The sequence below is a fragment of the Procambarus clarkii genome, chromosome 65 (genome assembly GCF_040958095.1).
Source record: "Procambarus clarkii isolate CNS0578487 chromosome 65, FALCON_Pclarkii_2.0, whole genome shotgun sequence".
In the NCBI taxonomy this organism is placed as follows: Eukaryota; Metazoa; Arthropoda; class Malacostraca; order Decapoda; family Cambaridae; genus Procambarus; species Procambarus clarkii.
Genome location: NC_091214.1, coordinates 27,325,150 through 27,467,814, shown reverse-complemented (window position 1 = coordinate 27,467,814; position 142,665 = coordinate 27,325,150). Strand labels below are relative to the sequence as shown.

The 142,665-nt window shown below is 53.1% G+C and overlaps 3 protein-coding genes across 3 annotated transcripts in view; all 3 read right to left on the bottom strand.

Annotated features, from left to right (window-relative positions):
* LOC123770989 (uncharacterized) overlaps positions 1-49,762 on the bottom strand; it is a 184,639-nt gene extending 134,877 nt beyond the window's left edge. The window contains exon 1 of the mRNA XM_045763163.2: positions 49,195-49,762. Within this exon, the coding sequence (XP_045619119.2) occupies positions 49,195-49,224 (30 nt within the window). The 5' untranslated portion in view covers positions 49,225-49,762. The remainder of the gene's footprint in view (positions 1-49,194) is intronic.
* A 19,342-nt stretch (positions 49,763-69,104) lies between these two features.
* Positions 69,105-106,084, bottom strand: LOC138355039 (uncharacterized). Its single transcript, XM_069309751.1, has 2 exons — positions 105,940-106,084; positions 69,105-70,420 (listed from the first exon to the last, which is right to left on the bottom strand). The coding sequence occupies exons 1-2, from the start codon at positions 106,082-106,084 to the stop codon at positions 69,105-69,107; spliced, it is 1,461 nt and encodes a 486-aa protein (XP_069165852.1).
* A 13,545-nt stretch (positions 106,085-119,629) lies between these two features.
* LOC123771198 (kinesin-like protein K39) lies at positions 119,630-135,986 on the bottom strand. The gene is made up of 6 exons (XM_069309750.1): positions 135,798-135,986; positions 135,151-135,329; positions 125,464-125,639; positions 121,456-121,584; positions 120,932-121,275; positions 119,630-120,814 (listed from the first exon to the last, which is right to left on the bottom strand). The coding sequence occupies exons 1-6, from the start codon at positions 135,984-135,986 to the stop codon at positions 119,630-119,632; spliced, it is 2,202 nt and encodes a 733-aa protein (XP_069165851.1).
* Positions 135,987-142,665: the final 6,679 nt, after the last annotated feature.

Sequence of the window (142,665 nt, the reverse complement as noted above, 5' to 3'; positions counted from 1 at the left end):
GACCGCCCACCCCCCAGCACGGAGACCGCCCACCCCCCAGCACGGAGACCGCCCACCCCCCAGCACGGAGACCGCCCACCCCCCAGCACGGAGACCGCCCACCCCCCAGCACGGAGACCGCCCACCCCCAGCACGGAGACCGCCCACCCCCCAGCACGGAGACCGCCCACCCCCCAGCACGGAGACCGCCCACCCCCCAGCACGGAGACCGCCCACCCCCAGCACGGAGACCGCCCACCCCCCAGCACGGAGACCGCCCACCCCCCAGCACGGAGACCGCCCACCCCCCAGCACGGAGACCGCCCACCCCCCAGCACGGAGACCGCCCACCCCCCAGCACGGAGACCGCCCACCCCCCAGCACGGAGACCGCCCACCCCCCAGCACGGAGACCGCCCACCCCCCAGCACGGAGACCGCCCACCCCCCAGCACGGAGACCGCCCACCCCCCAGCACGGAGACCGCCCACCCCCCAGCACGGAGACCGCCCACCCCCCAGCACGGAGACCGCCCACCCCCCAGCACGGAGACCGCCCACCCCCCAGCACGGAGACCGCCCACCCCCCAGCACGGAGACCGCCCACCCCCCAGCACGGAGACCGCCCACCCCCCAGCACGGAGACCGCCCACCCCCCAGCACGGAGACCGCCCACCCCCCAGCACGGAGACCGCCCACCCCCCAGCACGGAGACCGCCCACCCCCAGCACGGAGACCGCCCACCCCCCAGCACGGAGACCGCCCACCCCCCAGCACGGAGACCGCCCACCCCCCAGCACGGAGACCGCCCACCCCCCAGCACGGAGACCGCCCACCCCCCAGCACGGAGACCGCCCACCCCCCAGCACGGAGACCGCCCACCCCCCAGCACGGAGACCGCCCACCCCCCAGCACGGAGACCGCCCACCCCCCAGCACGGAGACCGCCCACCCCCCAGCACGGAGACCGCCCACCCCCCAGCACGGAGACCGCCCACCCCCCAGCACGGAGACCGCCCACCCCCCAGCACGGAGACCGCCCACCCCCCAGCACGGAGACCGCCCACCCCCCAGCACGGAGACCGCCCACCCCCCAGCACGGAGACCGCCCACCCCCCAGCACGGAGACCGCCCACCCCCCAGCACGGAGACCGCCCACACCCCCAGCACGGAGACCGCCCCACCCCCCAGCACGGAGACCGCCCACCCCCCAGCACGGAGACCGCCCACCCCCCAGCACGGAGACCGCCCACCCCCCCAGCACGGAGACCGCCCACCCCCCAGCACGGAGACCCGCCCCACCCCCCAGCACGGAGACGCCCACCCCCCAGCACGGAGACCGCCCACCCCCCAGCACGGAGACCGCCCACCCCCCAGCACGGAGACCGCCCACCCCCCAGCACGGAGACCGCCCACCCCCCAGCACGGAGACCGCCCACCCCCCAGCACGGAGACCGCCCACCCCCCAGCACGGAGACCGCCCACCCCCCAGCACGGAGACCGCCCACCCCCCAGCACGGAGACCGCCCACCCCCCAGCACGGAGACCGCCCACCCCCCAGCACGGAGACCGCCACCCCCCAGCACGGAGACCGCCCACCCCCCAGCACGGAGACCGCCCACCCCCAGCACGGAGACCGCCCACCCCCCAGCACGGAGACCGCCCACCCCCCAGCACGGAGACCGCCCACCCCCCAGCACGGAGACCGCCCACCCCCAGCACGGAGACCGCCCCCCCCCAGCACGGAGACCGCCCACCCCCCAGCACGGAGACCGCCCACACCCCCAGCACGGAGACCGCCCCACCCCCAAGCACGGAGACCGCCCACCCCCCAGCACGGAGACCGCCCACCCCCCAGCACGGAGACCGCCCACCCCCAGCACGGAGACGCCCACCCCCAGCACGGAGACCGCCCCACCCCCAGCACGGAGACCGCCCACCCCCCAGCACGGAGACCGCCCACCCCCAGCACGGAGACCGCCACCCCCCAGCACGGAGACCGCCCACCCCCCAGCACGGAGACCGCCCACCCCCAGCACGAGACCGCCCACCCCCCAGCACGGAGACCGCCCACCCCCCAGCACGGAGACCGCCCACCCCCCAGCACGGAGCAACCGCCCACACCCCCAGCACGGAGACCGCCCACCCCCCAGCACGGAGAACGCGCCCACCCCCCAGCACTGAAGACAGCCCACCCCCAGCACGGAGACCGCCCACCCCCACAGCACGGAGACCGCCCACCCCTTTGCCCCAGCACGGAGACCCGCCACCCCCCAGCACGGAGACCGTGACCACCCCCCAGCACTGAGACCCGCCCACCCCCCAGCACGGACACGCCCACCCCCCAGCACGAGACGCGCCCACCCCACAGGGCACGGAGACCGCACACCCCCCAGCACGGAGACGCATCCACTGAACACCCCCATCACGGGAGACCGCCCACCCCCCAGCAAGGAGACCCGCCCACCCCCCAGCCACGGAGACCGCCCAACCCCCAGGCACGGAGGACGCGCCCACCCCCCAGCACGGAGACCGGCCCACCCCCCAGCACGGAGACCGCCCAACCCCAGCCACGGAGACCGCCCACCCCGTCCAGCACGGAGACCGCCCACCCCCCCAGCACGGGAAAAGAACCGCCCACCCCCCAGCACGGAGACCGCCCACCCCCCAGCACGGAGACCGCCCACCCCCCAGCACGGAGACCGCCCACCCCCAGCACGGAGACCGCCCACCCCCCAGCACGGAGACCGCCCACCCCCAGCACGGAGACCGCCCACCCCCCAGCACGGAGACCGCCCACCCCCCCCAGCCCCGCCCACCCCCCCAGCACGGAGACCGCCCACCCCCAGCACGGAGACGCCCACCCCCCAGCACGGAGACCGCCCACCCCCCAGCACGGAGACCGCCCACCCCCAGCACGGAGACCGCCCACCCCCAGCACGGAGACCGCCACCCCCCAGCACGGAGACCGCCCACCCCCAGCACGGAGACCGCCACCCCCCAGACGGAGACCGCCCACCCCCCAGCACGGAGACCGCCCACCCCCCAGCACGGAGACCGCCCACCCCCCAGCACGGAGACGCCCCCCCCAGCACGGAGACCGCCCACCCCCCAGCACGGAGACCGCCACCCCCCAGCACGGAGACCGCCCACCCCCCAGCACGGAGACCGCCCACCCCCCAGCACGGAGACCGCCCACCCCCCAGCACGGAGACCGCCCACCCCCCAGCACGGAGACCGCCCACCCCCCAGCACGGAGAACCGCCCACCCCCCAGCACGGAGACCGCCCACCCCCCAGCACGGAGACCGCCCACCCCCCAGCACGGAGACCGCCCACCCCCCAGCACGGAGACCGCCCACCCCCCAGCACGGAGACCGCCCACCCCCCAGCACGGAGACCGCCCACCCCCCAGCACGGAGACCGCCCACACCCCCAGCACGGAGACCGCCCACCCCCCAGCACGGAGACCGCCCACCCCCCAGCAAGGAGACCGCCCACCCCCCAGCACGGAGACCGCCCACCCCCCAGCACGGAGACCGCCCACCCCCCAGCACGGAGACCGCCCACCCCCCAGCACGGAGACCGCCCACCCCCCAGCACGGAGACCGCCCACCCCCCAGCACGGAGACCGCCCACCCCCCAGCACGGAGACCCCCCAGCACGGAGACCGCCCAGCACGGAGACCGCCCAGCACGGAGACCCCCCAGCACGGAGACCCCCAGCACGGAGACCCCCCAGCACGGAGACCCCCCAGCACGGAGACCGCCCAGCACGGAGACCGCCCAGCACGGAGACCCCCCAGCACGGAGACCCCCCAGCACGGAGACCCCCCAGCACGGAGACCCCCCAGCACGGAGACCCCCCAGCACGGAGACCCCCCAGCACGGAGACCGCCCAGCACGGAGACCGCCCAGCACGGAGACCGCCCAGCACGGAGACCGCCCAGCACGGAGACCGCCCACCCCCCAGCACGGAGACCGCCCAGCACGGAGACCGCCCACCCCCCAGCACGGAGACCGCCCACCCCCCAGCACGGAGACCGCCCAGCACGGAGACCGCCCACCCCCCAGCACGGAGACCGCCCAGCACGGAGACCGCCCAGCACGGAGACCGCCCACCCCCCAGCACGGAGACCGCCCACCCCCCAGCACGGAGACCGCCCAGCACGGAGACCGCCCACCCCCCAGCACGGAGACCGCCCACCCCCCAGCACGGAGACCCCCCAGCACGGAGACCGCCCACCCCCCAGCACGGAGACCGCCCAGCACGGAGACCGCCCACCCCCCAGCACGGAGACCGCCCACCCCCCAGCACGGAGACCGCCCACCCCCCAGCACGGAGACCGCCCACCCCCCAGCACGGAGACCGCCCACCCCCCAGCACGGAGACCGCCCACCCCCCCAGCACAGCACCCCCACACTAGTAACATTGTAGTATAACACTAGTAACATTGTAGTATAACACTAGTAACATTGTAGTATAACACTAGTAACATTGTAGTATAACACTAGTAACATTGTAGTTGTAGTATAACACTAGTAACATTGTAGTATAACACTAGTAACATTGTAGTATAACACTAGTAACATTGTAGTATAACACTAGTAACATTGTAGTATAACACTAGTAACATTGTAGTATAACACTAGTAACATTGTAGTATAACACTAGTAACATTGTAGTATAACACTAGTAACATTGTAGTATAACACTAGTAACATTGTAGTATAACACTAGTAACATTGTAGTATAACACTAGTAACATTGTAGTATAACACTAGTAACATTGTAGTATAACACTAGTAACATTGTAGTATAACACTAGTAACATTGTAGTTGTAGTATAACACTAGTAACATTGTAGTATAACACTAGTAACATTGTAGTTGTAGTATAACACTAGTAACATTGTAGTTGTAGTATAACACTAGTAACATTGTAGTATAACACTAGTAACATTGTAGTATAACACTAGTAACATTGTAGTATAACACTAGTAACATTGTAGTTGTAGTATAACACTAGTAACATTGTAGTATAACACTAGTAACATTGTAGTATAACACTAGTAACATTGTAGTTGTAGTATAACACTAGTAACATTGTAGTATAACACTAGTAACATTGTAGTTGTAGTATAACACTAGTAACATTGTAGTTGTAGTATAACACTAGTAACATTGTAGTTGTAGTATAACACTAGTAACATTGTAGTTGTAGTATAACACTAGTAACATTGTAGTATAACACTAGTAACATTGTTGTATAACACTAGTAACATTGTAGTATAACACTAGTAACATTGTAGTATAACACTAGTAACATTGTAGTATAACACTAGTAACATTGTAGTATAACACTAGTAACATTGTAGTATAACACTAGTAACATTGTAGTTGTAGTATAACACTAGTAACATTGTAGTATAACACTAGTAACATTGTAGTATAACACTAGTAACATTGTAGTATAACACTAGTAACATTGTTGTATAACACTAGTAACATTGTAGTATAACACTAGTAACATTGTAGTATAACACTAGTAACATTGTAGTTGTAGTATAACACTAGTAACATTGTAGTATAACACTAGTAACATTGTAGTATAACACTAGTAACATTGTAGTATAACACTAGTAACATTGTAGTATAACACTAGTAACATTGTAGTATAACACTAGTAACATTGTAGTTGTAGTATAACACTAGTAACATTGTAGTATAACACTAGTAACATTGTAGTATAACACTAGTAACATTGTAGTATAACACTAGTAACATTGTAGTATAACACTAGTAACATTGTAGTATAACACTAGTAACATTGTAGTATAACACTAGTAACATTGTAGTTGTAGTATAACACTAGTAACATTGTAGTATAACACTAGTAACATTGTAGTTATATAACACTAGTAACATTGTAGTTGTAGTATAACACTAGTAACATTGTAGTTGTAGTATAACACTAGTAACATTGTAGTTGTTGTATAACACTAGTAACATTGTAGTATAACACTAGTAACATTGTAGTGTAGTATAACACTAGTAACATTGTAGTTATAACACTAGTAACATTGTAGTATAACACTAGTAACATTGTAGTATAACACTAGTAACATTGTAGTATAACACTAGTAACATTGTAGTATAACACTAGTAACATTGTAGTTGTATAACACTAGTAACATTGTAGTTGTAGTATAACACTAGTAACATTGTTGTAGTATAACACTAGTAACATTGTAGTTGTAGTATAACACTAGTAACATTGTAGTATAACACTAGTAACATTGTAGTATAACACTAGTAACATTGTAGTATACCTAGTAGTCTATACACTAGTAACATTGTAGTATAACACTAGTAACATTGTAGTAGTATAACACTAGCAAACATTGGTAGCTTGTAGTATAACACTCAGTAACATTGTAGTGTAGTATAAAAACCCACTAGGAACATTGTAGTTGTAGTATAACACTAGTAACATTGTAGTTAGTAGAACGACTAGTAACATTTGGTAGTATAACACTAGGTAACATTGTAGTATAACACTAGTAACATTGTTAGTATAACACTAGTAAACATTGTAGTATAACACTAGTAACATTGTAGTATAACACTAGTATACATTGTAGTAGTATAACACTAGTTAACATTTGTAGTGTAGTATAACACTAAGGAAACATTGTAGTAGATAGTAACACTAGTAACATTGTAGTGTATAACACTAGTAACATTGTAGTATAACACTAGTAACATTGTAGTATAACACTAGTAACATTGTTAGTATAACACTAGTAACATTGTTAGTATAACACTAGTAACATTGTAGTATAACACTAAGTAACATTGTAGTTGTAGTATAACACTAGTAACATTGTGTAGTATAACACTAGTAACATTGTAGTATAACACTAGTAACATTGTATGTTATAACCCTAGTAACATTGTAGTATAACACTAGTAACATTGTAGTTGATAACCACTAGTAACATTGTAGTATAACACTAGTAACATTGTAGCTATAACACTAGTAACATTGTGCTAATAACACTAGTAACATTGTAGTATAACCCTAGTAACATTGTAGTATAACACTAGTACCATTGTAGTATAACACTCAGTAACATTGTGTGAGTATAACACTAGTAACATTGTAGTATAACACTTAGTAACATTTGTAGTTATAACACTAGTAAACATTGTATTGTTGTGTATAACACTAGTAACATTGTAGTATAACACTAGTCACATTGTCGTTGTTATAACACTAGTAACATTGTAGTATAACCCTAGTAACATTGTAGTTGTAGTATACAACACTTAGTAACATTGTAGTATAACATCTAGTAAACATTTGTAGTTGTTAGTATAACACTAGTAACATTGTAGTTGTAGTATAACACTAGTAACATTGTAGTTATAAACACTAGTAACATTGTTGAGTATAACACTAGTAACATGTAGGTTGTTGTATAACACTTATTAACATTGTAGTTATAACACTAGTAACATTGTAGTTGTAGTATAACACTAGTAACATTTAGTGTAGTATTAACACTAGTAACATTGTAGTTATAACACTAGTAACATTGTAGTTGTTAGATAACCACTAGGTAACATTGTAGTTGTGTATAACACTAGTAACATTGTAGATATAACACTAGTAACAATTGTAGTATAACACTAGTAACAATTGTAGTATAACACTAGTAACATTGTAGTCATAACACTAGTAACATTGTAGTATACACACTAGTAACATTGTAGTTGTAGTATAACACTAGTAACATTGTAGTTGTAGTATAACACTAGTAACATTGTAGTTGTTGTATAACACTAGTAACATTGTAGTATAACACTAGTAACATTGTAGTTGTAGTATAACACTAGTAACATTGTTGTATAACACTAGTAACATTGTAGTATAACACTAGTAACATTGTTGTATAACACTAGTAACATTGTAGTATAACACTAGTAACATTGTAGTTGTAGTATAACACTAGTAACATTGTAGTATAACACTAGTAACATTGTAGTTGTAGTATAACACTAGTAACATTGTAGTTGTAGTAAACACTAGTAACATTGTAGTATAACACTAGTAACATTGTAGTTGTAGTATAACACTAGTAACATTGTAGTTGTAGTAAACACTAGTAACATTGTAGTTGTAGTATAACACTAGTAACATTGTAGTTGTTGATAAACACTAGTAACATTGTAGTATAACACTAGTAACATTGTAGTTGTAGTATAACACTAGTAACATTGTAGTATAACACTAGTAACATTGTAGTTGTAGTATAACACTAGTAACATTGTAGTTGTAGTATAACACTAGTAACATTGTAGTATAACACTAGTAACATTGTAGTTGTAGTATAACACTAGTAACATTGTAGTTGTAGTATAACACTAGTAACATTGTAGTTGTAGTATAACACTAGTAACATTGTAGTTGTTGTATAACACTAGTAACATTGTAGTATAACACTAGTAACATTGTAGTATAACACTAGTAACATTGTAGTATAACACTAGTAACATTGTTGTATAACACTAGTAACATTGTAGTATAACACTAGTAACATTGTAGTATAACACTAGTAACATTGTAGTTGTAGTATAACACTAGTAACATTGTAGTTGTAGTATAACACAAGTAACATTGTAGTTGTAGTATAACACTAGTAACATTGTAGTTGTTGTATAACACTAGTAACATTGTAGTATAACACTAGTAACATTGTAGTATAACACTAGTAACATTGTAGTATAACACTAGTAACATTGTTGTATAACACTAGTAACATTGTAGTATAACACTAGTAACATTGTAGTATAACACTAGTAACATTGTAGTATAACACTAGTAACATTGTAGTATAACACTAGTAACATTGTAGTATAACACTAGTAACATTGTAGTATAACACTAGTAACATTGTAGTTGTTGTATAACACTAGTAACATTGTAGTTGTTGTATAACACTAGTAACATTGTAGTATAACACTAGTAACATTGTAGTTGTAGTATAACACTAGTAACATTGTAGTTGTTGTATAACACTAGTAACATTGTAGTATAACACTAGTAACATTGTAGTATAACACTAGTAACATTGTAGTTGTAGTATAACACTAGTAACATTGTAGTTGTTGTATAACACTAGTAACATTGTAGTATAACACTAGTAACATTGTAGTTGTTGTATAACACTAGTAACATTGTAGTATAACACTAGTAACATTGTAGTTGTTGTATAACACTAGTAACATTGTAGTATAACACTAGTAACATTGTAGTTGTAGTATAACACTAGTAACATTGTAGTATAACACTAGTAACATTGTAGTTGTTGTATAACACTAGTAACATTGTAGTTGTAGTATAACACTAGTAACATTGTAGTATAACACTAGTAACATTGTAGTATAACACTAGTAACATTGTTGTATAACACTAGTAACATTGTAGTATAACACTAGTAACATTGTAGTATAACACTAGTAACATTGTAGTATAACACTAGTAACATTGTTGTATAACACTAGTAACATTGTAGTTGTTGTATAACACTAGTAACATTGTAGTATAACACTAGTAACATTGTAGTATAACACTAGTAACATTGTAGTATAACACTAGTAACATTGTAGTATAACACTAGTAACATTGTAGTATAACACTAGTAACATTGTAGTATAACACTAGTAACATTGTAGTATAACACTAGTAACATTGTAGTATAACACTAGTAACATTGTAGTATAACACTAGTAACATTGTAGTTGTTGTATAACACTAGTAACATTGTAGTATAACACTAGTAACATTGTAGTATAACACTAGTAACATTGTAGTTGTAGTATAACACTAGTAACATTGTAGTATAACACTAGTAACATTGTAGTATAACACTAGTAACATTGTAGTATAACACTAGTAACATTGTAGTTGTAGTATAACACTAGTAACATTGTAGTTGTAGTATAACACTAGTAACATTGTAGTATAACACTAGTAACATTGTAGTATAACACTAGTAACATTGTTGTATAACACTAGTAACATTGTAGTATAACACTAGTAACATTGTAGTATAACACTAGTAACATTGTAGTATAACACTAGTAACATTGTAGTATAACACTAGTAACATTGTAGTATAACACTAGTAACATTGTAGTTGTTGTATAACACTAGTAACATTGTAGTATAACACTAGTAACATTGTAGTATAACACTAGTAACATTGTAGTTGTAGTATAACACTAGTAACATTGTAGTATAACACTAGTAACATTGTAGTTGTAGTATAACACTAGTAACATTGTAGTATAACACTAGTAACATTGTAGTATAACACTAGTAACATTGTAGTTGTAGTATAACACTAGTAACATTGTAGTATAACACTAGTAACATTGTAGTATAACACTAGTAACATTGTTGTATAACACTAGTAACATTGTAGTATAACACTAGTAACATTGTAGTTGTAGTATAACACTAGTAACATTGTAGTTGTAGTATAACACTAGTAACATTGTAGTTGTAGTATAACACTAGTAACATTGTAGTATAACACTAGTAACATTGTAGTATAACACTAGTAACATTGTAGTTGTTGTATAACACTAGTAACATTGTAGTATAACACTAGTAACATTGTAGTATAACACTAGTAACATTGTTGTATAACACTAGTAACATTGTAGTATAACACTAGTAACATTGTAGTTGTAGTATAACACTAGTAACATTGTAGTTGTAGTATAACACTAGTAACATTGTAGTATAACACTAGTAACATTGTAGTATAACACTAGTAACATTGTAGTATAACACTAGTAACATTGTAGTTGTAGTATAACACTAGTAACATTGTAGTATAACACTAGTAACATTGTAGTTGTAGTATAACACTAGTAACATTGTAGTATAACACTAGTAACATTGTAGTATAACACTAGTAACATTGTAGTATAACACTAGTAACATTGTAGTATAACACTAGTAACATTGTAGTTGTAGTATAACACTAGTAACATTGTAGTATAACACTAGTAACATTGTAGTTGTTGTATAACACTAGTAACATTGTAGTATAACACTAGTAACATTGTAGTTGTAGTATAACACTAGTAACATTGTAGTTGTTGTATAACACTAGTAACATTGTAGTATAACACTAGTAACATTGTAGTTGTAGTATAACACTAGTAACATTGTAGTTGTTGTATAACACTAGTAACATTGTAGTATAACACTAGTAACATTGTAGTATAACACTAGTAACATTGTAGTATAACACTAGTAACATTGTAGTATAACACTAGTAACATTGTAGTATAACACTAGTAACATTGTAGTATAACACTAGTAACATTGTAGTTGTAGTATAACACTAGTAACATTGTAGTATAACACTAGTAACATTGTAGTTGTTGTATAACACTAGTAACATTGTAGTATAACACTAGTAACATTGTAGTTGTAGTATAACACTAGTAACATTGTAGTTGTTGTATAACACTAGTAACATTGTAGTATAACACTAGTAACATTGTAGTTGTAGTATAACACTAGTAACATTGTAGTTGTTGTATAACACTAGTAACATTGTAGTATAACACTAGTAACATTGTAGTATAACACTAGTAACATTGTAGTTGTAGTATAACACTAGTAACATTGTAGTATAACACTAGTAACATTGTAGTTGTAGTATAACACTAGTAACATTGTAGTATAACACTAGTAACATTGTAGTATAACACTAGTAACATTGTAGTATAACACTAGTAACATTGTAGTTGTAGTATAACACTAGTAACATTGTAGTATAACACTAGTAACATTGTAGTATAACACTAGTAACATTGTAGTATAACACTAGTAACATTGTAGTATAACACTAGTAACATTGTAGTATAACACTAGTAACATTGTAGTTGTTGTATAACACTAGTAACATTGTAGTATAACACTAGTAACATTGTAGTTGTTGTATAACACTAGTAACATTGTAGTATAACACTAGTAACATTGTAGTTGTTGTATAACACTAGTAATATTGTAGTATAACACTAGTAACATTGTAGTATAACACTAGTAACATTGTAGTATAACACTAGTAACATTGTAGTTGTAGTTTAACACTAGTAACATTGTAGTTGTAGTTTAACACTAGTAACATTGTAGTATAACACTAGTAACATTGTAGTATAACACTAGTAACATTGTAGTATAACACTAGTAACATTGTAGTTGTAGTTTAACACTAGTAACATTGTAGTATAACACTAGTAACATTGTAGTATAACACTAGTAACATTGTAGTATAACACTAGTAACATTGTAGTTGTTGTATAACACTAGTAACATTGTAGTATAACACTAGTAACATTGTAGTTGTAGTATAACACTAGTAACATTGTAGTATAACACTAGTAACATTGTAGTATAACACTAGTAACATTGTAGTATAACACTAGTAACATTGTAGTATAACACTAGTAACATTGTAGTTGTTGTATAACACTAGTAACATTGTAGTATAACACTAGTAACATTGTAGTATAACACTAGTAACATTGTAGTATAACACTAGTAACATTGTAGTATAACACTAGTAACATTGTAGTTGTTGTATAACACAAGTAACATTGTAGTATAACACTATTAACATTGTAGTTGTTGTATAACACTAGTAACATTGTAGTATAACACTAGTAACATTGTAGTTGTAGTATAACACTAGTAACATTGTAGTATAACACTAGTAACATTGTAGTTGTTGTATAACACTAGTAACATTGTAGTTGTTGTATAACACTAGTAACATTGTAGTATAACACTAGTAACATTGTAGTTGTAGTATAACACTAGTAACATTGTAGTTGTTGTATAACACTAGTAACATTGTAGTATAACACTAGTAACATTGTAGTATAACACTAGTAACATTGTAGTTGTAGTATAACACTAGTAACATTGTAGTATAACACTAGTAACATTGTAGTATAACACTAGTAACATTGTAGTATAACACTAGTAACATTGTAGTATAACACTAGTAACATTGTAGTTGTTGTATAACACTAGTAACATTGTAGTTGTTGTATAACACTAGTAACATTGTAGTATAACACTAGTAACATTGTAGTTGTTGTATAACACTAGTAACATTGTAGTTGTAGTATAACACTAGTAACATTGTAGTTGTAGTATAACACTAGTAACATTGTAGTTGTAGTATAACACTAGTAACATTGTAGTATAACACTAGTAACATTGTAGTTGTTGTATAACACTAGTAACATTGTAGTATAACACTAGTAACATTGTAGTTGTTGTATAACACTAGTAACATTGTAGTTGTTGTATAACACTAGTAACATTGTAGTTGTTGTATAACACTAGTAACATTGTAGTTGTTGTATAACACTAGTAACATTGTAGTTGTAGTATAACACTAGTAACATTGTAGTATAACACTAGTAACATTGTAGTTGTAGTATAACACTAGTAACATTGTAGTTGTAGTATAACACTAGTAACATTGTAGTTGTAGTATAACACTAGTAACATTGTAGTATAACACTAGTAACATTGTAGTTGTTGTATAACACTAGTAACATTGTAGTTGTTGTATAACACTAGTAACATTGTAGTATAACACTAGTAACATTGTAGTTGTAGTATAACACTAGTAACATTGTAGTATAACACTAGTAACATTGTAGTATAACACTAGTAACATTGTAGTATAACACTAGTAACATTGTAGTATAACACTAGTAACATTGTAGTTGTAGTATAACACTAGTAACATTGTAGTTGTTGTATAACACTAGTAACATTGTAGTTGTAGTATAACACTAGTAACATTGTAGTATAACACTAGTAACATTGTAGTATAACACTAGTAACATTGTAGTATAACACTAGTAACATTGTAGTATAACACTAGTAACATTGTAGTATAACACTAGTAACATTGTAGTATAACACTAGTAACATTGTAGTTGTTGTATAACACTAGTAACATTGTAGTATAACACTAGTAACATTGTAGTTGTAGTATAACACTAGTAACATTGTAGTATAACACTAGTAACATTGTAGTATAACACTAGTAACATTGTAGTTGTAGTATAACACTAGTAACATTGTAGTTGTTGTATAACACTAGTAACATTGTAGTTGTAGTATAACACTAGTAACATTGTAGTATAACACTAGTAACATTGTAGTATAACACTAGTAACATTGTAGTATAACACTAGTAACATTGTAGTATAACACTAGTAACATTGTAGTATAACACTAGTAACATTGTAGTATAACACTAGTAACATTGTAGTATAACACTAGTAACATTGTAGTATAACACTAGTAACATTGTAGTATAACACTAGTAACATTGTAGTATAACACTAGTAACATTGTAGTTGTAGTATAACACTAGTAACAATGTAGTATAACACTAGTAACATTGTAGTATAACACTAGTAACATTGTAGTATAACACTAGTAACATTGTAGTTGTAGTATAACACTAGTAACATTGTAGTATAACACTAGTAACATTGTAGTTGTAGTATAACACTAGTAACATTGTAGTATAACACTAGTAACATTGTAGTTTTTGTATAACACTAGTAACATTGTAGTATAACACTAGTAACATTGTAGTATAACACTAGTAACATTGTAGTTGTAGTATAACACTAGTAACATTGTAGTATAACACTAGTAACATTGTAGTATAACACTAGTAACATTGTAGTATAACACTAGTAACATTGTAGTATAACACTAGTAACATTGTAGTATAACACTAGTAACATTGTAGTATAACACTAGTAACATTGTTGTATAACACTAGTAACATTGTAGTATAACACTAGTAACATTGTAGTATAACACTAGTAACATTGTAGTTGTAGTATAACACTAGTAACATTGTAGTATAACACTAGTAACATTGTAGTTGTAGTATAACACTAGTAACATTGTAGTATAACACTAGTAACATTGTAGTCAATATGTACAACACGATAATTTTCGTTGGTAGACAATATACATAAAATATACCCCCCCCCAGCCTGTGTACGAAACGTTTTGTGTTGTTGTTAAAGGTTTGCAACTCGGAACAAAAAGTTCCAAGTAGCACGGGCTATGGTGAGCCCGTAGTTCTCTCTAACGGTTTGTGGGGATTAACGTCATGCAGTCCACTATCAGGTGGCAAGGGGGGGCTGGAGTGTTGACCAGGAGGCAGGGGGGCCGGAGTGTTGACCAGGAGGCAGGGGGGCCGGAGTGTTGACCAGGAGGCAGGGGGGGCCGGAGTGTTGACCAGGAGGCAGGGGGGGGGGCTGGAGTGTTGACCAGGAGGCAGGGGGGGCCGGAGTGTTGACCAGGAAGCAGGGGGGGGGCTGGGGTGTTGACCAGGAGGCAGGGGGGGGGGCCGGAGTGTTGACCAGGAGGCAGGGGGGTGGGGGGCCGGAGTATTGACCAGGAGGCAGGGGGGGGGGGCTGGAGTGTTGACCAGGAGGCAGGGGGGGCTGGAGTGTTGAGCAGGAGGCAGGGGGGCCGGAGTGTTGACCAGGAGGCAGGGGGGGCCGGAGTGTTGACCAGGAGGCAGGGGGGGGGGCCCGGAGTGTTGACCAGGAGGCGGGGGGGGCCGGAGTGTTGACCAGGAGGCAGGGGTGGCCGGAGTGTTGACCTGGAGGCAGGGGGGGCCGGAGTGTTGACCAGGAGGCAGGGGGGGGGCTGGAGTGTTGACCAGGAGGCAGGGGGGGGGGGGCCGGAGTGTTGACCAGGAGGCAGGAGGGGGGCGGAGTGTTGACCAGGAGGCAGGGGGGGCGGAGTGTTGACCAGGAGGCAGGGGGGGGGGGGCCGGAGTGTTGACCAGGAGGCAGGGGGGGGGCCGGAGTGTTGACCAGGAGGCAAGGGGGGCCGGAGTGTTGACCAGGAGGCAGGGGGGGCTGGAGTGTTGACCAGGAGGCAGGGGGGGGGGGCTGGAGTGTTGACCAGGAGGCAGGAGGGGCTGGAGTGTTGACCAGGAGGCAGGGGGGGGCTGGAGTGTTGACCAGGAGGCAGGGGGGGCTGGAGTGTTGACCAGGAGGCAGGGGGGGCTGGAGTGTTGACCAGGAGGCAGGGGGGGCCGGAGTGTTGACCAGGAGGCAGGGGGGGCTGGAGTGTTGACCAGGAGGCAGGGGGGCTGGAGTGTTGACCAGGAGGCAGGGGGGGGGGGCTGGAGTGTTGACCAGGAGGCAGGGGGGCCGGAGTGTTGACCAGGAGGCCGGGGGGTGCCTGAGGGTTGACCAGGAGGCAGAGGGGGGCCGGAGTGTTGACCAGGAGGCAGGGGGGGGGGCTGGAGTGTTGACCAGGAGGCAGGGGGGGGCCGGAGTGTTGACCAGGAGGCAGGGGGGGCTGGAGTGTTGACCAGGAGGCAGGGGGGGGGGGCCGGAGTGTTGACCAGGAGGCAGGGGGGGGGGGCTGGAGTGTTGACCAGGAGGCAGGGGGTCCGGAGTGTTGACCAGGAGGCAGGTTGGGGCCGGAGTGTTGACCAGGAGGCAGGGGGGCTGGAGTGTTGAGCAGGAGGCAGGGGGGGCCGGAGTGTTGACCAGGAGGCAGGGGGGGGGCGGAGTGTTGACCAGGAGGCAGGGGGGGGGGCGGAGTGTTGACCAGGAGGCAGGGGGGGGGGCGGAGTGTTGACCAGGAGGCAGGGGGGCCGGAGTGTTGACCAGGAAGCAAGGGGGGGCGGAGTGTTGACCAGGAGGCAGGGGGGCCGGAGTGTTGACCAGGAAGCAAGGGGGGCCGGAGTGTTGACCAGGAGGCAGGGGGGGGCTGGAGGGTTGACCAGGAGGCAGGGGGGCCGGAGTGTTGACCAGGAGGCAGGGGGGGGCCGGAGTGTTGACCAGGAGGCAGGGGGGGGGGCTGGAGTGTTGACCAGGAGGCAGGGGGGGCCGGAGTGTTGACCTGGAGGCAGAGGGGGCCGGAGTGTTGACCAGGAGGCAGGGGGGGGGGGGGGCTGGAGTGTTGAGCAGGAGGCAGGGGGGGCCGGAGTGTTGACCAGGAGGCAGAGGGGGCCGGAGTGTTGACCAGGAGGCAGGGGGGGCTGGAGTTTTGACCAGGAGGCAGGGGGGGCTGGAGTGTTGACCAGGAGGCAGGGGGGGGGCTGGAGTGTTGACCAGGAGGCAGGGGGGGGGCTGGAGTGTTGACCAGGAGGCAGGGGGGGGCTGGAGTGTTGACCAGGAGGCAGGGGGGGCCGGAGTGTTGACCAGGAGGCAGGGGGGGCCGGAGTGTTGACCAGGAGGCAGGGGGGGCCGGAGTGTTGACCAGGAGGCAGGGGGGGCCGGAGTGTTGACCAGGAGGCAGGGGGGGGCTGGAGTGTTGACCAGGAGGCAGGGGGGGCTGGAGTGTTGAGCAGGAGGCAGGGGGGGCCGGAGTGTTGACCAGGAGGCAGAGGGGGCCGGAGTGTTGACCAGGAGGCAGGGGTGGCCGGAGTGTTGACCTGGAGGCAGGGGGGGGGGCCGGAGTGTTGACCAGGAGGCAGGGGGGGCTGGAGTGTTGACCAGGAGGCAGGGGGGGGGGCCGGAGTGTTGACCAGGAGGCAGGGGGGGGGGCGGAGTGTTGACCAGGAGGCAGGGGGGGCGGAGTGTTGACCAGGAGGCAGGGGGGTGGCCGGAGTGTTGACCAGGAGGCAGGGGGGGGCCGGAGTGTTGACCAGGAGGCAAGGGGGGCCGGAGTGTTGACCAGGAGGCAGGGGGGGGGCTGGAGTGTTGACCAGGAGGCAGGGGGGGGGCTGGAGTGTTGACCAGGAGGCAGGGGGGGGCCGGAGTGTTGACCAGGAGGCAGGGGGGGCTGGAGTGTTGACCAGGAGGCAGGGGGGGGCTGGAGTGTTGACCAGGAGGCAGGGGGGGGGGCTGGAGTGTTGACCAGGAGGCAGGGGGGGGGGGCTGGAGTGTTGACCAGGAGGCAGGGGGGGCCGGAGTGTTGACCAGGAGGCAGGGGGGGGCCGGAGTGTTGACCAGGAGGCAGGGGGGGCCGGAGTGTTGACCAGGAGGCAGGGGGGGCCGGAGTGTTGACCAGGAGGCAGGGGGGCCGGAGTGTTGACCAGGAGGCAGGGGGGGCCGGAGTGTTGACCAGGAGGCAGGGGGGGCCGGAGTGTTGACCAGGAGGCCGGGGGGTGCCTGAGGGTTGACCAGGAGGCAGGGGGGGGGCGGAGTGTTGACCAGGAGGCAAGGGGGCTGGAGTGTTGACCAGGAGGCAGGGGGGGGCTGGAGTGTTGACCGGGAGGCAGGGGGGGGCTGGAGTGTTGACCAGGAGGCAGGGGGGGGGGCTGGAGTGTTGACCAGGGCCAGGGGGGGGCCGGAGTGTTGACCAGGAGGCAGGGGGGGCTGGAGTGTTGACCAGGAGGCAGGGGGGCTGGAGTGTTGACCAGGAGGCAGGGGGGCTGGAGTGTTGACCAGGAGGCAGGGGGGGGGCTGGAGTGTTGACCAGGAGGCAGGGGGGCCGGAGTGTTGGCCAGGAGGCCGGGGGGTGCCTGAGGGTTGACCAGGAGGCAGGGGGGGGGCCGTAGTGTTGACCAGGAGGCAGGGGGGGCCGGAGTGTTGACCAGGAGGCAGGGGGGGGGCTGGAGTGTTGACCAGGAGGCAGGGGGGGCCTGAGTGTTGACCAGGAGGCAGGGGGGGCCTGAGTGTTGACCAGGAGGCAGGGGGGGCCTGAGTGTTGACCAGGAGGCAGGGGGGGCCTGAGTGTTGACCAGGAGGCAGGGGGGGCCGGAGTGTTGACCAGGAGGCAGGGGGGGCCGGAGTGTTGACCAGGAGGCAGGGGGGGGCGGAGTTTTGACCAGGAGGCAGGGGGGGGGGGAGTGTTCACCAGGAGGCAGGGGGGGGAGTGTTCACCAGGAGGCAGGGGGGGGAGTGTTCACCAGGAGGCAGGGGGGGGCGGAGTGTTCACCAGGAGGCAGGGGGGGGGCGGAGTGTTCACCAGGAGGCAGGGGGGGGCCGGAGTGTTGACCAGGAGGCAGGGGGGGCCTGAGTGTTGACCAGGAGGCAGGGGGGGCCGGAGTGCTGACCAGGAGGCAGGGGGGGGGGGGCGGAGTGTTGACCAGGAGGCAGGGGGGGCCGGAGTGTTGACCAGGAGGCAGGGGGGGCCGGAGTGTTGACCAGGAGGCAGGGGGGAGGCGCAGTGTTGACCAGGAGGCAGGGGGGGCTGGAGTGTTGACCAGGAGGCAGGGGGGCCGGAGTGTTGACCAGGAGGCCGGGGGGTGCCTGAGGGTTGACCAGGAGGCAGAGGGGGGCCGGAGTGTTGACCAGGAGGCAGGGGCGGGGGCTGGAGTGTTGACCAGGAGGCAGGGGGGGCCGAGGTGTTGACCAGGAGGCAGGGGGGGGGCTGGAGTGTTGACCAGGAGGCAGGGGGGGGGGCCGGAGTGTTGACCAGGAGGCAGGGGGGGGGGGCTGGAGTGTTGACCAGGAGGCAGGGGGTCCGGAGTGTTGACCAGGAGGCAGGTTGGGGCCGGAGTGTTGACCAGGAGGCAGGGGGGCTGGAGTATTGAGCAGGAGGCAGGGGGGGCCGGAGTGTTGACCAGGAGGCAGGGGGGGCCGGAGTGTTGACCAGGAGGCAGGGGGGGCCGGAGTGTTGACCAGGAGGCAGGGGGGGGCCGGAGTGTTGACCAGGAGGCAGGGGGGGGGCCGGAGTGTTGACCAGGAGGCAGGGGGGGGGGGCTGGAGTGTTGACCAGGAGGCAGGGGGGGCTGGAGTGTTGAGCAGGAGGCAGGGGGGGCCGGAGTGTTGACCAGGAGGCAGGGGGGCCGGAGTGTTGACCAGGAGGCAGGGGGGGGGGCGGAGTGTTGACCAGGAGGCGGGGGGGGGGGCCGGATTGTTGACCAGGAGGCAGGGGTGGCCGGAGTGTTGACCTGGAGGCAGGGGGGGGGCCGGAGTGTTGACCAGGAGGCAGGGGGGGCTGGAGTGTTGACCAGGAGGCAGGGGGGGGGGCGGAGTGTTGACCAGGAGGCAGGGGGGGGCGGAGTGTTGACCAGGAGGCAGGGGGGCCGGAGTGTTGACCAGGAGGCAAGGGGGGCCGGAGTGTTGACCAGGAGGCAGGGGGGGGGGGGCTGGAGTGTTGACCAGGAGGCAGGGGGGGGGGCCGGAGTGTTGACCAGGAGGCAGGGGGGGGGGCTGGAGTGTTGACCAGGAGGCAGGGGGGCCGGAGTGTTGACCAGGAGGCAGGGGGGGCTGGAGTGTTGACCAGGAGGCAGGGGGGGGCTGGAGTGTTGACCAGGAGGCAGGGGGGGGGCTGGAGTGTTGACCAGGAGGCAGGGGGGGGGGCTGGAGTGTTGACCAGGAGGCAGGGGGGGGCTGGAGTGTTGACCAGGAGGCAGGGGGGGGCCGGAGTGTTGACCAGGAGGCAGGGGGGGGCCGGAGTGTTGACCAGGAGGCAGGGGGGGGCGCAGTGTTGACCAGGAGGCAGGGGGGGCCGGAGTGTTGACCAGGAGGCAGGGGGGGCCGGAGTGTTGACCAGGAGGCAGGGGGGGCCGGAGTGTTGACCAGGAGGCAGGGGGGGCCGGAGTGTTGACCGGAGGCAGGGGGGGCCGGAGTGTTGACCAGGAGGCAGGGGGGGGCTGGAGTGTTGACCAGGAGGCAGGGGGGGGCGCAGTGTTGACCAGGAGGCAGGGGGGGCCGGAGTGTTGACCAGGAGGCAGGGGGGGCCGGAGTGTTGACCAGGAGGCAGGGGGGGCCGGAGTGTTGACCAGGAGGCAGGGGGGGCCGGAGTGTTGACCGGAGGCAGGGGGGGCCGGAGTGTTGACCAGGAGGCAGGGGGGGCCGGAGTGTTGACCAGGAGGCAGGGGGGGTGGCGCAGTGTTGACCAGGAGGCAGGGGGTGCCTGAGTGTTGACCAGGAGGCAGGGGGGGCCGGAGTGTTGACCAGGAGGCAGGGGGGGCCGGAGTGTTGACCAGGAGGCAGGGGGGGCCGGAGTGTTGACCTGGAGGCAGGGGGGGCCGGAGTGTTGACCAGGAGGCAGGGGGCCGGAGTGTTGACCAGGAGGCAGGGGGGGGCGGAGTGTTGACCAGGAGGCAGGGGGGCCGGAGTGTTGACCAGGAGGCAGGGGGGGGCGGAGTGTTGACCAGGAGGCAGGGGGGGGCGGAGTGTTGACCAGGAGGCAGGGGGGGGGGGCGGAGTGTTGACCAGGAGGCAGGGGGGGGCGGAGTGTTGACTAGGAGGCAGGGGGGGGTGGAGTGTTGACCAGGAGGCAGGGGGGGCCTGAGTGTTGACCAGGAGGCAGGGGGGGGCGGAGTGTTGACCAGGAGGCAGGGGGGGGGGCGGAGTGTTGACCAGGAGGCAGGGGGGGGGGCGGAGTGTTGACCAGGAGGCAGGGGGGGCGGAGTGTTCACCAGGAGGCAGGGGGGGGCCTGAGTGTTGACCAGGAAACAGGGGGGGGGGCCTGAGTGTTGACCAGGAGGCAGGGGGGGCCGGAGTGTTGACCAGGAGGCAGGGGGGACCAGAGTGTTGACCAGGAGGCAGGGGGGGCCAAAGTGTTGACCAGGAGGCAGGGGGGGGGGCCGGAGTGTTGACCAGGAGGCAGGGGGCCGGAGTGTTGACCAGGAGGCAGGGGGGGCCGGAGTGTTGACCAGGAGGCAGGGTGGGCCGGAGTGTTGACCAGGAGGCAGGGGGGGCCGGAGTGTTGACCAGGAGGCAGGGGGGGCCGGAGTGTTGACCAGGAGGCAGGGGGGGCCGGAGTGTTGACCAGGAGGCAGGGGGGGCCGGAGTGTTGACCAGGAGGCAGGGGGGGCCGGAGTGTTGACCAGGAGGCAGGGGGGGCCGGAGTGTTGACCAGGAGGCAGGGGGGGCCGGAGTGTTGACCAGGAGGCAGGGGGTGCCTGAGTGTTGACCAGGAGGCAGGGGGGGCCGGAGTGTTGACCAGGAGGCAGGGGGGGCCGGAGTGTTGACCAGGAGGCAGGGGGCGGGAGTGTTGACCAGGAGGCCGGGGGGGGGGGGGGGGGTGTAGGTCTCCACAATAGTTCCTAACTGGGAAATATTGTAGAGGCAGGTGCCGGGGCTGAGGAGAGCCAACCACAACAGCCTGGAAGAACGCTCCCTTAACACCCTGCAGCTGTTGAAGCGCTCAAGATAGGCCATTAACGTCTAAGATTTACAGGAACACAGGCATGGGTAGTAAGATCATCTAGCCACACTGGAGAATGGGAAGAGACGCGAACGTTTCGGTCCATCCTGGATAGTTGTCATGTGGTATAATGACCTGGTAATGGTGCGAAACGTGGTCGTCTCCTCTTGTGTGGAGTGTGGTTAGGTCATCACATCCTCAGCCACGGTGTTGTGACCCGTCGTGGGCCCCGGTACCGTGTCCGCCAGCCCGGCTTGGCGTCCTTATCGTTCACTCCAGTACGTTGTTATTTTACTGTGCATGTTTGGGACCTGGCCCTCCAGTATTTTCCATGTGTATATTATTTGGTATCTCTCTCGTCTCCTTTCTAGTGAGTACATTTAGAGAGCTTTGAGACGATCCCAATAATTTAGGTGTTTTATCTCGTCTATGCGTGCCGTATATGTTCTCTGTATTCCCTCAATTTCAGCAATCTCTCCTGCTCTGAAGGGGGAAGTGAGTACTGAGCAGTACTCGAGACGGGACAACACAAGGGACTTGAAGAGTACAACCATTGTGATGGGATCTCTGGATTTGAAAGTGCTCGTAATCCATCCTATCATTTTTATAGACGCAATACTTGCTTGGTTATGCTCCCTAAACGTTAGGTCGTCGGACATCATTATTCCCAAATCCTTGACATGCTGTTTTCCTACTATGGGCAGATTTGATTGTGTTTTGTACCCTGTATATTGTTTAAGGTCCTCATTTTTACCGTACTAACGAATGAGTTGACAGAGAAGGCGGGGCTTGGGAGCTAATACCCAGCAAGCAGAGAGAAGAGAATATATACCACACACACACGCACGCACCAACAAATTGAAAAGGAAGACAAACACAGACTATTTAACACAAGGGGCACAAGCACTAGGGGACACAGGAAGAAATTTAGTGCCCAAATGAGCCATAAAGACATCAGAATATATTTTTGTATTGCCAGAGTAGTTAGGCAGTGATGTGGTGGAGGCTGGCTCCATACACAGCTTCAGGTGTAGATATGATAGAGCCCAGTAGGCTCAGGAATCTGTACACAAGTTAATTGACAGGTGAGAGGCGGGACGAGAGAGCCAGAGCTCAACCCCCGCAAGCACAACTAGGTGAGTACTAAGGTACCATTGCCAAGGGATCCACTAACACAGGCCGGGCATAATTGGATTTTGTTTACAAAAAGTTATGACAGAGCTCCCTGAAAGGCAGCACACTGTACCTCCCTGAGGGGCTACACTCACTGTACCTCCCTGAGGGGCTACACACACTGTACCTCCCTGAGGGGCTACACACACTGTACCTCCCTGAGGGGCTACACACACTGTACCTCCCTGAGGGGCTACACTCACTGTACCTCCCTGAGGAGCTACACACACTGTACCTCCCTGAGGGGCTACACACACTGTACCTCCCTGAGGGGCAGCACACTGTACCTCCCTGAGGGGCTACACACACTGTACCTCCCTGAGGGGCTACACTCACTGTACCTCCCTGAGGGGCTACACTCACTGTACCTCCCTGAGGGGCTACACACACTGTACCTCCCTGAGGGGCTACACACACTGTACCTCCCTGAGGGGCTACACACACTGTACCTCCCTGAGGGGCTACACACACTGTACCTCCCTGAGGGGCTACACTCACTGTACCTCCCTGAGGGGCTACACTCACTGCACCTCCCTGAGGGGCTACACTCACTGTACCTCCCTGAGGGGCTACACACTGTACCTCCCTGAGGGGCTACACACACTGTACCTCCCTGAGGGGCTACACTCACTGTACCTCCCTGAGGGGCTACACTCACTGTACCTCCCTGAGGGGCTACACTCACTGTACCTCCCTGAGGGGCTACACTCACTGTACCTCCCTGAGGGGCTACACACACTGTACCTCCCTGAGGGGCAGCACACTGTACCTCCCTGAGGGGCTACACTCACTGTACCTCCCTGAGGGGCTACACTCACTGTACCTCCCTGAGGGGCTACACTCACTGTACCTCCCTGAGGGGCTACACACACTGTACCTCCTTGAGGGGCTACACACACTGTACCTCCCTGAGGGGCTACACACTGTACCTCCCTGAGGGGCTACACACACTGTACCTCCTTGAGGGGCTACACACACTGTACCTCCTTGAGGGGCTACACACACTGTACCTCCTTGAGGGGCTACACTCACTGTACCTCCCTGAGGGGCTACACTCACTGTACCTCCCTGAGGGGCTACACTCACTGTACCTCCCTGAGGGGCTACACTCACTGTACCTCCCTGAGGGGCTACACACACTGTACCTCCCTGAGGGGCAGCACACTGTACCTCCCTGAGGGGCTACACTCACTGTACCTCCCTGAGGGGCTACACACACTGTACCTCCCTGAGGGGCTACACACTCTGTACCTCCTTGAGGGGCTACACACACTGTACCTCCCTGAGGGGCTACACTCACTGTACCTCCCTGAGGGGCTACACACACTGTACCTCCCTGAGGGGCTACACACACTGTACCTCCCTGAGGGGCAGCACACTGTACCTCCCTGAGGGGCTACACACACTGTACCTCCCTGAGGGGCTACACACACTGTACCTCCCTGAGGGGCTACACACACTGTACCTCCCTGAGGGGCTACACACACTGTACCTCCCTGAGGGGCTACACACACTGTACCTCCCTGAGGGGCTACACACACTGTACCTCCCTGAGGGGCTACACTCACTGTACCTCCCTGAGGGGCTACACACACTGTACCTCCCTGAGGGGCTACACACACTGTACCTCCCTGAGGGGCTACACACACTGTACCTCCCTGAGGGGCTACACTCACTGTACCTCCCTGAGGGGCTACACACACTGTACCTCCCTGAGGGGCAGCACACTGTACCTCCCTGAGGGGCAGCACACTGTACCTCCCTGAGGGGCTACACACACTGTACCTCCCTGAGGGGCAGCACACTGTACCTCCCTGAGGGGCTACACACACTGTACCTCCCTGAGGGGCTACACACACACTGTACGTCACTGAGGGGCAGCACACTGTACCTCCTTGAGGGGCTACACACACTGTACCTCCTTGAGGGGCTACACTCACTGTACCTCCCTGAGGGGCTACACACACTGTTCCTCCCTGTGGGGCTACACACACTGTACCTCCCTGAGGGGCTACACTCACTGTACCTCCCTGAGGGGCTACACTCACTGTACCTCCCTGAGGAGCTACACACACTGTACCTCCCTGAGGGGCTACACTCACTGTACCTCCCTGAGGAGCTACACACACTGTACCTCCCTGAGGGGCTACACTCACTGTACCTCCTTGAGGGGCTACACACACTGTACCTCCTTGAGGGGCTACACACACTGTACCTCCCTGAGGGGCTACACACACACTGTACCTCCCTGAGGGGCTACACTCACTGTACCTCCCTGAGGAGCTACACACACTGTACCTCCCTGAGGGGCTACACTCACTGTACCTCCCTGAGGGGCTACACTCACTGTACCTCCCTGAGGGGCTACACACACTGTACCTCCCTGAGGGGCTACACACACTGTACCTCCCTGAGGGGCTACACACACTGTACCTCCCTGAGTGGCTACACACACTGTTCCTCCCTGAGGGGCTACACACACTGTACCTCCCTGAGGGGCTACACACACTGTACCTCCCTGAGGGGCTACACTCACTGTACCTCCCTGAGGGGCTACACTCACTGTACCTCCCTGAGGGGCTACACTCACTGTACCTCCCTGAGGGGCTACACTCACTGTACCTCCCTGAGGGGCTACACTCACTGTACCTCCCTGAGGGGCTACACTCACTGTACCTCCCTGAGGGGCTACACTCACTGTACCTCCCTGAGGGGCTACACTCACTGTACCTCCCTGAGGGGCTACACTCACTGTACCTCCCTGAGGGGCTACACTCACTGTACCTCCCTGAGGGGCTACACTCACTGTACCTCCCTGAGGGGCTACACTCACTGTACCTCCCTGAGGGGCTACACTCACTGTACCTCCCTGAGGGGCTACACTCACTGTACCTCCCTGAGGGGCTTACACTCTACTGTACCTCCCTGAGGGGCTACACTCACTGTACCTCCCTGAGGGGCTACACACACTGTACCTCCCTGAGGGGCTACACTCACTGTACCTCCCTGAGGGGCTACACACACTGTACCTCCCTGAGGGGCTACACACACTGTACCTCCCTGAGGGGCTACACACACTGTACCTCCCTGAGGGGCTACACACACTGTACCTCCCTGAGGGGCTACACACACTGTACCTCCCTGAGGGGCTACACACACTGTACCTCCCTGAGGGGCTACACACACTGTACCTCCCTGAGGGCTACACACACTGTACCTCCCTGAGGGGCTACACACACTGTACCTCCCTGAGGGCCTACACACACTGTACCTCCCTGAGGGCCTACACACACTGTACCTCCTTGAGGGGCTACACACACTGTACTTCCCTGAGGGGCTACACACACTGTACCTCCCTGAGGGCCTACACACACTGTACCTCCTTGAGGGGCTACACACACTGTACTTCCCTGAGGGGCTACACACACTGTACCTCCCTGAGGGCCTACACACACTGTACCTCCTTGAGGGGCTACACACACTGTACTTCCCTGAGGGGGCTACACACACTGTACCTCCTTGAGGGGCTACACACACTGTACTTCCCTGAGGGGGCTACACACACTGTACCTCCCTGAGGGGCTACACACACTGTACCTCCCTGAGGGGCTACACACACTGTACCTCCCTGAGGGGCAGCACACTGTACCTCCCTGAGGGGCTACACACACTGTACCTCCCTGAGGGGCTACACACACTGTACCTCCCTGAGGGGCTACACACACTGTACCTCCCTGAGGGGCTACACACACTGTTCCTCCCTGTGGGGCTACACACACTGTACCTCCCTGAGGGGCTACACACACTGTACCTCCCTGAGGGGCTACACACACTGTACCTTCCCTGAGGGGCTACACACTGTACCTCCCTGAGGGGCTACACACACTTGTACCTCCCTGAGGGGCTACACACACTGTACCTCCCTGAGGGGCTACACACACTGTACCTCCCTGAGGGGCTACACACACTGTACCTCCCTGAGGGGCTACACACACTGTACCTCCCTGAGGGGCTACACACACTGTACCTCCCTGAGGGGCTACACACACTGTACCTCCCTGAGGGGCTACACACACTGTACCTCCCTGAGGGGCTACACACACTGTACCTCCCTGAGGGGCTACACACACTGTACCTCCCTGAGGGGCTACACACACTGTACCTCCCTGAGGGGCTACACATCACTGTACCTCCCTGAGGGGCTAGCACACTGTACCTCCCTGAGGGGCTACACACACTGTACTCCCTGAGGGGCTAGCACACTGTACCTCCCTGAGGGGCTACACACACTGTACCTCCCTGAGGGGCTACACACACTGTACCTCCCTGAGGGGCTACACACACTGTACCTCCCTGAGGGGCTACACACACTGTACCTCCCTGAGGGGCTACACACACTGTACCTCCCTGAGGGGCTACACACACTGTACCTCCCTGAGGGGCTACACACACTGTACCTCCCTGAGGGGCAGCACACTGTACCTCCCTGAGGGGCTACACACACTGTACCTCCCTGAGGGGCAGCACACTGTACCTCCCTGAGGGGCTACACACACTGTACCTCCCTGAGGGGCAGCACACTGTACCTCCCTGAGGGGCTACACTCACTGTACCTCCCTGAGGGGCTACACACACTGTACCTCCCTGAGGGGCTACACTCACTGTACCTCCCTGAGGGGCTACACTCACTGTACATCCCTGAGGGGCTACACACACTGTACCTCCCTGAGGGGCTACACACACTGGACCTCCCTGAGGGGCTACACACACTGTACCTCCCTGAGGGGCTACACACACTGTACCTCCCTGAGGGGCTACACACACTGTACCTCCCTGAGGGGCAGCACACTGTACCTCCCTGAGGGGCTACACTCACTGTACCTCCCTGAGGGGCTACACACACTGTACCTCCCTGAGGGGCTACACTCACTGTACCTCCCTGAGGAGCAGCACACTGTACCTCCCTGAGGGGCTACACTCACTGTACCTCCCTGAGGGGCTACACTCACTGTACCTCCCTGAGGGGCTACACACACTGTACCTCCCTGAGGGGCTACACTCACTGTACCTCCCTGAGGGGCTACACACACTGTACCTCCCTGAGGGGCTACACACACTGTACCTCCCTGAGGGGCAGCACACTGTACCTCCCTGAGGGGCTACACACACTGTACTTCCCTGAGGGGCAGCACACTGTACCTCCCTGAGGGGCTACACACACTGTACCTCCCTGAGGGGCTACACACACTGTACCTCCCTGAGGGGCTACACACACTGTACTTCCCTGAGGGGCAGCACACTGTACCTCGCTGAGGGGCTACACACACTGTACCTCCCTGAGGGGCTACACACACTGTACCTCCCTGAGGGGCTAGCACACACTGTACCTCCTTGAGGGGCTACACACACTGTACCTCCTTGAGGGGCTACACACACTGTACCTCCCTGAGGGGGCTACACACACTGTACCTCCCTGAGGGCCTACACTCACTGTACCTCCCTGAGGGGCTACACACACTGTACCTCCCTGAGGGGCTACACACACTGTACCTCCCTGAGGGGCTACACTACACTGTACCTCCCTGAGGGGCTACACTCACTGTACCTCCCTGAGGGGATACACTCACTGTACCTCCCTGAGGGGCTACACTCACTGTACCTCCCTGAGGGGCTACACTCACTGTACCTCCCTGAGGGGCTACACTCACTGTACCTCCCTGAGGGGCTACACTCACTGTACCTCCCTGAGGGGCTACACTCACTGTACCTCCCTGAGGGGCTACACACACTGTACCTCCCTGAGGGGCTACACACACTGTACCTCCCTGAGGGGCTACACACACTGTACCTCCCTGAGGGGCTACACTCACTGTACCTCCCTGAGGGGCTACACACACTGTACCTCCCTGAGGGGCTACACACACTGTACCTCCCTGAGGGGCTACACACACTGTACCTCCCTGAGGGGCTACACACACTGTACCTCCCTGAGGGGCAGCACACTGTACCTCCCTGAGGGGCTACACACACTGTACCTCCCTGAGGGGCAGCACACTGTACCTCCCTGAGGGGCTACACACACTGTACCTCCCTGAGGGGCAGCACACTGTACCTCCCTGAGGGGCTACACTCACTGTACCTCCCTGAGGGGCTACACACACTGTACCTCCCTGAGGGGCTACACTCACTGTACCTCCCTGAGGGGCTACACTCACTGTACATCCCTGAGGGGCTACACACACTGTACCTCCCTGAGGGGCTACACACACTGGACCTCCCTGAGGGGCTACACACACTGTACCTCCCTGAGGGGCTACACACACTGTACCTCCCTGAGGGGCTACACACACTGTACCTCCCTGAGGGGCAGCACACTGTACCTCCCTGAGGGGCTACACTCACTGTACCTCCCTGAGGGGCTACACACACTGTACCTCCCTGAGGGGCTACACTCACTGTACCTCCCTGAGGAGCAGCACACTGTACCTCCCTGAGGGGCTACACTCACTGTACCTCCCTGAGGGGCTACACTCACTGTACCTCCCTGAGGGGCTACACACACTGTACCTCCCTGAGGGGCTACACTCACTGTACCTCCCTGAGGGGCTACACACACTGTACCTCCCTGAGGGGCTACACACACTGTACCTCCCTGAGGGGCAGCACACTGTACCTCCCTGAGGGGCTACACACACTGTACTTCCCTGAGGGGCAGCACACTGTACCTCCCTGAGGGGCTACACACACTGTACCTCCCTGAGGGGCTACACACACTGTACCTCCCTGAGGGGCTACACACACTGTACTTCCCTGAGGGGCAGCACACTGTACCTCCCTGAGGGGCTACACACACTGTACCTCCCTGAGGGGCTACACACACTGTACCTCCCTGAGGGGCAGCACACACTGTACCTCCTTGAGGGGCTACACACACTGTACCTCCTTGAGGGGCTACACACACTGTACCTCCCTGAGGGGGCTACACACACTGTACCTCCCTGAGGGCCTACACTCACTGTACCTCCCTGAGGGGCTACACACACTGTACCTCCCTGAGGGGCTACACACACTGTACCTCCCTGAGGGGCTACACACACTGTACCTCCCTGAGGGGCTACACTCACTGTACCTCCCTGAGGGGATACACTCACTGTACCTCCCTGAGGGGCTACACTCACTGTACCTCCCTGAGGGGCTACACTCACTGTACCTCCCTGAGGGGCTACACTCACTGTACCTCCCTGAGGGGCTACACTCACTGTACCTCCCTGAGGGGCTACACACACTGTACCTCCCTGAGGGGCTACACACACTGTACCTCCCTGAGGGGCTACACTCACTGTACCTCCCTGAGGGGCTACACACACTGTACCTCCCTGAGGGGCTACACACACTGTACCTCCCTGAGGGGCTACACACACTGTACCTCCCTGTGGGGCTACACAAACTGTTCCTCCCTGTGGGACTACACACACTGTACCTCCCTGTGGGGCTACACACACTGTACCTCCCTGAGGGGCTACACACACTGTACCTCCCTGAGGGGCTACACACACTGTACCTCCTTGAGGGGCTACACACACTGTACCTCCCTGAGGGGCTACACACACTGTACCTCCCTGAGGGCCTACACACACTGTACCTCCCTGAGGGCCTACACACACTGTACCTCCTTGAGGGGCTACACACACTGTACTTCCCTGAGGGGCTACACACACTGTACCTCCCTGAGGGCCTACACACACTGTACCTCCTTGAGGGGCTACACACACTGTACTTCCCTGAGGGGCTACACACACTGTACCTCCCTGAGGGCCTACACTCACTGTACCTCCCTGAGGGGCTACACACACTGTACCTCCCTGAGGGGCTACACACACTGTACCTCCCTGAGGGGCTACACACACTGTACCTCCCTGAGGGGCTACACACACTGTACCTCCCTGAGGGGCTACACACACTGTACCTCCCTGAGGGGCTACACACGCTGTACCTCCCTGAGGGGCTACACACACTGTACCTCCCTGAGGGGCTACACACACTGTACCTCCCTGAGGGGCAGCACACTGTACCTCCCTGAGGGGCTACACACACTGTACCTCCCTGAGGGGCAGCACACTGTACCTCCCTGAGGGGCTACACACACTGTACCTCCCTGAGGGGCAGCAAACTGTACCTCCCTGAGGGGCAGCACACTGTACCTCCCTGAGGGGCTACACTCACTGTACCTCCCTGAGGGGCTACACACACTGTACCTCCCTGAGGGGCTACACTCACTGTACCTCCCTGAGGGGCTACACTCACTGTACATCCCTGAGGGGCTACACACACTGTACCTCCCTGAGGGGCTACACACACTGTACCTCCCTGAGGGGCTACACACACTGTACCTCCCTGAGGGGCTACACACACTGTACCTCCCTGAGGGGCTACACACACTGTACCTCCCTGAGGGGCAGCACACTGTACCTCCATGAGGGGCTACACTCACTGTACCTCCCTGAGGGGCTACACACACTGTACCTCCCTGAGGGGCTACACTCACTGTACCTCCCTGAGGAGCAGCACACTGTACCTCCCTGAGGGGCTACACTCACTGTACCTCCCTGAGGGGCTACACTCACTGTACCTCCCTGAGGGGCTACACTCACTGTACCTCCCTGAGGGGCTACACTCACTGTACCTCCCTGAGGGGCTACACTCACTGTACCTCCCTGAGGGGCTACACTCACTGTACCTCCCTGAGGGGCTACACACACTGTACCTCCCTGAGGGGCAGCACACTGTACCTCCCTGAGGGGCTACACACACTGTACTTCCCTGAGGGGCAGCACACTGTACCTCCCTGAGGGGCTACACACACTGTACCTCCCTGAGGGGCTACACACACTGTACCTCCCTGAGGGGCTACACACACTGTACTTCCCTGAGGGGCAGCACACTGTACCTCCCTGAGGGGCTACACACACTGTACCTCCCTGAGGGGCTACACACACTGTACCTCCCTGAGGGGCTACACACACTGTACCTCCCTGAGGGGCAGCACACACTGTACCTCCTTGAGGGGCTACACACACTGTACCTCCTTGAGGGGCTACACACACTGTACCTCCCTGAGGGGGCTACACACACTGTACCTCCCTGAGGGCCTACACTCACTGTACCTCCCTGAGGGGCTACACACACTGTACCTCCCTGAGGGGCTACACACACTGTACCTCCCTGAGGGGCTACACACACTGTACCTCCCTGAGGGGCTACACTCACTGTACCTCCCTGAGGGGCTACACTCACTGTACCTCCCTGAGGGGCTACACTCACTGTACCTCCCTGAGGGGCTACACTCACTGTACCTCCCTGAGGGGCTACACTCACTGTACCTCCCTGAGGGGCTACACTACACTGTACCTCCCTGAGGGGCTACACACACTGTACCTCCCTGAGGGGCTACACACACTGTACCTCCCTGAGGGGCTACACACACTGTACCTCCCTGAGGGGCTACACCACTGTACCTCCCTGAGGGGCTACACACACTGTACCTCCCTGAGGGGCTACACACACTGTACCTCCCTGAGGGGCTACACACACTGTTCCTCCCTGTGGGGCTACACACACTGTTCCTCCTGTGGGGCTAACACACACTGTACCTCCCTGAGGGGCTACACACACTGTACCTCCCTGAGGGGCTACACACACTGTACCTCCTTGAGGGGCTACACACACTGTACCTCCCTGAGGGGCTACACACTGTACCTCCCTGAGGGGCTACACACACTGTACCTCCTTGAGGGGCTACACACACTGTACCTCCTTGAGGGGCTACACACACTGTACCTCCTTGAGGGGCTACCCACACTGTACCTCCCTGAGGGGCTACACACACTGTACCTCCCTGAGGGCCTACACACACTGTACCTCCCTGAGGGCCTACACACACTGTACCTCCTTGAGGGGCTACACACACTGTACTTCCCTGAGGGGCTACACACACTGTACCTCCCTGAGGGCCTACACACACTGTACCTCCTTGAGGGGCTACACACACTGTACTTCCCTGAGGGGCTACACACACTGTACCTCCCTGAGGGCCTACACACACTGTACCTCCCTGAGGGGCTACACACACTGTACTTCCCTGAGGGGGCTACACACACTGTACCTCCTTGAGGGGCTACACACACTGTACTTCCTGAGGGGGCTACACACACTGTACCTCCCTGAGGGCTACACACACTGTACCTCCCTGAGGGGCTACACACACTGTACCTCCCTGAGGGGCAGCACACTGTACCTCCTTGAGGGGCTACACACACTGTACCTCCCTGAGGGGCTACACACACTGTACCTCCCTGAGGGGCTACACACACTGTACCTCCCTGAGGGGCTACACACACTGTTCCTCCCTGTGGGGCTACACACACTGTACCTCCCTGAGGGGCTACACACACTGTACCTCCCTGAGGGGCTACACACACTGTACTTCCCTGAGGGGCTACACACTGTACCTCCCTGAGGGGCTACACACACTGTACCTCCCTGAGGGGCTACACACACTGTACCTCCCTGAGGGGCTACACACACTGTACCTCCCTGAGGGGCTTCACACACTGTACCTCCCTGAGGGGCTACACACACTGTACCTCCCTGAGGGGCTACACACACTGTACCTCCCTGAGGGGCTACACACACTGTACCTCCCTGAGGGGCTACACACACTGTACCTCCCTGAGGGGCTACACACACTGTACCTCCCTGAGGGGCTACACACACTGTACCTCCCTGAGGGGCTACACACACTGTACCTCCCTGAGGGGCTACACACACTGTACCTCCCTGAGGGGCAGCACACTGTACCTCCCTGAGGGGCAGCACACTGTACCTCCCTGAGGGGCTACACACACTGTACCTCCCTGAGGGGCTACACACACTGTACCTCCATGAGGGGCAGCACACTGTACCTCCCTGAGGGGCTACACACACTGTACTTCCCTGAGGGGCAGCACACTGTACCTCCCTGAGGGGCTACACACACTGTACCTCCCTGAGGGGCAGCACACTGTACCTCCCTGAGGGGCTACACACACTGTACTTCCCTGAGGGGCAGCACACTGTACCTCCCTGAGGGGCTACACACACTGTACCTCCCTGAGGGGCAGCACACTGTACCTCCCTGAGGGGCTACACACACTGTACCTCCCTGAGGGGCTACACACACTGTACCTCCCTGAGGGGCTACACACACTGTACCTCCCTGAGGGGCTACACACACTGTACCTCCCTGAGGGGCAGCACACTGTACCTCCCTGAGGGGCTACACACACTGTACCTCCCTGAGGGGCAGCACACTGTACCTCCCTGAGGGGCTACACACACTGTACCTCCCTGAGGGGCTACACACACTGTACCTCCCTGAGGGGCTACACACACTGTACTTCCCTGAGGGGCAGCACACTGTACCTCCCTGAGGGGCTACACTCACTGTACCTCCCTGAGGGGCTACACACACTGTACCTCCCTGAGGGGCTACACTCACTGTACCTCCCTGAGGGGCTACACTCACTGTACATCCCTGAGGCGCTACACACACTGTACCTCCCTGAGGGGCAGCACACTGTACCTCCCTGAGGGGCTACACACACTGTACCTCCCTGAGGGGCTACACACACTGTACCTCCCTGAGGGGCTACACACACTGTACCTCCCTGAGGGGCTACACACACTGTACCTCCCTGAGGGGCAGCACACTGTACCTCCCTGAGGGGCTACACTCACTGTACCTCCCTGAGGGGCTACACACACTGTACCTCCCTGAGGGGCTACACTCACTGTACCTCCCTGAGGAGCAGCACACTGTACCTCCCTGAGGGGCTACACTCACTGTACCTCCCTGAGGGGCTACACTCACTGTACCTCCCTGAGGGGCTACACACACTGTACCTCCCTGAGGGGCTACACTCACTGTACCTCCCTGAGGGGCTACACTCACTGTACCTCCCTGAGGGGCTACACACACTGTACCTCCCTGAGGGGCAGCACACTGTACCTCCCTGAGGGGCTACACACACTGTACTTCCCTGAGGGGCAGCACACTGTACCTCCCTGAGGGGCTACACACACTGTACCTCCCTGAGGGGCTACACACACTGTACCTCCCTGAGGGGCTACACACACTGTACTTCCCTGAGGGGCAGCACACTGTACCTCCCTGAGGGGCTACACACACTGTACCTCCCTGAGGGGCTACACACACTGTACCTCCCTGAGGGGCAGCACACACTGTACCTCCTTGAGGGGCTACACACACTGTACCTCCTTGAGGGGCTACACACACTGTACCTCCCTGAGGGGGCTACACACACTGTACCTCCCTGAGGGCCTACACTCACTGTACCTCCCTGAGGGGCTACACACACTGTACCTCCCTGAGGGGCTACACACACTGTACCTCCCTGAGGGGCTACACACACTGTACCTCCCTGAGGGGCTACACACACTGTACCTCCCTGAGGGGCTACACACACTGTACCTCCCTGAGGGGCTACACACACTGTACCTCCCTGAGGGGCTACACTCACTGTACCTCCCTGAGGGGCTACACTCACTGTACATCCCTGAGGGGCTACACACTGTACCTCCCTGAGGGACAGCTTAGGGAAGGCGCCCTGAAGGTGGGAGAATGCTGTCGACTCGTCAGCCCTGAGACATCATGTCACAAGTCTTTGGACTTGAGGGACTTGGCTCTCCTCTCCTAACCCTAAGCTGTCCTCCCCCAACAATTACCCTCCCCTCCCCCCCCCCCCCCCGCTCTCCCCACACAGCCCCAACACACACATGTGTAGGAACAGTCACATGTGCCCCACACCTGACACACAACTGACGGGTTCAAAACCTCACTCTCAAAATTGTATTTTCTCGCACCAAGTTAGTCTGACATTATTATTCATGAAGTCCTCGTTACCTTGAGGTTATCTTGGCCGGAGATAACCTCAAGATAACCTCTTCGGGGCTTAGCGTCCCCGCGGCCCGGTCCTCGACAAGGCCTCCACGTTGTTGGACTGTTCAACCAGGCTGTTTGACGCGGCTACTGGCAGTCTGGCTGCCAGTAGTATGGCGTATGAGCCAGCCTGGCGTATGAGTCATAGCCTGGTTGATCAGGTATCCTTTGGAGGTGCTTATCCAGCTCTGTCTTGAACACTGTGAGGGGTCGGCCAGTTATGTCCCTTATGTGTAGTGGAAGCGTGTTGAACAGTCTCGGGCCTCTGATGTTGATAGTTCTCTCTTGAACACTGTGAGGGGTCGGCCAGTTATGCCACTTATGTGTAGTGGAAGCGTGTTGAACAGTCTCGGGCCTCTGATGTTGATAGTTCTCTCTTGAACACTGTGAGGGGTCGGCCAGTTATGTCCCTTATGTGTAGTGGAAGCGTGTTGAACAGTCTCGGGCCTCTGATGTTGATAGTTCTCTCTTGAACACTGAGGGGTCGGCCAGTTATGTCCCTTATGTATAGCGGAAGTGTGTTGAACAGTCTCGGGCCTCTGATGTTGATAGTTCTCTCTCAGAGTACCTGTTGCACCTCTGCTCTTCAACGGGGGTATTCTGCACATCCTGCCATGCCTTCTGGTCTCATGTGATGTTATTTCTGTGTGCAGGTTTGGGACCAGCCCCTCTAATATTTTCCACGAGTAAATTATTATGTATCTCTCCCGCCTGCGCTCAAGAGAATACAGATTTAGGCTCTTTAGTCGGTCCCAATAGTTTAGATGTTTTACTGAGTTGATTCTAGCAGTAAAGGATCTCTGCACGCTCTCCAGGTCAGCAATTTCTCCAGCTTTGAAAGGGGCTGTGATTGTGCAGCAGTATTCCACTCTAGAGAGCACTGGCGTCTTGAATCATCCTTGGTCAGGGGCACGTAGGCCTAGAGTGCCTTGGAAACATAGATTTAGGGCGGAGTTTAGGCTGAGAGTGGGTGAAGCAGGTGGCAGCACACTGCTCAACCAGACTGTTGTTGGATGTAGGAGGTCCGTAGGTGCTTCGTATGGTGACACACACGCTCTTGATAGTGATGGTCAGAGGTTAACGGCACTCTTGGTGCAAGCAACATGCATCACGTGGTGTGGGTGGTCTTGACCCACACCTGTACTATCCCCCTGATCCACACCTGTACCATCCCCCTTATCCACACCTGTACTATCCCCTGATCCACACCTGTACCATCCCCTGATCCACACCTGTACTATACCCTTGACTCACACCTGTACTATCCCCTTGATCCACACCTGTACCATCCCCCTTATCCACACCTGTACTATCCCCTTGATTCACACCAGTACCATCCCCCTGATCCACACCTGTACTATCCCCTTGATCCACACCTGTACTATACCCTTGACTCACACCTGTACTATCCCCTTGATCCACACCTGTACTATACCCTTGACTCACACCTGTACTATCCCCTTGACTCACACCTGTACTATCCCCTTGATCCACACCAGTACCATCTCCTGAGAGGCTGTCCGGAGATGAATCTTCTCAGCTGGGCAGCATCCACAGATCTTGAGAAGTAAGGATTAACTCCCATAGTGTGGGAGAGTTTGCTCTCCGTAGTGAGTGTGGGAGACTCGGGGCACTTTGTCATATATACAGACACAGGTGTATAGCTGCTTTTATGTGTTGATCTATACTTTGTTTTGTGTTTGAGCTGTATATATTACTAAAGCATATTTGCTTGTTTGTCAATATGTAAAGGTCAAAGCATTATAAGTCCTTAGTCTCACACACACACACACACACATAATAGCATCCACGGTTGAGGGGCGGGACCAAAGAGCCAGAGCTCAACCCCCGCAAACACAACTAGGTGAGTACAACTAGGTGAGTACATACACACACATACACACACACATACAAACACACACACACACACACGCAAAGTGGAATGCATTAGGCAGTGATGTGGTGGAGGCTGACTCCATACACAGTTTTAAATGTTGATATGATAGAGCCCAGTAGGCTCAGGAATCTGTACACCAGTTGATTGACGGTTGAGAGGCGGGACCAAAGAGCCAGAGCTCAACCCCGCAAACACAACTAAATGAGTACACACAGACCCACAGAACCAACAACCCAGCAACACCACCACCCTCCTCTGCATAGAACTCCCCCCCCCCTACCTCGAACCCTGCTACCACTTCCCCAATCCAATGTCTTCCCTTCTCCCCTTTCCCTCCCTGTCCCCCCCCTTCCTTTGACCCCCCTCCCTCCCCCTCACACCAGTATCTTCTGAGACCTTGTTAAACACACCACACTCATGGAACAGCTTCCTCCATCAGCAGGACGCTCACCATGAAGGGGACAAGAGAATGAACAGAAGGTAGTGAATTTCAAGGCAATGTACACTTGAAATGAAAGGCAATGTACAATGTAGACAACATAGATGGGATTACAAATAAAACAAGTGAACTTGGAGAATGGGCACTAGAAAAAAACCCAGATATAATAGCACTCACAGAAACAAAGCTAACAAAAACCATAACAAATGCAGTGTTTTCACAGGACTACTGTGTAGTGAGGAGAGAGAAGGAAGAGGAGGTAGTGGTGAAGCTCTACTGATAAGAAAAGGCTGGAGTTTTGAAGAGATGGTTATTCAGGGCTGGGAAGATTTCAGTGACTACATAACATGTATCATAGCAATTGGAGGACTAAAACTTAGTCCTAGTCATATATAACACCTCTCCAAATGACAGAAGACAGTGGGATATAAGGAAAGTTGAGTTGGAAGCACCCTTGGGAATGAGTGATCACAGTGTATTGGTCTTTGAGTACCTGGTAGAGCTAGGAATTCTCCTCCAAAAAAGAACTAGGAAACAGAAGGCTGGCATACCAAAAGGGGAATTATGAGGAGCTGAGAAGTTTCTTAAGGGATATACCTAGAGACACAGACCTCAGAGCTAGGTCTGTACAAGACATGATGGACTATGTCACCCAAAAGTGTCAGGAGGCAGTAAACAGGTTTATCCCGGCGCAAAGGGAAAAATCCGAGAAGCAACAGAAGAATCCATGGTTTAATAGGGCATGTATGAAACCAAAGGAACTGAACAAAAGGGCGTGGAGGAACTTCCGTAATAACAGAACACCAGAAAGTAGAGAGAGATACCAGAGAACCAGGAATGAGTATGTTAGTGTGAGAAGAGCAGCTGAGAAAAATTATGAAAATGATATAGCTAATAAAGCCAAGACCGAACCAAAGCTACTCCACAGTCACAGGAAGAAACCAACAGTGAAAGAACAGGTGATGAAACTTAGAATGGGTGAGGACAGGTACACAGAGAATGACAAAGACGTGTATGATGAACTCAACAAGTGGTTCCAGGAGGTCTTCACAACAGAACAAGAAGTCACGGCGCTAGGAGTAGGGGCAGTAAACAAGGCGGCCTTGAAAGGGTTCGAAATTACAAGAGATGAGGTCTAGAGGCCAACATAAGAACAGTATTTAGAAACTTGTGTAAGGAATCATTCTGATCTTTGAATACCATATGTGTGAGACCAATCCTGGAGTATGCGGCTCCATCATGGAGTACATATCTAGTCAAGCATAAGACTAAACTGGAAAAAATTTAGAGGTTTGCCACCAGACTAGTACCCGAGCTGAGAGGTATGAGCTACGAGGAGAGACTACGGGAATTAAACCTCACGTCGCTGGAAGACAGAAGAGTTAGGGGGGACATGATCACCGCATGAAACGGTGAGGATTCAAAATTCAAGGATTCAACCAATCAACCAAGATTCTCAAAGGAATTGATAGAGTAGATAAGGACAGGCTATTTAACACAAGGGGCTCACGCACTAGGGGACACAGGTGGAAACTGAGTGCCCAAATGAACCACAGAGATAATAGAAAGAACTTAACAGATGGAATGCATTAGGCAGTGATGTGGTGGAGGCTGACTCCATACACAGTTTCAAGTGTAGATATGATAGAGCCCAATAGGCTCAGGAACCTGTACACCAGAGGCTGGACCAAAGAACCCAAGTTCACCCCCCGCAAGTACAACTAGGTGAGTACGCACTTACGGACACAAGAGACAATTGTATTAATGGTTTTTGTTTACTTCAAATGTTAAAACAGAGGTGAACAGGTAAACAATTACCCCGCATTACGGTGACACCAGGGGGGGGGGGGCTCTCACACCCCTGGTCTGGGTTGTGTAGGAACCCTTGTGTTGTGGGGGTGTTGGAGTAGGGGGGGGGGGGGGTGTTAGTGAGGGGTGTTGAGGTGTTGGTGAGGGGTGTGGGGGGTGTTGGTGAGGGGTGTGGGGATGTTAGTGAGGGGTGTGAAGGTGTTGGTGAGGGGTGTGAAGGTGTTGGTGAGGGGTGTGGGGGGTGTTGGTGAGGAGTGTTGGGGGTGTTGGTGAGGGGTGTGGGGGTGTTGGTGAGGAGTGTGGGGGTGTTGGTGAGGAGTGTGGGGGTGTTGGTGAGGGGTGTGGGGGTGTTGGTGAGGAGTGTGGGGGGTGTTGATGAGGAGTGGGGGGGGGGTGTTGGTGAGGAGTGTGGGGGGTGTTGGTGAGGAGTGTGGGGGTGTTGGTGAGGGGTGTGGGGGGTGTTGGTGAGGGGTGTGGGGGGTGTTGGTGAGGAGTGTGGGGGTGTTGGTGAGGAGTGTGGTGGGTGTTGGTGAGGGGTGTGGGGGGTGTTGGTGAGGGGTGTGGGGGTGTTGGTGAGGAGTGTGGGGGGTGTTAGTGAGGGGTGTGGGGGGTGTTGGTGAGGGGTGTGGAGGTGTTGGTGAGGGGTGTGGGGGTGTTGGTGAGGGGTGTGGGGGTGTTGGTGAGGAGTGTGGGGGGTGTTGGTGAGGAGTGTGGAGGTGTTGGTGAGGGGTGTGGAGGTGTTGGTGAGGGGTGTGGGGGTGTTGGTGAGGAGTGTGGGGGGTGTTGGTGAGGGGTGTGGGGGGTGTTGGTGAGGGGTGTGGGGGGTGTTGGTGAGGGGTGTGGGGGGTGTTGGTGAGGGGTGTGGGGGGTGTTAGTGAGGGGTGTGGAGGTGTTGGTGAGGGGTGTGGAGGTGTTGGTGAGGGGTGTGGGGGTGTTGGTGAGGAGTGTGGAGGTGTTGGTGAGGGGTGTGGGGGTGTTGGTGAGGAGTGTGGGGGTGTGGGTGAGGGGTGTGGGGGGTGTTAGTGAGGGGTGTGGAGGTGTTGGTGAGGAGTGTGGGGGGTGTTGGTGAGGAGTGTTGGGGGTGTTGGAGTAGGGGGGGGGTGTTGGTGAGGGGTGTTGAGGTGTTGGTGAGGGGTGTGGGGGGTGTTGGTGAGGGGTGTGGGGATGTTAGTGAGGGGTGTGAAGGTGTTGGTGAGGGGTGTGAAGGTGTTGGTGAGGGGTGTGGGGGGTGTTGGTGAGGAGTGTTGGGGGTGTTGGTGAGGGGGGGGGTGTTGGTGAGGGGTGTGGGGGGTGTTGGTGAGGAGTGTGGGGGTGTTGGTGAGGGGGGGGGGGTGTTGGTGAGGGGGGGGGGGTGTTGGTGAGGGGTGTGGGGGTGTTGGTGAGGGGTGTGGGGGGTGTTGGTGAGGGGTGTGGGGGTGTTGGTGAGGGGTGTGGGGGGTGTTGGTGAGGAGTGTGGGGGTGTTGGGGTAGGGGGGGGGGTTGGTGAGGGGTGTGGGGGGTGTTGGTGAGGAGTGTGGGGGGGTGTTGGTGAGGGGTGTTGGTGAGGGGTGTGGGGGGTGTTGGTGAGGAGTGTGGGAGGTGTTGGTGAGGAGTGTGGGGGGTGTTGGTGTGGGGGGTGTTGGTGAGGGGTGTGGGGGATGTTGGTGAGGGGTGTGGGGGGTGTTGGTGAGGAGTGTGGGGGGTGTTGGTGTGGGGGGTGTTGGTGAGGGGTGTGGGGGGTGTTGGTGAGGAGTGTGGGGGGTGTTGGTGAGGAGTGTGGGGGGTGTTGGTGAGGGGTGTTGGTGAGGGGTGTGGGGGGTGTTGGCGAGGAGTGTGGGGGGTGTTGGTGAGGAGTGTGGGGGGTGTTGGTGTGGGGGGTGTTGGTGAGGGGTGTGGGGGGTGTTGGTGAGGAGTGTGGGGGGTGTTGGTGAGGAGTGTGGGGGGTGTTGGTGAGGAGTGTGGGGGGTGTTGGTGAGGAGTGTGGGGGGTGTTGGTGAGGAGTGTGGGGGGTGTTGGTGAGGGGTGTGGGGGGTGTTGGTGAGGAGTGTGGGGGTGTTGGTGAGGAGTGTGGGGGGTGTTGGTGAGGAGTGTGGGGGGTGTTGGTGAGGGGTGTGGGGGGTGTTGGTGAGGAGTGTGGGGGGTGTTGGTGAGGGGTGTGGGGGGTGTTGGTGAGGAGTGGGGGGGGTGTTGGAGAGGGGTGTGGGGGTGTTGGTGAGGGGTGTGGGGGTGTTGTGAGGGGTGTGGGGGGTGTTGGTGAGGGGTGTGGGGGTGTTGGTGAGGAGTGTGGGGGTGTTGGTGAGGGGTGTGGGGGTGTTGGTGAGGAGTGTGGGGGGTGTTGGTGAGGAGTGGGGGGGGGGTGTTGGTGAGGAGTGTGGGGGGTGTTGGTGAGGGGTGTGGGGGTGTTGGTGAGGGGTGTGGGGGGTGTTGGTGAGGGGTGTGGGGGTATTGGTGAGGAGTGGGGGGGGTGTTGGTGAGGGGTGTGGGGGGTGTTGGTGAGGGGTGTGGGGGGTGTTGGTGAGGGGTGTGGGGGGTGTTGGTGAGGGGTGTGGGGGGTGTTGGTGAGGAGTGTGGGGGGTGTTGGTGAGGGGTGTGGGGGTGTTGGTGAGGAGTGTGGGGGGTGTTGGTGAGGAGTGTGGGGGTGTTGGTGAGGGGTGTGGGGGGTGTTGGTGAGGGGTGTGGGGGGTGTTGGTGAGGAGTGTGGGGGTGTTGGTGAGGAGTGTGGTGGGTGTTGGTGAGGGGTGTGGGGGGTGTTGGTGAGGGGTGTGGGGGTGTTGGTGAGGAGTGTGGGGGGTGTTAGTGAGGGGTGTTGGGGGTGTTGGTGAGGGGTGTGGAGGTGTTGGTGAGGGGTGTGGGGGTGTTGGTGAGGGGTGTGGGGGTGTTGGTGAGGAGTGTGGGGGGTGTTAGTGAGGGGTGTGGAGGTGTTGGTGAGGGGTGTGGAGGTGTTGGTGAGGGGTGTGGGGGTGTTGGTGAGGAGTGTGGGGGGTGTTGGTGAGGGGTGTGGGGGGTGTTGGTGAGGGGTGTGGGGGGTGTTGGTGAGGGGTGTGGGGGGTGTTGGTGAGGGGTGTGGGGGGTGTTAGTGAGGGGTGTGGAGGTGTTGGTGAGGGGTGTGGGGGTGTTGGTGAGGAGTGTGGAGGTGTTGGTGAGGGGTGTGGGGGTGTTGGTGAGGAGTGTGGGGGTGTGGGTGAGGGGTGTGGGGGGTGTTAGTGAGGGGTGTGGAGGTGTTGGTGAGGAGTGTGGGGGTGTTGGTGAGGGGTGTGGAGGTGTTGGTGAGGGGTGTGCATGGAGGTGTTGGTGAGGGGTGTGGGGGTGTTGGTGAGGAGTGTGGGGGGTGTTGGTGAGGAGTGGGGGGGGGGGTGTTGGTGAGGAGTGTGGGGGTGTTGGTGAGGAGTGTGGGGGGTGTTGGTGAGGAGTGTGGGGGTGTTGGTGAGGAGTGTGGTGGGTGTTGGTGAGGGGTGTGGGGGGTGTTGGTGAGGGGTGTGGGGGTGTTGGTGAGGAGTGTGGGGGGTGTTAGTGAGGGGTGTGGGGGGTGTTGGTGAGGGGTGTGGAGGTGTTGGTGAGGGGTGTGGGGGTGTTGGTGAGGGGTGTGGGGGTGTTGGTGAGGAGTGTGGGGGGTGTTAGTGAGGGGTGTGGAGGTGTTGGTGAGGGGTGTGGAGGTGTTGGTGAGGGGTGTGGGGGTGTTGGTGAGGAGTGTGGGGGGTGTTGGTGTGGGGGGTGTTGGTGAGGGGTGTGGGGGGTGTTGGTGAGGGGTGTGGGGGGTGTTAGTGAGGGGTGTGGAGGTGTTGGTGAGGGGTGTGGAGGTGTTGGTGAGGGGTGTGGGGGTGTTGGTGAGGAGTGTGGAGGTGTTGGTGAGGGGTGTGGGGGTGTTGGTGAGGAGTGTGGGGGTGTTGGTGAGGGGTGTGGGGGGTGTTAGTGAGGGGTGTGGAGGTGTTGGTGAGGAGTGTGGGGGTGTTGGTGAGGGGTGTGGAGGTGTTGGTGAGGGGTGTGCATGGAGGTGTTGGCGAGGGGTGTGGGGGTGTTGGTGAGGAGTGTGGGGGGTGTTGGTGAGGAGTGGGGGGGGGTGTTGGTGAGGAGTGTGGGGGTGTTGGTGAGGAGTGTGGGGGTGTTGGTGAGGAGTGTGGGGGTGTTGGTGAGGAGTGTGGGGGGTGTTGGTGAGGAGTGTGGGGGGTGTTGGTGAGGAGTGTGGGGGGTGTTGGTGAGGAGTGTGGGGGGTGTTGGTGAGGAGTGTGGGGGGTGTTGGTGAGGAGTGTGGGGGGTGTTGGTGAGGAGTGTGGGGGGTGTTGGTGAGGAGTGTGGGGGTGTTGGTGAGGAGTGTGGGGGGTGTTGGTGAGGAGTGTGGGGGTGTTGGTGAGGAGTGTGGGGGGTGTTGGTGAGGAGTGTGGGGGGTGTTGGTGAGGAGTGTGGGGGGTGTTGGTGAGGAGTGTGGGGGTGTTGGTGAGGAGTGTGGGGGGTGTTGGTGAGGAGTGTGGGGGGTGTTGGTGAGGGGTGTGGGGGGTGTTGGTGAGGTGTGTGTGGGGGGTTGGTGAGGTGTGTGGGGGGTGTTGGTGAGGTGTGTGGGGGGTGTTGGTGAGGGGTGTGGGGGGTGTTGGTGAGGAGTGTGGGGGGTGTTGGTGAGGAGTGTGGGGGGTGTTGGTGAGGAGTGTGGGGGGTGTTGGTGAGGAGTGTGGGGGGTGTTGGTGAGGAGTGTGGGGGGTGTTGGTGAGGAGTGTGGGGGGTGTTGGTGAGGAGTGTGGGGGGTGTTGGTGAGGAGTGTGGGGGTGTTGGTGAGGGGTGTGGGGGGTGTTGGTGAGGGGTGTAGAGGTGTTGGTGAGGTGTGTGTGTGGGGGGGGGGTGAGTGTCGCAGTGTGGTGGACGAGGCAGTACGGGGGGGGGGGAGGTCTTGTCGTTAGTGGGGGGGGGGGGTGATGAACTATTTAGTTTTCCGGTGTTCTCTTTCTTAATGACACTTAAGAAAGTAGCGACAGGCTGAAGTGATCAGTGTTGTATTCTTCCAACAGTGTTGTGTTCTTCCTACAGTGTTGTGTTCTTCCTACAGTGTTGTGTTTTTCCAACAGTGTTGTGTTCTTCCTACAGTGTTGTGTTCTTCCAACAGTGTTGTGTTCTTCCAACAGTGTTGTGTTCTTCCTACAGTGTTGTGTTTTTCCAACAGTGTTGTGTTCTTCCAACAGTGTTGTGTTCTTCCAACAGTGTTGTGTTCTTCCAACAGTGTTGTGTTCTTCCAACAGTGTTGTGTTCTTCCAACAGTGTTGTGTTCTTCCAACAGTGTTGTGTTCTTCCAACAGTGTTGTGTTCTTCCAACAGTGTTGTGTTCTTCCAACAGTGTTGTGTTCTTCCAACAGTGTTGTGTTCTTCCAACAGTGTTGTGTTCTTCCAACAGTGTTGTGTTCTTCCAACAGTGTTGTGTTCTTCCAACAGTGTTGTGTTCTTCCTACAGTGTTGTGTTCTTCCAACAGTGTTGTGTTCTTCCTACAGTGTTGTGTTCTTCCAACAGTGTTGTGTTCTTCCTACAGTGATGTGTTCTTCCTACAGTGTTGTGTTCTTCCAACAGTGTTGTGTTCTTCCTACAGTGTTGTGTTCTTCCAACAGTGTTGTGTTCTTCCTACAGTGTTGTGTTCTTCCTACAGTGTTGTTCTTCCAACAGTGTTGTGTTCTTCCTACAGTGTTGTGTTCTTCCTACAGTGTTGTGTTCTTCCTACAGTGTTGTGTTCTTCCTACAGTGTTGTGTTCTTCCTACAGTGTTGTGTTCTTCCTACAGTGTTGTGTTCTTCCTACAGTGTTGTGTTCTTCCTAGTGTGTTGTGTTCTTCCTAGTGTGTTGTGTTCTTCCTAGTGTGTTGTGTTCTTCCTACAGTGTTGTGTTCTTCCTACAGTGTTGTGTTCTTCCTAGTGTGTTGTGTTCTTCCTACAGTGTTGTGTTCTTCCAACAGTGTTGTGTTCTTCCTACAGTGTTGTGTTTTTCCAACAGTGTTGTGTTCTTCCAACAGTGTTGTGTTCTTCCAACAGTGTTGTGTTCTTCCAACAGTGTTGTGTTCTTCCAACAGTGTTGTGTTCTTCCAACAGTGTTGTGTTCTTCCAACAGTGTTGTGTTCTTCCAACAGTGTTGTGTTCTTCCAACAGTGTTGTGTTCTTCCTTCAGTGTTGTGTTCTTCCTTCAGTGTTGTGTTCTTCCAACAGTGTTGTGTTCTTCCAACAGTGCTGTGTTCTTCCTACAGTGTTGTGTTCTTCCAACAGTGTTGTGTTCTTCCAACAGTGCTGTGTTCTTCCTACAGTGTTGTGTTCTTCCAACAGTGTTGTGTTCTTCCAACAGTGTTGTGTTCTTCCAACAGTGTTGTGTTCTTCCAACAATGTTGTGTTCTTCCAACAGTGTTGTGTTCTTCCAACAGTGTTGTGTTCTTCCTACAGTGTTGTGTTCTTCCTACAGTGTTGTGTTCTTCCTACAGTGTTGTGTTCTTCCTACAGTGTTGTGTTCTTCCTACAGTGTTGTGTTCTTCCTACAGTGTTGTGTTCTTCCTAGTGTGTTGTGTTCTTCCTAGTGTGTTGTGTTCTTCCTAGTGTGTTGTGTTCTTCCTACAGTGTTGTGTTCTTCCTACAGTGTTGTGTTCTTCCTTCAGTGTTGTGTTCTTCCAACAGTGTTGTGTTCTTCCAACAGTGTTGTGTTCTTCCAACAGTGCTGTGTTCTTCCTACAGTGTTGTGTTCTTCCAACAGTGTTGTGTTCTTCCAACAGTGTTGTGTTCTTCCAACAGTGTTGTGTTCTTCCAACAGTGTTGTGTTCTTCCAACATTTTGTTCTTCCTACAGTGTTGTGTTCTTCCTACAGTGTTGTGTTCTTCCAACAGTGTTGTGTTCTTCCAACAGTGTTGTGTTCTTCCAACAATGTTGTGTTCTTCCAACAGTGTTGTGTTCTTCCAACAGTGTTGTGTTCTTCCAACAGTGTTGTGTTCTTCCAACAGTGTTGTGTTCTTCCAACAGTGTTGTGTTCTTCCAACAGTGTTGTGTTCTTCCTACAGTGATGTGTTCTTCCTACAGTGTTGTGTTCTTCCAACAGTGTTGTGTTCTTCCTACAGTGTTGTGTTCTTCCAACAGTGTTGTGTTCTTCCAACAGTGTTGTGTTCTTCCAACAGTGTTGTGTTCTTCCAACAGTGTTGTGTTCTTCCAACAGTGTTGTGTTCTTCCAACAGTGTTGTGTTCTTCCAACAGTGTTGTGTTCTTCCAACAGTGTTGTGTTCTTCCAACAGTGTTGTGTTCTTCCAACAGTGTTGTGTTCTTCCAACAGTGTTGTGTTCTTCCAACAGTGTTGTGTTCTTCCAACAGTGTTGTGTTCTTCCAACAGTGTTGTGTTCTTCCAACAGTGTTGTGTTCTTCCAACAGTGTTGTGTTCTTCCAACAGTGTTGTGTTCTTCCTACAGTGTTGTGTTCTTCCTACAGTGTTGTGTTCTTCCAACAGTGTTGTGTTCTTCCAACAGTGTTGTGTTCTTCCTACAGTGTTGTGTTCTTCCTACAGTGTTGTGTTCTTCCAACAGTGTTGTGTTCTTCCTACAGTGTTGTGTTCTTCCTACAGTGTTGTGTTCTTCCTACAGTGTTGTGTTCTTCCTACAGTGTTGTGTTCTTCCTACAGTGTTGTGTTCTTCCAACAGTGTTGTGTTCTTCCAACAGTGTTGTGTTCTTCCAACAGTGTTGTGTTCTTCCAACAGTGTTGTGTTCTTCCAACAGTGTTGTGTTCTTCCAACAGTGTTGTGTTCTTCCAACAGTGTTGTGTTCTTCCAACAGTGTTGTGTTCTTCCAACAGTGTTGTGTTCTTCCAACAGTGTTGTGTTCTTCCAACATTGTGTTCTTTCTACAGTGTTGTGTTCTTTCTACAGTGTTGTGTTCTTCCAACAGTGTTGTGTTCTTCCAACAGTGTTGTGTTCTTCCTACAGTGTTGTGTTCTTCCTACAGTGTTGTGTTCTTCCTACAGTGTTGTGTTCTTCCTTCAGTGTTGTGTTCTTCCTTCAGTGTTGTGTTCTTCCTTCAGTGTTGTGTTCTTCCAACAGTGTTGTTCTTCCAACAGTGTTGTGTTCTTCCAACAGTGTTGTGTTCTTCCAACAGTGTTGTGTTCTTCCAACAGTGTTGTGTTCTTCCTAGTGTTGTGTTCTTTCTACAGTGTTGTGTTCTTCCTACAGTGTTGTGTTCTTCCTACAGTGTTGTGTTCTTCCTACAGTGTTGTGTTCTTCCAACAGTGTTGTGTTCTTCCAACAGTGTTGTGTTCTTCCAACAGTGTTGTGTTCTTCGTTTTATTGTTCTTCCTACAGTGTTGTGTTCTTCCTACAGTGTTGTGTTCTTCCTACAGTGTTGTGTTCTTCCTACAGTGTTGTGTTCTTCCTACAGTGTTGTGTTCTTCCTACAGTGTTGTGTTCTTCCTACAGTGTTGTGTTCTTCCAACAGTGTTGTGTTCTTCCTACAGTGTTGTGTTCTTCCTACAGTGTTGTGTTCTTCCAACAGTGTTGTGTTCTTCCTACAGTGTTGTGTTCTTCCTACAAACGCAGTCAATCAAAACACATGTTTTCCAAAAGGCTTGTAGCCTCACGTCCTTGTATATATAAACATTTCTCTGAGACACATCACACAGTTTATATGAGGCAATATAAGCCTACTTTTGTATATAAATGTGTGGAGGATGTGTATGAATGTGTTAACATTGACAGATGTTGACAGTGTTACGTCATGTGTACTAGACAGAGGAGCCGGACGGTGGTAAAGCCGGCTACTCTCTCCTGCTGGTGGCCAAACTCCACTTACCTGCTGGAAATATCTGGCTCTCTGTCCCATGTTGAGTGTGGGGGCTGAGCTCCAGCCGTCTACGGACGGGTAGTGTCGGGGGCGTTGACGGGAGGCGGGAGAGCCAACAGCCCTCTCAGTCACTGCTGTCTATCACACTTCTCTCCGTCTATCCGTCACATTTTCCACACTGTGTCACATCTGCTTATGGGTAAGACGGAGGCGAGTGTGTTGACATGGTCAGGCTGGCAGGCGACGCCTCAACACGACATACCAACTCTCACAAACCCAACACATGTTTCATCTTATCTTATAAATCGCGAATAACAAATCATTTTGAAGGTTTAAGGAGCTCTCAAGACTTCTCCTTCCCTTTAGAATACTCAGATAATATTTCCATGGATTAAAATCATAGATTTCTGTACAGCACAACACGCACACTTGCTCTGATGTTGCATAGATTATAGGTAACGTGTAGTCACTTCCTGGAGTTGGTGGGACAGTCTGGCTGGTGATGTAGGGAACTCCGTCATCTGCAGGGAGAAATGTACGGTAGTGTCGGGACAGTGAGAAGCCGTCCTCTCCCCTCGGGTGTTGGAGGGTGACTGAGGTGGCCTGGGAGAGGGAGAGAGAGAGAGGGAGAGAGGGGAGCCACGGATGCTGTGATGCTCAGACTGTGTCGCACCCTCAACCTTCCTCTCTCTCTCTCCTCTCTCCTCTCTCCCTCTCCCCCTCTCTCTCCTCTCTCTCTCGCTCTCACTCCCTCCCTCCAAACACGCTCACTCATTTAACTCATATACACAAACATTTATAAACTAATGCTAAATAATCTCCCCCGCATTCATCTTTTCATTTCTACTTTTCATGGAATGTTTGTTTGTCTGTCCGCATGAAATCCGGTGAGTCCCACTTCATACTTGCGGCCCACAACTATAAGGGGTCTACACCTGACTACAGGCTACAGACATACTAGGGGGTTTACAGACATACTAGGGGGTTTACAGGCATACTAGGGGGTTTTCAGACATACTAGGGGATTTACAGACATACTAGGGGGTTTACAGACATACTAGGGGGTTTACAGACATACTAGGGGGTTTACAGACATACTAGGGGGTTTTCAGACATACTAGGGGGTTTACAGACATACAAGGGGGTTTTCAGACATACTAGGGGATTTACAGACATACTAGGGGGTTTACAGACATACTAGGGGGTTTACAGACATACTAGGGGGTTTTCAGACATACTAGGGGGTTTTCAGACATACTAGGGGGTTTACAGACATACTAGGGGGTTTACAGACATACTAGGGGGTTTACAGACATACTAGGGGGTTTTCAGACATACTAGGGGATTTACAGACATACTAGGGGGTTTACAGACATACTAGGGGGTTTACAGACATACTAGGGGATTTACAGACATACTAGGGGGTTTACAGGCATACTAGGGGGTTTACAGGCATACTAGAGGGTTTACAGACATACTAGGGGGTTTACAGGCATACTCGGGGGTTTACAGACATACTAGGGGGTTTACAGACATACTAGGGGGTTTACAGGCATACTCGGGGATTTACAGACATACTAGGGGGTTTACAGGCATACTAGGGGGTTTACAGGCATACTAGAGGGTTTACAGACATACTAGGGGGTTTACAGACATACTAGGGGGTTTACAGGCATACTAGGGGGTTTACAGACATACTAGGAGGTTTACAGGCTTACGAGGGGGTTTAGTCGTACTAGGGGTTTACAGACATACTAGGGGGTTTACAGACATACTAGGGGGTTTTCAGACATACTAGGGGATTTACAGACATACTAGGGGGTTTACAGACATACTAGGGGGTTTACAGACATACTAGGGGGTTTACAGACATAGTAGGGGGTTTACAGGCATACTAGGGGGTTAACAGGCATACTAGGGGGTTTACGGATGTACTAGGGGGTTTACAGACATACTAGGGGTTTACAGGCATACTAGGAGGCTTACAGACATACTAGGGGATTTACAGTCATACTAGGGGGTTTACAGACATACTAGGGGTTTACAGACATACTAGGGGTTTACAGACATACTAGGGGGTTTACAGACATACTAGGGGTTTACAGACATACTAGGGGTTTACAGACATACTAGGGGGTTTACAGACATACTAGGGGTTTACAGACATACTAGGGGGTTTACAGACATACTAGGGGGTTTACAGACATACTAGGGGGTTTACAGACATACTAGGGGGTTTACAGACATACTAGGGGGTTTACAGACATACTAGGGGGTTTACAGACATACTAGGGGGTTTACAGACATACTAGGGGGTTTACAGACATACTAGGGGTTTACAGACATACTAGGGGTTTACAGACATACTAGGGGTTTACAGACATACTAGGGGTTTACAGACATACTAGGGGTTTACAGACATACTAGGGGTTTACAGACATACTAGGGGTTTACAGACATACTAAAGGCTACAAGCATATTAAGGGCTACGAGCCCGCTTGGGACTATAAACGTACTAAAGGATGTTCTGAGCGTAGATCAGGCCTCATTACTTATTGTAATATATGCTGGAATTCCTAGAGAGAGAGAGAGAGAGAGAGAGAGAGAGAGAGAGAGAGAGAGAGAGAGAGAGAGAGAGGGGGGGGGGGAGAGGGGGGAGCAGGGTGTGGAAGAGTGTGAGAAAGGAATGAACTTGTTCTTTCAAGTTGTTCGTCGTTTGGCGGATGGTGTTCCTGGGAAGTTATATGGGAAGGTAAAGGCTCCCCCTCGGTTATGGGAAGGTAAAGGCTTCCCCTCGGTTATGGGAAGGTAAAGGCTTCCCCTCGGTTATGGGAAGGTAAAGGCTCCCCCTCGGTTATGGGAAGGTAAAGGCTTCCCCTCGGTTATGGGAAGGTAAAGGCTTCCCCTCGGTTATGGAAGGGAAAGGCTTCCCCTCGGTTATGGAAGGGAAAGGCTTCCCCTTGGTTATGGGAAGGTAAAGGCTTCCCCTTGGTTATGGAAGGGAAAGGCTTCCCCTTAGTTATGGGAAGGTAAAGGCTTCCCCTTGGTTATGGGAAGGTAAAGGCTTCCCCTTGGTTATGGAAGGGAAAGGCTTCCCCTTAGTTATGGGAAGGTAAAGGCTTCCCCTTGGTTATGGGAAGGGAAAGGCTTCCCCTTGGTTATGGAAGGGAAAGGCTTCCCCTTGGTTATGGAAGGGAAAGGCTTCCCCTTAGTTATGGGAAGGTAAAGGCTTCCCCTTGGTTATGGGAAGGTAAAGGCTTCCCCTTGGTTATGGGAAGGTAAAGGCTTCCCCTTAGTTATGGGAAGGTATAGGCTTCCCCTTAGTTATGGGAAGGTAAAGGCTTCCCCTTAGTTATGGGAAGGTAAAGGCTTCCCCTTGGTTATGGGAAGGTAAAGGCTTCCCTAAGTTATGGGAAGGTAAAGGCTTCCCCTTAGTTCCCCCTTACCGTTTGGCCCATTGTCACCGTGAAGGGGCTTGGTGGGCAGCTGCCGGAGTGTGATGCTCCGTAGTTCAGTCCTCTGTCCTTTTGCAGCCTTATGCTCCTGCTGCTGCCTTTACCAATTTTGCCAGACCCTTTTCCTTTTACTCGTGTTTCATTTTTCTCCCCCCTCCCCCTCTTCTATCAAATTGTCATTTCCTGCCGACCTTTTGCCTGTTTTGATTATTCTTTCGACCTTCTTTTGTTTTGACTCCAGGGTGTTTGAGGAGGCATACTCTTGCACCCGTAGAACTGTAGTACCCAACGTCTCGAGCGAGGGGAATCTTTTATTGTCAATCCTCCTTTCGTCACTGAACCCGATCTCGACGGACTGACGGTTCTTAAGCGAGTATGGCCAATACGCAACCTCGCCAGAGCCGTTTCCCATCGCCGGTTACAGTGGTAGGAGGACAGCCACGAGGAAACACAACATTTAAGAGTACGTAGTTTGTTACCAGTAACAGACGACCAAGAAGTCTGCCAACGGGTAAGGATGGAGGAATGGATAACCGGGTAAAAGTCAGATTATGGAATACCTTTATGAGAGATGGGACAAGAGCGGATAGCTTCCTTGGCGGTAGCATCCGCACGCTCATTTAAAGAGACATCAATATGGCTGGGATCCCAACAAAACTCAACCGACTTAAATTTACTGTGAAAAAGAAACAGCCAATGCTGGATCTCGACAACCACTGGATGAACCGGATTAAAGGACCCGAGAGCCATGAGGGCACTAAGAGAGTCGACTACAACTACAAAGGAAGACTGACAACAAGAAAGCAGGAGATGAAGAGCATAGAGAATAGCATAAAGCTCTGCTGTAAAGATGCTAGTCTCCAGAGGTAAGCGACACATATAAGTGCAATCAGGAAAAACAACAGAGTAGCCAACACCGTCCGCTGACTTAGACCCATCAGTGAAGACAGAAACGGAGCGGGAGTGAGAAGAAAAGTGCTCAAGGAAAAGGCGTTTTAGAACCGTAGGAGGGGTAAAAGCTTTAGTGATGCGAATGAAGGATGTACAGAACTGCGGAAGGGGGACTCTCCACTGGGGTAAAGAAGGAGCAACACGGGGAGAAATATTAGAAATACGAACGGAAAGAGAATCCTGTAAGCGAGATAACCGGACAGAAAGAGGGAGGTGGTAAAGAGGAACAGGAACCGCAGGAGGGGTAAAAGTTAAAGCACGACAGAGGCGAGAGGAAGGATGTTGCAAGGACCGCGCAAGATAGAGAAGACAGTAGCGATCACGGCGGTCCTGGAGAGACAGGAAGCCAGTGTCAACATACAAGCTGAGGACGGGAGTCGAACGAAAGGCACCAGAACTAAGGCGCAACGCAGTATGGTGCAAAGCATCAAGATGGCAAAGAGTTGAAGGAGAAGCAGACGAGTAAGCAGGACAACCATAATCAAGCTTAGACAGGACGAGAGAGGAATGTAAAGCAAGGACTGTGCGCCTATCTGCTTCCCAAGAAGTATGGGACAAGACCTGAAGGAGGGTAAGGGCCTTAGAGCACTCAACACGGAGGTAAGAGATATGGGGAGACCAAGACAAACGAGTGTCAAAGAATAACCCCAAAAGCTTCGCAGAATCTTTGTACTCAAGGAGATGACCATAAAGAGACAAAGAGGGACAAAGAACGACCCGTCTCCGAGTAAAAGTCATGGCACAAGTCTTAGTAGTAGAGAACTTGAAGCCATGATCGGTGGCCCAAGACGACATGGCATCAATTGCAAGTTGAAGCTGGCGTTGAAGGAGAGGCGAATCATCACCCTGACAGCAAAGGGTAAGATTATCGACATAGAGAAGACACCTGAAGGAAGAGAGGAAAGAAGACCATTGAGAGCAACCAGAAAAAGAGTAGTGCTCAGAACACTACCCTGGGGCACACAGGGTAGTGTTCTGAGCAGAGGGAGGCAGAGGGAGGCAGAGGGAGCGGTACCAAGGCACACCCGAAAGGACCAACGAGAGAGGAAGCTGCGGAGAAAGAGACGGAGATGACCACGATGACCAAAAGAATGAAGCTGGGATACAATATGATAACACCATGTGGTGTCGTAAGCCTTTTCCAGGTCAAAAACGACGGCAACAACGGAGGTCTTCGCAGCAAAAACAGTACGAATATAGACCTCCAAGTTCACCAGGACATCTGTTGTGTTGCGGCACTTGCAGAAACCAAATTGAGAAGGGGAGAGGAGGTGATGGTGTTCCAGGAACCACATCAGACAAACGTTAACCATACGTTCAAAGAGTTTGCAGACACAACTTGTGAGGGCAATAGGGCGAAAGTCCTTAGGGGATGTTCCCAGAGACCCTGGTTTGCGAACAGGGAGGACAACGGCATCGAGCCAGTCCTCAGGGACTGACGACGACTCCCAGATCTGATTTTACAGACTCAGTAAATACTGAGACGTGCACGGAGGGAGATGGCGAAGCATCTCATAATGAATGCCATTCGAGCCTGCTGCCGTAGAACAGCAGAGGGCCAGGGCAGAACGAAGTTCAGAGAGAGAGAAGGGATCGTTATTGGGAAGTCGAAGACTAGTGTAGAAATCTAAAGGATGTGATTCAAGGACAGGTTTACGAAGAAAGAAAGATTGGGGAAGATGAAGACCAGAGCTAACAGAAGAAAAATGGGAATCCAGTTCGGTAGCGCCCTGCAACGGGTCCGCCACAAGAGTACCACGGAGGTGAAGGACCGGTGAAACATTGGGAACGAACTTACCCGCTATATTGCGGATACGCTTCCAGATCTGTGGCAGAGGAGTTTCGGACGTAATGGTGGAGACATAAGATGCCCAACGTTCACGTTTAGCCATACGAATGGCCCTACGGGTCACCGCACTTGCTTTCCGAAAGAAAAGAAAACAATCGGCCATCTGCCGACGGTGGTGTCTCTTCCAGGCTGCATGCTTACAGCGGACAGCCCGAGCACAGTCTGCATTCCACCAGGGTACGCACTTCCGTGGACCCCAAGAGGAAAAGCGAGAAATAGAGCAGAGGGCAGCATCGAAAACAGTGTCATGAAAAAGGAGGAGAGAGCAAGGGAGAGGCAGAAAGGAGAGGTCAGAGAGAGCAGCACTGAGGGTAAATAGGTTCCAGTCCGCTTTAGCAAACTGCCATCTAGGGAAGAAGAGGGGACGGTGAAAAGAGAAAAAGTTAACAAGGATGGGGAAATGGTCACTGCCATGGAGGTCATCAAGAACCTCCCACGTGAAATCTAAGTAAAGAGAAGATGAGCAAAGAGAAATATCAAGACAGGAAAGAGTGCGAAACCGAGAGTCCAAATGCGTCACCCAAAAGGGAATGATGACAATTGAAATCACCCAGCAGGAGCACAGGCTCCGGCAAGGAATCCAAGAGGTGTTTCAAATCAGGAAGAGAAAGCGGGAAACTCGGGGGGAGATAAATGGAACAAATTATGTACCATTTCCCCACAAAGATACGAGCAGCAGAACAATGGAGAGGCGAAGGAAAAAGTAAGGCGACAAAGGGAACATCAGAGCGAATCAAGAGAGCAGAAGAATTAGGAGTCCCAGCAACAGCTGGGGGGGGGGAGAGAAAGGAATAGCCATGAAAGCAACCAGGATGAGCACCAAGCATCGGCTCCTGGAGACAGACACAAAGGGGCGAAAACCGCGAAAACAGAAGTTGTAGGTTTGAGGAAATTGGCATAATAACGTCAAACGTTCCAATAAAGAATAGACATAGACGAGAAGAGAAAGGACAACAACAGAGAACAAGGAAGAAACAAAGGCGAAAGAGCAACATAGCCCGTTAAAGAAGATCAGGGTCGGAATCAGGGGCAGCAAAGTCAGGGTTAGGGGGCATGGGTACGCTGAGCAATGATGGAGGGAAGGAAGCGGGAGAACAGACCAGAGGTGGGCGGGCGGGGTCCGGAGGAAGAGGAGGAGCAGTCAAGGACAGCAGCAAGAAGAGGGGGAGTAGAAAGAGGGGAGCGCACTTCAGCAAGAGCAGCAACCGAGAGGAAAGCTGGGGCCAAAGAAACCTCCATAGCAGGAACAGGGGGCGCAACCACCGAAACGGGAGGGGAAGGAGCAATAGTCAGTAGTAGGGGCCGAGGAAGAAAGCGAAGCCTTCTTACCCGCCGGGGAGGAGGAAGGAGAGGAGCAAGGCTTACGCTTCTGACTTAAGGAGACCGGTGTCCCAGCAACTACGTATCGGGCAACGGATTCCAACGTCTCAACGGGAGAAGCTGAACGAGAGCACACATGACGGCTGTTCGGAGAGCGATGGACATCAGCCCGCACTGACAGGCGGCGGGGAGAGTCAATAGATGGAGGAAAAGGATGGGAAGGTGGATCGAAGGGAGACGAGGAAGAAGACACAGGAGACATAACAGACCGGGTAGAATGAAGGGGAAACCCAGACAGAGGACCAGGAGGGGGACCCTTCGGGACAGAACTCAAAGGAACAAAGGAGGGGGCAGTGGGCGTATCAGGGTCCAAAGCCCGGAAATGGTTGTGAGTCTGAGGAAGGTGGGAAGGACGAGAAGAGGAAGCGTGCAACACGTGAGCATAAGAGACGTTAGCATAAGGCGGAAGCCAGCGAACCTGGCGCCTCGCCTCAGGAAAAGATAAACGCTCCCGGTGCTTCAAGGTGAGGACGGCTGCCTCAAGCTTGTAATGGATACACTCACGGAAGAAGGTAAGTTGAGCCTCACCGCAGTTGAGGCAGCGAACCTGAGGAGAAATGCACTCTGACTTAGAGTGACCTTCGCCCACACAAAGGACAGAGAGAGACAGTCCCGGAGCAGCGGAGGGCACCATGCCCAAACCTCCAGCACTTGTTACAGAGCCGAGGAGAAGGAATGTACTCCTGGACAGAGCACCTAGCACCAGCAAGAATGACAGAGGGTGGAAGGGTCCTACCATCAAAGGTAATCTTCACAACCCGGAGGGGTTGACGGCGACCACCACGAGGGGGACGAGTAAACGTGTCTACCCGGAGAACAGAATGGCCCTGGGCATCGAGGACAAGCCGAATATCATCGTGGCAGTCCTGCAGATTCCAAACACCGGTCGCAACATGGGGCGGGAGGAGAATATTGCCAACACTGGCATTCAACTGAGCGTTCTTTGAGACCTGAACAGGGGTCTCACCAAGGCAAGATAATGCAGCCAAGCGGGAAGCAGCATCCTGAGAAGGGGCAGCAACGAGACGTGTACCGAGACGAGTGGGGTTGAAGGTAACAGAGGCATCCACGGAATCAACAAGATGTCGATGGAGGGAGAAATTGTCAGGAGGCGTAAAATCATGAGGGAGGAGATCAAAGTATTTGGCCCACGAAGCGGGACCAAACAAGGCTTGATAGGCATCAGAACGGGAAGAAATCAAACGAGTTCGACCGTGTCGAGATCGGCGTTGAGAACCCCCAGAGAGGGGTTAAAAGGCGCAGTAGTTACAACTAGAGATTGAGCCGTGCCAGGGGACGAAGTAGTCGCCACTGGGGGCTTGGGGCTCGACCCAACCACAGAGGAGGGAGGGGAGCCGAGGGGAGTAGTCAGAAAGGCCAAAGGAGGAGCAAGATCGGGGCCCAATGCAGCGGGAGCTACAGAGCCTGATCTTCCAACACGGACCAACTCGGGGGCTTGGTCGCCCACCCCATGAGCCTGAGAAGGTAAAGGAGGAACAGAATACAATATAGGTACGAAAAAGAAACATTCATTCACGAATGTGCCCCCACACCCACCATGGAGCCACAATTAGAGGCAGAACACCCAACAAGAAGCTATCGCCGATCATGCCGGGGCCTCCTAGGGGTGCGTTGTGAGTATTCGCCCCACAAACGCCACCTTAAGAACCGTCAGTCCGTCGAGATCGGGTTCAGTGACGAAAGGGGGAGTGACAATAAACAGTTCCCCTCACTCTCGACGTTGGGTACTACAGTTCTACGGGTGCAAGAGTATGCCTCCTCAAGCACCCGGGCATCAAAATAGAAGAAGTCCAAAGGAATAACCAAAACAAGCAAAAGGTCGACAGGAAATGACAAGCAAATAGGAGAAGAGGGGGAGAAGAACGAAACAAAAGGAAAAGGAAAAGTTGTTCAGTACAATTTGAGAGGACAGCAGCAGGAGCACAAGGCTATAAAAAGACAGAGCAATGTCTCAAGGAGCATCACACTCCGGCAGCTGCCCACTAAGCCCCCCTCATGGCATCAACGAGCTGAAAGGGGAGGGGGGTCAGAATAAGGATTACCTTTACGGGACATGGGACAAGTGTGGATAGCGTCGTTAGCAGCAGCATCCGCACGCTCATTTAAAGAGACACCAACATGGCTGCGAACCCAGCAAAATGCAACCAACTTAAATTTACTGGTGATAAGAAACAGCCAATGTTGAATCTCGATGACCACTGGGTGGACCGGATTAAAGGACCCTAAAGCCATGAGGGCACTACGAGAGTCAACTACCACCACGAAGGAGGATTGACACCGGGAAAGCAGGAGACAAAGAACATAGAGAATAGCATAAAGTTCTGCTGTGAAGATGCTAGCCTCCGGATGAAGGCGACACATATAAGTGTGGTCAGGAAAAACAACAGAGTAGCCCACACCATCAGCAGATTTAGACCCATCGGTGAAGATGGGAACGGAGTAGGAGTGAGGAGAAAAGTGCTTAGGGAAGAGGCGTTTCAGAACTGTAGGAGGGGTAAAAGCTTTAGTGATGCGGGTCAGAGAAGTACAAATTTTGGGAAGGGGGACCCTCCACGGGGGCAAGGATGGAACAATATGCGGAGAAACATTAGTTATACGAACCGAAAGAGAATCTAGTAAGAGAGACAGACAGACAGAAATAGGAAGGTGGTAAAGAGGAACAGGAACTACAGGAGGGGTAAAAGTCAAAGCACGATACAGACAAGAGTGAGGATGCTGTTAGGATCGCGCAAGATAGCGAAGACTGTAGCGATCATGGCGGTCCTGGAGAGACAGAAAGCCAGTGTCAGCGTACAAGCTGAGGGTAGGAGTTGAACGAAAAGCCCAAGAGCTGAGGTGCAACCCAGTATGGTGCAAAGGATCAAGATGGCGAAGAGTAGAAAGAGAAGCAGAAGAGTATGCAGGGCAACCATAATCGAGTTTAGACAGGACGAGAGAGTAATGTAAATAGAGGAGCGTGCGTCTATCCGCTCCCCAAGAAGTATGGGACAAAACCTTAAGTAGGTTAAGGGCCTTAGAGCATTCAACACGGAGGTAAGAGACATGGGGCGACCAAGACAAATGAGTGTCAAAGAATAACCCCAAAAGCTTCGTGGAATCTTTGTACTCAAGGGGATGACCATAAAGTGTCAAAGAGGGAAGAAGAACGACCCGCTTCAGAGTAAAAGTCATGGCACAAGTCTTAGTAATAGAGAACTTGAAGCCATGATTGGTGGCCCAAGATGACACGGCATAAATCGCAAGTTGAAGCCGCCGTTGAAGGAGAGGCGAATCATCACCCCGACAGCAAAGAGTAAGATCGTCAACATAAAGAGCGGAGAAGATGCCAGAAGGAAGAGAGGAAAGAAGACCATTGAGGGCAACCAGAAAAAAGAGTAGTATTTAGAACACTACCTTGGGGCACACCTTCATACTGCCGAAAAGACGCACAGAGAGTGGTACCAAGCCTGACTCAAAAGGTACGACGAGAGAAAAAGCTTTGAAGGAAGAGAGGGAGATTACCACGAAGGCCAAAAGAACGAAGTTGGGACAGAATATGGTATCTCCAAGTCGTGTCATAAGCCTTTTCCAGGTCAAAAAGGACAGCAACAATGGAGGTCTTCGCAGCAAAAGCAGTATGAATATAGACCTCCAAGTTCACCAGGACATCAGTCGTGCTGCGGCACTTGCGAAAACCAAATTGAGGAGGAGAGAGGTGGTGATGGTGTTCCAAGAACCACATCAGACGGACATTTACCATACGCTCAAACAGCTTACAAACACAACTCGTGAGAGCAATAGGGCGGAAGTCCTTAGGGGATGTACCGAGAGACCCTGATTTCCGAATAGGGAGTACAACGGCATCGAGCCAGTCCTCAGGGACGGGCGACGACTCCCAGACCTGGTTATACAGATTCAGTAAATACTGAGACGTGCACGGAGGGAGATGGAGAAGCATCTCATAATGAACGTCATCCGAGCCCGCCGCCGTAGATCAACAGAGGGCCAGGGCAGACTGAAGTTCAGAATGAGAGAAAGGATTGTTATAGGGAAGGCGGAGATGAGTGCGGAAATCTAAAGGATATGATTCAAGAACAGGCTTACGAAGAAGGAAGGATTGAGGAAGATGAGAACCAGAGCTAACAGAAGAAAAGTGGGAACCCAGTTCGGCTGCGACCTGCACTGGATCCGCCACAAGAGAACCACAGAGATGGTGAACCGGTGAGACATCCGGAACGAACTTGCCCACAATCTTGCAGATCTTCATATTCTTCTGTGGCAGAGGAGTATCGGACATAATGGTGGAAACATAAGATTTCCAACTCTCACGTTTAGTTGTACGGATGGTCCTACGGGCCACCACACATGCCTTCTGAAACAAAATAAAAGAATCAGCCTTCTGCCGGCGGCGGTGTTTCTTCCAGGCTGCACACTTACGTGCACTCGGAACGCACTTCCGTGTGCCCCGGGAGGAAGAGCGAGAAATAGAGCGGAGGGCAGGGTTGAAGACAGTGTCATAAACAAGGAGAGCACGAGGAAGAGGCAGAGTGGAGAGGTCAGAGAGAGAATAGTACAGAGGGTGAATAGGCACCAGTCAGCCTTGGCAAACTGCCACCTAGGGAAGGAAAGGGGGAGGGTGGAAAGAGAAAAAGGAAACGAGGATGGGGAAATGATCACTGTTATGGAGGTCATCAAGAACCTGCCACGTGAAATCTAAGTAAAGGGACGACGAGAATAGAGAAAGATCAAGACAGGAAAGGGTGCGAGTTCGAGAGTCCACATGAGTGGGCTCACCAGAATTCAGAAGAGATAGAGAAGAAGCGAGGATGAACGGTTCGAGAAGACAGCCTTGGGTGTTTGTCAGATCATCACCGCCGGAGGGAATGTCGACAGTTGAAATCATCCAAAAGGAGCACCAGCTCTGGCAAGGAGTCCAGGAGGTGCTTAAGATCAGGAAGGGAAAGCGGGACATTTGGGGGGAGATAAATGGAACAGACTGTATACCATTTACCCACAAAAACACGGGCAGCAGAACAATGGATAGGGGACGGAAGTAGTAAGGGGACGAAGGGAATATCAGATCGAATTAAGAGAGCAGTAGAGTTACGGGCCCCAGCAAGAGCTGGGAGGGGGGGGCGGGAGAAAGAAAGGAATAACCACGAAAGTGACCAGGACGAGCACCAAGCATAGGTTCCTGGAGACAAACACGAAGCAGTGAAATTAATGAACTGTGTAATTAGAAGTTGGAGTTCATGGAAGTTGGCATAAAATCTACGAATATTCCACTGAAGAATAGACATTACCAAAGAGAAAGGACAGTAACAGAGAACAAGAAAGAAATAAAGGTATAAGAGAACACAGTTTATTAAAGAATCTCAGGATCAGGAGCAAGGTCGGCAAAATCAGGGTTAGGGGGCATGGGTAAACTTAGTAAGGATAGAAGGAAGGGAGCAAGAGGACAGACCAGAGGCGGACTGACGGGGTTCGGAGGAGGAGACAACTGAGAGGGGCAGGCAAGGACAGCTGGAGGAAGGGGGGCAGAAGTCAGGGAGTGCACCTCAGCAAGGGCAGCAACCAAGAGGGAATCGGGGACGAAAGAAACCTCCATATCTGGGACAGGGGGTTCGACCACTGAAATGGGAGGGGATGTAGTGACAGAGTCAGAGGGAGGGGGCGAGGAAGAAAGCGAAACCTTCTTACCCGCCGGAGAGGAAGAAGTAGAGGAGCCAGGCTTACGTTTCTGACTCGAAGAGACAGGCGTTCCAGTAACAACGTACCGGGCGACAGACTCAATGGTCTCAGCAGGAGAAGAGGAACGGGAGCGAACAACACGAAGATTGCTGGGAGGATGATGGATATCAGCTTGGACAGACAGGTGGCGTGGAGGGTCAAGAGACTGGGGGGAGGGTCGGGAAGAAAGTGGGGGGAGATGGGGTTAGAAGACAAAGGAGATATGGTGGACTAGGTAGGAAGGGGGGAAACCCCAGATGGAGAACCAGGAGGGACACTATTTGGGACAAGAGTCAAAGGAATAGGGGAGGAGGTGGTGGGTGTAGATGGGTTTAAGGCCTGGAAACGTTCTGAGATTGAGGAAGACGGGAAGGACGAGGAGAGGTAGAATGCAAAACGCGAGCGTAGGAGACGCCCACGAAAGGGGCGAGACGACGAACTTGGCGTCTCGCTTCAGGAAAAGCCAGACGATCACGATGCTTCAAGTTGAGGACGGCTTCGAGTTTGTAGTGTATACATGAGCGTGAGAAGGTAGAGTGGGCTTCACCACAATTGAGGCAACGAGCCTGGGGAGAAGTGCACTCGGACTTAGAATGACTATCGACCCCACACAAAGGGCACAGATACACAGTACTGGTGCATTTGAGGACACCGTGCCCGAACTTCCAGCACTTATTACATAGTGTAGGAGAGGGAATGTACTCCTGAACGGAGCATCTGGCACCAGCAATAATAATAGAGGGCGGAAGGGTCCTACTATCAAAGGTGATTTTTACAACTCGAAGGGGCTGACTGCGATGACCACGAGGGGGTCGAGTAAACGTGTCCACCTGGAGGACAGAATGGCCTTGGGCTTCGAGGATAAGTTTAATATCCTCACGGCAATCTTTGAGGTCCCGAACACCAGTTACAACATGGTGTGTGAGGAGAACACTGCCAACAGTGGTATTTAACCGAGCGTTTTTGGAGACCTGAACAGGGGGGTCTCTCCAATGCAGGACAAAGCGGCTAAGTGAGTAGCTGCATCCTGCGAAGGAGCAGTGACGACACGCGTACCGTAACTGGTGGAGTTAAAAGTAACAGAGGCATCTACCGAATCAACAAGGTGTTTATGGAGGGAGAAATCGTCAGGAGGAGTAGAATCCAGATGGTGGAGATCAAAGTATTTAGCCCACGTAGCGGGACCAAACAAGGCGTTGTAAGTATTATTATGGGAAGGGATTGTGCAAGTGCGGCCGTGGCGGGGACAGCGTTGAGAACCCCCAGAGAGAGAGGGGGGGGGGGAAGGCACAGTAGTCACAATGAGAGACGAAGCCGTGCCAGGGGACGAGGTGGTCATCACTGGGAGCTGGGGACTCGATCCTATCGCAGAGGAGGGAGGGACGCTGGGGGGAGTATTCAGGTCGTCGGGGCCCAATGCAGCAGGGGCTACAGGGCCTGGTCTATCAACACAGTCCGACTCGGGGGCTTGGTCGCCCACCCCACGAGCCTGAGTAGGTACAAGGGAAACATTATCTGCCATGAAAACAAGGAAAAACTTTCATTCACGAATGAGCCCCCACACCCACCATGGAGCCACAATTAGAGGCAGGACACCCAACAAGAAGCTATCGCTGATCATGCCGGGGCCTCCTAGGGGTGCGTCTTGAGTATACGCCCCACAAACGCCACCTTAACCCATGGTAACTTGATGGAGCGCCGCCCTGCTCCTTATTGTCCTAATTGCGTTGTCCCTCTTACGGTCGTGCATATCCTTCTTGAATGTCCTGACTTCCAGGACGAGTGTGTGTCTTGCTTTCCGACCGCCCCTCGCGGTCACCTGTCCCTCGATAGAATTCTTGGTGACTCGGATAATTTTGATAACGTTCGCCTTATGCGTTTTTGTTCTCGTATTGGCATCCTTGGTGATATTTAGCGCCCTCTGATTATTTTGCGTATTTGATGGTGCTACATAGCCTTCCCGGTTTGGTGCCTTCTTTTGATAATTACTTACTTACTTGCCTTCCCCCTGGTTATGGGAAGTTAAAGGCTTCCCTTTGGTAATGGGAAGGTAAAGGCTTACCTTGGTAATGGTAAGGTAAAGGCTTCCCCTTGGTTATGGTAAGGTAAAGGCTTTCCTTGGTTAAGGGAAGGTAAAGGCAGGGAGGGGCCCAGTGTGTTCACCGGTTGTAGGGAGGGGCCCAGTGTGTTCACCGGTTGTAGGGAGGGGCCCATTGTGTTCACCGGTGCCAGGGAGGGGCCCAGTGTGTTCACCGGTGGCAGGGAGGGGCCCAGTGTGTTCAACGGTGGTAGGGAAGGGCCCAGTGTGTTCACCGGTGCCAGGGAGGGGCCCAGTGTGTTCACCGGTGCCAGGGAGGGGCCCAGTGTGTTCAACGGTGGTAGGGAAGGGCCCAGTGTGTTCACCGGTGGCAGGGAGGGGCCCAGTGTGTTCAACGGTGATAGGGAAGGGCCCAGTGTGTTCACCGGAGGCAGGGAGGGGCCCAGTGTGTTCACCGGTTGTAGGGAGGGGCCCATTGTGTTCACCAGTTGTAGGGAGGGGCACAGTGTGTTCACTGGTGGCAGGGAGGAGCCCAGAGTGTTCACCGGTGGCAGGGAGGGGCCCAGTGTGTTCACCGGTGGCAGGGAGGGGCCCAGTGTGTTCACCGGTGGCAGGGAAGGGCCCCAGTGTGTTCACCGGTGGCAGGGAGGGGCCCAGTGTGTTCACCGGTGGCAGGGAGGGGCCCAGTGTGTTCACCGGTGGCAGGGAGGGGCCCAGTGTGTTCACCGGTGGCAGGGAGGGGCCCAGTGTGTTCACCGGTGGCAGGGAGGGGCCCAGGGTGTTCACCGGTGGCAGGGAGGGGGACCAGGGTGTTCACCGGTGGCAGGGAGGGGACCAGGGTGTTCACTGGTGGCAGGGAAGGGCCCCAGTGTGTTCACCGGTGGCAGGGAGGGGCCCAGTGTGTTCACCGGTGGCAGGGAGGGGCCCAGTGTGTTCACCGGTGGCAGGGAGGGGGCCCAGGGTGTTCACCGGTGGTAGGGAGGGGGGCCAGTGTGTTCACCGGTGGTAGGGAGGGGGGCCAGTGTGTTCACCGGTGGTAGGGAGGGGCCCAGTGTGTTCACCGGTGGTAGGGAGGGGCCCAGTGTGTTCACCGGTGGTAGGGAGGGGGCCAGGGTGTTCACCGGTGGTAGGGAGGGGCCCAGTGTGTTCTCCGGTGGTAGGGAGGGGCCCAGTGTGTTCACCGGTGGTAGGGAGGGGGCCAGGGTGTTCACCGGTGGTAGGGAGGGGCCCAGTGTGTTCACCGGTGGTAGGGAGGGGCCCAGTGTGTTCACCGGTGGTAGGGAGGGGGCCAGGGTGTTCACCGGTGGTAGGGAGGGGGCCAGGGTGTTCACCGGTGGTAGGGAGGGGCCCAGTGTGTTCTCCGGTGGTAGGGAGGGGCCCAGTGTGTTCACCGGTGGTAGGGAGGGGGCCAGGGTGTTCACCGGTGGTAGGGAGGGGCCCAGTGTGTTCACCGGTGGTAGGGAGGGGCCCAGTGTGTTCACCGGTGGTAGGGAGGGGGCCAGGGTGTTCACCGGTGGTAGGGAGGGGCCCAGTGTGTTCACCGGTGGTAGGGAGGGGCCCAGTGTGTTCACCGGTGGTAGGGAGGGGGCCAGGGTGTTCACCGGTGGCAGGGAGGGGCCCAGTGTGTTCACCGGTGCCAGGGAGGGGCCCAGTGTGTTCAACGGTGGTAGGGAAGGGCCCAGTGTGTTCACCGGTGGCAGGGAGGGGCCCAGTGTGTTCACCGGTTGTAGGGAGGGGCCCATTGTGTTCACCAGTTGTAGGGAGGGGCACAGTGTGTTCACTGGTGGCAGGGAGGAGCCCAGAGTGTTCACCGGTGGCAGGGAGGGGCCCAGTGTGTTCACCGGTGGCAGGGAAGGGCCCCAGTGTGTTCACCGGTGGCAGGGAGGGGCCCAGTGTGTTCACCGGTGGCAGGGAGGGGCCCAGTGTGTTCACGGGTGGCAGGGAGGGGCCCAGTGTGTTCACGGGTGGCAGGGAGGGGCCCAGTGTGTTCACCGGTGGCAGGGAGGGGCCCAGGGTGTTCACCGGTGGCAGGGAGGGGGACCAGGGTGTTCACCGGTGGCAGGGAGGGGACCAGGGTGTTCACTGGTGGCAGGGAAGGGCCCAGTGTGTTCACCGGTGGCAGGGAGGGGCCCAGTGTGTTCAACGGTGATAGGGAAGGGCCCAGTGTGTTCACCGGTGGCAGGGAGGGGCCCAGTGTGTTCACCGGTGGCAGGGAGGGGCCCAGGGTGTTCACCGGTGGCAGGGAGGGGCCCAGTGTGTTCACCGGTGGCAGGGAGGGGCCCAGTGTGTTCACCGGTGGCAGGGAGGGGCCCAGTGTGTTCACCGGTGGCAGGGAGGGGCCCAGTGTGTTCACCGGTGGCAGGGAGGGGCCCAGTGTGTTCACCGGTGGCAGGGAGGGGCCCAGTGTGTTCACCGGTGGCAGGGAGGGGCCCAGTGTGTTCACCGGTGCCAGGGAGGGGCCCAGTGTGTTCAACGGTGGTAGGGAAGGGCCCAGTGTGTTCACCGGTGGTAGGGAGGGGGCCAGGGTGTTCACCGGTGGTAGGGAGGGGCCCAGTGTGTTCTCCGGTGGTAGGGAGGGGCCCAGTGTGTTCACCGGTGGTAGGGAGGGGGCCAGGGTGTTCACCGGTGGTAGGGAGGGGCCCAGTGTGTTCACCGGTGGTAGGGAGGGGCCCAGTGTGTTCACCGGTGGTAGGGAGGGGGCCAGGGTGTTCACCGGTGGTAGGGAGGGGCCCAGTGTGTTCACCGGTGGTAGGGAGGGGCCCAGTGTGTTCACCGGTGGTAGGGAGGGGGCCAGGGTGTTCACCGGTGGCAGGGAGGGGCCCAGTGTGTTCACCGGTGCCAGGGAGGGGCCCAGTGTGTTCAACGGTGGTAGGGAAGGGCCCAGTGTGTTCACCGGTGGCAGGGAGGGGCCCAGTGTGTTCACCGGTTGTAGGGAGGGGCCCATTGTGTTCACCAGTTGTAGGGAGGGGCACAGTGTGTTCACTGGTGGCAGGGAGGAGCCCAGAGTGTTCACCGGTGGCAGGGAGGGGCCCAGTGTGTTCACCGGTGGCAGGGAAGGGCCCCAGTGTGTTCACCGGTGGCAGGGAGGGGCCCAGTGTGTTCACCGGTGGCAGGGAGGGGCCCAGTGTGTTCACGGGTGGCAGGGAGGGGCCCAGTGTGTTCACGGGTGGCAGGGAGGGGCCCAGTGTGTTCACCGGTGGCAGGGAGGGGCCCAGGGTGTTCACCGGTGGCAGGGAGGGGGACCAGGGTGTTCACCGGTGGCAGGGAGGGGACCAGGGTGTTCACTGGTGGCAGGGAAGGGCCCAGTGTGTTCACCGGTGGCAGGGAGGGGCCCAGTGTGTTCAACGGTGATAGGGAAGGGCCCAGTGTGTTCACCGGTGGCAGGGAGGGGCCCAGTGTGTTCACCGGTGGCAGGGAGGGGCCCAGGGTGTTCACCGGTGGCAGGGAGGGGCCCAGTGTGTTCACCGGTGGCAGGGAGGGGCCCAGTGTGTTCACCGGTGGCAGGGAGGGGCCCAGTGTGTTCACCGGTGGCAGGGAGGGGCCCAGTGTGTTCACCGGTGGCAGGGAGGGGCCCAGTGTGTTCACCGGTGGCAGGGAGGGGCCCAGTGTGTTCACCGGTGGCAGGGAGGGGCCCAGTGTGTTCACCGGTGGCAGGGAGGGGCCCAGTGTGTTCACCGGTGGTAGGGAGGGGGCCCAGGGTGTTCACCGGTGGTAGGGAGGGGGGCCAGTGTGTTCACCGGTGGTAGGGAGGAGCCCAGAGTGTTCACCGGTGGCAGGGAGGGGCCCAGTGTGTTCACCGGTGGCAGGGAGGGGCCCAGGGTGTTCACCGGTGGCAGGGAGGGGGACCAGGGTGTTCACCGGTGGCAGGGAGGGGACCAGGGTGTTCACTGGTGGCAGGGAAGGGCCCAGTGTGTTCACCGGTGGCAGGGAGGGGCCCAGTGTGTTCAACGGTGATAGGGAAGGGCCCAGTGTGTTCACCGGTGGCAGGGAGGGGCCCAGTGTGTTCACCGGTGGCAGGGAGGGGCCCAGGGTGTTCACCGGTGGCAGGGAGGGGCCCAGTGTGTTCACCGGTGGCAGGGAGGGGCCCAGTGTGTTCACCGGTGGCAGGGAGGGGCCCAGTGTGTTCACCGGTGGCAGGGAGGGGCCCAGTGTGTTCACCGGTGGCAGGGAGGGGCCCAGTGTGTTCACCGGTGGCAGGGAGGGGCCCAGTGTGTTCACCGGTGGCAGGGAGGGGCCCAGTGTGTTCACCGGTGGCAGGGAGGGGCCCAGTGTGTTCACCGGTGGTAGGGAGGGGGCCCAGGGTGTTCACCGGTGGTAGGGAGGGGGGCCAGTGTGTTCACCGGTGGTAGGGAGGGGCCCAGGGTGTTCACCGGTGGTAGGGAGGTAACCAGGGTGTTCACCGGTGGTAGGGAGGGGCCCAGTTTGTTCACCGGTGGCAGGGAGGGCCCCAGGGTGTTCACCGGTGACAGGGAGGGGGCCAGGGTGTTCACCGGTGGTAGGGAGGGGCCCAGTGTGTTCACCGGTGGCAGGGAGGGGGCCCAGTGTGTTCACCGGTGGTAGGGAGGGGCCTAGGGTGTTCACCGGTGGCAGGGAGGGGCCCCAGGGTGTTCACCGTTGGCAGGGAGGGGCCCAGGGTGTTCACCGGTGGCAGGGAGGGGCCCAGGGTGTTCACCGGTGGCAGGGAGGGGCCCAGGGTGTTCACCGGTGGCAGGGAGGGCCCCAGGGTGTTCACCGGTGGCAGGGAGGGGGCCAGGGTGTTCACCGGTGGTAGGGAGGGGCCCAGTGTGTTCACCGGTGGCAGGGAGGGGCCCAGTGTGTTCACCGGTGGTAGGGAGGGGCCTAGGGTGTTCACCGGTGGCAGGGAGGGGCCCAGGGTGTTCACCGGTGGCAGGGAGGGGCCCAGGGTGTTCACCGGTGGCAGGGAGGGGCCCAGGGTGTTCACCGGTGGCAGGGAGGGGCCCAGGGTGTTCACCGGTGGCAGGGAGGGGCCCAGGGTGTTCACCGGTGGCAGGGACGGGCCCAGGGTGTTCACCGGTGGTAGGGAGGGGCCTAGGGTGTTCACCGGTGGTAGGGAGGGGCCTTGGGTGTTCACCAGTGGCAGGGAGGGGCCTAGGGTGTTCACCGGTGGCAGGGAGGGGCCTAGGGTGTTCACCGGTGGTAGGGAGGGGCCTAGGGTGTTCACCGGTGACAGGGAGGGGCCTAGTGTGTTCACCGGTGGCAGGGAGGGGCCTAGGGTGTTCACCGGTGGCAGGGAGGGGCCTAGGGTATTCACCAGTGGCAGGGAGGGGCCTAGGGTGTTCACCGGTGGTAGGGAGGGGCCTTGGGTGTTCACCAGTGGCAGGGAGGGGCCTAGGGTGTTCACCGGTGGTAGGGAGGGGCCTAGGGTGTTCACCGGTGGTAGGGAGGGGCCTAGGGTGTTCACCGGTGACAGGGAGGGGCCTAGTGTGTTCACCGGTGGCAGGGAGGGGCCTAGGGTGTTCACCGGTGGTAGGGAGGGGCCTAGGGTGTTCACCGGTGACAGGGAGGGGCCTAGTGTGTTCACCGGTGGCAGGGAGGGGCCTAGGGTGTTCACCGGTGGCAGGGAGGGGCCTAGGGTGTTCACCGGTGGCAGGGAGGGGCCTAGGGTATTCACCAGTGGCAGGGAGGGGCCTAGGGTGTTCACCGGTGGCAGGGAGGGGCCTAGGGTGTTCACCGGTGGTAGGGAGGGGCCTAGGGTGTTCACCGGTGGCAGGGAGGGGCCTAGGGTGTTCACCGGTGGTAGGGAGGGGCCTAGGGTGTTCACCGGTGGCAGGGAGGGGCCCAGGGTGTTCACCGATGGTAGGGAGGGGACCACTGGGGAAAGGGAGAGTTTCCAAACAGTTTAGTCAGCGCTGTAAGTGTCTTCACGCAGCCCTGAGTGAATACGGTGAAGGCAGTAACAAGACAATTGAGCATCACGGACAAGACGGATGGCCAATTTGGAGGCGCTGGATGCATCTGTTTATACCTCACGGGCGTCCGTAAGGGCGACGTGACTCCTACTTCACGCAGACTTTGGCTTCTACCGCCTCAAGTCCACCTTTGTCCTCCCAAGCTGTGAGGGGAAGCTAAAATGAATGTGTTTTATTGCTTGTTGATACAGAGCCTCGCTGTTACCTCCAGTGGAGCCTCCCTGTTACCTCCAGTGGAGCCACCCTGTTACTCCCCGTGGAGCCTCCCTGTTACCACCAGTGGAGCCTCCCTGTTACTCCCCGTGGAGCCTCCCTGTTACCACCAGTGGAGCCTCCCTGTTACCTCCAGTGGAGCCTCCCTGTTACCCCCAGTAGAGCCTCCCTGTTATCCCCAGTGGAGCCTCCCTGTTACCACCAGTGGAGCCTCCCTGTTACCTCCAGTGGAGCCTCCCTGTTACCCCCAGTGGAGCCTCCCTGTTACCTCCAGTGGAGCCTCCCTGTTACCACCAGTGGAGCCTCCCTGTTACTCCCCGTGGAGCCTTCCTGTTACTCCCCGTGGAGCCTCCCTGTTACTCCCCGTGGAGCCTCCCTGTTACCCCCAGTGGAGGCTCCCTGTTACCACCAGTGGAGCCTCCCTGTTATTCCCCGTGGAGCCTTCCTGTTACTCCCCGTGGAGCCTCCCTGTTACTCCCCGTGGAGCCTCCCTGTTACCCCCATTGGAGCCTCCCTGTTACCTCTAGTGGAGCCTCCCTGTTACCCCCCCCTGGAGCCTCCCTGTTACCACCAGTGGAGCCTCCCTGTTACCGCCAGTGGAGCCTCCCTGTTACCGCAAGTGGAGCCTCCCTGTTACCGCCAGTGGAGCCTCCCTGTTACCGCTAGTGGAGCCTCCCTGTTGCCACCAGTGGAGCCTCCCTGTTACCCCCCCTGGGGCCTCCCTGTTACCGCCAGTGGAGCCTCCCTGTTACCACCAGTGGAGCCTCCCTGTTACCCCCCCTGGAGCCTCCCTGTTACCTCCAGTGGAGCCTCCCTATTACCTCCAGTGGAGCCTCCCTATTACCTCCAGTGGAGCCTCCCTGTTACCCCCCTGGAGCCTCCCTGTTACCTCCACTGGAGCCTCCCTATTACCTCCAGTGGAGCCTCCCTGTTACCTCCAGTGGACCCTCCCTGTTACCACCAGTGGAGCCTCCCTGTTACCCCCAGTGGAGCCTCCCTGTTACCTCCAGTGGAGCCTCCCTGTTACCCCCCCTGGAGCCTCCCTGTTACCCCCAGTGGAGTCTCCCTGTTACCGCCAGTAAAGCCTCCCTGTTACCTCCAGTGGAGCCTCCCTATTACCCCCCCTGGAGCCTCCCTGTTACCTCCAGTGGAGCCTCCCTGTTACCCCCCCTCCGGGAGCCGCCCTGTTACCTCCAGTGGAGCCTCCCTGTTACCGCCAGTGGAGCCTCCCTGTTACCCCCCCTGGAGCCTGCCTGTTACCTCCAGTGGAGCCTCCCTGTTACCCCCCCTGGAGCCTCCCTGTTACCTCCAGTGGAGAATCCCTGTTACCGCCAGTGGAGCCTACCTGTTACCGCCAGTGAAGCCTCCCTGTTACCCCCCCCCTGGAGCCTCCCTGTTACCCCCAGTGGAGCCTCCCTGTTACCACCAGTGGAGCCTCCCTGTTACCGCCATTGGAGCCTCCCTGTTACCTCCAGTGGAGCCTCCCTGTTACCCCCCTGGAGCCTCCCTGTTACCACCAGTGGAGCCTCCCTGTTACCTCCAGTGGAGCCTCCCTGTTACCTCCAGTGGAGCCTCCCTGTTACCTCCAGTGGAGCCTCCCTGTTACCACCAGTGGAGCCTCCCTGTTACCTCCAGTGGAGCCTCCCTGTTACCACCAGTGGAGCCTCCCTGTTACCTCCAGTGGAGCCTCCCTGTTACCTCCAGTGGAGCCTCCCTGTTACCACCAGTGGAGCCTCCCTGTTACCACCAGTGGAGCCTCCCTGTTACCTCCAGTGGAGCCTCCCTGTTACCTCCAGTGGAGCCTCCCTGTTACCTCCAGTGGAGCCTCCCTGTTACCTCCAGTGGAGCCTGTTATCACCAGTGGAGCCTCCCTGTTACCTCCAGTGGAGCCTCCCTGTTACCCCCCTGGAGCCTCCATGTTACCAGCAGTGGAGCCTCCCTGTTACCTCCAGGGGAGACTCCCTGTTACCTCCAGGGGAGACTCCCTGTTACCTCCAGTGGAGCCTCCCTGTTACCTCCAGTGGAGCCTCCCTGTTACCACCAGTGGAGCCTCCCTGTTACCACCAGTGGAGCCTCCCTGTTACCTCCAGTGGAGCCTCCCTGTTACCTCCAGTGGAGCCTCCCTGTTACCACCAGTGGAGCCTCCCTGTTACCTCCAGTGGAGCCTCCCTGTTACCTCCAGTGGAGCCTCCCTGTTACCTCCAGTGGATGTCGGAAAATCCGACACCATTTAATAATCATACAGATAATAGCTGTATTACCAACAAGTTACCCATAGAAAACGTAACTTGTAGTGGAATTACCGTCTATAGAAAACGGGATATCATCACCACATACTATTATAATTCACCAGCTATTCTGCTGGGAATTATTCTTAAATACATTAGTCTTTGGACTTTACCATCATAAAAACATCTTATATAAATTAACTTAATTATCAATATTAAAGTAGAGTAAATGTGACCCTTCTATCACGTTCTGAAATCTGGACAATGTAGGCCAGGCGTCAGAGTGAGGAGGAGGGCAGCCATTGTTGTTATATGAGACCAGAGGCTCACACGGGAGCAAATTCGGCTCCTGTTAATTTTACTTGGACGTAGTGTTATGGAAACCAGAAGTGTACCATTGTCAACACGCTGTCTACAAATTCAAGTTAAGTGTCTATCCGAAACCCGTTTATCATTCATTTATGGCCATTAATGTCAGGATATAGGGTGACCCGGTTAGATCGCGAAATCGCCTCATACTAAAGGTAATTAAGCCAGGTCTTTAATGTTCCATGTACTGTATAGTGTTTTCTCTGATATACTTGTCATATATAGGATTCTGGCTTCACAGCTAGCGCACTTTTGACAGGTCAAGACGAGGAAGGATTTGTGCACCAGTTACTGGGTGATATGGAAGCTACCTCAAGGAGGATAATTTGGTGTCTACACCCTAGTTATACCTGGTGGACTAACCTGCTGTACTATAAGATAAGGAACCTTTTCAATGTATGTAGTTAATACTGTAGTTTGATTGGCTGCATATATATATAAACTAATAAACCCCCCCTAATGTGTAGAGGATCGATTTGTGAGATTAAGAGATTATTGCAGAAATACAGTCCACTTATCATTATACAAATTGCTATCGAAGTATATAAATTAACGTAAATATAAATTCATATAAATTAAATAAATATAAATCTCACAGGTCGGTTCCCACAGTGGAGCCTGTTATCACCAGTGGAGCCTCCCTGTTACCTCCAGTGGAGCCTCCCTGTTACCCCCCGGGAGCCTCCATGTTACCACCAGTGGAGCCTCCCTGTTACCTCCAGGGGAGACTCCCTGTTACCTCCAGTGGAGCCTCCCTGTTACCTCCAGTGGAGCCTCCCTGGTATCACCAGTGTAGCCTCCCTGTTACCTCCAGTGGAGCCTCCGTTACCTCCAGTGGAGCCTCCCTGTTACCACCAGTAGAGCCTCCCTGTTACCACCAGTGGAGCCTCCCTGTTATTCCCCGTGGAGCCTTCCTGTTACTCCCCGTGGAGCCTCCCTGTTACTCCCCGTGGAGCCTCCCTGTTACCCCCATTGGAGCCTCCCTGTTACCTCTAGTGGAGCCTCCCTGTTACCCCCCCCTGGAGCCTCCCTGTTACCACCAGTGGAGCCTCCCTGTTACCGCCAGTGGAGCCTCCCTGTTACCGCCAGTGGAGCCTCCCTGTTACCGCTAGTGGAGCCTCCCTGTTACCACCAGTGGAGCCTCCCTGTTACCCCCCCTGGAGCCTCCCTGTTACCGCCAGTGGAGCCTCCCTGTTACCACCAGTGGAGCCTCCCTGTTACCCCCCCTGGAGCCTCCCTGTTACCTCCAGTGGAGCCTCCCTATTACCTCCAGTGGAGCCTCCCTGTTACCCCCCAGGAGCCTCCCTGTTACCTCCACTGGAGCCTCCCTATTACCTCCAGTGGAGCCTCCCTGTTACCTCCAGTGGACCCTCCCTGTTACCACCAGTGGAGCCTCCCTGTTACCCCCAGTGGAGCCTCCCTGTTACCTCCAGTGGAGCCTCCCTGTTACCCCCCCTGGAGCCTCCCTGTTACCCCCAGTGGAGTCTCCCTGTTACCGCCAGTAAAGCCTCCCTGTTACCTCCAGTGGAGCCTCCCTATTACCCCCCCTGGAGCCTCCCTGTTACCTCCAGTGGAGCCTCCCTGTTACCCCCCCTCCGGGAGCCGCCCTGTTACCTCCAGTGGAGCCTCCCTGTTACCGCCAGTGGAGCCTCCCTGTTACCCCCCCTGGAGCCTGCCTGTTACCTCCAGTGGAGCCTCCCTGTTACCCCCCCTGGAGCCTCCCTGTTACCTCCAGTGGAGAATCCCTGTTACCGCCAGTGGAGCCTACCTGTTACCGCCAGTGAAGCCTCCCTGTTACCCCCCCCCTGGAGCCTCCCTGTTACCCCCAGTGGAGCCTCCCTGTTACCACCAGTGGAGCCTCCCTGTTACCGCCATTGGAGCCTCCCTGTTACCTCCAGTGGAGCCTCCCTGTTACCACCAGTGGAGCCTCCCTGTTACCCCCCTGGAGCCTCCCTGTTACCACCAGTGGAGCCTCCCTGTTACCTCCAGTGGAGCCTCCCTGTTACCTCCAGTGGAGCCTCCCTGTTACCTCCAGTGGAGCCTCCCTGTTACCACCAGTGGAGCCTCCCTGTTACCTCCGGTGGAGCCTCCCTGTTACCACCAGTGGAGCCTCCGTTACCTCCAGTGGAGCCTCCCTGTTACCTCCAGTGGAGCCTCCCTGTTACCACCAGTGGAGCCTCCCTGTTACCACCAGTGGAGCCTCCCTGTTACCTCCAGTGGAGCCTCCCTGTTACCTCCAGTGGAGCCTCCCTGTTACCTCCAGTGGAGCCTGTTATCACCAGTGGAGCCTCCCTGTTACCTCCAGTGGAGCCTCCCTGTTACCCCCCTGGAGCCTCCATGTTACCACCAGTGGAGCCTCCCTGTTACCTCCAGGGGAGACTCCCTGTTACCTCCAGTGGAGCCTCCCTGTTACCTCCAGTGGAGCCTCCCTGTTACCACCAGTGGAGCCTCCCTGTTACCACCAGTGGAGCCTCCCTGTTACCTCCAGTGGAGCCTCCCTGTTACCTCCAGTGGAGCCTCCCTGTTACCTCCAGTGGAGCCTCCCTGTTACCACCAGTGGAGCCTCCCTGTTACCTCCAGTGGAGCCTCCCTGTTACCTCCAGTGGAGCCTCCCTGTTACCTCCAGTGGAGCCTGTTATCACCAGTGGAGCCTCCCTGTTACCTCCAGTGGAGCCTCCCTGTTACCCCCCTGGAGCCTCCATGTTACCACCAGTGGAGCCTCCCTGTTACCTCCAGGGGAGACTCCCTGTTACCTCCAGTGGAGCCTCCCTGTTACCTCCAGTGGAGCCTCCCTGGTATCACCAGTGTAGCCTCCCTGTTACCTCCAGTGGAGCCTCCGTTACCTCCAGTGGAGCCTCCCTGTTACCACCAGTAGAGCCTCCCTGTTACCTCCAGTGGAGCCTCCCTGTTACCTCCAGTGGAGCCTCCCTGTTACCTCCAGTGGAGCCTCCCTGTTACCTCCAGTGGAGCCTCCCTGTTAACACCAGTGGAGCCTCCCTGTTACCTCCAGTGGAGCCTCCCTGTTACCTCCAGTGGAGCCTCCCTGTTACCTCCAGTGGAGCCTCCCTGTTACCACCAGTGGAGCCTCCCTGTTACCACCAGTGGAGCCTCCCTGTTACCACCAGTGGAGCCTCCCTGTTACCTCCAGTGGAGCCTCCCTTTTCCCTCCAGTGGGGCCACCCTGTTACCTCCAGTGGAGCCTCCCTGTTACCGCCAGTGGAGTCTCCCTGTTACCACCAGTGGAGCCTCCCTGTTACCTCCAGTGGAGCCTCCCTGTTATCACCAGTGGAGCCTCCCTGTTACCTCCAGTGAAGCCTCCCTGTTACCACCAGTGGAGCCTCCCTGTTACCTCCAGTGGAGCTGTCCTGTTACCCCCCCTGGAGCCTCCCTGTTACCTCCAGTGGAGCCTCCCTGTTACCGCCAGTGGAGCCTCCCTGTTACCACCAGTGGAGCCTCCCTGTTACCCCCCCTGGAGCCTCCCTGTTACCTCCAGTGGAGCCTCCCTGTTACCGCCAGTGGAGCCTCCCTGTTACCGCCAGTGGAGCCTCCCTGTTACCGCCAGTGGAGCCTCCCTGTTACCCCCCCCTGGAGCCTCCCTGTTACCGCCAGTGGAGCCTCCGTTACCTCCAGTGGAGCCTCCCTGTTACCTCCACTGGAGCCTCCCTGTTACCCCCAGTGGTGCCTCCCTGTTACCCCAGTGGAGCCTCCCTGTTACCACCAGTGGAGCCTCCCTGTTACCGCCAGTGGAGCCTCCCTGTAACCTACAGTGGAGCCTCCCTGTTACCACCAGTGGAGCCTCCCTGTTACCTCCCTGGAGCCTCCCTGTTACCTCCAGTGGAGCCTCCCTGTTACTACTAGTGGAGCCTCCCTGTTACCGCCAGTGGAGCCTCCCTGTTACCGCCAGTGGAGCCTCCCTGTTACCGCCAGTGGAGTCTCCATGTTACCTCCAGTGGAGCCTCCCTGTTACCCCCCCTGGAGCCTCCCTGTTACCGCCAGTGGAGCCTCCCTGTTACCACCAGTGGAGCCTCCCTGTTACCCCCCTGGAGCCTCCCTGTTACCTCCAGTGGAGCCTCCCTGTTACCTCCAGTGGAGCCTCCCTGTTACCCCCAGTGGAGCCTCCCTGTTACCACCAGTGGAGCCTCCCTGTTACCTCCAGTGGAGCCTCCGTTACCTCCAGTGGAGCCTCCCTATTACCTCCAGTGGAGCCTCCCTGTTACCACCAGTGGAGCCTCCCTGTTACCTCCAGTGGAGCCTCCCTGTTACCTCCAGTGGAGCCTCCCTGTTACCTCCAGTGGAGCCTCCGTTACCTCCAGTGGAGCCTCCCTGTTACCTCCAGTGGAGCCTCCCTATTACCTCCAGTGGAGCCTCCCTGTTACCCCCCTGGACCCTCCCTGTTACCACCAGTGGAGCCTCCCTGTTACCCCCAGTGGAGCCTCCCTGTTACCACCAGTGGAGCCTCCCTGTTATCGCCAGTGGAGCCTCCCTGTTACCTCCAGTGGAGCCTCCCTGTTACCCCCCCTGGAGCCTCCCTGTTACCCCCAATGGAGCCTCCCTGTTACCACCAGTGGAGCCTCCCTGTTACCGCCAGTGGAGCCTCCCTGTTACCTCCAGTGGAGCCTCCCTGTTACCACCAGTGGAGCCTCCCTGTTACCTCCAGTGGAGCCTCCCTGTTACCTCCAGTGGACCCTCCCTGTTACCACCAGTGGAGCCTCCCTGTTACCCCCAGTGGAGCCTCCCTGTTACCACCAGTGGAGCCTCCCTGTTATCGCCAGTGGAGCCTCCCTGTTACCTCCAGTGGAGCCTCCCTGTTACCCCCCCTGGAGCCTCCCTGTTACCCCCAATGGAGCCTTCCTGTTACCACCAGTGGAGCCTCCCTGTTACCGCCAGTGGAGCCTCCCTGTTACCTCCAGTGGAGCCTCCCTGTTACCACCAGTGGAGCCTCCCTGTTACCACCAGTGGAGCCTCCCTGTTACCTCCAGTGGAGCCTCCCTGTTACCTCCAGTGGAGCCTCCCTGTTACCTCCAGTGGAGCCTCCCTGTTACCCCCCCCTGGAGCCTCCCTGTTACCTCCAGTGGAGCCTCGCTGTTACCGCCAGTGGAGCCTCCCTGTTACCCCCCCTGGAGCCTCCCTGTTACCCCCAGTGGAGCCTCCCTGTTACCACCAGTGGAGCCTCCCTGTTACCGCCAGTGGAGCCTCCCTGTTACCTCCATTGGAGCCTCCCTGTTACCCCCCCTGGAGCCTCCCTGTTACCCCCAGTGGAGCCTCCCTGTTACCACCAGTGGAGCCTCCCTGTTACCGCCAGTGGAGCCTCCCTGTTACCGCCAGTGGAGCCTCCCTGTTACCACCAGTGGAGCCTCCCTGTTACCCCCCCTGGAGCATCCCTGTTACCTCCAGTGGAGCCTCCGTTACCTCCAGTGGAGCCTCCCTGTTACCCCCCTGGAGCCTCCCTGTTACCACCAGTGGAGCCTCCCTGTTACCTCCAGTGGAGCCTCCCTGTTACCTCCAGTGGAGCCTCCCTGTTACCTCCAGTGGAGCCTCCCTGTTACCACCAGTGGAGCCTCCCTGTTACCTCCAGTGGAGCCTCCCTGTTACAACCAGTGGAGCCTCCCTGTTACCTCCAGTGGAGCCTCTCTGTTACCTCCAGTGGAGCCTCCCTGTTACCTCCAGTGGAGCCTCCCTGTTATCACCAGTGGAGCCTCCCTGTTACCTCCAGTGGAGCCTCCCTGTTACCTCCCTGGAGCCTCCCTGTTACCCCCCTGGAGCCTCCCTGTTACCACCAGTGGAGCCTCCCTGTTACCTCCAGTGGAGCCTCCCTGTTACCACCAGTGGAGCCTCCCTGTTACCTCCAGTGGAGCCTCCCTGTTACAACCAGTGGAGCCTCCCTGTTACCTCCAGTGGAGCCTCTCTGTTACCTCCAGTGGAGCCTCCCTGTTACCTCCAGTGGAGCCTCCCTGTTATCACCAGTGGAGCCTCCCTGTTACCTCCAGTGGAGCCTCCCTGTTACCTCCCTGGAGCCTCCCTGTTACCCCCCTGGAGCCTCCCTGTTACCACCAGTGGAGCCTCCCTGTTACCTCCAGTGGAGCCTCCCTGTTATCACCAGTGTAGCCTCCCTGTTACCTCCAGTGGAGCCTCCCTGTTACTTCCAGTGGAGCCTCCCTGTTACTTCCAGTGGAGCCTCCCTGTTACCACCAGTGGAGCCTCCGTTACCTCCAGTGGAGCCTCCCTGTTACCTCCAGTGGAGCCTCCCTGTTATCACCAGTGGAGCCTCCCTGTTATCACCAGTGGAGCCTCCCTGTTACCTCCAGTGGAGCCTCCCTGTTACCTCCAGTGGAGCCTCTGTTACCTCCAGTGGAGCCTCCCTGTTACCGCCAGTGGAGCCTCCCTGTTACCGCCAGTGGAGCCTCCCTGTTACCGCCAGTGGAGCCTCCCTGTTACCCCCCCTGGAGCCTCCCTGTTACCCCCAGTGGAGCCTTCCTGGTACCACCAGTGGAGCCTCCCTGTTACCGCCAGTGGAGCCTCCCTGTTACCTCCAGTGGAGCCTCCCTGTTACCTCCAGTGGAGCCTCCCTGTTACCCCCCCCCTGGAGCCTCCCTGTTACCCCCAGTGGAGCCTCCCTGTTACCCCCAGTGGAGCCTCCCTGTTACCACCAGTGGAGCCTCTCTGTTACCGCCAGTGGAGCCTCCCTGTTACCGCCAGTGGAGCCTCCCTGTTACCACCAGTGGAGCCTCCCTGTTACCCCCCCTGGAGCCTCCCTGTTACCCCCCCTGGAGCCTCCCTGTTACCTCCAGTGGAGCCTCCCTGTTACCTCCAGTGGAGCCTCCCTTTTACCCCCCTGGAGCCTCCCTGTTACCACCAGTGGAGCCTCCCTGTTACCTCCAGTGGAGCCTCCCTGTTACCTCCAGTGGAGCCTCCCTGTTACCACCAGTGGAGCCTCCCTGTTACCTCCAGTGTAGCCTCCCTGTTACCACCAGTGGAGCCTCCCTGTTACCTCCAGTGGAGCCTCCTTGTTTCCTCCAGTGGAGCCTCCCTGTTATCACCAGTGGAGCCTCCCTGTTACCTCCAGTGGAGCCTCCCTGTTACCCCCCTGGAGCCTCCATGTTACCACCAGTGGAGCCTCCCTGTTACCTCCAGTGGAGCCTCCCTGTTACCTCCAGTGGAGCCTCCCTGTTATCTCCAGTGGAGCCTCCCTGTTATTACCAGTAGAGCCTCCCTGTTACCTCCAGTGGAGCCTCCCTGTTACCACCAGTAGAGCCTCCCTGTTACCTCCAGTGGAGCCTCCCTGTTACCACCAGTGGAGCCTCCCTGTTATCGCCAGTGGAGCCTCCCTGTTACCTCCCTGGACCCTCCCTGTTACCACCAGTGGAGCCTCCCTGTTACCCCCAGTGGAGCCTCCCTGTTACCACCAGTGGAGCCTCCCTGTTATCGCCAGTGGAGCCTCCCTGTTACCTCCAGTGGAGCCTCCCTGTTACCCCCCCTGGAGCCTCCCTGTTACCCCCAATGGAGCCTCCCTGTTACCACCAGTGGAGCCTCCCTGTTACCGCCAGTGGAGCCTCCCTGCTACCTCCAGTGGAGCCTCCCTGTTACCTCCAGTGGAGCCTCCCTGTTACCACCAGTGGAGCCTCCCTGTTACCACCAGTGGAGCCTCCCTGTTACCTCCAGTGGAGCCTCCCTGTTACCTCCAGTGGAGCCTCCCTGTTACCTCCAGTGGAGCCTCCCTGTTACCCCCCCTGGAGCCTCCCTGTTACCTCCAGTGGAGCCTCGCTGTTACCGCCAGTGGAGCCTCCCTGTTACCCCCCCTGGAGCCTCCCTGTTACCCCCCCTGGAGCCTCCCTGTTACCCCCAGTGGAGCCTCCCTGTTACCCCCAGTGGAGCCTCCCTGTTACCACCAGTGGAGCCTCCCTGTTACCGCCAGTGGAGCCTCCCTGTTACCTCCATTGGAGCCTCCCTGTTACCCCCCCCTGGAGCCTCCCTGTTACCCCCAGTGGAGCCTCTTTGTTACCACCAGTGGAGCCTCCCTGTTACCGCCAGTGGAGCCTCCCTGTTACCACCAGTGGAGCCTCCCTGTTACCCCCCCTAGAGCCTCCCTGTTACCTCCAGTGGAGCCTCCCTGTTACCTCCAGTGGAGCCTCCCTGTTACCTCCAGTGGAGCCTCCCTGTTACCTCCAGTGGAGCCTCCCTGTTACCTCCAGTGGAGCCTCCGTTACCCCCCTGGAGCCTCCCTGTTACCACCAGTGGAGCCTCCCTGTTACCTCCAGTGGAGCCTCCCTGTTACAACCAGTGGAGCCTCCCTGTTACCTCCAGTGGAGCCTTCCTGTTACCTCCAGTGGAGCCTCCCTGTTACCTCCAGTGGAGCCTCCCTGTTACCTCCAGTGGAGCCTCCCTGTTACCACCAGTGGAGCCTCCCTGTTACCTCCAGTGGAGCCTCCCTGTTACCTCCAGTGGAGCCTCCCTGTTACCTCCAGTGGAGCCTCCCTGTTACCTCCAGTGGAGCCTCCCTATTACCTCCAGTGGAGCCTCCCTGTTACCCCCCTGGACCCTCCCTGTTACCACCAGTGGAGCCTCCCTGTTACCCCCAGTGGAGCCTCCCTGTTACCGCCAGTGGAGCCTCCCTGTTATCGCCAGTGGAGCCTCCCTGTTACCTCCAGTGGAGCCTCCCTGTTACCCCCCCCTGGAGCCTCCCTGTTACCACCAGTGGAGCCTCCCTGTTACCACCAGTGGAGCCTCCCTGTTACCACCAGTGGAGCCTCCCTGTTACCGCCAGTGGAGCCTCCCTGTTACCTCCAGTGGAGCCTCCCTGTTACCACCAGTGGAGCCTCCCTGTTACCTCCAGTGGAGCCTCCCTGTTACCTCCAGTGCACCCTCCCTGTTACCACCAGTGGAGCCTCCCTGTTACCCCCAATGGAGCCTTCCTGTTACCACCAGTGGAGCCTCCCTGTTACCGCCAGTGGAGCCTCCCTGTTACCTCCAGTGGAGCCTCCCTGTTACCACCAGTGGAGCCTCCCTGTTACCTCCAGTGGAGCCTCCCTGTTACCTCCAGTGGAGCCTCCCTGTTACCTCCAGTGGAGCCTCCCTGTTACCTCCAGTGGAGCCTCCCTGTTACCCCCCCCTGGAGCCTCCCTGTTACCTCCAGTGGAGCCTCGCTGTTACCGCCAGTGGAGCCTCCCTGTTACCCCCCCCCCCTGGAGCCTCCCTGTTACCCCCAGTGGAGCCTCCCTGTTACCGCCAGTGGAGCCTCCCTGTTACCTCCATTGGAGCCTCCCTGTTACCCCCCCTGGAGCCTCCCTGTTACCCCCAGTGGAGCCTCCCTGTTACCACCAGTGGAGCCTCCCTGTTACCGCCAGTGGAGCCTCCCTGTTACCGCCAGTGGAGCCTCCCTGTTACCTCCATTGGAGCCTCCCTGTTACCCCCCCTGGAGCCTCCCTGTTACCCCCAGTGGAGCCTCCCTGTTACCACCAGTGGAGCCTCCCTGTTACCGCCAGTGGAGCCTCCCTGTTACCGCCAGTGGAGCCTCCCTGTTACCCCCCTGGAGCCTCCCTGTTACCACCAGTGGAGCCTCCCTGTTACCTCCAGTGGAGCCTCCCTGTTACCTCCAGTGGAGCATCCCTGTTACCTCCAGTGGAGCCTCCCTGTTACCACCAGTGGAGCCTCCCTGTTACCACCAGTGGAGCCTCCCTGTTACCTCCAGTGGAGCCTCCCTGTTACAACCAGTGGAGCCTCCCTGTTACCTCCAGTGGAGCCTCCCTGTTACCTCCAGTGGAGCCTCCCTGTTATCACCAGTGGAGCCTCCCTGTTACCTCCAGTGGAGCCTCCCTGTTACCTCCCTGGAGCCTCCCTGTTACCCTCCTGGAGCCTCCCTGTTACCACCAGTGGAGCCTCCCTGTTACCTCCAGTGGAGCCTCCCTGTTACCTCCAGTGGAGCCTCCCTGTTACCTCCAGTGGAGCCTCCCTGTTATCACCAGTGTAGCCTCTCTGTTACCTCCAGTGGAGCCTCCCTGTTACTTCCAGTGGAGCCTCCCTGTTACTTCCAGTGGAGCCTCCCTGTTACCACCAGTGGAGCCTCCCTGTTACCTCCAGTGGAGCGTCCCTGTTACCTCCAGTGGAGCCTCCCTGTTATCACCAGTGGAGCCTCCCTGTTATCACCAGTGGAGCCTCCCTGTTACCTCCAGTGGAGCCTCCCTGTTACCTCCAGTGGAGCCTCCCTGTTACCTCCAGTGGAGCCTCCCTGTTACCTCCAGTGGAGCCTCCCTGTTACCTCCAGTGGAGCCTCCCTGTTACCTCCAGTGGAGCCTCCCTGTTACCGCCAGTGGAGCCTCCCTGTTACCGCCAGTGGAGCCTCCCTGTTACCGCCAGTGGAGCCTCCCTGTTACCGCCAGTGGAGCCTCCCTGTTACCACCAGTGGAGCCTCCCTGTTACCTCCAGTGGAGCCTCCCTTTTACCTCCAGTGGAGCCACCCTGTTACCTCCAGTGGAGCCTCCGTTACCGCCAGTGGAGTCTCCCTGTTACCACCAGTGGAGCCTCCCTGTTACCTCCAGTGGAGCCTCCCTGTTATCACCAGTGGAGCCTCCCTGTTACCTCCAGTGGAGCCTCCCTGTTACCACCAGTGGAGCCTCCCTGTTACCTCCAGTGGAGCCTCCCTGTTACCCCCCCTGGAGCCTCCCTGTTAACTCCAGTGGAGCCTCCCTGTTACCGCCAGTGGAGCCTCCCTGTTACCCCCCCCTGGAGCCTGCCTGTTACCTCCAGTGGAGCCTCCCTGTTACCTCTAGTGGAGCCTCCCTGTTACCTCCAGTGGAGCCTCCCTGTTACCTCCAGTGGAGCCTCCCTGTTACCGCCAGTGGAGCCTCCCTGTTACCGCCAGTGGAGCCTCCCTGTTACCGCCAGTGGAGCCTCCCTGTTACCCCCCCTGGAGCCTCCCTGTTACCCCCAGTGGAGCCTCCCTGTTACCACCAGTGGAGCCTCCCTGTTACCCCCCTGGAGCCTCCCTGTTACCACCAGTGGAGCCTCCCTGTTACCTCCAGTGGAGCCTCCCTGTTACCTCCAGTGTAGCCTCCCTGTTACCACCAGTGGAGCCTCCCTGTTACCACCAGTGGAGCCTCCCTGTTATCACCAGTGGAGCCTCCCTGTTACCTCCAGTGGAGCCTCCCTGTTACCCCCCCCCTGGAGCCTCCCTGTTACCCCCAGTGGAGCCTCCCTGTTACCCCCAGTGGAGCCTCCCTGTTACCACCAGTAGAGCCTCTCTGTTACCGCCAGTGGAGCCTCCCTGTTACCGCCAGTGGAGCCTCCCTGTTACCACCAGTGGAGCCTCCCTGTTACCCCCCCTGGAGCCTTCCTGTTACCTCCAGTGGAGCCTCCCTGTTACCTACAGTGGAGCCTCCCTGTTACCCCCCTGGAGCCTCCCTGTTACCACCAGTGGAGCCTCCCTGTTACCTCCAGTGGAGCCTCCCTGTTACCTCCAGTGTAGCCTCCCTGTTACCACCAGTGGAGCCTCCCTGTTACCACCAGTGGAGCCTCCCTGTTATCACCAGTGGAGCCTCCCTGTTACCTCCAGTGGAGCCTCCCTGTTACCCCCCTGGAGCCTCCATGTTACCACCAGTGGAGCCTCCCTGTTACCTCCAGTGGAGCCTCCCTGTTACCTCCAGTGGAGCCTCCCTGTTATCTCCAGTGGAGCCTCCCTGTTATTACCAGTAGAGCCTCCCTGTTACCCCCCCTGGAGCCTCCCTGTTACCCCCAATGGAGCCTCCCTGTTACCGCCAGTGGAGCCTCCCTGTTACCCCCCCTGGAGCCTCCCTGTTACCCCCAGTGGAGCCTCCCTGTTACCACCAGTGGAGCCTCCCTGTTACCGCCAGTGGAGCCTCCCTGTTACCTCCAGTGGAGCCTCCCTGTTACCCCCCCCCCTGGAGCCTCCCTGTTACCCCCAGTGGAGCCTCCCTGTTACCCCCAGTGGAGCCTCCCTGTTACCACCAGTAGAGCCTCTCTGTTACCGCCAGTGGAGCCTCCCTGTTACCGCCAGTGGAGCCTCCCTGTTACCGCCAGTGGAGCCTCCCTGTTACCACCAGTGGAGCCTCCCTGTTACCCCCCCTGGAGCCTTCCTGTTACCTCCAGTGGAGCCTCCCTGTTACCTCCAGTGGAGCCTCCCTGTTACCCCCCTGGAGCCTCCCTGTTACCACCAGTGGAGCCTCCCTGTTACCTCCAGTGGAGCCTCCCTGTTACCTCCAGTGGAGCCTCCCTGTTACCACCAGTGGAGCCTCCCTGTTACCTCCAGTGTAGCCTCCCTGTTACCACCAGTGGAGCCTCCCTGTTACCACCAGTGGAGCCTCCCTGTTATCACCAGTGGAGCCTCCCTGTTACCTCCAGTGGAGCCTCCCTGTTACCCCCCTGGAGCCTCCATGTTACCACCAGTGGAGCCTCCCTGTTACCTCCAGTGGAGCCTCCCTGTTACCTCCAGTGGAGCCTCCCTGTTATCTCCAGTGGAGCCTCCCTGTTACTACCAGTAGAGCCTCCCTGTTACCCCCCCTGGAGCCTCCCTGTTACCCCCAATGGAGCCTCCCTGTTACCGCCAGTGGAGCCTCCCTGTTACCTCCAGTGGAGCCTCCCTGTTACCACCAGTGGAGCCTCCCTGTTACCACCAGTGGAGCCTCCCTGTTACCTCCAGTGGAGCCTCCCTGTTACCCCCACTGGAGCCTCCCTGTTACCTCCAGTGGAGCCTCCCTGTTACCCCCCCCTGGAGCCTCCCTGTTACCTCCAGTGGAGCCTCGCTGTTACCGCCAGTGGAGCCTCCCTGTTACCCCCCCTGGAGCCTCCCTGTTACCCCCAGTAGAGCCTCCCTGTTACCACCAGTGGAGCCTCCCTGTTACCGCCAGTGGAGCCTCCCTGTTACCTCCATTGGAGCCTCCCTGTTACCCCCCCTGGAGCCTCCCTGTTACCCCCAGTGGAGCCTCCCTGTTACCACCAGTGGAGCCTCCCTGTTACCGCCAGTGGAGCCTCCCTGTTACCACCAGTGGAGCCTCCCTGTTACCCCCCCTGGAGCCTCCCTGTTACCTCCAGTGGAGCCTCCCTGTTACCTCCAGTGGATCCTCCCTGTTACCTCCAGTGGAGCCTCCCTGTTACCACCAGTGGAGCCTCCCTGTTACCTCCAGTGGAGCCTCCCTGTTACCTCCAGTGGAGCCTCCCTGTTACCTCCAGTGGAGCCTCCCTGTTACCACCAGTGGAGCCTCCCTGTTACCTCCAGTGGAGCCTCCCTGTTACCTCCAGTGGAGCCTCCCTGTTACCACCAGTGGAGCCTCCCTGTTACCTCCAGTGGAGCCTCCCTGTTACCTCCAGTGGAGCCTCCCTGTTACCTCCAGTGGAGCCTCCCTGTTACCTCCAGTGGAGCCTCCCTGTTACCACCAGTGGAGCCTCCCTGTTACCTCCAGTGGAGCCTCCCTGTTACAACCAGTGGAGCCTCCCTGTTACCTCCAGTGGAGCCTCTCTGTTACCTCCAGTGGAGCCTCCCTGTTACCTCCAGTGGAGCCTCCCTGTTATCACCAGTGGAGCCTCCCTGTTACCTCCCTGGAGCCTCCCTGTTACCCCCCTGGAGCCTCCCTGTTACCACCAGTGGAGCCTCCCTGTTACCTCCAGTGGAGCCTCCCTGTTACCTCCAGTGGAGCCTCCCTGTTATCACCAGTGTAGCCTCCCTGTTACCTCCAGTGGAGCCTCCCTGTTACCTCCAGTGGAGCCTCCCTGTTACCTCCAGTGGAGCCTCCCTGTTACTTCCAGTGGAGCCTCCCTGTTACTTCCAGTGGAGCCTCCCTGTTACCACCAGTGGAGCCTCCCTGTTACCACCAATGGAGCCTCCCTGTTACCTCCAGTGGAGCCTCCCTGTTACCTCCAGTGGAGCCTCCCTGTTACCTCCAGTGGAGCCTCCCTGTTACCTCCAGTGGAGCCTCCCTGTTACCGCCAGTGGAGCCTCCCTGTTACCGCCAGTGGAGCCTCCCTGTTACCGCCAGTGGAGCCTCCCTGTTACCACCAGTGGAGCCTCCCTGTTACCTCCAGTGGAGCCTCCCTTTTACCTCCAGTGGAGCCACCCTGTTACCTCCAGTGGAGCCTCCGTTACCGCCAGTGGAGTCTCCCTGTTACCACCAGTGGAGCCTCCCTGTTACCTCCAGTGGAGCCTCCCTGTTATCACCAGTGGAGCCTCCCTGTTACCTCCAGTGGAGCCTCCCTGTTACCACCAGTGGAGCCTCCCTGTTACCTCCAGTGGAGCCTCCCTGTTACCCCCCCTGGAGCCTCCCTGTTACCCCCCCTGGAGCCTCCCTGTTACCTCCAGTGGAGCCTCCCTGTTACCTCCAGTGGAGCCTCCCTGTTACCTCCAGTGGAGCCTCCCTGTTACCACCAGTGGAGCCTCCCTGTTACCTCCAGTGTAGCCTCCCTGTTACCACCAGTGGAGCCTCCCTGTTACCTCCAGTGGAGCCTCCTTGTTTCCTCCAGTGGAGCCTCCCTGTTATCACCAGTGGAGCCTCCCTGTTACCTCCAGTGGAGCCTCCCTGTTACCCCCCTGGAGCCTCCATGTTACCACCAGTGGAGCCTCCCTGTTACCTCCAGTGGAGCCTCCCTGTTACCTCCAGTGGAGCCTCCCTGTTATCTCCAGTGGAGCCTCCCTGTTATTACCAGTGGAGCCTCCCTGTTACCTCCAGTGGAGCCTCCCTGTTACCACCAGTAGAGCCTCCCTGTTACCTCCAGTGGAGCCTCCCTGTTACCTCCAGTGGAGCCTCCCTGTTACCTCCAGTGGAGCCTCCCTGTTACCTCCAGAGGAGCCTCCCTGTTATCACCAGTGGAGCCTCCCTGTTACCTCCAGTGGAGCCTCCCTGTTACCTCCAGTGGAGCCTCCCTGTTACCTCCAGTGGAGCCTCCCTGTTACCTCCAGTGGAGCCTCCCTGTTACCACCAGTGGAGCCTCCCTGTTACCACCAGTGGAGCCTCCCTGTTACCACCAGTGGAGCCTCCCTGTTACCACCAGTGGAGCCTCCCTGTTACCTCCAGTGGAACCTCCCTTTTACCTCCAGTGGAACCTCCCTTTTACCTCCAGTGGAGCCACCCTGTTACCTCCAGTGGAGCCTCCCTGTTACCTCCAGTGGAGCCTCCCTGTTACCACCAGTGGAGCCTCCCTGTTACCACCAGTGGAGCCTCCCTGTTACCACCAGTGGAGCCTCCCTGTTACCACCAGTGGAGCCTCCCTGCTACCACCAGTGGAGCCGTAATAAAGCACCAAGTGCCACCTATAATCCCTCGACAGTAGCGCCGCCAATCACCTGGTTGGTACACTAATTACCCCTCCCCCCCCCTGAAACAACTGGCACAAAGGCGCCTCGCACAAAGTCCTCAGTTCTAACGGAAAATCGAGCCCGAATCCTCTAACTAGCGTGTCTGGTGAGCTAATCACTCAGTGGGATTGTCGCACCTCTGACGAACGCGGCTCGTGGCTGACTTTACGCATTATTCGTAAATGTGATTTAGTTTACCCGACGATTCCCGATGAATGTTGGTCGGGTGTATAGTAAATGTAAGGTCATGAAACTAGTCGGTGGAAACAGGCCAGACACAGGATACAGAATGGGAGATGAAATGAAAAATGAAATGGTACTTAATGAAACGGACAGAGAGAAAGATTTAGGAGTTGATATCACACCAAACCTGTCTCCTGAAGCTCACATAAAGAGAATAACATCCGCGGCTTATGCGAGGCTGGCTAACAGCTGAACTGCCTTCAGGAACCTGTGTAAGGATTCATTCAGAACTTTGTATACCACATATGTAAGACCAATCCTGGAGTATGCGGCCCCAGCATGGAGCCCGTACCTTGTCAAGCACAAGACGAAGCTGAAAAAAGTTCAGAGGTATACCACTAGACTAGTTCCAGAACTAAGAGGAATGAGTTACGAGGAAAGGCTGCGGGAAATGCACCTCACGACACTGGAAGACAGAAGAGTAAAGGGAGAGAATCACTACCTACAAAAGTCTCAGGGGAATTAACAGAGTAGACAACGATGGATTATTTAAAATGGGTGATACACGAACCACCAGTGTACAAAATGTACACAGTGTACAGAACCACCTGTGGACACAGTGTACAGAACCACCTGTGGACACAGTGTACAGAACCACCTGTGGACACAGGTGGAAGCTGAGAACCCGAATGAGCATCAGGGACGTTAGAAAGACTGTTTGACTGATTTATTTTGATTTACAAAGGGTTTAACAAAATCTCTCGATGTCTATTCATTAATGGAATATTCGCGGATATTACGCCAATTTCCTTGAACTCCAACTTCTGATATCACAGTTTATGCAACTTTGTGTCTGTCTCCAGGAGCCGATGCTTGGTGCTCGTCCCCCCTCCCCTTCCGGCCCGTTGGCGTCGTGAGGGGGCTTGGTGGACGGCTGCCGGAGTGTGATGCTCCGTTGGGCAGTCCTCTGTCCTTTTCTGGCCTTGCACTCCTGCTGCTGTCTTCTCCAATTGTGCCGGATCGCTTTTCCTTTTCCTTATGTTTCGTTTTTCTCCCCCCTCTTCTCCTATCTGCTTGTCGTTTCCTGCCGACCTTTTGCTTGTTTTGGATTCTTTCTTTGGACTTCTTCTATTTTGACGCCCGGGTGCTTGAGGAGGCATACTCTTGCACCCGTAGAACTGTAGTACCCGACGTCTCGAGCGAGGGGAACCTTTTATTGTCAATCCCCCTTTCGTCGCTGAACCCGATCTCGACGGACTGACGGTTCTTAAGGTGGCGTTTGTGGGGCGTATACTCACGACGCACCCCTAGGGGGCCCCGGCATGATCAGCGATAGCTTCAAGTTGGGTGTCCTGCCTCTAATTGTGGCTCCATGGTGGGTATGGGGGCACATTCGTGGATGAATTTGTCACTTTTCGTCTCTATGTCGTTGAATGTTTCCGTTGTACCCTCTCAGGCTCGTGGGGTGGGCGACCAAGCCCCCGAGTCGGCCTGTATTGGAAGACCAGGCTCTGTAGCTCCCGCTGCGTTGGGCCCCGACCTTGCTCCTCCTTTGACCGTCCTGACTTCTTCCCCCAGCTCCCCTCCCTCCTCTGAGGTTGGGTCGAGCCTCCAGCCCCCGGTGGTGACCACTTCGTCCCCTGGTGTGGCTAAGTCTTTCGTTGTGACTACTGCGCCTTTTAACCCCTCTCTCTCTAGGGGTTCTCAACGCCGTTCGCGCCCCAACCGCACTCGCTCGATTCCTTCCCGTGCTGATGCGTATCAGGCCTTGTTTGGTCCTGCTTCATGGGCCAAATATTTTGATCTCCTCCCTCTTGATTCTGCGCCTCCTGACGATTTCTCCCTCCATCGGCATCTTGTAGATTCCGTGGATGCGTGTGTTACTTTCAACCCCACTCGTCTCGGTACACGTGTCGTTGCTGCTCCTTCTCAGGATGCGGCTTCCCGCTTGGCTGCCTTATCTTGCCTTGGCGAGATCCCTGTTCGGGTCTCCAAGAACGTTCAGATGAATTCCAGTGTTGGCACTATTCTCCTCCCACCCCATGTTGCAACCGGTGTTCGGAATCTGCAGGATTGCCACGATGATATTCGGCATATCCTTGATGCCCAAGGCCATTCTGTCCTCCAGGTTGACTCGTTTACTCGTCCCCCTCGTGGTCGTCGCCGTCAACCCCTTCGCGTTGTGAAGATCACCTTTGATGGTAGGACCCTTCCATCCTCTGTCATTCTTGCTGGTGCTAGGTGCTCTGTCCAGGAGTATATTCCTTCTCCTCGACTTTGTAATAAGTGCTGGAGGTTTGGGCATGGTGCCCTCCGCTGCTCTGGGACTGTCTCTCTCTGTCCTTTGTGTGGGAGTGAAGGTCACTCTAAGTCGGAGTGCACTTCTTCCCAAGCTCGCTGCCTCAACTGCGGTGAGGCCCATCCTACGTTCTCCCGTGCCTGTGTCCATTACAAGCTTGAGGCGGCCGTCCTTAACCTGAAGCACCGGGAGCGTTTGTCTTTTCCTGAGGCGAGGCGCCAGGTTCGCCGGCTCCCGCCTTATACTAACATCTCTTTTGCTCGCGTGTTGCGCTCTTCCTCTCCTCGTCCTTCCCCCCTTCCTCAGACTCTCAACCGTTTCCGGGCCTTGGACCCTGATACGCCCACTGCCCCCTCCTCTGTTCCTTTGAGTTCTTTCCCGAGGGGTCCCCCTCCTGGTCCTCTGTCTGGGGTTCCCCTTCTTTCGACCCGGTCTGTCATGTCTCCTGTGTCTTCTTCCTCGTCCCCCTCCGATCCTCCTTCCCATCCTCTTCCTCCATCTATCGGCTCTCCCCGCCGCCTGTCGGTGCAGGCGGATGTCCATCGCTCTCCTAACGGCCGTCGTGTGTGCTCTCGTTCGGCTTCTCCTGTTGAGACCCTGGAATCCGTTGCCCGGTACGTAGTTGCTGGGACACCTGTCTCTTTAAGTCAGAAGCGTAAGCCTGGCTCCTCTCCTTCCTCTTCCCCGGCGGGTAAGAAGGCTTCGCTTTCTTCCTTAGCTCCTACTTCTGGCTCTGTTGCTCCTTCCCCTCCCGTTTCAGTGGTTGCGCCCCCTGTTCCTGCTATGGAGGTTTCTTTGGCCCCTGCTTCCCTTTCGGTTGCTGCTCTTGCTGGGGTGCGCTCCCCTCTTTCTACTCCCCCTCTTCCTACTCCCCCTCTTCCTTCTGCTGTCCTTGACTGCTCCTCTCCGTTGTCTCCTCCTCTTCCTCCTCCTCCTCCGGACCCCGCCCGCCCACCTCTGATCTGTTCTCCCGTTTCCTTCCCTCCGTCTTTGCTCAGTTTACCCATGCCCCCTAACCCTGACTTTGCTGACCCTGATCCCGACCCTGATATTCTTTAACGTGCTCTGTTGCTCTTTCGCCTTTGTTTCTTCCTTGTTCTCTGTTTTTGTCCTTTCTCTTCCCGTCGTTGTCCATTCTTCAATGGACCGTTCGAGGTTATTACGCCAATTTCCTCGAACTCCAACTTCTGATTTCGCGGTTTTCGCCCCTTTGTGTCTGTCTCCAGGAGCCAATGCTTGGTGCTCGTCCTGGTCGTTTTCGTGGCTATTCCTTTCTCTCCCCCCCCCAGCCATTGCTGGGGCTTCTAATTCTTCTGCTCTCTTGATTCGTGCAGATGTTCCCTTTGTTCCTTTACTTTTTCCTTCGCCTCTCCATTGTTCTGCTGCTCGTATCTTTGTGGGGAAATGGTACACAGTTTGTTCCATTTATCTCCCCCCGAGTGTCCCGCTCTCTCTTCCTGATTTGAAACACCTCCTAGACTCCTTGCCGGAGCCTGTGCTCCTGCTGGGTGACTTCAATTGTCGTCATTCTCTTTGGGGTGACGTTCTGACGAATACCCGGGGTCGCCTCCTTGAGCCGTTTCTCCTATCTTCTTCCCTGTCTCTTCTGAATTCTGGTGAGCCCACTCATTTGGACTCTCGGACTCGCGCCCTTTCTTGTCTTGATCTTTCTCTCTGCTCTTCTTCTCTTTACTTGGATTTCACGTGGCAGGTTCTTGATGACCTCCATGGAAGTGATCATTTCCCCATCCTTGTTTCCTTTTTCTCTTTTCGCCCTTCCCTCTCTTTCCCTAGGTGGCAGTTTGCTAAGGCAGACTGGACCCTATTTACCCTCAGTGCTGCTCTCTCTGACCTCTCCCTTCTGCCTCTCTCTCGCGCTCTCCTCCTTTTTCATGACACTGTCTTCAACGCTGCCCTCCGCTCTATTCCTCGCTCTTCCTCTCGGGGTCCACGGAAGTGCGTTCCCTGGTGGAATGCGGACTGTGCTCGGGCTGTCCGCTGTAAGCGTGCAGCCTGGAAGAGGCACCGCCGTAGGCAGACGACCGATTCTTTTCTTTTCTTTCGGAAAGCGAGTGCGGTGGCCCGTAGGGCCATCCGTACGGCTAAACGTGAATGTTGGGCATCTTATGTCTCAACAATTACGTCCGAAACCCCTCTGGCCCAGATCTGGAAGCGTATCCGCAAGATAGCGGGTAAGTTCGTTCCCGATGTTTCACCGGTCCTTCACCTCCATGATACTCTTGTGGCGGACCCGTTGCAGGTCGCTTCCGAACTGGGTTCCCACTTTTCTTCTGTTAGCTCTGGTCTTCATCTTCCCCAATCTTTCCTTCTTCGTAAACCTGTCCTTGAGTCTCGTCCTTTAGATTTCTGCACTCATCTTCAGCTTCCCTATAATGATCCCTTCTCCCTCTCTGAACTTCGTTCTGCTCTGGCCCTCTGCGGTTCTACGGCGGCGGGCTCCGATGGTATTCATTATGAGATGCTTCGCCATCTCCCTCCGAGCACGTCTCAGTATTTACTGAGTCTGTATAATCGGATCTGGGAGTCGTCGTCAGTCCCTGAGGACTGGCTCGATGCCGTTGTCCTCCCTGTTCGCAAACCGGGGTCTCTGGGTACTTCCCCTAAGGACTTTCGCCCTATTGCTCTCACAAGTTGTGTCTGCAAACTTTTTGAACGTATGGTTAACGTTCGTCTGATGTGGTTCCTGGAACACCATCACCTCCTCTCCCCTTCTCAATTTGGTTTCCGCAAGTGCCGCAGCACGACAGATGTCCTGGTGAACTTGGAGGTCTATATTCGTACTGCTTTTGCTGCGAAGACCTCCGTTGTTGCCGTCCTTTTTGACCTGGAAAAGGCTTACGACACCACTTGGCGTTATCATATCCTATCTCAACTTCATTCTTTTGGCCTTCGTGGTCATCTCCCTCTCTTTCTCCGCAGCTTCCTTTCTCGTCGTTCCTTTCGGGTGCGCCTTGGTACCGCTCTCTCTCCCTCTTTTCAGCAATATGAAGGTGTGCCCCAGGGTAGTGTTCTGAGCACTACTCTTTTTCTGGTTGCCCTCAATGGTCTTCTTTCCTCTCTTCCTTCTGGTGTCTTCTCCGCTCTCTATGTCGATGATCTTACCCTTTGTTGTCAGGGTGATGATTCGCCTCTCCTTCAACGCCGGCTTCAACTTGCAATTGATGCCGTGTCGTCTTGGGCCACTGATCATGGCTTCAAGTTCTCTACTTCTAAGACTTGTGCCATGACATTTACGCGGAAACGGGTTGTTCTTCGTCCCTCTTTGTCACTTTATGGTCATCCCCTTGAATACAAAGATTCCGCGAAGCTTTTGGGGTTATTCCTTGACACTCGTTTGTCTTGGTCTCCCCATATCTCTTACCTCCGTGTTGAGTGCTCTAAGGCCCTTACCCTCCTTCGGGTCTTGTCCCATACTTCTTGGGGGGCAGATAGGCGCACTCTCCTTGCTTTACATTCTTCTCTCGTCCTGTCTAAGCTCGATTATGGTTGCCCTGCTTACTCGTCTGCTTCTCCTTCTACTCTTCGCCGTCTTGATGCTTTGCACCATACTGGGTTGCGCCTCAGTTCTGGTGCCTTTCGTTCGACTCCCGTCCTTAGCTTGTATGTTGACACTGGCTTCCTGTCTCTCCAGGACCGCCGTGATCGCTACTGTCTTCGCTATCTTGCGCGGTCCTTGCAACATCCTTCCTCTCGCCTCTGTCGTGCTTTAACTTTTACCCCTCCTGCGGTTCCTGTTCCTCTTCACCACCTCCCTCTTTCTGTCCGGTTATCTCGCCTGCAGGATTCTCTTTCCGTTCGTATTTCTGATGTTTCTCCTCGTGTTGTTCCTTCTTTGCCCCCGTGGAGGGTCCCTCTTCCGCGGTTTTGTACTTCCTTGACCCGTATCACTAAAGCTTTTACCCCTCCTACGGTTCTAAAACGCCTTTTCCTCGAGCACTTTTCTTCTCACTCCCGCTCCGTTTCTGTCTTCACCGATGGGTCTAAGTCAGCGGACGGTGTTGGCTACTCTGTTGTTTTTCCTGATCGCACTTATATGTGTCGCTTGCCTCCGGAGACTAGCATCTTTACAGCGGAACTTTATGCTATTCTCTATGCTCTTCGTCTCCTACTTTCTCGTTGTCAGTCTTCCTTTGTAGTTGTTGTTGACTCTCGTAGTGCCCTCATGGCTCTCGGGTCCTTTAATCCAGTTCATCCAGTGGTTGTCGAGATCCAGCATTGGCTGTTTCTCGTTCATAGTAAATTTAAGTCGGTTGAGTTTTGTTGGGTTCCCAGCCATATTGGTGTGTCTTTAAATGAGCGTGCGGATGCTGCCGCCAAGGAAGCTGTCCGCTCTTGTCCCATCTCTCGTAAGGGCATTCCGTATTCCGACTTTTACCCGGTTATCCATTCCTCAGTCCTTACCCGTTGGCAGGCTTCTTGGTTGTCTGTTACTGGTAACAAGCTACGTACTCTTAAATGTTGTGTTTCCTCGTGGCAGTCCTCCTTCCACCGTAACCGGCGGTGGGAAACAGCTCTGGCGAGGTTGCGTATTGGCCATACTCGCTTAACCCATGGTCACTTGATGGAGCGCCGCCCTGCTCCTTATTGTCCTAGTTGCATTGTCCCTCTTACGGTCGTGCATGTCCTTCTTGAATGTCCTGACTTCCAGGACGAGCGTGTGTCTTGCTTTCCGACCGCCCCTCGCGGTCACCTGTCCCTCGATAGAATTCTTGGTGACTCGGATACTTTTGATATCGTTCGCCTTATGCGTTTTTGTTCTCGTATTGGCATCCTTGGTGATATTTAGCGCCCTCTGATTATTTTGCGTATTTGATGGTGCTACATAGCCTTCCCGGTTTGGTGCCTTCTTTTGATAATTACTTACTTACTTGGTGCTCGTCCTGGTCGCTTCCGTGGCTATTCCTTTCACTTCCGCTCCCTTTTCTGCTCTCTTGATTCGTTCTGATGTTCCCTTCGTCCCCTTACTTTTCCGTCGCCTCTGCACTGTCCTGCTACCAGTGTCTTTGTGAGTAAATGGTTTAGGGTTTGTTCCATTTATCTCCCCGCGAGTGTCCTGCTTTCTCTTCCCGATCTGAAACACCTCCTGGACTCCTTGCCGGAGCCTGTGCTCCTGCTGGGTGATTTCAATGGTCGTCATTCACTTTGGGGTGATGTTCTGACAAACACCCGGGGTCGCCTTCTTGAACCCTTCATCCTCTCTTCTTCCCTGTCTCTTCTGAATTATGGTGAGCCCACTCATCTCGACTCTCGAACTCGCACCCTTTCCTGTTTTGATCTTTCACTCTCCTCATCGTCTCTTTACTTGGATTTCATGTGGCAGGTTCTTGATGACCTCCATGGCAGTGACCATTTCCCCATCCTTGTTACCTTTTTCTCTTTTCGCCCTCCCCTCTCCTTCCCTAGGTGGCAGTTTGCCAAAGAGACTGGAACCTTTTTACCCTCCGTGCTGCTCTCTCCGTCCTCTCCATTTTGCCTCTCCCTCGCTCTCTCCTCCTTTTTCATGACACCATATTAGACACTGCCCTCTACTCTATTACTCGCTCTTCCTCTCGAGGACCACGGAAGTGCGTTCCCTGTGGAATGTGGACTGTGCTCGGGCTGTCCGCTGTTAGCGTGCCGTCTGAAAGAGGCACCGCGGCCGGCAGACGGCTGATTCTTTTGTTTTGTTTTGGAAGGCGAGTGTGAGGCCCATAGAACCATCCGTACAGCTAAGCATGAGTGTTGGAAGTCTTATGTTTCCACCACTACGTTCGAAACTTCTCTGCCACAGATCTGGAAGCGCATCCACAGGATAGCGGGTAAGTTCGTTCCTGATGTCTCGCTGGTCCTTCACCTCTATGGTACTCTTGTGGCGGACCCGTTGCAGGTCGCGACCGAACTGGGTTCCCAATTTTCTTCTGTTAGCTCTTGTTCTCATCTTTCTCAAACTTTCCTTCTTCATGAACCTGTTCTTGAATTTCGTCCTTTAGATTTCTGTACCCATCTCAGACTTCCCTATAACCATCCCTTCGCTCTCTCTGGACTTCGGTCTGCCCTGTCTCACTATTTACTGAGTCTGTATAATCAGATCTGGGAGCCGTCGTCAGTTCCTGAGGACTGGCTCGATGCCGTTGTCCTCCCTGTTCGGAAGCCAGGGTCTGTGGGAACATCCCCTAAGGACTTTTGCCCTATTGCCCTCACAAGTTGTCTGCAAACTCTTTAATGTATGGTTAACGTTCGTCTGATGTGGTTCTTAGAACACTATCACCACCTCTACCCATCTCAATTTGGTTTTCGCAAGTGCCGCAGCACAACAGATGTCCTGGTGAACTTGGCAGTCTACATTCGTACTGCTTTTGCTGCCGTCCTTTTTGACTTGGAAAAGGCTTACAACACCTCATGGCGATATCATATTCTGTCCCAACTTCATTCTTTTGACCTTCATGGTAGTCTCCCTCTCTTTCTCCGCAGCTTCCTCTCTCGTCGTTTCTTTCGGGTGCGCCTTGGTACCGCTCTCTCTGCCTCTTTTCAGCAATATGGTGTGCCCCAGGGTAGTGTTCTGAGCATTACTCTTTTTCTGGTTGCCCTCAATGGTCTTCTTTCCTCTCTAACTTCAGATGTCTACTCCGCTCTTTATGTCGACGATCTTACACTTTGCTGTCAGGGTGATGATTCGCCTCTCCTTCAGCGCCGGCTTCAACTTGCGATTGATGCCGTGTCGTCTTGGGCCACCGATCATGGCTTCAGGTTCTCTACGTCTAAGACTTGTGCTATGACTTTTACTCGGAAGCATGTCGTACTTCGTCCTTCTTTGTCGCTTTATGGTCACCCCATTGTGTATAAGGATTGCGCCAAGCTTTTGGGGTTCATTTTTGACACTCGTTTGTCTTGGTCTCCCCATATCTCTTACCTCCGTGTTGAATGCTCTAAGACCATTACCCTCCTTTGGGTATTGTCCCATACTTCTTGGGAAGCGTATAGGCGCACTCTACTCACTTTACATTCCTCTCTCGTCCTGTCTAAGCACGATTATGGTTGCCCTGCTTACTCGTCTGCTTCTCCTTCTACTCTTCGCCGTCTTGATGCTTTGCACCATACTGGGTTGCGCCTCAGTTCTGGTGCCTTTCGTTTGACTCCCGACCTCAGTTGGTATATTGACACTGGCGTCCTATCTCTCCAGGACCGCCGTGATCGGTCCTGGATATTGTTTTGATATTGTTTGCCTTATGCGTTTCTGTTCTCGTGTTGGCATCTTTGGTGATATTTAGCGTCCTCTGATTATCCCGCACATTTGATGGTGCTACATAGCCTTCCCAGTTTGGTGCTCTTTTGATAATTACTTTTTTACTTCTTATCTCTTCCCCTTTCAGTATCATCAGTGTCATCAGTATTCAGTATCTCTCCCCCTTTAAGTATCATCTCTCACCTTTCAACCTGTCCTCTCATCTCTCTCACCCAGGCCTGTCACCTCTCACCCAGGCCTGTCACCTCTCACCCAGGACTGTCACCTCTCACCCAGGACTGTCACCTCTCACCCAGGACTGTCACCTCTCACCCAGGCCTGTCACCTCTCACCCAGGCCTGTCACCTCTCACCCAGGCCTGTCACCTCTCACCCAGGCCTGTCACCTCTCACGCAGGCCTGTCACCTCTCACCCAGGCCTGTCACCTCTCACCCAGGCCTGTCACCTCTCACCCAGGCCTGTCACCTCTCACCCAGGCCTGTCACCTCTCACCCAGGACTGTCACCTCTCACCCAGGCCTGTCACCTCTCACCCAGGCCTGTCACCTCTCACCCAGGCCTGTCACCTCTCACCCAGGACTGTCACCTCTCACCCAGGACTGTCACCTCTCACCCAGGACTGTCACCTCTCACTTCTCCCACCCTGGTCTCCCCTCGTCCCCCGGGGCTCAAGACGCACTAAGACTGTTGTGCTCCACAACCAATTTACCTCTAATCCCTCCCTGGTCCTCTGGCGGGAGCTTCTGCGTGGCCCTCCCTCACATCCCCACCTCCCTCCCGGGCTCCAGGGGCCAGGGAGGGAGGGAGGGAGGAGCTCCAGGGGCCAGGGAGGGAGGGAGGGAGGAGCTCCAGGGGCCAGGGAGGGAGGGAGGGAGGAGCACCAGAGGTCAGGGAGGGAGGGAGGGAGGAGCACCAGGGGCTAGGGAGGGAGGGAGGGAGGAGCACCAGGGGCTAGGGAGGGAGGAGCACCAGGGGCCAGGGAGGGAGGGAGGGAGGAGCTCCAGGGGCCAGGGAGGGAGGGAGGGAGGAGCTCCAGGGGCCAGGGAGGGAGGGAGGGAGGAGCTCCAGGGGCCAGGGAGGGAGGGAGGGAGGAGCTCCAGGGGCCAGGGAGGGAGGGAGGGAGGAGCTCCAGGGGCCAGGGAGGGAGGGAGGGAGGGAGGAGCACCAGGGGCCAGGGAGGGAGGGAGGGAGGAGCACCAGGGGCCAGGGAGGGAGGGAGGGAGGGAGGAGCTCCAGGGGCCAGGGAGGGAGGGAGGGAGGAGCTCCAGGGGCCAGGGAGGGAGGGAGGGAGGAGCTCCAGGGGCCAGGGAGGGAGGGAGGGAGGAGCTCCAGGGGCCAGGGAGGGAGGGAGGGAGGAGCTCCAGGGGCCAGGGAGGGAGGGAGGGAGGAGCTCCAGGGGCCAGGGAGGGAGGGAGGGAGGAGCTCCAGGGGCCAGGGAGGGAGGGAGGGAGGAGCACCAGGGGCCAGGGAGGGAGGGAGGGAGGAGCTCCAGGGGCCAGGGAGGGAGGGAGGGAGGAGCTCCAGGGGCCAGGGAGGGAGGGAGGGAGGAGCTCCAGGGGCCAGGGAGGGAGGGAGGGAGGAGCTCCAGGGGTAACCTTCTGGAGGTGTATGTACTCACCTATTTGTGCTTGCGGGGGTTGAGCTTTGGCTCTTTGGTCCCGCCTCTCAACCGTCAATCAACAGGTGTACAGGTTCCTGAGCCTATTGGGCTCTATCATATCTACACTTGAAACTGTGTATGGAGTCAGCCTCCACCACATCACTGCCTAATGCATTCCATCCGTTAACTACTCTGACACTGAAAAAGTTCCTTCTAACGTCCCTGTGGCTCATGTGGGTACTCAGTTTCCCCTGTGTCCCCTTGTTCGTGTCCCACCAGTGTTGAATAGTTTTTCCTTGTTTACCCGGTCGATTCCCCTGAGGATTTTGTAGGGTGTGATCATGTCCCCCCCTTACTCTTCTGTCTTCCAGTGTCGTAAGGTGCATTTCCCGCAGCCTTTCCTCATAACTCATGCCTCTTAGATCTGGGACTAGTCTAGTAGCATACCTTTGGACTTTTTCCAGCTTCGTCTTGTGCTTGACAAGGTACGGGCTCCATGCTGGGGCCGCATACTCCAGGATTGGTCTTACATAAGTAGTGTACAAGATTCTGAATGATTCCTTGATTCCATGAATGTGTGTGCGTGTGTGTGTACTCACCTAGTTGTACTCGCCTAGTTGTGCTTGCGGGGGTTGAGCTCTGGCTCTTTGGTCCCGCCTCTCAACCGTCAATCAACAGGTGTACAGGTTCCTGAGCCTATTGGGCTCTATCATAACAACACTTGAAACTGTGTATGGAGTCAACCTCCACCACATTACTTCCTAATGCATTCCATTTGTCAACCACTCTGACACTAAAAAAAGTTCTTTCTAATATCTCTGTGGCTCATTTGGGCACTCAGTTTCCACCTGTGTCCCCTAGTGCGTGTGCCCCTTGTGTTAAATAGCCTGTCTTTATCAACCCTGTCGATTCCCTTGAGAATCTTGAATGTGGTGATCATGTCCCCCCTAACTCTTCTGTCTTCCAACGAAGTGAGGTTTAATTCCCGTAGTCTCTCCTCGTAGCTCATACCTCTCAGCTCGGGTATTAGTCTGGTGGCAAACCTTTGAACCTTTTCCAGTTTAGTCTTATGCTTGACTAGATATGGACTCCATGCTGGTGCCGCATACTCCAGGATTGGTCTGACATATGTGGTATATAATGTTCTGAAAGATTCCTTACACAAGTTTCTAAAGGCCGTTCTTATGTTAGCCAACCTGGCATATGCTGCTGATGTTATCCTCTTGATATGAGCTTTAGGGGACAGGTCTGGCGTGATATCAACCCCCAGGTCTTTCTCTCTCCTGCTTCCTACCCCTATCTTCATTACATTACATTTGCTTGGGTTAAACTCTAACAGCCATTTGTTCGACCATTCCTGCAGCTTGTCCAGGTCTTCTTGAAGCCTCAAGATGCCCTCCTCTGTCTTAATCCTTCTCATAATTTTGGCGTCGTCAGCAAACATTGAGAGGAATGAGTCTATACCCTCTGGAAGATCATTTGCGTATATCAGAAACAGGATAGGTCCAAGCACAGAGCCTTGTGGAACTCCACTGATGACTTCACGCCATTCTGAGGTCTCACCCTTCACTGTAATTCTATGCTTCCTATTGCTTAGGTACTCCCTTATCCACTGGAGCTTATCCCTTCCAGTTACTCCTGCCTGTTTCTCAAGCTTATGCATCAACCTTTTATGGGGTACTGTGTCAAAGGCTTTCTGACAGTCCAAAAAAATGCAGTCGCCCATCCTTCTCTTTCTTGCTTAATCTTTGTCACCTGATCGTAGAATTCTATCAAGCCTTTAAGGCAAGATTTACCCTCCCTGAACCCATGTTGATGGGTTGTCACGAAGTCTCTTCTCTCCAGATGTGTTACTAGGTTTTTTCTCACAATCTTCTCCATCTCCTTGCATGGTATACAAGTTAAGAACACTGGCCTGTAGTTCAGTGCCTCTTGTCTGTCACCCTTTTTGTATATTGGTACTACATTAATAGTACTTACAATGCCTTGTTTGGTCCCGCTACGTGGGCTAAAAACTTTGATATCCACCATCAGGATTCTACTCCTGACGATTTCTCCCTCCCTAAATACCTTGTTGATTCAGTAGATGCCTCTGTTACTTTTAACTCCACCAGTTACGGTACATGTGTTGTCGCTGCTGCTCCTCAGGATGCAGCTACTCGCTAAGCCGCTTTGTTCTGCATTGGAGAGAACCCTGTTCGGGTCTCCAAGAACGCTCGGTTAAATGCCAGTGTTGGCACTGTTCTCCTCCCACACCATGTTGCAACTGGTGTTCGGGACCTCAAAGATTGCCATGAGGATATTAAACATATCCTCGAAGCCCAAGGCCATTCTGTCCTCCAGGTGGACACGTTTACTCGACCCCCCTCGTGGTCGTCGCAGTCAGCCGCTTCGAGTTGTAAAAATCACCTTTGAGAGTAGGGCCCTTCCGCCCTCTATTATTATTGCTGGTGCCAGATGCTCCGTTCAGGAGTACATTCCTTCTCCTACACTATGCAATAAGTGTTGGAAGTTTAGGCACGGTGTCCTCAAATGCACCAGTACTGTGTATCTGTGCCCTTTGTGTGGGGACGATAGTCATTCTAAGTCCGAGTGCACTTCTCCCCAGGCTCGCTGCCTCAATTGCGGTGAATCCCACCCTACCTTCTCACGCTCGTGTATGCACTACAAACTCGAGGAAGCCGTCCTCAACTTGAAGCATCGTGATCGTCTGTCTTTTCCTGAAGCAAGACGCCAAGTTCGTCGTCTCGCCCCTTTCGCGGGCGTCTCCTATGCTCGTGTGTTGCGTTCTACCTCTCCTCGTCCTTCCCGTCTTCCTCAGTCTCAAAACTGTTTCCAGGCCTTAAACCCGACCACAGCCACCACCTCCTTCCCTATTCCTTTGCCTCCTGTCCCAGATGGTCTCCCTCCCGGTTCTCCATTTGGGATTTCCCCCCTTCCTACCCAGTCCACCATATCTCCTTTGTCTTCTTCCCCATCTCCCCCCCCACTCTTTCTTCCCGACCCTCCCCCCAGTCTCTTGACCCTCCACGCCACCTGTCTGTCCAGGCTGATATCCATCATCCTCCCAGCAATCTTCGTGTTGTTCGCTCCCGTTCCTCTTCTCCTGCTGAGACCATTGAGCCTGTCACCCGGTACGTTGTTACTGGAACGCCTGTTTCTTGGAGTCAGAAATGTAAACCTGGCTCCTCTCCTTCTTCCTCTCCGGCGGGTAAGAAGGTTTCGCTTTCTTCCTCACCCCCTCCCTCTGACTGTCACTACATCCCCTCCCATTTCAGTAGTCAAACCCCCTGTATCTGATATGGAGGTTTCTTCCGCCCCCGATTTCCTCTCTGTTGCTGCCCTTCCTGAGGTGCACTCCCTGATTACTGCCCCCCCCCATCCTTCAACTGTCCTTGCTTGCCCCTCTCAGTTGTCTCCTCCTCCTCCGGACCCCGTCAGTCCACCTCTGGTCTGTTCTCTCGCTCCTTTCCCTCTCTCCTTACTAAGTTTACCCATGCCCCCTAACCCTGATTTTGCCGACCCTGCTCCTGATCCAGACCCTGATCCTGAGATTCTTTAATAAACTGTGTTCCTCTTTACCTTTATTTCTTTCTTGTTCTCTGTTACTGTCCTTTCTCTTTGATAATGTGTCTTCTTCATAACTCCACTGCTCTCTTAATTCGTTCTGATATTCCCTTCGTTCCCCCTAATTCTTCCGTCCCCTATCCATTGTTCTGCTGCCCGTGTTTTTGTGGGTAAATGGTATACAGTCTGTTCCATTTATCTCCCTCCAAATGTCCCTCTTTCCCTTCCTGATCTTAAGCACCTCCTGGACTCCTTGCCGGAGCCGGTGCTCCTTTTGGGTGATTTCAACTGTCGACATTCCCTCTGGGGTGATGTTCTCACAAACACCTGAGGCCGTCTTCTCGAACCGTTCATCCTTGCTTCTTCTCTATCTCTTCTGAATTCTGGTGCGCCCACTCATGTGGACTTTCGCACTCGCACCCTTTCCTGTCTTGATCTTTCTCTCTGCTCGTCGTCCCTTTACTTAGATTTCACGTGGCAGGTTCTTGATGACCTCCATAACAGTGATCATTTCCCCATCCTCGTTTCCTTTTTCTCTTTCCACCCTCACCCTTTCCTTCCCTAGGTGGCAGTTTGCCAAGGCTGACTGGTGCCTATTCACTCTCCATGCTACTCTCTCTGACCTCTCCTCTCTTCCTCTTCCACACGCCCTCCTTTTTTTTTGACACTGTCTTCAACGCTGCCCTCACCTCTATCCCTCGCTCTTCCTCCCGGAGCACCCGGAAGTGTGTTCCCTGGTGGAATGCGGACTGTGCTCGGGCTGTCCGCTGTAAGCGTGCAGCCTGGAAAAAACACCGCCGCCGGCAGACGGCTGATTCTTTTATTCTGTTTTGGAAGGCAAGTACGGTGGCCCGTAGGACCATCCATACTGCTAAACGTGAGAGTTGGAAATCTTATGTTTCCACCATTACGTCCGATACTCCTCTACAGCAGATCTGGAAAAAGATCCGCAAGGTTGCGGGCAAGTTCGTTCCAGATGTCTCGCCGGTTCTCCACCTCCGTGGAACTCTTGTGGCGGATCCAGTGAAGGTCGCAGCCGAACTGGGTTCCCACTTTTCTTCTGTTAGCTCTGGTTTTTATCTTTCTCAATCCTTCCTTCTTCGTAAGCCTGTTCTTGACTCTTATCCTTTAGATTTCCACACTCATCTCCGCCTTCCCTACGATCCTTTCTCTCTTTCTGAACTTCAGTCTGCCCTAGCCTTCTGCGGATCTACAGCAGCAGGCTCGGATGACGTTCATTATGAGATGCTTCTCCATCTCCCTCCGTGCACGTTTCAGTATTTACTGAATCTGTATAACCAGGTCTGGGAGTCGTCGTCCGTCCTTGAGGACTGGTTCGATGCCGTTGAGCTCCTAATTCGGAAACCAGGGTCTCTCGGTACATCCCCTAAGGACTTCTGCCCTATTGCTCTCACGAGTTGTGTTTGCAAGCTGTTTGAGCGTATGGTAAATGTCCGTCTGATGTGGTTCTTGGAACACCATCACCACCTCTCTCTTTCTCAATTTGGTTTTCGCAAGTGCCGCAGCACGACTGATGTCCTGGTGAACTTGGAGGTCTATATTCATACTGCTTTTGCTGCGAAGACCTCCGTTGTTGCCGTCCTTTTTGACCTGGAAAAGGCTTATGACACGACTTGGAGATACCACATTCTGTCCCAACTTCGTTCTTTTGGCCTTCGTGGTAATCTCCCACTCTTCCTTCAAAGCTTTCTCTCTCGTTGTACCTTTCGAGTCAGGCTTGATGCCACTCTCTCTGCCTCTTTTCGGCAGTATGAAGGTGTGCCCCAAGGTAGTGTTCTGAGTACTACTCTTTTTCTAGTTGCCCTCAATGGTCTCCTTTCCTCCCTTCCTTCTGGCATCTTCTCCGCTCTTTATGTTGATGATCTTACTCTTTGCTGTCAAGGTGATGATTCGCCTCTCCTTCAACGGCGGCTTCAACTTGCGATTGATGCCGTGTCATCTTGGGCCACCAGTCATGGCTTCAAGTTCTCTACTACTAAGACTTGTGCCATGACTTTTGCTCGGAAGCGGGTCGTTCTTTGTCCCTCTTTATCACTTTATGATCATCTCCTTGAGTACAAAGATTCCACGAAGCTTTTGGGGTTATTCTTTGACACCACCACCACCCCTGTTCCCTTCGTTCTGTCCCGGATGATCCCCCTCCTGGTTCTCTGTCTAGGGTTTCCCTTCTTTCTACCCAGTCTGTCATGTCTCCTGTGTCTTCTTTTTCCTCTCCCTCTGGTCCTCCTTCCCGTCATTCTCCTCCGTCTCTTGGCTCTCCACGCCGCCTGACTGTGCGGGCCGATGTCCATCGCTCTCCTGGTGATCATGTTGTTTGCTCTCGCTCTTCTCCTATCGATACGCTGGAGTCTGTTGCCCAGTACATTGCTGTTGGAACACCTGTCTCTGAGTCAGAAGTGGAAACCTGGTTCCTCTCCTTCCTCCTCCATGGTAGGTAAGAAGGCTTCGCTTTCTTTTTCGCTCCCTATTTCTGATTCTATCGTTCCTCCCGCTTCAGTAGTGATGCCCCCAGTTCCTACTGTGGCGGTTTCTTTAGCCCCCGGTTCCATCTCGGTTACTGCCCTTGCTGCTGTGCACTCCCCTCTTTCTGCTCCTCCTCCTCCTCCAGACCCGGCTCATCCACCTCTGGTCTGTCCTCCAGCTTCTTTCCCTCCTTCTTTACTAAGTTTACCCATGCCCCCTAACCCTGACTTCGCTGACCTTGACCCTGACCCTGTGCATTTTTAACGTTCTGTGTTCCTTTTTCACCTTTGTTTCTTCTTTGCTCTCTGTTGCTATCCTTTCTCTTTTTGCCGATGTCTATTCTTCAATGGAACTTCCGTGGATATTACGCCAATTTCCTTGACCTCCTACTTCTAATTTCACAGTTTTTGCCCCCATTGTGTCTGTCTCCAGGAGCCGATGCTTGGTGCTCGTCCTGGTCGCTTTTGTAGCTATTCTTTTCTCCCCCCCCCCCTCAGCTGTTGCTGGGGCCATAACTCTTCTGCTCTCTTGATTCGCTCAGATGTTCCCTTCGTCCCCTTACTTTTTTCCTCGCCTCTCCATTTTTCTGCTGCCCGTGTCTGTGTGAGTAAATGGTACATGGTTTGTTCCATTTATCTTCCAAGAGTGTCCCGCTTTCTCTTCATGATCTTAAACACCTAGACTCCTTGCCGGAGCCTGTGCTATTGCTAGGATTTTTTAATTGTCGTCATTCCCTTTGGGGTGATGTTCTGATGAACACCCAGGATCGCCTCCTTGAACCTTTCATCCTCTCTTCTTCTCTGTCCCTTCTGAATTCCTTTGAGCCCACTCATTTGTACTCTCGGACTCACTCCCTTTCCTGTCTCGATCTTTCTCTGTGGTCGTCACCCCTTTCCTTAGATTTCGGGTGGCGGGTCCTTGATGACCTCCATGGCAGTGACCATTTTCCTATCCTTGTTACTTTTTTCTCTTTTCACCCTCCTCTTTCCTTCCCTAGGTGGAGGTTTGCCGAGGCTGACTGGCGCCTCTTTACTCTCCGTGCTACTATTTCCGACCTCTCCGTTCTGCCTCTCCCTCGCGCCCCTCCTTCTTTTTCATGACACTGTCTTTGACACTGCCCTCCACTCTATTCCTCGTTCTTCCTCTCGGGGAACGTGGAAGTGCGTTCCCTGCTGTTATGTAGACTGTGTTCGGGCTGTCCGCTGTAAGCGTGCAGCCTGGAAGAGGCATCGCTGCCGGCAGACGGTTGAGTCTTTTCTTTTGTTTTGGAAGGCGAGTGCGGTGGCCCATAGGACCATCCGTGCGGGTAAACGTGCTTACTGGATGACTTATGTCGCCACCATTTCGTCCGAAAATCTTCTACCACTGGTCTGGAAGCATATCCGCAAGATTGCGGGTAAGTTCGTTCCCGATGTCTCGCAGGTCCTTCGCCTCCGTGATGCTCTTGTGGCAGACCCGTTGCAGGTCGCGACCGAACTGGGTTCCCACTTTTCATCTGTTAGTTTTGGTTCTCGTCTTCCCCAATCCTTCCTTCTTCGTAAGCCTATTCTTAAATCTCGTTCTTTAAATTTCTGTACTCATCTTCGCCTTCCCTATAATGATCCCTACTCTCTCTCTGACCTTCAGTCTGCCCTGGCCCTCTGCAGTTCTACGACAGCGGGCTCCGATGGCATTCATTATGAAATGCTTTGCCATCTCCCTCTGTGCACGTCTCAGTATTTACTGAGTCTGTACAATTGGGTCTGGGAGTTGTTGTCAGTCCCTGAGGACTGGCTCGATGCTGTTGTCCTCCCTGTTCGGAAACCAGGGTCTCTCGGATCATCCTCTGAGGACGTCCACCTCATTGCCCTCATGAGTTGTGTCTACAAGCTCTTTGAACGTATGGTTAACGTTCGTTTGATGTGGTTATTAGAACACTATTACAACCTCTCCCCTTCTCAGTTTGGTTTTCGCAAATGCCGCAGCACAACGGATGTCTTGGTGAACTTTGATTATATTCGTACTGCTTTTGCTGCGAAGACCTCCATTGTTGCCGTCCTTTTTGACCTGGAAAAGGCTTACGACACTATCTGGCGGTATTATATTTTGTCTCCACTTCATTCTTTTGGCCTTCGTGGGAACCTCCCTCTCTTCCTCCAGTTTCCTCTCTCGTCATTCCTTTCGTGTGCGGCTTGGTACCACTCTCTCTGCCCCTTTTAGGCAGCATGAGGGTGTACCCCAGGGTAGTGTTCTGAGCACTACTCTTTTTGTAGTTGCCCTCAACGGTCTTCTTTCCTCTCTTCCTTCTGGCGTTTTCTCCGCTCTCTATGTTGACGATCTTACCCTTTGCTGTCAGGGTGGTGATTCGCCTCTCCTTCAACGGTGGCTTCAACTTGCGATTGATGCCGTGTCGTCTTGGGCCACTGAACATGGCTTCAAGTTCTCTGCGTCTAAGACTTGTGCTATCACATTTACTCAACAGCAAGTCGTTCTTTGTCCCTCTTTGTCGCTTTATGGTCATCCCCTTATGTACAGAGATTCCACTAAGCTTTTGGGGTTTATCTTTGACACTCGTTTGTCTTGGTCAGCCCATATCTCTTACCTCCGAGTTGATGCTCTAAGACCCGTAACCTATTTAAGGTTTTGTCCCATATCTCTTGGGGAGCAGATAGGCGCACGCTCCTCAATTTGCACTCCTCTCTCGTTCTGTCGAAACTCGATTATGGTTGCCCTGCATACTCTTCTGTTTCTCCTTCTACTCTTCGCTGTCTTGATGCTTTGCACCATACTGGGTTGCGTCTCGGCTCTGGTGCCTTTCGTTCGACTCTCACCCTCAGTTTGTATGTTGACACTGGCTTCCTCTCTCTCCAGGACTGCCGTGATCGCTACTGTCTTCGCTATCTTGCGCGGTTCTTACAACATCCTTCCTCTCGCCTCTGTCGTGCATTAACTTTTACCCCTCTTATGAGGGGTAAAAGTTCCTCTTCATTGCCTCCCTCTTTCTGTCCGGTTATCTCGCTTACAGGATTATCTTTCTGTTCCTTCCTTACCTCCGTGGAGAGTCCCCCCTTCCAAAGTTTTGTACATCCTTGACCCACATCACCAAAGCTTTTACCCCTCCTACGGTTCTGAAATGCCTTTTTCTTGAGGTCTTTTCTTCGCACTCCTGCTCCGTTTCCGTCTTCACCGATGGGTCTAAGTCTGCGGACAGTGTAGGCTACTCTGTTGTTTTTCCTGACCGCACTTATATGTGTCGCCTCCCTTCGGAGGCTAGCATCTTCACAGCAGAACTTTATGCTATTCTCTATGCTCTCCGTCTCTTGCTTTCTCATTGTCCTTCCTCCTTTGTGGTTGTAGTTGACTCTCGTAGTGCCCTTATGGTTCTAGGGTCCTTTAATCCTGTCCATCCGGTGGTCATTGAGATTCAACATTGGCTGTTTCTTATTTCTAGTAAATTTAAATTGGTAGAGTTTTGCTGGGTTCGCAGCCATATTGGTGTTTCTTTAAATGAGCGTGCGGATGCTGCCTCTAGGGAAGCTGTCCGTTCTTGTCCCATCGTAAAGTTATTTCTTATTTCGATTTTTATCCTGTTGTTCATTCCTCCATCCTTGCCCGTTGACCGGCTTGGTTCTCTATAGTTAGTAACAAGCTCCATACTCTCAAACATAGTGTATCCCCCAGGCCTTCCTCCTACCACTGTAACTGGCGGTGGGAAACTGCTTTAGCGAGGTTGTGGATTGGCCATACTCACTTAACTCACAATCACTTAATGGAGCGCCTCCCTGCTCCTTATTGTCCAAATTGCGTTGTCCCTCTTACAGTTGTGCATTTCCTTGTTGAATGTCCTGACTTCCAGGACGAGCGTGTGTCTTGCTTTCCGACCACCCCTCGCGGTCACTTGTCCCTCGCTCTATGGTGACTCGGATACTTTTGATATCGTTCGCCTTATGCGTTTTTGTTCTCGTATTGGCATCCTTGGTGATATTTAGCGCCCTCTGATTATTCCGCACATTTGATGGTGCTACATAGCTTTCCCGGTTTGGTGCCTTCTTTTGATAATTACTTACTTACTTTGACACAAAGTTACATTCGAACAGGCGCATGTTTATATACCTATATCTATATACATGCCTTACCTGTGACTGGAGATAACATGTTTTTTTTTTTTTTAAATATCGCCATCTATTGGATGTAAGAGCAACACACGCTGTAATCTCCCAAAGTTCTTCAACGATTGCTTTGAAATTCTGACGCAACATTCCATTCGAATATGCGCATCTGTTTATATACCTACTATATAGATTCCACCCCTGTGACTGGTAAAAACATGCATTTTTGAAAAAGGTGCCATCTGTTGCATATAATAGCAACATGGATGCAATACTAAATATATCCCCCCCTCCCCGCTCAGCTCGTTGTCGCCGTGTGGGGGCTTAGTGGGCGGCTGCCGGAGTGTGATGCTCCTTGGGACAGTCCTCTGTCCTTTTCTAGCCTTGTGCTCCTGCTGCCGTCCTCTCCAATTTTGCTGGGCATCTTTTCCTTTTCCTTCTGTTTCGTTTTTCTCCCCCCTCTTCTCCTATCTGCTTGCCGTTTCCTGCCGACCTTTTGCTCGTTCTGGTTCTTCCATGGACTTCTTCTATTTTGACGCCCGGGTGCTTGAGGAGGCATACTCATGCACCCGTAGAACTGCAGTACCCGACGTCGAGAGCGAGGGGAACCTTTTATTGTCAATCCCCACTTCGTCACTGAACCCGATCTCGACGGACTGTCGGTTTCTTAAGGTGGCGTTTGTGGGGCGTATACTCACGACGCACCCCTAGGAGGCCCCGACAAGATCGGCGATAGCTTCTTGTTGGGTGTCCTGCCTCTAATTGTGGCTCCATGGTGGGTGTGGGGGCACATTCGTGAGTGAATTCTTCATTTCGTCAAGATGATAACCCCTGTTTCGGCTGCTTCTGGCTTACCTTCTCAGGCTCGTGGGGTGGGCGACCAAGCCCCCGAGTCGGTCCGTATTGGAAGACCGGGCTCTGTAGCCTCCGCTGCATTGGGCCCCGACCTTGCTCCTCCTTTGGCCTCTCTGACTCCTTCCCCTGGCTCCCCTCCCTCCTCTGTGGTTGGGTCGAGCCCCAAGCCCCCAGTGGTGACTACCTCGTCCCCTGGCGCGGCTCCTTCTCTAGTTGTAACTACTGCGCCTTTTAACCCCTCTCTCTCTGGGGGTTCTCACCGCCGTCCTCGTCACGGCCGCCCTCGCTCGATTCCTTCCAGTTCTGCTACCTATCAAGCCTTGTTTGGTCCCGCTTCGTAGGCCAAATATTTTGATCTCCTCCCTCTTGATTCTGCGCCTCCTGACGATTTCTCCCTCCATCGACATCTCATTGATTCCGTGGATGCCTCCATTACTTTCAACCCCACTCGTCTCGGTACACGTGTCGTTGCTGCTCCTTCTCAGGATGCTGCTTCCCGCTTGGCTGCCTTATCCTGCCTTGGCGAGACCCCCGTTCGGGTCTCGAAGAACGCTCAGTTGAATGCCAGTGTTGGCACTATTTTGCTCCCGCCCCATGTTGCAACCGGTGTTCGGGACCTGCGCGACTGCCACGACGATATTCGCCATATCCTCGCCGCCCAGGGCCATTCTATTCTCCAGGTGGACACGTTTACTCGTCCCCCTCGTGGTAGTCGCCGTCAACCCCTCCGGGTTGTGAAGATTACCTTTGATGGTAGGACCCTTCCACCCTCTGTCATTCTTGCTGGTGCCAGGTGCTCTGTCCAGGAGTACATTCCTTCTCCTCGGCTCTGCAACAAGTGCTGGAGGTTTGGGCATGGTGCCCTCCGCTGCTCCGGGACTGTCTCTCTCTGTCCTTTGTGTGGTGGCGAAGGTCACTCTAAGTCGGAGTGCACTTCTCCCCAGGCTCGTTGCCTCAACTGCGGTGAGGCCCCTCCTACCTTCTCCCGTGCGTGTGTCCAAGCTTGAGGCAGCCGTCCTCAACCTGAAGCACCGGGAGCGTTTATCTTTTCCTGAGGCGAGGCGCCAGGTTCGCCGGCTCCCGCCTTATGCTAATATCTCTTATGCTCGCGTGTTGCGCTCTTCCTCTCCTCGTCCTTCCCGCCTTCCTCAGACTCACAACCGTTTCCGGGCCTTGGACCCTGATGCGCCCACTGCCCCCTCCTCTGTTCCTTTGGGTTCTCTCCCGAAGGATCCTCCTCCTGGTCCCCTGTCTGGGGTTCCCCTTCCTTCTACCCGGTCTGTCGTGTCTTCTGTGTCTTCTTCCTCGTCCCCCTCCGATCCTCCTTCCCATCCTCTTCCTCCATCTATTGGCTCTCCCCACCGCCTGTCGGTGCGGGCGGATGTCCATCGCTCTCCTAACGGCCGTCGTGTGTGCTCTCGTTCGGCTTCCCCTGTTGAGACACTGGAATCCGTTGCCCGGTACATAGTTGCTGGGACACCGGTCTCTTTAAGTCAGAAGCGTAAGCCTGGCTCCTCTCCTTCCTCTTCCCCGGCGGGTAAGAAGGCTTCGCTTTCTTCCTCAGCTCCTCCTTCTGGCTCTGTTGCTCCTTCCCCTCCCGTTTCAGTGCTTGCGCCCCCTGTTCCTGCTATGGAGGTTTCTTTGGCCCCTGCTTCCCTTTCGGTTGCTGCTCTTGCTGGGGTGCGCTCCCCTCTTTCTACTCCCCCCCCCCCTCCTGCTGCTGTCCTTGACGGCTTCTCTCCGTTGTCTCCTCCTCCTTCCTCCTCCTCCAGACCCTGCCCGCCCACCTCTGCTCTGTTCTCCCGTTTCCTTCCCTCCGTCTTTGCTCAGTTTACCCATGCCCCCTAACCCTGACTTTGCTGACCCTGATCCCGACCCTGATATTCTTTAACGTGCTCTGTTGCTCTTTCGCCTTTGTTTCTTCCTTGTTCTCTGTTTTTGTCCTTTCTCTTCTCGTCGTTGTCCATTCTTCAATGGAACGTTCGAGGTTATTACGCCAATTTCCTCGAACTCCAACTTCTGATTTCGCGGTTTTCGCCCCTTTGTGTCTGTCTCCAGGAGCCAATGCTTGGTGCTCGTCCTGGTCGTTTTCGTGGCTATTCCTTTCTCCCCCCCCCCCCCCCAGCCATTGCTGGGGCTTCTAATTCTTCTGCTCTTTTGATTCGGGCTGATGTTCCCTTTGTTCCTTTACTTTTTCCTTCGCCTCTACATTGTTCTGCTGCTCGTATCTTTGTGGGGAAATGGTACACAGTTTGTTCCATTTATCTCCCCCCGAGTGTCCCGCTCTCTCTTCCTGATTTGAAACACCTCTTGGACTCCTTGCTGGAGCCTGTGCTCCTGCTGGGTGACTTCAATTGTCGTCATTCTCTTTGGGGTGACGTTCTGACGAATACCCGGGGTCGCCTCCTTGAGCCGTTTCTCCTCTCTTCTTCCCTGTCTCTTCTGAATTCTGGTGAGCCCACTCATTTGGACTCTCGGACTCGCACCCTTTCTTGTCTTGATCTTTCTCTCTGCTCTTCTTCTCTTTACTTAGATTTCACATGGCAGGTTCTTGATGACCTCCATGGAAGTGATCATTTCCCCATCCTTGTTTCCTTTTTCTCTTTTCGCCCTTCCCTCTCTTTCCCTAGGTGGCAGTTTGCTAAGGCAGACTGGACCCTATTTACCCTCAGTGCTGCTCTCCCTGACCTCTCCCTTCTGCCTCTCTCTCGCGCTCTCCTCCTTTTTCATGACACTGTCTTCAACGCTGCCCTCCGCTCTATTCCTCGCTCTTCCTCTCGGGGTCCACGGAAGTGCGTTCCCTGGTGGAATGCGGACTGTGCTCGGGCTGTCCGCTGTAAGCGTGCAGCCTGGAAGAGGCACCGCCGTAGGCAGACGACCGATTCTTTTCTTTTCTTTCGGAAAGCGAGTGCGGTGGCCCGTAGGGCCATCCGTACGGCTAAACGTGAATGTTGGGCATCTTATGTCTCAACAATTACGTCCGAGACCCCTCTGGCCCAGATCTGGAAGCGTATCCGCAAGATAGCGGGTAAGTTCGTTCCCGATGTTTCACCGGTCCTTCACCTCCATGATACTCTTGTGGCGGACCCGTTGCAGGTCGCTTCCGAACTGGGTTCCCACTTTTCTTCTGTTAGCTCTGGTCTTCATCTTCCCCAATCTTTCCTTCTTCGTAAACCTGTCCTTGAGTCTCGTCCTTTAGATTTCTGCACTCATCTTCAGCTTCCCTATAATGATCCCTTCTCTCTCTCTGAACTTCGTTCTGCCCTGGCCCTCTGCGGTTCTACGGCGGCGGGCTCCGATGGTATTCATTATGAGATGCTTCGCCATCTCCCTCCGAGCACGTCTCAGTATTTACTGAGTCTGTATAATCGGATCTGGGAGTCGTCGTCAGTCCCTGAGGACTGGCTCGATGCCGTTGTCCTCCCTGTTCGCAAACCGGGGTCTCTGGGTACTTCCCCTAAGGACTTTCGCCCTATTGCTCTCACAAGTTGTGTCTGCAAACTCTTTGAACGTATGGTTAACGTTCGTCTGATGTGGTTCCTGGAACACCATCACCTCCTCTCCCCTTCTCAATTTGGTTTCCGCAAGTGCCGCAGCACGACAGATGTCCTGGTGAACTTCGAGGTCTATATTCGTACTGCTTTTGCTGCGAAGACCTCCGTTGTTGCCGTCCTTTTTGACCTAGAAAAGGCTTACGACACCACTTGGCGTTATCATATCCTATCTCAACTTCATTCTTTTGGCCTTCGTGGTCATCTCCCTCTCTTTCTCCGCAGCTTCCTCTCTCGTCGTTCCTTTCGGGTGCGCCTTGGTACCGCTCTCTCTCCCTCTTTTCAGCAATACGAAGGTGTGCCCCAGGGTAGTGTTCTGAGCACTACTCTTTTTCTTGTTGCCCTCAATGGTCTTCTTTCCTCTCTTCCTTCTGGTGTCTTCTCCGCTCTCTATGTCGATGATCTTACCCTTTGTTGTCAGGGTGATGATTCGCCTCTCCTTCAACGCCGGCTTCAACTTGCAATTGATGCCGTGTCGTCTTGGGCCACAGGTCATGGCTTCAAGTTCTCTACTTCTAAGACTTGTGCCATGACTTTTACGCGGAAACGGGTTGTTCTTCGTCCCTCCTTGTCACTTTATGGTCATCCCCTTGAATACAAAGATTCCGCGAAGCTTTTGGGGTTATTCCTTGACACTCGTTTGTCTTGGTCTCCCCATATCTCTTACCTCCGTGTTGAGTGCTCTAAGGCCCTTACCCTCCTTCGGGTCTTGTCCCATACTTCTTGGGGGGCAGATAGGCGCACTCTCCTTGCTTTACATTCCTCTCTCGTCCTGTCTAAGCTCGATTATGGTTGCCCTGCTTACTCGTCTGCTTCTCCTTCTACTCTTCGCCGTCTTGATGCTTTGCACCATACTGGGTTGCGCCTCAGTTCTGGTGCCTTTCGTTCGACTCCCATCCTTAGCTTGTATGTTGACACTGGCTTCCTGTCTCTCCAGGACCGCCGTGATCGCTACTGTCTTCGCTATCTTGCGCGGTCCTTGCAACATCCTTCCTCTCGCCTCTGTCGTGCTTTAACTTTTACCCCTCCTGCGGTTCCTGTTCCTCTTCACCACCTCCCTCTTTCTGTCCGGTTATCTCGCCTACAGGATTCTCTCTCCGTTTGTATTTCTGATGTTTCTCCTCGTGTTGTTCCTTCTTTGCCCCCGTGGAGGGTCCCTCTTCCGCGGTTTTGTACTTCCTTGACCCGTATCACTAAAGCTTTTACCCCTCCTACGGTTCTAAAACGCCTTTTCCTCGAGCACTTTTCTTCTCCCTCCCGCTCCGTTTCTGTCTTCACCGATGGGTCTAAGTCAGCGGACGGTGTTGGCTACTCTGTTGTTTTTCCTGATCGCACTTATATGTGTCGCTTGCCTCCGGAGACTAGCATCTTTACAGCGGAACTTTATGCTATTCTCTATGCTCTTCGTCTCCTGCTTTCTCGTTGTCAGTCTTCCTTTGTGGTTGTTGTTGACTCTCGTAGTGCCCTCATGGCTCTCGGGTCCTTTAATCCGGTTCATCCAGTAGTTGTCGAGATCCAGCATTGGCTGTTTCTCGTTCACAGTAAATTTAAGTCGGTTGAGTTTTGTTGGGTTCCCAGCCATATTGGTGTGTCTTTAAATGAGCGTGCGGATGCTGCCGCTAAGGAAGCTGTCCGCTCTTGTCCCATCTCTCGTAAAGGCATTCCGTATTCCTACTTTTACCCAGTTATCCATTCCTCAGTCCTTACCCGTTGGCAGGCTTCTTGGTTGTCTGTTACTGGTAACAAGCTACGTACTCTTAAATGTTGTGTTTCCTCGTGGCCGTCCTCCTTCCACCGTAACCGGCGGTGGGAAACAGCTCTGGCGAGGTTGCGTATTGGCCATACTCGCTTAACCCATGGTCACTTGATGGAGCGCCGCCCTGCTCCTTATTGTCCTAGTTGCATTGTCCCTCTTACGGTCGTGCATGTCCTTCTTGAATGTCCTGACTTCCAGGACGAGCGTGTGTCTTGCTTTCCGACCGCCCCTCGCGGTCACCTGTCCCTCGATAGAATTCTTGGTGACTCGGATACTTTTGATATCGTTCGCCTTATGCGTTTTTGTTCTCGTATTGGCATCCTTGGTGATATTTAGCGCCCTCTGATTATTTTGCGTATTTGATGGTGCTACATAGCCTTCCCGGTTTGGTGCCTTCTTTTGATAATTACTTACTTAAATATATCCCGAATTCCATTTCAATGTTTCCGATTACACTTATAAATTTTATTTCCTTAGATTTCGATTAATTTGATTTTTTATTTAATTATTTTGTGTGACATTGTGTTGGAATTGAGCTGTGTTGTTAACCATACCGTTTTTTTTTGTAAGTATAAGTATAGATGCCACACCTGTGACCGGTAAAACTATGCATTTCTTGAAAAACAGCTCCATCTGTTGCATGTAAGAGCAACACACATGCTGTACTAAATATGTTACAATTCCGTTTCAATGTTTATGATTGCATTGATAAATTGATTTTTCATAGATTTTTATTGATTTTCATTTTGATTTAATTATTTTGTGTCAATTGCGTTGGAATTGAGCTGTGTGGTTTACCATACCGTTCATTTCGTGGGTATAGTTTAATTTATAATTTTTCATATCTTCCTTTCATTTTTAACAGTTTTTCTTATATTTCAGAGATGGGAACATTAGATCACTTGATGTTCCCAATTTTCTGATGGGAACATCATACGATTTGGGAAGGCATCGGACGAGGGAGTGGGGAATGGTGAGGAAAGACGAAGGGACGGGGGAGGGGGGGGGATGTTGGGGACGAGGGGATGGGGGAATGGAGAATGGTGGGGAGGACAAAGGGACAGGGGAGTGGGGCATGCTGGGAAGGAAGGGAGAATGGTGGGACGGACGAGGGATGGTGGAGTGGGGAATGGTTGGGAGGCCGAGGAGACAAGTGAGGGGGGAATGGTGGGGGAGGACTGGAGGACAGGGAAGGTTGCAGTGGCCGGGTACTGCTAGTGTGTGTGTGTGTATATATATATGTATGTATGTATGAATGTATGTGTATATATATATATATATATGTATGTATGTATGTGTATATATATATATATGTATGTATGTGTGTGTATATATATATATATATATATATATATATATATATATATATATATATATATATATATATATATATATATATATAATGTCGTACCTAGTAGCCAGAACGCACTTCTCGGCCTACTATGGAAGGCCCGATTTGCCTAATAAGCCAAGTTTTCCTGAATTAATATATTTTCTGTAATTTTTTTCTTATGAAATGATAAAGCTACCCATTTCATTATGTATGAAGTCAATTTTTTTTTATTGGAGTTAAAATTAACGTAGATATATGACCGAACCTAACCAACCCTACCTAACCTAACCTAACCTATCTTTATAGGTTAGGTTAGGTAGCCGAAAAAGTTAGGTTAGGTAGGTTAGGTTGTCGAAAAAACATTAATTCATGAAAACTTGGCTTATTAGGCAAATCGGGCCTTGCATAGTAGGCTGAGAAGTGCGTTTTGGCTACTAGGTACGACATATATATATATATATATATATATATATATATATATATATATATATATATATATATACATATACATATATATATATATATATATATATATATACATATACATATATATATATATATATATATATATATATATATATATATATATATATATATATATATATATATATGTATGTATATATATATATATATATAATGTCGTACCTAGTAGCCAGAACGCACTTCTCAGCCTACTATGCAAGGCCAAATTTGCCTAGTAAGCCAAGTTTTCATGAATTAATTGTTTTTCGACTACCTAACCTACCTAACCTAACCTAACCTAACTTTTTCGGCTACCTAACCTAACCTATAAAGATAGGTTAGGTAGGGTTGGTTAGGTTCGGTCATATATCTACGTTAATTTTAACTCCAATAAAAAAAATTGACCTCATACATAATGAAATGGGTAGCTTTATCATTTCATAAGAAAAAAATTAGAGAAAATATATTAATTCAGGAAAACTTGGCTTATTAGGCAAATCGGGCCTTGCATAGTAGGCCAAGAAGTGCGTTCTGGCTACTAGGTACGACATATATACATATATATATACATATCTATATATATATATATATATATATATATATATATATATATATATATATATATAATATATTGTTGTGTATTTGTGAACTAAAGTCTTTGAAAATGTAATAAGTTTTACGAAACGCGCTCGTGTCGCGTCAGACTAGAAATAAAAATGAATTTTGGAGAATTGATTTTTGATTTACCTCCAACAGTGAAAAGAAATGTACGAATGATTGAGAAAATTCGTGTTAGAATTATTAATCTTACTTTTTCGGTCATATTTAATAATATATGTCTACAGGAAAGACTGCTACCAAAATATACTTTATATATATATATATATATATATATATATATATATATATATATATATATATATATATATATATATATATATATATATAATATAATGTAATATGTATATATATGTTTAATATATTATTATTAAAATCATTGTGAGACAATAGAGTGACTTGTACACGTGACCTCGTGATTCCTTGACGCCTGACTTACCCGACTCGGCCACTCGGCCACTCGGCCACGGTGGTACAAAAGTTGACCAACCCAGAACTCTACTGTGTCCTCTAAGAGGTTCTGAAGGCCCCAAACCGGGGCACAACCAGATATTTACAACCACCTCGACTACACTGGAGCCTATGATAATGGCGTTCACACTATTACACCCCGGTCAGATCGCAGTGAAATCACAGCAGCGGCGTGACATGCCAATAACAATCACTTAATGAACGTGAACGCGTAAAAACTAGCAGCAGAAGCATCTCCAGTAAGTAGGTCTCTCTCTGCCACTGCAGACTAGACAACTCGCTCTATCGTGGCAGTCTTCGCAACTTCCAGTTTTTATTCCTGCAGTTGCATGCGTTATGAGATGCGCTTTAGTTTTTCGCTTGGAGGGTGCAACGCGTTATATCCCGCGGTCCATGACCTGGGGATTTACGAGACTGTTATGTACGATGGTTAACGGTTAACTGCGGGAATATCCACCCATGATGACAGGTCGCCAGGAGACCGTACCATCACCTCATCACACGAGAGACAAGACGGATACATGAGTGTAAACACACGGTAGAACGTCCCTGAGGCGATGTAGAGTGCTGCCTACATGTGCAGCCGCATGTGCAGCCGCATGTGCAGCCGCATGTTCAGGTGCATGTTCAGCTACATGTTCAGCCACATGCTCAGCTGCATGTTCAGCTGCATGTTCAGCTGCAAGTTCAGCTGCAAGTTCAGCTGCAAGTTCAGCTGCATGTTCGGCTGCATGTTCAGCCGCATGTTCAGCCGCATGTTCAGCCACATGTTCAGCTGCATGTTCAGCTGCATGTTCAGCTGCAAGTTCAGCCACATGTTTAGCTGCATGTTCAGCTGCAAGTTCAGCTGCAAGTTCAGCTGCATGTTCGGCTGCATGTTCGGCTGCATGTTCAGCCGCATGTTCAGCCACATGTTCAGCTGCATGTTCAGCTGCATGTTCAGCTGCATGTTCAGCCACATGTTTAGCTGCATGTTCAGCTGCATGTTCAGCTTCATGTTCAGCTGCATGTTCAGCTGCTTGTTCAGCCGCATGTTCAGCCGCATGTTCAGCTGCATGTTCAGCCGCATGTTCAGCTACATGTTCAGCTACATGTTCAGCTACATGTTCAGCTGCATGTTCAGCTGCATGTTCAGCTGCATGTTCAGCCGCATGTTCAGCTGCATGTTCAGCTGCATGTTCAGCCGCATGTTCAGCGGCATGTTCAGCGGCATGTTCAGCTGCATGTTCAGCTACATGTTCAGCCGCATGTTCAGCCACATGTTCAGCTGCATGTTCAGCTGCATGTTCAGCTACATGTTCAGCGGCATGTTCAGCCGCATGTTCAGCCGCATGTTCAGCTGCATGTTCAGCTGCATGTTCAGTCGCATGTTCAGCCGCATGTTCAGCCGCATGTTCAGCTGCATGTTCAGCTGCATGTTCAGCCACATGTTCAGCTGCATGTTCAGCTGCATGTTCAGCTGCATGTTCAGCTACATGTTCAGCCATATGTTCAGCTACATGTTCAGCCACATGTTCAGCTGCATGTTCAGCTGCATGTTCAGCCGCATGTTCAGCTACATGTTCAGCCACATGCTCAGCTGCATGTTCAGCTGCATGTTCATCTGCATGTTCAGCCGCATGTTCAGCCACATGCTCAGCCGCATGTTCAGCTGCATGTTCAGCCGCATGTTCAGCCACATGCTCAGCCGCATGTTCAGCTGCAAGTTCAGCTGCATGTTCAGCTGCATGTTCAGCTACATGTTCAGCTGCATGTTCAGCTTCATGTTCAGCTGTTTGTTCAGCCGCATGTTAAGCTACATGTTCAGCTGCATGTTCAGCTACATGTTCAGCTGCATGTTCAGCTACATGTTCAGCTGCATGTTCAGCCACATGTTCAGCTACATGTTCAGCTGCATGTTCAGCTACATGTTCAGCCGCATGTTCAGCTACATGTTCAGCTACATGTTCAGCTACATGTTCAGCTGCATGTTCAGCCACATGTTCAGCCACATGTTCAGCTGCATGTTCAGCTGCATGTTCAGCTGCATGTTCAGCTGCATGTTCAGCTACATGTTCAGCCACATGTTCAGCTACATGTTCAGCTGCATGTTCAGCTGCATGTTCAGCCACATGTTCAGCCGCATGTTCAGCCGCATGTTCAGCTGCATGTTCAGCCGCCTTACTTCAGTTCATAAGACTAACTCCCGCCAGCAGCTCGTGGACGCCCCGCGATGCTCCTCCGTTATGGCCAAAGTTGGTAAGTCAATATGACTGTTTCCAGGAAGTTATCTGGGCGAGGCGGACTTGTCGAGAGCGAGGGTTCGAGCCCCTGGAACACTCACCAGGCAAAACCTGCCATTTTACGATCAAAGAAGCTGCTCCGTCGGGTTGATAAGACACAAGAGCCGAGCGTCCAAACTTGCCAGATGCAGCTTCCGGCTCCACCATCAAAGGGGAGGAGGAGCAGCGTCCTGTAGGGCGTCACAGTTCAAAGGTGGCTCAAAATATTTATACAAAAAGTGTGAGAGGTGGCGGAGGGAAGGGAGAGAAGGAGGGGAAACGGAAGGGATATGAGAGGGGAAGGGTGAGGGATGGGGTGGTGGTGGAGGGGAAGGGGTGCCCGGTAAGCTAGCGGATGAGAACGAGGGTGTTGGATGCCTTGTATGTCATCCAGGCGCGGATGTCTCCTGCTTCCGTTGACATGTGTTCTTTTGTGTTTTGTGTTCCTCACGTGTGCCCCAAAGAATGAGGTGATTTGGTAAAATGCTATGCCCAAGATTACCATCCGAGTGCCGGCGGTGGGGTGGTTCAAATAGCTTCGGCTATCACCTCATTATGTCCGGTCGTGATTGTCAAGTGGATTAAGGCGTCTTGTACATACCAGTTGCGTTGCTCCTGGGAGTATGGGTTCGAGTCACTTCTGGGGTGTGAGTTTTCAGTTGCATATTGTCCTGGGGACCATTCAGGCTTGTTCATATATATATATATATATATATATATATATATATATATATATATTATATATATATAATATTGTGACGATAATCTCTTTCTAGAGAGATTGAGCCTGCTCTTCCCTACCTCAGGTTGCGTCCAGTTAACAAGTATAAGATGCTACATTCAAGATACGTCACCGGTAGCACAAAACGTTTTGACCAGGAGGCAAAACGTACCCAAGATCCCCCCTACTCCACACACCCTCCATGCCGGCTTGTCGTCAACCAGCAAACTACCGATTCCAGCCTGCCTGCTCCTGATTGGTGACTCGCCAACCGCGCACCTGCACACTGCACCTCCACGCCATCTACCTGAATCGACGTCGGAGCCCTGACCAGCTATCAACTTCAGAATATTCTTTGTGCTCTTAGAGTTGACATCTCTCTCTGGCATACTAAGCTCACTGGCTTGTATACGAAGGGAGGTCTCAGCCATAGCGGATATTCTCAGCACCATTTTATCATTTCGCCTTTATACTATTGTCTCATTGTCTTTGCATTTATCTTTGTTATTCAATTGTACTTTTCACTCCCCCGAGATTTGTCTTTATTTTCATTTATGTTTAAAGTAAATATATTAAAGTTTCATTGTTCATACTTTGTGTATTACGTGTTCCTTCCTCTCACTTACCACAGACAACAGGCAAGCACTCTTTTTTTTTTTTTATGTGACCAGGCATTGACACCTGCCATTGGAGGACACTGCCGAACATCTACACTCCAACACTTTCCCGTCACAATATACATATACACACACATACTCATATATACATATACACACATCCACATATACCCACTCATACACACCCATATACACACACATGCATACATACACACCTACATACTCAGTTTTCCAATTATGGGGGAAGGATATCTGGTCAGTATCTCATCTAGGAATTATATACTGTGGGGCGGGGTTTTCATCCAGAGAATCGAGGCTCTTGGGCCACCAGCTGTGGGAGCGGGGCGTCTCATCTTGGAGCAATCTTTCAAACATTGGGTTCTCTAACATTGGGATGGTGTTCCACACCCTGATGGCTTGGTGCTGCAGTCTGATGTTTAGTGGCTGTATGTTCAGGAGTTCATGGAGCTCCTGGATTGTCTGATCATATGGTGGACGGTGTTTTGCTGCTCTCCTTAGCGCCTTATTTTGTACTGCTTGCAGTTTTTGCATGTTTGTTTTCTTTATGGTGTGTAGTGGTACTGGTGGATACTCTAGATGCGGCCGAACTAGAACCTTATATAGGTGGATCTGAATGTTAGTACTGAGGCTTCGGAATCTTTTCAGTTTTCCTAATGCTGCTTTGTTTAGTCGGTCCCTTACATGAATTTGTATCCCTGTTCTATTTATCATAAGTCCCAGTATTCTGCCTACCTCCGCATATTGGATCGGAGGTAGGCAGAATGATAGGGTCAAGGATGATGGGGTCCGGGTTTCTTTTCGCAATGAGTATTATCTGAAACTTTTGTTTGTTGGTGCTAATTTTTCATTGCTTCTCAAAGTTGTTTATGAGTTGATTGCTGCCTTGGTCTTGTCGGCTAGTAGCGGCTTTGATGGTCCCGGTTGGCAAATTATTTGGGTAACATCGTCAGCGTATGTGATGTATTCTCCATGTTGGAGTTGGGGTAGGTCAGCTGTATATATGTTGAATAGAGTGGGGGAGAGGCAGCTTCCTTGTGGTACTCCACTTTTCAATTCTATTACGTCACCCAAGTAGCTGCCGATATTAAGCCTAGCAGTTCTATTGTCTATAAAGCTGCAGAGAGTAGCAGTAAATCTCTCGGGAAGCTCTAGTTCAGATATCTTATATTTTAGGCCTGTGTGCCACACTTTGTCGAAGGCTTTCGAGACGTCTCTAAGCACTATATTACACTGATATTTTTTCGACACTGCGTTGGCTATATGCTGGTAGATCAGGGCTATAGCTGTATGGGCCCCTCTGTGGTGTCTAAACCCATGCTGCCTGGTGTTATACTTCCCTTCCTCTTCCATGTACTTCACAAGTCTCTGGTTGATTATTTTTTCGAATATTTTACCTGGTACTTCGAGGAGGGAAATTGGCCTGTAGTTTTCAGTTTGGGTTGGGGGTTTACCTGGCTTGGGGACTATTAATCTTATTGTGGCATTCTTGAAGTATGTGGGGAATAATCCAGATGCAAGAGCTGCATTTATGATACATGTGTATTGATGGAGTGCAATCACTGTTAGGTTCGATAATACCATCTTATTTATCTTGCTGTTGCCCGGCGCCTTGTTCTTGGAACCCATAATTGTTTTATGGACCTCTGCAATGGTTGTGTGTTTCATAAGGTGGCAGTCATCGCGTATGTTGTTAAGGTCTGTTGTTTGCGTCGGGAGTAGTGCTGCAGCTCTGTTATCGACTTGAGTTGTAATTTCCCTTTCATTAATTGGGCAAAAATTTAAATTTTCTTCCGGGTTTATCCTGAATTTTTTTTCCCAGAACTTCCTGAATTCCTGCTCTTGTTCTCTCTCCTCATAGAGTTTATTCCCTGAGGCGTCTATGATGTAGGGTGTTTCCTCAGAAGAGCTTCCCATCACGGTCTTTACTTTTTTCCAGAACTTTCCTGGGTTTCTGTAGTCGACTTGGATTGTGCTTATTAGGTCATCCCATTGTTTGGTGTACTCTGTTTTGCATAGATCTTGCAGCTCATCTTGAAGCTCCCTTTGTAGTCTTTTGCGCTCATCCGTCCACCCGTGTTGTGTTATGAGTTGTTGAAGGTTGTTATATCTGGTTTGCAGTGTCCTGAGCGCCTCAGTGGCTGGGGGGTGTGGGAGCGTTATGTGGTGAGCTACGGGGATGTGGTCAGTCATGCATTTTTCTATGGTGCTAATCCATGTATTTAACTCGGCGTTTATGCATGATGTTTCCTTTCCATTAAAATCTGTGACACTGATTTCCTGTGCACTGCTTTTGAATGCTTCCCAGTCAGTTTTAGTGTATTGAAGTCTTGGTGGTGAGGGTTTCTGAATGGGGTTAGTTGACAGCGTCATTATTATTGGTAAGTGGTCGATGGTGCTCACAGGGACCCTTTCTATGTGGGTGTTTAGGAAGTGGTGGTTGTTGGACAGTATTATGTCTGGCTTACCACTGTGGCCTTGTCTGACGTAAGTTGGGAAGTCCGGGCCCAGGTGGGTTAGATTTCCGTTCCTTATCATATTGTGGATGGCTTCTCCTGCTTGGTTGTTCCTTCCGTGTCCCAGTGTTCTGTGCTTGGCGTTCAGATCACCCAGAAAGTAGGCAGGTCTGTTCCTTCTGGTAAGTTTCATGATGTCGGCCAGGGGAAGGTAAGGACGTCTCGGTGGTTGGTACCATGTTCATATGAGGATTATACCTTTCGTAGTTTGGAGTTCAATTGCCAGGAAGTTTTCCTGGAAGTTATCTAGAATTTTGTGAGGAATATTTCTTTTAACGGCAATTGCCGCTCCATCGTTGGCCTGGTCAGCTCTGTTGACCTGGTCAATATTGTAATTGAAGATCTTTATCTTCTCACCATTCTTTTTTCCATGGCTGTTAATGAGTATTATATCAGGGTCTATTTCTCTGTACAAGTTGCTGAGTTCCAATGCTCTGTGCGGAGTCCAGCATAGAACATTGTGTTGAATTATTGTTAATGACTGGATGGCTATGTTGAATCTGATGGGTCTCTTCCACCTTGTGGATTGTTTGGGATCGGTCCATAACCATTGCGCATTGTGTTAAAGTCCTCGCCGCTTATCTGTTGAATGGTTATGGGGTTTGGGTTTTGGTGAAAAGTATATGGCATTATCTGGCCGTACACGTCACTCGTAGGGACATCCGGAATGTTGTGTTGGAATGTTATGTGCTGAGTTTTTATTTGCTCTCGGAGGGTCTTGTGGGTAACCGGGTGGGTTGCTTTTCTTGAGAACAAATTTATTGTGTTTGGGGTCACTACTGAGGCTTGTGCAACATTTTGTGTGGGTGTGCGGGAAGCAGTGAGAACCGTTGTGGGTCCCTGGTCCTGTGGTACTTGTATGTTTTATTGTTTATGTGTGGGCCGTCTCCGGGGGTCCTGAGTGGTAGTTGCTGGTGTTGTATCATCTTCCTCTGGCTTGTTGGTGGTTGCTGGGGTCGTGGGTGCTGCCACTTGTTGGTGGTTGCTGGGGTCGTGGGTGCTGCCACTTGTTGGTGGTTGCTGGGGTCGTGGGTGCTGCCACTTGTTGGTGGTTGCTGGGGTCGTGGGTGCTGCCACTTGTTGGGAGGTAGTCACAGTTGGGGTAGTGCTGGCTACATTGCTGTCCACCAGGGCTTTTATGATGTTAGTGGAGGAGGAAGTGTCTGGGAATTCCATTAATGGGAGACTATTCATCTTGTACATTTCTTTAATTACAGATCTAAATGACCCCTGGGTTTGCTATGTTTTCTAAATGAGCAAAGAACATACTGCTCAGGATCTTTGTGGGTAGGTCCCCATTTACCTGTGAGGTCATGTTTGTTGGAGTGTGTGGGATAGTGTTTGCTGGATTATGTGATACCTTGTTTGACCAAGCATTGGTGGTAGTTATACCTGCATAAGTATTATTGGCCATTGCTGTCTTTTTTGCTAAGGCATCGGCCCTTTTTTGTTTTAGGATGTCCTTCCTAGTGGGACATATTGATGCCAGTGTGCGGTGGGGATCACCACAGTTGAGACATTTGGGGTTTGATTTATTTATGCAGTCTCTGTATGTGTGTCCCTGCCCGGCACGTTCTGAACATACTTGGCCCGTTTGTTTGCACTCTGCGGCTGTGTGATCGTATTTATAGCATGTCCAACAAGGGGTAATGTTATAGTATTCCTCCTGCTCAAGGTTGTTGTTGTCGGTGCTAAGGTGATAGTAGTTGCAATGGATACCTTGGCTGAGGGCTTTCTGTGCCATGGAGATTTCTTCAAACCTTATTTTCATCATGTTAGACAATCTCGGCATGAGGATTACCTCTTCCACCTTGGCCCACTCATTCCTCTGTTCTATATCGTGTTTAATATTTTCTGGGGTGTCTTCAGTAATTCCTGCATCAAGTCTCTCCAAGATTATTGTCTTCCTAGCCTGCAGCTCGGGGGGGGAATAATAACTTGGAAATGTTTATCCCTCACCATACGTATGTTATCTCCCTTGATGATTGTATCCACATCTACATCCTGGTAGCATAGTGCTATGAATGAGGAGTCCTTTGTGGGTATTAGTCTAGAAAATCTTACTTTGAGAGTTGATAACAGATTTGCTAGTTCCTTCTGTTTCTCATAGCCTGCCCCCCCCCCCCCCCGCTGAGGGGCGGATTTTTACTCAGTGTGCTCTCATTGTCTCAGTGTGCTCTCATTGTCTCAGTTCCTGTTCATTTTATCTTGTATAGTTGCTTTTCTCAGCAATTCTCTTCCTAAGAATAAGTTCTCCTAATCCGAGGGCTATGCTCTCCGTCCTTCCACTTGGCTGGTTGGGACTCGCAGAGGGCAGCCCTCAGTGATTACAACAATTTAGTTACCGAGCTCCAGCTCCTGTCCCCCATCTTAATCTCCTCTCGTATCTTCGTTAATACCTAATCAATTTCCGTAAAATTTAAAGCAGTCATACTTCTGAGTAAGTAAAGAAAACGCCATTACCGAGCTCCAGCTCCCGTCCTCCACCTTAGTTCATCAGACTTAGTATTTCTGATCAAGACCCGCTCCTGTCTATCACCTTATCAGAGTAATCATAGCCACTACTTCAATGACTTTTGTTTACTCAGCTATGTAAATAATCACTAACGAGCTAATAATCACACGTTCATATCACACCTTATCTCCCTTCAACCCTCAGCTCTCCCACACCTTTCATGCCTATATCCCCCCCTCCCTCACCCAATATCTCCCCCTTCACCCCAATATCTCCCCCCCCCTCACCCCAATATCTCCCCCCCCTCCCTCACCCCAATATCTCCCCCCTCCCTCACCCCAATATCTCCCCCCTTCCCTCACCCCAATATCTCCCCCCTTCCCTCACCCCAATATCTCCCCCCTTCCCTCACCCCAATATCTCCCCCTTCACCCCAATATCTCCCCCCTCCCTCACCCCAATATCTCCCCCCTTCCCTCACCCCAATATCTCCCCCCTCCCTCACCCCAATATATCCACCCCCACACCTTCCTTATCTCCATTCCCCCCCCCTGCCCACCGCCCTCACTCTCTTGTCTCCCTCACCCCTTACCTTCTCCCTCCCTTACCTCCCTCACCCGTCCATACAGCGTGAAACAGAGGGTGAAACAGAGCGACGTAGAATCCAATCCAGCAAATAAAATTGTGTTCACTGGGAACCGGTATACAACTCCCCCCCCCCCCCCGCCGCCCCCGAGCGAGGAAGGGGGGAGTATAACCTTCCTCCCCCCCCCCCGGCCCCTCGCCCCCGAGCGAGGAAGGGGGGAGTATAACCCCCCTCCCCCCTCTGTGGAGACGATATTTCGGAATTTTGTCCAATATTTTAACTTCGATTTTGTGTGTGTTGTTCGTCCCGAGGCTCCTGCTTGAGACAGGAGCTGTAAACAGTTTACCCGTCGCTGTCCCTGTTGACAGATTCTTTTTCGCCGGTAACAAAACCTTTCATTTGTCCTTGTCTGCTTTGCTCCTGTTTACAGCAACTCTCTGCTCTGGCCCTGTCTACTGGACCTGTCTGCTGGCTCTGTTTATTGGCACTGATTAGTGTTCCTGTCGACTGTCACTGTCCATGGTCCATGTCGATTCTCTGTTATTACCACCTTTGTCAACTGTTCCTGTCACCCTCCAGGTGACGGCAGGTGTCACACTGTCACCCTCCAGGTGACGGCAGGTGTCACACTGTCACCCTCCAGGTGACGGCAGGTGTCACACTGTCACCCTCCAGGTGACGGCAGGTGTCACCCTCCAGGTGACGGTGGGTGCCACACTGTCACCCTCCAGGTGACGGTGGGTGCCACACTGTCAACTATGATGGCTCGAAAACTTGTAAAGTTAATGCCAGCTTTTACAGGGAGGCTTTGTCTCCTCTATTATATTGGTTGATTAATTCAATGGGAACTTGTATATCAGATAATCTCTCTCTCTCCCTTCCTTCTCTCTCTCTCCCCTCCCTCTCTTTCTCTCTCTCTCCCTTCCTTCTCTCTCTCTCCCCTCCCTCTCTCTTTATATATCGATCTCTATTGAATGTTCATAGAAACATCTACAGTATGAAAAAACAGGGTGAAGTGTGTAAACATTGGTATTCCATTCAATACTCCGAACTGCTGGTGGGGGTGGTAGGGGCTAGTGGTGGTGGTGGTGGTGGTAGGGGCTAGTGGTGGTGGTGGGGGCTGATGGGGGTGAGGGTGGTGAGGGGAGGTGATCCGCCCTGAGCTTCACCACTAGAGGGAGGCTGTGAGGTGTCGCCGCTCCTCTCCAGGACGGACGTGAGCATCCCGGCCAAGGTCCGGGATCTCCCCCTCCAGCAGATGAGTCTCCTTCCTTGTGACTCCTTCTCTCCCACCATCCCTCCCCCCCCCTCCCCACCGTCTTGTGTCCTTGTGTAAACACCCCAACACTTAAGTACGTACACACACACACACACACACACACACACACACACACACACACACACACACACACACACACACACACACACACACACAGAAAGAGAGAGAAGGGAGAGGAGGTGGTGGTGTACATTTGCTGATAAGAATAGGCTGGAGTTTTGAAGAGATGGTTATTCAGGACTGTGAAGATTTCCCAGTGATTACATGACAGTTACCATAGCAATTGGAGGACATAAAATTACAGTAGTAGTCATACATAACCCTCACCAAATCACAGAAGACCCAGATAGGAATATGACAGAAACAACATTGCCACCATCAACATAATAGAGAGAGGAGCTTCTGTAGCTAGCAGGAACAGATCCAGACTACTAATCATGGGAGACGTCAACCACGGGAAGATAGATTGGGAGAACAGAGACCCACATGGAGGACCGGACACATGGAGAGCTAAGCTGCTGGACGTGGCAACAAGAAACTTTCTAAGCCAACACATCAAGGGACTGACAAGAATGAGAGGAGAGGAGAGGATGAACCAGCTTTGTTTGATATGATATTTACCCTAAATGAGTCAGATATAAGGGAAGTTAAGTTGGAAGCCCACTTGGGAATGAGTGATCACAGTGTATTGATCTTTGTGTACCTGGTTGAGCTACGAATTATCTCCCCCCAAAAAGAACTGGGGAAACAAAGGGCTGGCATACCGAAAGGGAAATTATGAGGAGATGAGAAAATTCCTAAGGGATATACCATAGGACACAGAACTCAGAACTATGTCCGTACAAGACATGATGGACTATGTCATCCAAAAGTGTCAGAAGGCAGTAAACAGGTTTATCAAGGGCCCGACAGGAAAAAAAGCCCAGAAGCAACAAAAGAATCAGTGGTTTAATAGGGCATGTGGGAAAATCCTAGCAGGCTTTATTCTTTTTCTTTTTATGAATATTCACCCCCCCCCCCTGTGCAGCTTGTTGTTGCTGTGAGGGGGCTTGGTGGGCGGCTGCCGGAGTGTGATGCTCCTTGGGACAGTCCTCTGTCCTTTTGTAGCCTTATGCTTCTGCTGCTGTCCTGTCTAATTCTGCTGGACAACTTTTCCTATTTCTTCTGTTTCGTTTCGCCCCCCCCCCCTCTTCTCTTTTCTCTTTGTCATTTCTTGCTGACCTTGTGCCTGTTTCGATCAATCTTTTGGCCTTATTTTGTTTTGGCGCTCGGGTGCTTGAGGAGGCATACTCTTGCACCCGTAGAACTGTAGTACCCAACGTCTTGAGCAAGGGGAACCTTTTATTGTCAATCCTCCTTTCGTCACTGAACCCGATCTCGATGGACTGACGGTTCTTAAGGTGGTGTTTGTGGGGCGTATGCTCACGACGTACCACTAGGGGGCCCCGGCATGATCGGCGATAGCTTCTTGTTGGGTGTCCTGCCTCTAATTGTGGCTCCATGGTGGGTATGGTGGCACATTCGTGAATGAACGTGTTTCTTTTCGTTTTTGTCTGAATATTCCTCTTGTACCCTCTCAGGCTCGTGGAGTGGGCGACCAAGCCCCCCGAGTCAGACTGTATTGGAAGACTGGGCTCTGTAGCCCCCGCTGCATTGAGCCCCGACCTTGCTCCTCCTTTGACCCTCCTGACTTCTTCCCTCGGCTCCCCTCCCTCCTCTGTGGTTGGGTCGAGCCCCAAGCCCCCAGTGGTGACCACTTCGTCACCTGGTGTGGCTCGGTTTCCTCTCGTTGTGACTACTGCACCTTTTAACCCCCCTCTCTCTTTCTGGGGGTTCTCAACGCCGTCTGCGCCATGGCAGCACTCGCTCGATTCCTTCCGGTACTGATGCGAATCAGGCCTAGTTTGGTCACGCTTCATGGGCCAAATATTTTGATCTCCTCCCTCTTGATTCTGCGCCTCCTGACGATTTCTCCCTCTATCGACATTTTGTTGATTCCGTGGATGACTCTGTTACCTTCAACCCTACTTGTCTCGGTACATGTGTTGTTGCTGCTCCTTCTCAGGATACAGCCTCTCGCTTGGCCGCCTTATCTTGCCTTAGCGAGACTCCTGTTTGGGTCTCCAAGAACGCTCAGTTGAATGACAGTGTTAGGACTGTTCTGCTCCCACACCATGTTGCAACCGGTGTTCGGAATCTACAGGACTGCCACGAAGATATTCGACATATCCTCGAAGCCAAGGGCCATTCTGTCCTCCAGGTAGACTCATTTACTCGTCCTTCTCGAGGTCGTCACCGTCAACCTCTTCGGATTGTGAAAATTTCCTTCGATGGTAGGACCCTTCCACCCTCTGTCATTCTTGAAGGTGCCAGGTGCTCCGTCCAGGAGTACATTCCCTCTCCTCGGCTCTGAAATAAGTGCTGGCTGTTTGGGCATAGAGCCCTCCGCTGCTCTGTGACTGTCTCTCTCTGTCCTTTGTGTAGGGGCGAAGGTCACTCTAAGTCGAAGTGCACTTTTCCCCAGGCTCGCTATCTCAATTGAGGTGAGGCCCATCCTACCTTCTCCCGCGCATGTATTCATTACAAGCTTGAGGCAGCCGTCCTCACCTTGAAGCACCGGGAACGTTTGTCTTTTCCTGAGGTGAGGCACCAGGTTCGGCGTCTCCCGCTTTATGCTAATGTCTCCTATGCTCGCGTGTTGCGCTCTTCTTCTCCTCGTCCTTCCCATCTTCCTCAGTCTCACAACCGTTTCCAGGCCTTAGACCCAGATACGCCCACCGCCACCGCCTCCGTTCCTTTGAGTTCTGTCCCGAAGGGTCTCCCTCATGGTTCTCTGTCTGGGGTTCCCCTTCTTTCTACCCAATCTGTTATGTCTCCTGTATCTTCTTCCTCGTCTCCCTCTGAGCCTCCTTCCCATCCTTCTCCCCCCCGACTCTTAGCTCTCCACACCACCAGTCGGTGCGGGCTGATGTCCATCACTCTCCCAACGGCAATCGTGTTTGCTCTGGTTCTGCTTCTCCTGTTGAGACACTTGAATCTGTTGCCCAGTACATCGTTGCTGGGAAGCCTGTCTCTGAGTCAGAAGCGAAAGCCTGGCTCCTCTTCTTCCTCCTCCCAGGCAGGTAAGAAGGCTTCACTTTCTTCCTCGCCCCCTACCCCTCTCGCTCCATCCCCTTCCGTTTCGGTGGTTGCACCTCCTGTTCCTGATATTTAGGTTTCTTTGGCCCTCCCGCTTTACCCTCGGGTGCTGCCCTTGATGAGGTCCATTCCTTGGTTTCTGCCCCTTCCGCTGCTGTCCTTGACCCTCGGTTGTTCCCCCCTCCACCTGTCCCTGCGCGTCCACCTCTGGTCTGTCCTCCCGCTCCCTTCCATCCATCTTTACTCAGTTTACCCATGCCCCCTAACCCTGATTTTGCTGACCCTGATCCTGCACTTTTTTAATGTGCTGTTTTCCCTTTTCACCTTTGTTTTTTTGTTGTTCTCTGTTGCTGTCCTTTCTCTTCTTGTCGATGTCTATTCTTTAATGGAACATTCGTGGTTATTACGCCAATTTCCTTGAACTGCAACTTCTGATTTCCTGGTTTTCGTCCTTTGTGTGTCTGTCTCCACGAGCTGATGCTTGGTGCTCGTCCTGGTCACTTCTGTGGCTATTCCTCCCCCCCCCCCCCAGGCTGTTGCTGGGGATACTAACTTTCTGCTCTCTTGATTTGCTTTGATGTTCCCATTATCCCCCTACTTTTTCCATCCCCTCTCCATTGTTCTGCTGCTCGTATCTTTGTGAGGAAATGGTACATGGTTTGTTCCATTTATCTTCCCCCGAGTGTCCCGCTTTCTCTTCCCGATCTTAAACACCTCCTTGCATGGACTCTTTGCCGGAGTCTGTGCTCCTGCTGGGTGATTTCAATTGTTGTCATACCCTTTAGGGCAATGTTCTGACGAACACCCGGGGTCGTCTTCATGTACCCTTCATCCTCTCTTCTTCTCTGTCTCTTCTAAATTCTGGTGAGCCCACTCATTTGGACACTCAGACTCACACCCTTTCCTGTCTTGATCTTTCTCTCTGCTCGTCGTCTCTTTACTTGGATTTCATGTGGCGAGTTCTTGATGACCTCCATGGCAGTGACCATTTCCCTAACCTTGTTACCTTTTTCTCTTTTCACCCTCCCCTCTCCTTCCCTAGGTGGCAGTTTGCTAAGGCAGACTGGAACCTATTTACCCTCAGTACTACTATGACGTCTCCCTTCTGCATCTCCCTCGCTCTGTCCTCCTTTTCCATGACACCATCTTCGACGCTGCCCTCCGCTCTATTCCTCTCTCTTCCTCTCAGGGACCACGGAAGTGCGTTCCCTGGTGGAATGCTGACTGTGCTCGGGCTGTCCACTGTAAGCGTGCAGCATGGAAGAGACACTGCCGCCGGCAGACAGCCAATTCTTTTATTTTGTTTTGGAAGGCGAGTGCGGTGGCCCGTAGGGCCATCCGTAAGGCTAAACGTGAATGTTGGATGACTTATGTCTCCACCATTACGCCTGAAACTTCTCTGCCGCAGATTTGGAAGTGTATCCGTAAGATAGCGGGTAAGTTCGTTCCCGATGTCTCGCCGGTCCTTCACCTCTTTGATTCTCCTGTAGCGGACCGGTTGCAGGTCGCTACCGAACTGGGTTCCCACTTTTCTTCTGTTAGCTCTGGTTCTACTCTTCCTCAATCTTTCCGTCTTCGTAAACCTGTCTTTGAATCTCGCCTTTTAGATTTCTGCACTCGTCTCTGACTTCCCTATAACGATCCCTTCTCTATCTCTGAACTTCGGTCTGCCCTGGCCCTCTGTGGTTCTATGGCGGCTGGCTCCGATATCATTAATTATAAGAAGCTTCGCCATCTCCCTCCGTGCACGTCTCGGTATTTACTGAGTCAGTATAATCGGATCTGGGAGTCGTCGTCAGTCCCTGAGGACTGGCTCGAAGCCGTTGGCCTCCCTGTTCATAAACCAGGGCCTCTGGGGACTTCCCCTAAGGACTTTCGCCCTATTGCCCTCACAAGTTGTGTCTGCAAACTCTTTGAACGTATGGTTAACGTTCGTTTGATGTGGTTCCTGGAACACCATCACCATCTCTCCCATTCTCAATTTGGTTTCCGCAAGTGCCGCAGCACAACGGATGTCCTGAGGAACTTGGAGATCTATATTTTTACTGTTTTTGCTGCGAAAATCTCCATTATTGCCGTCCTTTTTGACCTGGAAAAGGCTTACGACACCACTTGGAGATATCATATTCTGTCCCAACTTCATTCATTTGGCCTTCGTGGTAATCTCCCTCTCTTTCTCCAAAGCTTCCTCTCTCGACGTTCCTTTTGGGTGAGGCTTGGTACCGCTCTCTCTCTGCCTCTTTTCAGCAATACGAAGGAGCACCAAGGTATTGTTCTGAGCACCAAGAGTAGTGCTCAGAACAATAGTTCTGAGCACTACTCTTTTCCTGGTTGCCCTCAATGGTCATCTCTCCTTTCTTCCTTCTGGCGTCTTCTCCGCTCTCTATGTCGACGATCTTACCCTTTGCTTTTGGAGTAATGATTCACCTCTCCTTCAGGGCTGGCTTCAACTTGCGATTGATGCCGTGTCGTCTTGGGCCACCGATCATGGCTTCAGGTTCTCTACGTCTAAGACTTTTGCTATGACTATTACTCGGAAATGTGTCATTCTTCGTTCTTCTTTGTCGCTTTATGGTCATCCCATTGTGTTCAAGGATTCCACTAAGCTTTTGGGGTTGATTTTTGTCACTCGTTTGTCTTGGTTGCCCCATATCTCTTACCTATGAGTTGAATGCTCTAAGGCCATTACCCTCCTTCGGGTATTGTCCCATACTTCTTGCGGAGCGGATAGGCGCACTCTCCTTGCTTTACATTCTTCTCTTGTCCTGTCTAAACTCGATTATGATTGCCCTGCTTACTCGTCTGCTTCTCCTTCTACTCTTCGCCGTCTTGATGCTTTGCACCATATTGGGTTGTGCCTCAGTTCTGGTGCCTTTCGTTCGACACCCGTCCTCAGCTTGTATGATGACACTGGCTTCCTATCTCTCCAGGACCGCCGTGATCGCTACTGTCTTCGATATCTGTAGTGGACCTTGCAACATCCTTCCTCTAGCCTCTGTCGTGCTTTGACTTTTACCCATCCTGTGGTTCATGTTCCTCTTCACCATCTCCCTCTTTCTGTCCGGTTATCTCACTTGCAGGATAATCTTTCGGTTCATATTTCTAATATTTCTCATGTTGTTCTTTCTTTGCCCCCGTGGAGAGTCCCCCTTCCGCAGTTTTGTACTTCCTAGACCCGCATTACTAAATTCTTTTACCCCTCCTACGGTTTTGAAACGCCTTTTCCTTGAACACTTTTCTTCACACTCCCGCTCTGTTTCCATCTTCACCGACGGATCTAAGTCTGCAGAAGGCGTTGGCTACTGTGTTGTTTGTCCTGACAGCTCTTGTATGTGTCGCTTACCTCCGGTGACTAGCATCTTCACAGTGGAACTTTATGCTATTCTCTATGCTCTTCTGCTTTCTCATTGTCAATCTTCCTTTGTGGTTGTCGTTGACTCTCGTAGTGCCCTCATGGCTCTCGGGTCCTTTAATCCGGTTCATCCAGTGGTTGTCAAGATACAGCTTTGGCGTTTTCTTATTCACCGTAAATTTAAGTCGGTTGAGTTTTGCTGGGTTCCCAGCCATATTGGAGTCTCTTTAAACAAGCGTGCGGTTGCTGCCGCTAGGGAAGCTGTCCGCTCTTGTCCCATCTCTGGTTAAAGTATTCCTTATTCCAACTTTTTGCTCGTTGGCAGGCTTGTTGGTCGTCTGTTACTGATAACAAACTGTGTACTCTTAAGAGTAGTGTCCTCGTGGCCGTCCTCCTTCCACCGTAACCGGCATTGGGGAAACGGCTCTGGCGAAGTTGTATATTGGCCATACACGCTTAACTCAGTCACTTAATTGAGCGCCGCCCTGCTCCTTATTACCCAAATTGTGTTGTCCCTCTTACTGTCGTACATATCCTTGTTGAATGTCCTGACTTCCAGGACGAGCGTGTGTCTTGCTTTTCGACCGTCCCTCGCGGTCACCTGTCCCTCGATAGAATTCTTGGTGACTCGGATACTTTTGATATCGTTCGCCTTATACATTTCTGTTCTCGTATTGGCATCCTTGGTGATATTTAGCGCCCTCTGATTATTTCGCACTTTGATGGTGCTACATAGCCTTCCCAGTTTGGTGTTTTCTTTTGATAATTACTTACTTCCCTAGGGTTGCATAGGTCATCCCAGCTCCTCTAGGGTAGAGTAGGTCACTCCAGCTCCTCTAGGGTAGAGTAGGTCACTCCAGCTCCCCTACAGTAGAGTAGGTCTCTCCAGCTTCCCTAGGGTAGAGTAGGTCACTCCAGCTCCCCTAGGGTAGAGTAGGTCTCTCCAGCTCCTCTAGGGTACAGTAGGTCACTCCAGCTTCTCTAGGGTAGAGTAGGTCACTCCAGCTTCCCTAGGGTAGAGTAGGTCACTCCAGCTCCTCTAGGGTAGAGTAGGTCACTCCAGCTCCTCTAGGGTAGAGTAGGTCACTCCAGCTTCTCTAGGGTAGAGTAGGTCACTCCAGCTTCCCTAGGGTAGAGTAGGTCACTCCAGCTCCTCTAGGGTAGAGTAGGTCACTCCAGCTCCTCTAGGGTAGAGTAGGTCACCCCAGCTTCCCTAGGGTAGAGTAGGTCACCCCAGCTTCCCTAGGGTAGAGTAGGTCTCTCCAGCTCCTCTAGGGTAGAGTAGGTCACTCCAGCTCCCCTAGGGTAGAGTAGGTCACTCCAGCTCCTCTAGGGTAGAGTAGGTCACTCCAGCTCCTCTAGGGTAGAGTAGGTCACCCCAGCTCCTCTAGGGTAGAGTAGGTCACCCCAGCTCCTCTAGGGTAGAGTAGGTCACTCCAGCTTCCCTAGGGTAGAGTAGGTCTCTCCAGCTCCTCCAGGGTAGAGTAGGTCACTCCAGCTCCCCTACGGTAGAGTAGGTCACTCCAGCTCCCCTACGGTAGAGTAGGTCACTCCAGCTCCCCTACGGTAGAGTAGGTCACTCCAGCTCCCCTACGGTAGAGTAGGTCACTCCAGCTCCCCTACGGTAGAGTAGGTCACTCCAGCTTCTCTAGGGTAGAGTAGGTCACTCCAGCTCCCCTACGGTAGAGTAGGTCACTCCAGCTCCCCTACGGTAGAGTAGGTCACTCCAGCTCCCCTACGGTAGAGTAGGTCACTCCAGCTCCCCTACGGTAGAGTAGGTCACTCCAGCTCCCCTACGGTAGAGTAGGTCACTCCAGCTCCCCTACGGTAGAGTAGGTCACTCCAGCTCCCCTACGGTAGAGTAGGTCACTCCAGCTCCCCTACGGTAGAGTAGGTCACTCCAGCTCCCCTACGGTAGAGTAGGTCACTCCAGCTCCCCTACGGTAGAGTAGGTCACTCCAGCTCCCCTACGGTAGAGTAGGTCACTCCAGCTCCCCTACGGTAGAGTAGGTCACTCCAGCTCCCCTACGGTAGAGTAGGTCACTCCAGCTCCCCTACGGTAGAGTAGGTCACTCCAGCTCCCCTACGGTAGAGTAGGTCACTCCAGCTCCCCTACGGTAGAGTAGGTCACTCCAGCTCCCCTACGGTAGAGTAGGTCACTCCAGCTCCCCTACGGTAGAGTAGGTCACTCCAGCTCCCCTACGGTAGAGTAGGTCACTCCAGCTCCCCTACGGTAGAGTAGGTCACTCCAGCTCCCCTACGGTAGAGTAGGTCACTCCAGCTCCCCTACGGTAGAGTAGGTCACTCCAGCTCCCCTACGGTAGAGTAGGTCACTCCAGCTCCCCTACGGTAGAGTAGGTCACTCCAGCTCCCCTACGGTAGAGTAGGTCACTCCAGCTCCCCTACGGTAGAGTAGGTCACTCCAGCTCCCCTACGGTAGAGTAGGTCACTCCAGCTCCCCTACGGTAGAGTAGGTCACTCCAGCTCCCCTACGGTAGAGTAGGTCACTCCAGCTCCCCTACGGTAGAGTAGGTCACTCCAGCTCCCCTACGGTAGAGTAGGTCACTCCAGCTCCCCTACGGTAGAGTAGGTCACTCCAGCTCCCCTACGGTAGAGTAGGTCACTCCAGCTCCCCTACGGTAGAGTAGGTCACTCCAGCTCCCCTACGGTAGAGTAGGTCACTCCAGCTCCCCTACGGTAGAGTAGGTCACTCCAGCTCCCCTACGGTAGAGTAGGTCACTCCAGCTCCCCTACGGTAGAGTAGGTCACTCCAGCTCCCCTACGGTAGAGTAGGTCACTCCAGCTCCCCTACGGTAGAGTAGGTCACTCCAGCTCCCCTACGGTAGAGTAGGTCACTCCAGCTCCCCTACGGTAGAGTAGGTCACTCCAGCTCCCCTACGGTAGAGTAGGTCACTCCAGCTCCCCTACGGTAGAGTGGGTCACTCCAGCTCCCCTACGGTAGAGTGGGTCACTCCAGCTGCCCTAGGGTAGAGTAGGTCACTCCAGCTCCCCTACGGTAGAGTAGGTCACTCCAGCTCCCCTACGGTAGAGTAGGTCACTCCAGCTCCCCTACGGTAGAGTAGGTCACTCCAGCTCCCCTACGGTAGAGTAGGTCACTCCAGCTCCCCTACGGTAGAGTAGGTCACTTCAGCTCCCCTACGGTAGAGTAGGTCACTCCAGCTCCCCTACGGTAGAGTAGGTCACTCCAGCTCCCCTACGGTAGAGTAGGTCACTCCAGCTCCCCTACGGTAGAGTAGGTCACTCCAGCTCCCCTACGGTAGAGTAGGTTACTTCAGCTCCCCTACGGTAGCAACCCGTTCTCGCACTTGTTTATAGTAAATATTTGGCTTATTAATAAGTCCCTATGTGACATACTAATATATTGTGAATATTTGAGTTTACGTTGAAAAGCTGAAAAGAAAACACTGACCTAACCTAACATTCATAATATGTTAATATAAGCATTTTATTGCTTCTTAATTACAATTAGTACTTAACCTATACCTATATTGATCTTATAGTTTTATAAAAATAATAAAACAAAACTAAAATATTTAAATAAATTGTAAAGTAGTTCAGGATATTGTCAATTTTTTTATAACATCTCTATTGTTTAATAAAAGTGAAAAAGATATTTCCAATATTAAAACTGGTGTATAGTAAATTTATAGTAAGAGTTAATACCTTGAAAACAAAATATAACTTGAAATATACCACATATGTACTGATTAATAAGTCAAGTATTGACTATAAGCAATAAGGCATATATGTACTGTCTTGTGTGAGAGCGGGTTTAGGGTAGAGTAGGTCACTCCAGCTGCCCCTAGGGTAGAGTAGGTCACTCCAGCTCCTCTAGGGTAGAGTAGGTCACTCCAGCTCCCCTAGGGTAGAGTAGGTCACTCCAGCTGCCCATAGGGTAGAGTAGGTCACTCCAGCTGCCCATAGGGTAGAGTAGGTCACTCCAGCTGCCCCTAGGGTAGAGTAGGTCACTCCAGCTCCTCTAGGGTAGAGTAGGTCACTCCAGCTCCTCTAGGGTAGAGTAGGTCACTCCAGCTTCCCTAGGGTAGAGTAGGTCACTCCAGCTTCCCTAGGGTAGAGTAGGTCACTCCAGCTCCCCTACGGTAGAGTAGGTCACTCCAGCTCTCCTACGGTAGAGTAGGTCACTCCAGCTCCCCTACGGTAGAGTAGGTCACTCCAGCTCCCCTACGGTAGAGTAGGTCACTCCAGCTCCCCTACGGTAGAGTAGGTCACTCCAGCTCCCCTACGGTAGAGTAGGTCACTCCAGCTCCCCTACGGTAGAGTAGGTCACTCCAGCTCCCCTACGGTAGAGTAGGTCACTCCAGCTCCCCTACGGTAGAGTAGGTCACTCCAGCTCCCCTACGGTAGAGTAGGTCACTCCAGCTCCCCTACGGTAGAGTAGGTCACTCCAGCTCCCCTACGGTAGAGTAGGTCACTCCAGCTCCCCTACGGTAGAGTAGGTCACTCCAGCTCCCCTACGGTAGAGTAGGTCACTCCAGCTCCCCTACGGTAGAGTAGGTCACTCCAGCTCCCCTACGGTAGAGTAGGTCACTCCAGCTCCCCTACGGTAGAGTAGGTCACTCCAGCTCCCCTACGGTAGAGTAGGTCACTCCAGCTCCCCTACGGTAGAGTAGGTCACTCCAGCTCCCCTACGGTAGAGTAGGTCACTCCAGCTCCCCTACGGTAGAGTAGGTCACTCCAGCTCCCCTACGGTAGAGTAGGTCACTCCAGCTCCCCTACGGTAGAGTAGGTCACTCCAGCTCCCCTACGGTAGAGTAGGTCACTCCAGCTCCCCTACGGTAGAGTAGGTCACTCCAGCTCCCCTAGGGTAGAGTAGGTCACTCCAGCTCCCCTAGGGTAGAGTAGGTCACTCCAGCTCCCCTAGGGTAGAGTTGGTCACTCCAGCTCCCCTAGGGTAGAGTAGGTCTCTCCAGCTCCCCTAGGGTAGAGTAGGTCTCTCCAGCTCCCCTAGGGTAGAGTAGGTCTCTCCAGCTCCCCTAGGGTAGAGTAGGTCTCTCCAGCTCCCCTAGGGTAGAGTAGGTCTCTCCAGCTCCCCTAGGGTAGAGTAGGTCTCTCCAGCTCCCCTAGGGTAGAGTAGGTCTCTCCAGCTCCCCTAGGGTAGAGTAGGTCTCTCCAGCTCCCCTAGGGTAGAGTAGGTCACTCCAGCTCCCCTACGGTAGAGTAGGTTACTTCAGCTCCCCTAGGGTAGAGTAGGTCACTCCAGCTCCCCTACGGTAAAGTAGGTCACTCCAGCTCCCCTACAGTAGAGTAGGTCACTTCAGCTCCCCTACGGTAAAGTAGGTCACTCCAGCTCCCCTAGGGTAGAGTAGGTCACTCCAGCTCCCCTACGGTAGAGTAGGTCACTCCAGCTCCCCTACGGTAGAGTAGGTCACTCCAGCTCCCCTACAGTAGAGTAGGTCACTCCAGCTCCCCTACGGTAAAGTAGGTCACTCCAGCTCCCCTAGGGTAGAGTAGGTCACTCCAGCTCCCCTACGGTAGAGTAGGTCACTCCAGCTCCCCTACAGTAGAGTAGGTCACTTCAGCTCCCCTACGGTAGCAACCCGTTCTCGCACTTGTTTATAGTAAATATTTGGCTTATTAATAAGTCCCTATGTGACATACTAATATATTCTGAATATTTGAGTTTACGTTGAAAAGCTGAAAAGAAAACACTGACCTAACCTAACATTCATAATATGTTAATATAAGCATTTTATTGCTTCTTAATTACAATTAGTACTTAACCTATACCTATATTGATCTTATAGTTTTATAAAAATAATAAAACAAAACTAAAATATTTAAATAAATTGTAAAGTAGTTCAGGATATTGTCAATTTTTTTATAACATCTCTATTGTTTAATAAAAGTGAAAAAGATATTTCCAATATTAAAACTGGTGTATAGTAAATTTATAGTAAGAGTTAATACCTTGAAAACAAAATATAACTTGAAATATACCACATATGTACTGATTAATAAGTCAAGTATTGACTATAAGCAATAAGGCATATATGTACTGTCTTGTGTGAGAGCGGGTTTAGGGTAGAGTAGGTCACTCCAGCTGCCCCTAGGGTAGAGTAGGTCACTCAAGCTCCCGTAGGGTAGAGTAGGTCATTCCAGCTCCCGTAGGGTAGAGTAGGTCACTCCAGCTGCCCCTAGGGTAGAGTAGGTCACTCCAGCTGCCCCAAGGGTAGAGTAGGTCACTCCAGCTCCCCTAGGGTAGAGTAGGTCACTCCAGCTCCCCTAGGGTAGAGTAGGTCACTCCAGCTCCTCTAGGGTAGAGTAGGTCACTCCAGCTCTTTTAGGGTAGAGTAGGTCACTCCAGCTCTTTTAGGGTAGAGTAGGTCACTCCAGCTCCCCTAGGGTAGAGTAGGTCACTCCAGCTCCCCTAGGGTAGAGTAGGTCACTCCAGCTGCTCCTAGGGTAGAGTAGGTCACTCCAGCTCCCGTAGGGTTGAGTAGGTCACTCCAGCTCCTTTACGGTAGAGTAGGTCACTCCAGCTGCTCCTAGGGTAGAGTAGGTCACTCCAGCTCCCGTAGGGTAGAGTAGGTCACTCCAGCTCCCCTAGG

Coding starts and splice junctions, on each gene's coding strand:
- LOC138355039 (XM_069309751.1), bottom strand. CDS start 106,084: ATGGAACCGGGGGCTAAAGAAACCGCCACAGTAGGAACTGGGGGCATC. Junction 70,421..105,939: donor GGAGGAAGGAGAGGAACCAG/GTTTCCACTTCT, acceptor CCCTTTCCCCAG/TGGTCCCCTCCCTACCATCG.
- LOC123771198 (XM_069309750.1), bottom strand. CDS start 135,986: ATGGAAACAGAGCGGGAGTGTGAAGAAAAGTGTTCAAGGAAAAGGCGT. Junction 125,640..135,150: donor AAGCCAGCCCTGAAGGAGAG/GTGAATCATTAC, acceptor ACTCATTAACAG/CCATGGAAAAAAGAATGGTG. Junction 121,276..121,455: donor AAAATGGCAGGTTTTGCCTG/GTGAGTGTTCCA, acceptor CTGAACATGCAG/CTGAACATGCGGCTGAACAT.